Raw genomic sequence first — 144,179 nt, forward strand, 5'->3', positions numbered from 1 at the left:
TAAGAGGCAGTGTCAGGTAGTAGGAAAATAGCCAGTTAATAATAGGCAATAGTTCTTTGCAGGAATACAGATATTAATAAATAGGCAGTTTATATTGCAGAGAAATTGCTGGGCAATAATGGACAATGTCCTTATGTGGCAAATAATAGAGCAATATACCCAGTGTGGCAAAGAAGAGGTTAATAAACGGCAGTCTCTCAGTATAACAGTCAGTGAATAATAGGCAGTATATGGAGAAAACACCAAACAAAAGTTCAAAATTGGTGTGAAAATGTCACTGAACCACTTCACAACTAAATATATATAGTTTTGGTAAATGGTATTATCATTTTTTTGACGAAATTCGGCAGGAGCTTGAAGAGCGACGTCACTGGGACCGCCTCCACGCAGTAGAAACTTGCTGTGAGGTAAAAATTCAAAAATCACACCAAAATGGCGGGCGGAGTGTGTCACAGTACGGCACATTTCTGATTGGTCGCTCGCGGCAGGCGGCAACCAATCAGAAAAGTGCCATGCACCACGAAGGCATATATCTTTGTCCACCCTGAGCGGGTGTAGGACGCTGGTGACGTCACTTATCTCCGGACATTATCTCCGGACAAAGCCACGGAAGTCTGCACAAATTGCCGGAAGTAGTATTCTAGGCAATTATATATTAGATTGTCCTGTCACCAGCCATGTGTACGATTATCGGCCAAAAGCCTCTCTGGAACCAATAATCACCCCATGTAAAGGTATCTTTATAAGTTAAAGATTCAGAATACTATGACTTTTATCATATCCTGAACAGTCAAGTTTTTTATGAACCGTTAAGGTTTTCTGGTTGAAGTAAAAAAAACTCTGAGTGTTTACAGTTTGAAACCATAAAATGTTGAAAAATTATGTCATTCTTGAGTATATCACTCAATGGTGCTCATAAACGTGTCAAATTTGATCTATAATATACTTTAATATACGTTACTTTAATCTTTAATATACTTAAGAACAGGGCCCCAGACATCACACAGGGGGTCTGAAACACCGTACAGTGGTCCAAAATATCGCTGTGCTCTGCCTGGGGCCCCATATCCTGCCTGGGGCCCCTGTGCTCTGCCTGGGGCCCCATATGCTGCCTGGGGCCCCTGTGCTCTGCCTGGGGCCCCTGTGCTCTGCCTAGGGCCCCATGTTCTGCCTGGGGCCCCTGTGCTCTGCCTGGGGCCACTGTGCTCTGCCTGGGGCCCCATATGCTGCCTGGGGCCCCTGTGCTCTGCCTGGGGCCCCATATGCTGCCTGGGGCCCCTGTGCTCTGCCTGGGGCCCCATGTTCTGCCTGGGGCCCCTGTGCTCTGCCTGGGGCCACTGTGCTCTGCCTGGGGCCCCATATGCTGCCTGGGGCCCCTGTGCTCTGCCTGGGGCCCCATGTTCTGCCTGGGGCCACTGTGCTCTGCCTGGGGCCCCATAAGCTGCCTGGGGCCCCTGTGCTCTGCCTGGGACCACTGTGCTCTGCCTGGGGCCCCATATGCTGCCTGGGGCCCCTGTGCTCTGCCTGGGGCCCCATATGCTGCCTGGGGCCCCTGTGCTCTGCCTGGGGCCCCTGTGCTCTGCCTGGGGCCCCATGTTCTGCCTGGGGCCCCTGTGCTCTGCCTGGGGCCACTGTGCTCTGCCTGGGGCCCCATATGCTGCCTGGGGCCCCTGTGCTCTGCCTGGGGCCCCATATGCTGCCTGGGGCCCCTGTGCTCTGCCTGGGGCCCCTGTGCTCTGCCTGGGGCCTCATGTTCTGCCTGGGGCCCCTGTGCTCTGCCTGGGGCCACTGTGCTCTGCCTAGGGCCCCATATGCTGCCTGGGGCCCCTGTGCTCTGCCTGGGGCCCCATGTTCTGCCTGGGGCCACTGTGCTCTGCCTGGGGCCCCATAAGCTGCCTGGGGCCCCTGTGCTCTGCCTGGGGCCCCTGTGCTCTGCCTGGGGCCCCATGTTCTGCCTGGGGCCCCTGTGCTCTGCCTGGGGCCACTGTGCTCTGCCTGGGGCCCCATATGCTGCCTGGGGCCCCTGTGCTCTGCCTGGGGCCCCATATGCTGCCTGGGGCCCCTGTGCTCTGCCTGGGGCCCCTGTGCTCTGCCTGGGGCCCCATGTTCTGCCTGGGGCCACTGTGCTCTGCCTGGGGCCCCATAGGCTGCCTGGGGCCCCTGTGCTCTGCCTGGGACCACTGTGCTCTGCCTGGGGCCCCATATGCTGCCTGGGGCCCCTGTGCTCTGCCTGGGGCCACTGTGCTCTGCCTGGGGCCCCATATGCTGCCTGGGGCCCCTGTGCTCTGCCTGGGGCCCCATATGCTGCCTGGGGCCCCTGTGCTCTGCCTGGGGCCACTGTGCTCTGCCTGGGGCCCCATATGCTGCCTGGGGCCCCTGTGCTCTGCCTGGGGCCCCATATGCTGCCTGGGGCCCCTGTGCTCTGCCTGGGGCCCCTGTGCTCTGCCTGGGGCCCCATGTTCTGCCTGGGGCCCCTGTGCTCTGCCTGGGGCCACTGTGCTCTGCCTGGGGCCCCATATGCTGCCTGGGGCCCCTGTGCTCTGCCTGGGGCCCCATATGCTGCCTGGGGCCCCTGTGCTCTGCCTGGGGCCCCTGTGCTCTGCCTGGGGCCCCATGTTCTGCCTGGGGCCACTGTGCTCTGCCTGGGGCCCTATAGGCTGCCTGGGGCCCCTGTGCTCTGCCTGGGACCACTGTGCTCTGCCTGGGGCCCCATATGCTGCCTGGGGCCCCTGTGCTCTGCCTGGGGCCACTGTGCTCTGCCTGGGGCCCCATATGCTGCCTGGGGCCCCTGTGCTCTGCCTGGGGCCCCATATGCTGCCTGGGGCCCCTGTGCTCTGCCTGGGGCCCCATAGGCTGCCTGGGGCCCCTGTGCTCTACCTGGGACCACTGTGCTCTGCCTGAGGCCCCATATGCTGCCTGGGGCCCCTGTGCTCTGCCTGGGGCCCCATATGCTGCCTGGGGCCCCTGTGCTCTGCCTGGGTGTAGGACACTGGTGACGTCACTTATCTCCGGACATTAGCTCCGGACATTAGCTCCGGACAAAGCCACGGAAGTTGGCACAAATTGCAGGAAGTAGTATTCTAGGCAATTAATCTCCGGACATTAGCTCCGGACATTAGCTCCGGACATTAGCTCCGAACATTATCTCCGGACATTAGCTCCGGACAAAGCCACGGAAGTTGGCACAAATTGCAGGAAGTAGTATTCTAGGCAATTATATATTAGATACTGTATGTTCTACTCTTTTTATCTTAATCTTTAAATTATCACCTTTTTTAGTGGGGGAACAGAATAAAGAAATATAACATAAAGTAATGACATACATATATAATAGTATGCAATAAAGTATGTTTTTCAAGTTTTGTTCCAAAAAATACATGTATTTATTAAATTATTTACAAAACATGACTAATATAAATAATTAGCCAAAAATGTGTTTTTTTCAGTATTTCTTGGTCTTAAATACTTCACTTTAATCTCATAATAAATATCTATGGTAAACAATTTCCTGGCATTTAGTGCATTATCTAAGTATGAAATGTCCATATAGATCCAGATACTACAAGTGACTTTATACACTTGAAGATTGATGACGATTGGTCCATTCATTTCTTTATCTTTTTCTGGCAGTTTGTGCATAATAGGGAAATATTCCACGCCAAACTTTAGGTTGCGTTGTGTGATTGCACTAAATTTTTGAAAGTTAATTCCCATAATAATAGTCCATGAAATGTTTGGCAATTCCTTGCAATCATACTTGCTCAAAAGCTAAATTATTGTGACAGTATCCATTATCACAGGGTCTTGACGTTAACTCTTCTTCATCCTCCTCAATAGCATCAAAAAATAACTTCAATTTTTCAGGAACACACCAATGTAAAACAATTAATGTTATTCCAATAATGAAGCACAGAAGACCTGAAATGCAAAATAGCATGTATAAATGCACAAATAGTCTTGTGACAAATCTAGCAATGTCATGTTGAGCAATGCAACTGTGTGTAATCGCTTGCTATAAAACTATAAACAATGGGAGAAAATCCAATACTAACCCAACGTGGTAGCACATTTGTTAAAATGTTTTCTTTTTCAAACAAATTTTTACACTGTTCACACTGATATGACCCATAAACATTTGAAACACTTTAATAAAATTTAGCATCTCTAAACAAACATTTAAGTGTCTCAGCCCCCAAAAATGTCGATTTCATAATATATGTAGATCTGCGGCATTTCATATTTGTTTTGACAGACCAACCAGAGCAATAAGTGACATTCAATTTGCAGATAATAACTTCTTTGCAAATCAAATTTGCCAAGAAAAATCGTGTGACTTGGTGAATTCTAATCTTGTCAGATCCACTTAACTCTAGTAGTTAAATCCACCTTAACCCCTTCATGACCCAGCCTATTTTGGCCTTAATGACCTTGCCGTTTTTTGCAATTCTGACCAGTGTCCCTTTGTGAGGTAATAACTCGGGAACGCTTCAACGGATCGTAGCAATTCTGAGATTGTTTTTTCGTGACATATTGGGCTTCATGATAGTGGTAAACTTAGGTCGATAATTTCTGCGTTTATTTGTGAAAAAAATGGAAATTTGGCGAAAATTTTGAAAATTTAGCAATTTTCACATTTTGAATTTTTATTCTGTTAAACCAGAGAGTTATGTGACACAAAATAGTTAATAAATAACTTTTCCCACATGTCTACTTTACATCAGCACAATTTTGGAAACAACATTTTTTTTTGCTAGGAAGTTATAAGGGTTAAAATTTGACCAGTGATTTCTCATTTTTACAACAAAATTTACAAAACCATTTTTTTAGGGACCACCTCACATTTGAAGTCAATTTGAGGGTTCTATATGGCTGAAAATACCCAAAAGTGACACCATTCTAAAAACTGCACCCCTCAAGGTGCTCAAAACCACATTCAAGAAGTTTATTAACCCTTCAGGTGTTTCACAGCAGCAGAAGCAACATGGAAGGAAAAAATTAACAATTAACTTTTTAGTCACAAAAATGATCTTTTAGCAACAATTTTTTTATTTTCCCAAGGGTAAAAGGAGAAACTGGACCACGAAAGTTGTTGTCCAATTTGTTCTGAGTACGCTGATACCTCATATGTGGGGGTAAACCACTGTTTGGGCGCACGGCAGAACTCGGAAGGGAAGGAGCGCCATTTGACTTTTTGAATGAAAAATTGGCTCCAATCTTTAGCAGACACCATGTCGCGTTTGGAGAGCCCCCGTGTGCCTAAACATTGGAGCTCCCCCACAAGTGACCCCATTTTGGAAACTAGACACCCCAAGGAACTTATCTAGATGCATAGTGAGCACTTTAATCCCCCAGGTGCTTCACAAATTGATCCGTAAAAATGAAAAAGTACTTTTTTTCACAAAAAAATTATTTTAGCCTCAATTTTTTAATTTTCACATGGGCAACAGGATGAAATGGATCCTAAAATTTGTTGGGCAATTTCTCCTGAGTACACTGATACCTCACATGTGGGGGTAAACCACTGTTTGGGCACATGGTAAGTCTCGGAAGGGAAGGAGCGCCATTTGACTTTTTGAATCAAAAATTATCTCCATCATTAGCGGACACCATGTCGCGTTTGGAGAGCCCCCGTGTGCCTAAACATTGGAGCTCCCCCACAAGTAACCCCATTTTGGAAACTAAACACCCCAAGGAACTTATCTAGATGCATACTGAGCACTTTAAACCCCCAGGTGCTTCACAAATTGATCCGTAAAAATGAAAAAGTACTTTTTTTTCACAAAAAAATTATTTTAGCCTCAATTTTTTAATTTTCACATGGGCAACAGGATAAAATGGATCCTAAAATTTGTTGGGCAATTTCTCCTGAGTACACTGATACCTCACATGTGGGGGTAAACCACTGTTTGGGCACATGGTAAGTCTCGGAAGGGAAGGAGCGCCATTTGACTTTTTGAATGAAAAATTATCTCCATCGTTAGCGGACACCATGTCGCGTTTGGAGAGCCCCCGTGTGCCTAAACATTGGAGCTCCCCCACAAGTAACCCCATTTTGGAAACTAGACACCCCAAGGAACTTATCTAGATGCATAGTGAGCACTTTAAACCCCCAGGTGCTTCACAAATTGATCCGTAAAAATGAAAAAGTACTTTTTTTTCACAAAAAAATTATTTTAGCCTCAATTTTTTAATTTTCACATGGGCAACAGGATAAAATGGATCCTAAAATTTGTTGGGCAATTTCTCCTGAGTACACTGATACCTCACATGTGGGGGTAAACCACTGTTTGGGCACATGGTAAGTCTCGGAAGGGAAGGAGCGCCATTTGACTTTTTGAATGAAAAATTATCTCCATCGTTAGCGGACACCATGTCGCGTTTGGAGAGCCCCTGTGTGACTAAACATTGGAGCTTCCCCACAAGTGACCTCATTTTGGAAAGGAGACCCCCCAAGGAACTTATCTAGATGCATAGTGAGCACTTTAAACCCTCAGGTGCTTCACAAATTGATCCGTAAAAATGAAAAAGTACTTTTTTTTCACAAAAAAATTCTTTTAGCCTCAATTTTTTAATTTTCACATGGGCAACAGGATAAAATGGATCGTAAAATTTGTTGGGCAATTTCTCCTGAGTACGCAGATACCTCATATGTGGGGGTAAACCACTGTTTGGGCGCATGGCAAGGCTCGGAAGGGAAGGCGCGCCATTTGACTTTTTGAATGGAAAAGTAGCTCCAATCGTTAGCGGACACCATGTCGCGTTTGGAGAGCCCCTGTGTGCCTAAACATTGGAGCTCCCCCACAAGTGACCCCATTTTGGAAACTAGACCCCCCAAGGAACTTATCTAGATGCATAGTGAGCACTTTAAACCAACAAGTGCTTCACAGAAGTTTATAACGCAGAGCCATGAAAATAAAAAATAATTTTTCTTTCCTCAAAAATGAATTTTAGCCCAGAATTTTTTATTTTCCCAAGGGTAACAGGAGAAATTGGACCCCAAATGTTGTTGTCCAGTTTGGCCTGAGTACGATGATGCCCCATATGTGGGGGTAAACCACTGTTTGGGTGCACGGCAGGGCTTGGAAGGGAAGGCACGCCATTTGGCTTTTTGAATGGAAAATTAGCTCCAATCATTAGCGGACACCATGTCGCGTTTGGAGGGCCCCTGTGTGCCTAAACATTGGAGCTTCCCCATAAGTGACCCCATTTTGGAAACTAGACCTCCCAAGGAACTAATCTAGATGTGTGGTGAGCACTTTGAACCCCCAAGTGCTTCACAGAAGTTTATAACGCAGAGCCGTGAAAATAATAAATACGTTTTCTTTCCTCAAAAATTTTTTTTAGCCCTGATTTTTTTTATTTTCCCAGGGGTAACAGAAGAAATTTGACCCCAAGAGTTGTTGTCCAGTTTCTCCTGAGTACGGTGATACCCCATATGTGGGGGTAAACCACTGTTTGGGCACATGCCGGAGCTCGGAAGTGAAGTAGTGACGTTTTGAAATGCAGACTTTGATGGAATGCTCTGCGGGCATCACGTTGCGTTTGCAGAGCCCCTGATGTGCCTAAACAGTAGAAACTCCCCACAAGTGACCCCATTTTGGAAACTAAACCCCCAAGGGAACTTATCTAGATGTGTGGTGACACTTTGAACCCCCAAGTGCTTCACAGAAGTTTATAATGCAGAGCCGTGAAAATAAAAAATCATTTTTCTTTCCTCAAAAATAATATTTTAGCCCGCAATTTTTTATTTTCCCAAGGGTTACAGGAGAAATTGGACCCCAAAAGTTGTTGATCAGTTTCTCCTGAGTACGCTGGTACCCCATATGTGGGGGTAAAGCACTGTTTGGGCACACGTCGGGGCTCGGAAGGGAGAGAGCACCATTTTACTTTGTCAACGCAAGATTGGCTGGAATCAATGGTGGCGCCGTGTCGCGTTTGGAGACCCCCTGATGTGCCTAAAAAGTGGAAACCCCTCAATTCTAACTCCAACACTAACCCCAACACATCCCTAACTCTAATCCCAACCCTAACCACAACCCTAACCCCAACACACCCCTAACCCTAGTCTTACCCCTAATTCCAACCCTAAGGCTATGTGCTCACGTTGCGGATTTGTGTGGATTTTTCCGCAGTTTTTGAAAAATCTGCAGGTAAAACGCACTGCGCTTTACCTGCGGATTTACCGCGGATTTCCAGTGTTTTTTGTGTGGATTTCACTTGCGGATTCCTATTATGGAGCAGGTGTAAAACGCTGCGGAATTGCACAAAGAATTGACATGCTGCGGAAAATACAACGCAGCGTTTCCGCGCTGTATTTTCCGCACCATGGGCACAGCGGATTTGGTTTTCCATAGGTTTACGTGGTACTGTAAACGTGATGGAAAACTGATACGAATCCGCAGCGACCAATCCGCTGCGGATCCGCAGCCAAATCCGCACCGTGTGCACATAGCCTAATTCTAACCCTAATTCTAACCCTAATTCTAACCCTAAGTGCAACCCTAGCCCTAAGTGCAACCCTAGCCCTAAGTGCAACCCTAAGTGCAACCCTAAGTGCAACCCTAGCCCTAAGTGCAACCCTAAGTGCAACCCTAGCCCTAAGTGCAACCCTAGCCCTAAGTGCAACCCTAAGTGCAACCCTAAGTGCAACCCTAGCCCTAAGTGCAACCCTAGCCCTAAGTGCAACCCTAAGTGCAACCCTAAGTGCAACCCTAGCCCTAAGTGCAACCCTAGCCCTTAGTGCAACCCTAAGTGCAACCCTAAGTGCAACCCTAGCCCTAAGTGCAACCCTAAGTGCAACCCTAAGTGCAACCCTAGCCCTAAGTGCAACCCTAAGTGCAACCCTAAGTGCAACCCTAAGTCCAACCCTAAGTCCAACCCTAAGTGCAACCCTAGCCCTAAGTGCAACCCTAAGTGCAACCCTAAGTGCAACCCTAGCCCTAAGTGCAACCCTAGCCCTAAGTGCAACCCTAAGTGCAACCCTAAGTGCAACCCTAAGTGCAACCCTAGCCCTAAGTGCAACCCTAAGTGCAACCCTAAGTGCAACCCTAGCCCTAAGTGCAACCCTAAGTGCAACCCTAAGTGCAACCCTACCCCTAACCCTACCCCTAACCCTAACCCTACCCCTAACCCTAACCCTAATGGAAAAACAAAAATAATTATATTTTCTGTATTTTATTATTGTCCCTACCTATGGGGGTGATAAAGGGGGTGATTTATTTACTATTTTTTTTATTTTGATCGCTGTGATAGAACTTATCACAGCGACCAAAATGTGCAGGAACGAATCTGCTGGCTGGCAGATTCGGCGGGCGCACTGCGCATGCGCCCGCCATTTTCCAAGATGGCGGCGCCCATGAAGCAGACGGCCGGACACCGGGAGGGACATCGGAGCTAGGTAAGTATGGGGGGGTGGGACCGGAACACGGGGGGGGGATCGGAGGACCTGGGGAGCGGACAGGAGGACCGGGGGAGCCGACAGGAGGGAGGAGGGGAGCGGAACGGAGATCGGGGCAAAAAGGGCGACTGGGGGGGCGATCGATGGGGTGGGGTGGGGACAGATCGGGGTCTCCAGCCATGGCAGATGCTATTGCAGCATCGGCCATGGTTGGATTGTAATATTTCACCATTTTCATAGGTGAAATATTACAAATCGCTCTGATTGGCAGTTTCACTTTCAACAGCCAATCAGAGCGATCGTAGCCACGGGGGGGTGAAGCCACCCCCCCTGGGCTGAAGTACCACTCCCCCTGTCTCTGCAGATCGGGTAAAATGGGAGTTAACCCCTTCACCCGATCTGCAGGGACGCGATCATTCTGTGACACAGCATATGCGTCACAGGTCGGATTGGCACCGACTTTCATGACGCATACGCTGTGTCACAGGTCGGGAAGGGGTTAATATGTGAAGAAGTGAGTTGCGCATATGAATCCGATCTTTAGGTTTGGTGAGCTTTGCATTTTTTTTTTTTGCACAATTTTTGCAATTTACTCATTATTACATTTGCATCTGTTTATTAGTCTTTTTCTTTTCTTCTTTTGCGCTCTACTTATGCTTGCCTTTTATTTGAGCCTTTTTTTAAGTTTACTTTAGATTAGGGTTTTTTTTTAGTTTGCCAACCACTCTGGGATGGATTTAAGGGTTACCAAATGAATTTTACTGATTCATCAATTGTGTCTTTTCAAAAAGTTGCAAAATTTGTAACAAATGTACTCCAGCCTGCCCCTGGAGTAATTTTATGTGGCAAATGTATGCATCATTTTGGAAACCGAGAAACTTTTTTGCACTAAATAGTTGCAAAAAAGGTTAAAGACAAAATAATGATTATTTTTGAATTTGCTCAAAATTTATGGACAATATACACTATTTTTAAGAAATTGGCAGCAAATGCTGCAAAACACCAAAGAAAAGGGTCTTAAAATATGCAAATGGTGAAACGGGACTTGTTTGTAACAAAGTCAGATAATTAAAAATTGTCCTCAGGAGGAGATGCAGATCTCCTTTGTAGTTAATAAAGTAGGAGTAATAATCATTTAATCATTAAACTAAAAAAAAAAACAGTTTGTAAATGGAACTGCAAACAGCCAACAACCTATGTCTGTCAGGCAACCTTTTTCCCTCTCAGAGATGAACTTTTCCATTATAAAATACAGCAATTACTAATGATGAATGGATCATTTGGAATTCGAATTTGCCTGCTTTGCCAAATTTTTTCAAGAATTGTATGTTCCTTATTTTGCTCTCTCCAGACCACAGAGTATAATAAATGTAAGATGTAGAAAAAAAACAACCTAATACTTTATCACTCATTTCTACAGAAGCTCGACTGCATGCTGTCAACTATTCAGTCTTCTTTCTGCTGTTGTATTCCTGTTCTTTTCACTATGGACCAGGGCTTCTGGGTCGGACACTGCGTGTAGTTAGGTGGCAGCACATGTTACCACATTATGATGACCTTACCATGCGCACTGACCACAAAGACTGCACCATGAAGTCCTGAGAAATAGTGAAAAGCCAGGATATTTAATGGCAGAAAGAGGATGACAGCATGGAAGCAAAGAGCGGGGAGGATGAAGATCGATTTACCCATCTCTAGTAATTACTATATGTTGTTATGCAAGAAACATAAATTAAGGAATAAGGAAATCATTATTTTATTACACACACACACACACACACACATATATATATATATATATATATATATATATATATATATATATATATATATATATATATACATACGTATATTTATATATAAATGCATGTATATTATATATATATATATATATATATATATATATATATATATATATATATATATATATATATATATAAATAAATAAATATATATACAGTACGGACCAAAAGTTTGGACACACCTTCTCATTTAAAGATTTTTCTGTATTTTCATGACTATGAAAATTGTACATTCACACTGAAGGCATCAAAACTATGATTAAACACATGTGGAATTATATACTTAACAAAAAAGTGTGAAACAACTGAAAATATGTCTTATATTCTAGGTTCTTCAAAGTAGCCACCTTTTGCTCTGATGACTGCTTTGCACACTCTCAGCATTCTCTTGATGAGCTTCAAGAGGTAGTCACCTGGGATGGTCTTCCAACAATCTTGAAGGAGATCCCAGAGATTCTTAGCACTTGTTGGCCCTTTTTCCTTCACTCTGCGGTCAAGCTCACCCCAAACCATCTCGATTGGGTTCAGGTCTGGTGACTGTGGAGGCCAGGTCATCTGACATAGCACCCTATCACTCTCCTTCTTGGTCAAATAGCCCTTACACAGCCTGGAGGTGTGTTTGGGGTCATTGTCCTGTTGAAAAATAAATGATGGTCCAACTAAATGCAAACTGGATGGAATAGCATGCCGCTGCAAGATGTTGTGGTAGCCATGCTGGTTCAGTATGCCTTTAATTTTGAATAAATCCCCAACAGTGTCACCAGCAAAGCAACCCCACACCATCACACATCCTCCGCCATGCTTCACGGTGTGAACCAGGCATGTAGAGTCCATCCGTTCACCTTTTCTGCTTCGCACAAAGACATGGTGGTTGGAACCAAAGTTCTCAAATTTGGACTCATCAGACCAAAGCACAGATTTCCACAGGTCTAATGTCCATTTGTTCTGTTCTTTAGCCCAAACAAGTCTCTTCTGCTTGTTGCCTGTCCTTAGCAGTGGTTTCCTAGCAGCTATTTTACCATGAAGGCCTGCTGCACAAAGTCTCCTCTTAACAGTTGTTGTACAAACCAGCAATTTCCTGTCACAGTCCTCATGTGAGCCAGTTTCTTTGTAGCGCTTGATGGTTTTTGCCACTGTAATTGGGGACACTTTCAAAGTTTTCCCAATTTTTTGGACTGACTGACCTTCATTTTCTTAAAGTAATGATGGCCACTCGTTTTTCTTTACTTAGCTGCTTTTTTCTTGCCATAATACAAATTCTAACAGTCTATTCAGTAGGACTATCAGCTGTTTATTCACCAGACTTCTGCACAACACAACTGATGGTCGCAACCCCATTTATAAGGCAAGAAATCCCACTTATTAAACCTGACAGGGCACACCTGTGAAATGAAAACCATTCTCGGTGACTACCTCTTGAAGCTCATCAAGAGAATGCCAAGAGTGTGCAAAGCAGTCATCAAAGCAAAAGGTGGCTACTTTGAAGAACCTAGAATATAAGACATATTTTCAGTTGTTTCACACTTTTTTGTTAAGTATATAATTCCACATGTGTTAATTCATAGTTCTGATGCCTTCAGTGTGAATTTACAATTTTCATAGTCATGAAAAATCTTTAAATGATAAGTTGTGTCCAGACTTTTGGTCTGTACAGTATATATGTATATATACATATATATATATATATATATATATATATATATATATATATATACACTCACTGGCCACTTTATTAGGTACACCATGCTAGTAACGGGTTGGACCCCCTTTTGCCTTCAGAACTGCCTCAATTCTTCGTGGCATAGATTCAACAAGGTGCTGGAAGCATTCCTCAGAAATTTTGGTCCATATTGACATGATGGCATCACACAGTTGCCGCAGATTTGTCGGCTGCACATCCCAAAGATGCTCCATACAAGGCAGGATGGATCCATGCTTTCATGTTGTTTACGCCAAATTCTGACCCTACCATCCGAATGTCGCAGCAGATATCGAGACTCATCAGATCAAGCAACGTTTTTCCAATCTTCTACTGTCCAATTTCGATGAGCTTGTACAAATTGTAGCCTCAGTTTCCTGTTCTTAGCTGAAAGGAGTGGTACCCGGTGTGGTCTTCTGCTGCTGTAGCCCATCTGCCTCAAAGTTCGACGCACTGTGCGTTCAGAGATGCTCTTAGGCCTACCTTGGTTGTAACGGGTGGCGATTTGAGTCACTGTTGCCTTTCTATCAGCTCGAACCAGTCTGCCCATTCTCCTCTGACCTCTGGCATCAACAAGGCATTTCCGCCCACAGAACTGCCGCTCACTGGATTTTTTTTCTTTTTCGGACCATTCTCTGTAAACCCTAGAGATGGTTGTGCGTGAAAATCCCAGTAGATCAGCAGTTTCTGAAATACTCAGACCAGCCCTTCTGGCACCAACAACCATGCCACGTTCAAAGGCACTCAAATCACCTTTCTTCCCCATACTGATGCTCGGTTTGAACTGCAGGAGATTGTCTTGACCATGTCTACATGCCTAAATGCACTGAGTTGCCGCCATGTGATTGGCTGTTTAGAAATTAAGTGTTAACAAGAATTTGGACAGGTGTACCTAATAAAGTGGCCGGTGAGTGTATATATGTATATATATATATAAAATTTGATTTTTATTGCATGTTTCTGTAACCCACCTGTAGCCAAGGTCAGCCAGAAAGATCCCCCAAATGTAGTTTTTAGAGATTCTGAACCAAAGTTTATATTGCAAAATGGTACATTCCTCACGGTGGAGAAAGAGAGCAATGAGAAGAACATAAAAGCTGATGTCACAAGGACCATGTAGGCTCCATATATTAACACCGACATGGAGAAAAGAATGTTGCAGATAATCCAGGAACAGAACGCCACCCTGTAATACAAAATTCAAGATTTTTGGCATTAGCCGACTGAATGCTGTAGATGAGAAGCAAACTGTGTAAATATTACAACTTTTTCATATTGGTATTTAATTTTCAGAGTCATGCAAACTATTCTAAATTATTCTTCTGTTGGTCAAAATATCTTACCCCCTTTGATGATAAATACAGATGAAATAGAGATGTAGCATCTCCTAACATGTAATTTGTTACATGAAATTTAATGATGCCATAATGTTCTTTAAGATCCTGATTTCACACAGAGGTACAAAGATTTTCTTTTGTGTTAAGGTACCTTCACACGAAACGACATCGCTAGCGATCCGTGACGTTGCAGCGTCCTGGCTAGCGATATCGTTTCGTTTGACACGCAGCAGCGATCAGGATCCTGCTGTGATGTCGCTGGTCGCTGAATAAAGTCCAGAACTTTATTTGGTCGTCCGATCGCTGTGTATCGTTGTGTTTGAAAGCAAAAGCAACGATACCAGCGATGTTTTACACTGGTAACCAGGGTAAACATCGGGTTACCAAGCGCAGGGCCGCGCTTAGTAACCCGATGTTTACCCTGGTTACCAGCGTAAAAGTAAAAAAAAAAAACAGTACATGCTCACCTGCGGGTCCCCCAGCGTCTGCTTCCTGACACTGACTGAGCTCCGGCCCTAAAGTGAAAGTGAAAGCACAGCGGTGACGTCACCGCTCTGCTGTTAGGGCCGGAGCTCAGTCAGTGTCAGGATGCAGACGCTGGGGGACCCACAGGTGAGCATGTACTGTTTGTTTTTTTTACTTTTACGCTGGTAACCAGGGTAAACATCGGGTTACTAAGCGCGGCCCTGCGCTTAGCAACCCGATGTTTACCCTGGTTACCCAGGGACCTCGGCATCGTTGGTCGCTGGAGAGCGGTCTGTGTGACAGCTCTCCAGCGATCAAACAGCGACGCTGCAGCGATCGGCATCGTTGTCGCTATCGCTGCAGCGTCGCTTCGTGTGAAGGTACCTTTAGAGTTTTTATGAATCCAACTAAAGATAAGAAAAAGATTATTGGCATTCAATTCAGGTCTTTGCTCCAATACTCTGACGCAACTGGACTTTACTTCTGCGACTGTCATTCTTGGTCCGGCATCTCCTGGGCATCTCTGTTCCTCTAGGTCCTGTGATATAATGAAGTTGCTTGAGGCTTGGACACTGGGTCTCACACTGCATCATGGCATGTGTCTTGGGGCTTAGGAAGTGACATCAGTGCTCAATGTATGTTGGCAAAAAATGACGGCAGCAAAATCGACGTCCAGCTACAACCGAGGACCAGACCAGTTGTCATAACTGGGTACCAATAATCTTATGCTTATCTCTAAATGCAACAATGAATAGGTTGTAGCATGCTCCACTGGAAACCAACCTAAAATAGTTATTCTCTATTAAAAGCATTGTAGAGACTCTTTGTGCCTCAGTACAGACTATATAGACATTTAGAATCAAGTCAAACTAACCATATACCTGGACAACCCCCTTAATGTCCATTCATGCAGAAACAGGCATGCAATTTCAATATGTAAAGTTGTGCTCTATAAATAAAAGGGATGGCGTTGCTCATGGATTGTAACAAGTATTAAATTATACATATATTATAATTATGAAGAAAACTAATTGTGCAGCGCCCCAGAGTCCTGGTCGTTGCAGTGATGTCGTTCTTCCATCAGTTGGGAGTGATGTTACGCCTGAAGGCAATAAAGGAGATCTTTCTACCAGGTATCACAAACCATACACCACACTTCACACTCCAGGCCACCAGGGGGATCTACACTCCTATCTACTAGGGCACTCCTCACAATTAGGTAAAACTGGTGGTCTGGATAGAAAGTTAGTCAGAAGCTGACTGGGCTTCTCCCAGGCAGCATCCTGTGAGGCAGAAGCTGACTGGGCTTCACCCAGGCAGCACCCTGTCAGGCAGCCAGAGGGGATAGGAGGAACATCAAAGAGCTGCAGACAGAGGGGTCCCTGACAGGGGTGGGATCCTGTCAGAAGCCTAGACAGAAGGCCATGGAGCTGCGCCTGCCCCACGTCCGGCAGCATCCTAAGGAAGGACACGAAGAGAATTGTATTGTAGTGGGTGAGAAACGAAGTCATAGCAAAAGGAGAGGAATCCAGAAGGAGTTCTGCCCTGCAAAAGGCTGCCTCCTTTCTGAGGCGCAGAATTTGTTAGCCGGAACAATGAGGGAGCAATCGTCTCCAAACCTTGCTTCAGAGACCGGCAGGAGAGTTAATTCCACGTTAGCTGCCCGACCTTATACCCAGGAGGCACGGTGGCAACTTGTGGGGGCTGGGGCGTGCTAGAATCCCTGTAAAAAGCCTCAGGCCTTCAGTCATATGGGTTTGTCCTATCCATACCATCTGGGGGACAGAGAGAAAGAGAAATAACATCTAGAACATCTACAAGAGTTGTGAGGACCTTACCGAGAAGCTCAGCAGGGAGGTACTACAACACACAGGCGCTAGAGGAAGGCTACTGATTTCCACCTGGATAAGGGGACTCTAGATTTGCCTTCAGACCGGCCGGACTCTGCCTACCCTGTGGTCTGTACCCTTGACTGTGGATGCTGAAGCTTTCAGTAAAGGTAAAGAGACTGCAACCTTGTGTCCTCGTTATTCACTGCGCCTTACATCATCCACCATCTACACTCTGGGAAGCCCTGGGGACATACTTCACCTGTGGGAAGGTATACCATCTAGTTGCCATCACATCACCCCAGTGGACCCCTAAGCAGCGTCGGTCACCCTGACCGAATACCACAGGTGGCGTCACGAACATTATTCCCATAAGAACTATTCCTTTTATTGGACACCCCTCCAAGGGCCACGGAAAGGGGCAGGCCACCGTGACATCCCTGAACTGAAGGACCCGGTACCGAGTACCCCATTGTCCTTACGTGGGGGCGCTCCAATTGCATCAGTGTCATAGATCACTATATATACACGTCCATGCGTGAAGCCTATTACCAACTTCAGATGTCGATGGTGTAACTAATACATTCATAATGTTATGTTATTTCTCAAATGTAGGAAATGGTCTACAATAACAATACATGTGACCAAATTCATCACTGCAGGCATGATTCATTTATTTAGACAAAGCTAAGATTTAACAATTAATTACACACTGTACATCAGGAAAATCAGAACAGGAAATACTTCCAGAACTGCACAAGTTTTGAGTGAATCTTTTAAAATTCAAATTCACCAGCTTTGCCAATTTTGTCCATAAAATGTTACTGTGATTTGCAAGTCCTCTAATTGTGCTGATAAAGGGTGCATTACACTTTAAAGACTCCTAGAGTATATTCAACTCATTTTAATCTCTTTAAAGGGAACCTTTCAGCAGGATTGTGCTGAGTAACCTACAAACAGTGTTAAGTTGGTGCAACTGATAAAAATGATGCCTTGGTTGATGAAATCCATCTTGTGGTTGTTGCTTAATCTGTATTTTCAGTTCTGAGTTAATGATATGCTCGTATTTTGGGATGGGGCTGTGGGGGGTCGTCATGTGGTGCTCTGATTAGGTGTTCATCAGTATGGCTTCTGACAGGTCACTGATCCATCAGTTACACCTTGAATATAATATATATATATATATTGAAAAAAAATCCCTTTCTGCAGGCAAGTGCCGCTGGTGATGCCTGCACTTCAGCATGATCGCTTCTAAAATGTGTATTTAATTATTTTCTTTGATGATATCCATAAATTCATTTAAAAAAAAAAATCAGTTTGAAAATGGCGCCGGCTGCACCTGCGCAGTAGCAGCTATCAGCGATCCGATAGATGATACTGTTCAGGAGGCACCATCTTGAAGGAGGCTTTTTCTTCTCTAGCAAGATGGCGCCACCTGCGCAGTAGCTTCTATTGGATTGCTGATAGCTGCTACTGCACAGGCGTGGCTGATGCCATTTTCAAACTGATTTTTTCATTTTTTTAATGAATTTATGAATGCCATTAACAAAAAGTCTGAAATATATTTTATAGATACGATCACGCTGAAGCACAGGCGTCGCCGCCTGCTGCCTGCAGAAAGGGATTTTTTTCTTTCAATATATAAAATATTCATTATGTAAATTAGGGGGCAAGTAACTGAGGGATCAGTGACATGTCAGAAGCCATACTGGTTAATACCTAATCAGAGCACCAACTGCAGACCCCTCACAGGCCCGCCCCAAAGCATGAGCATATGATTAACTGAAAGAAAAGATTAAACAGCAACCACAATACGGATTTCATCAATCAAGGTATTATTTTAATCAGTTTTTTTGCACCAACCAGTCTGTAGGTTACTGTGCAAAATCCTGCTGACAGGTTCCCTTTAATGCAAGCATAATTTATGTAATATCAATGACCTTAGAATATATAGCTATATATAAATGAATATTAACTATTCTTAACTGCTAACACACACTACCAATAATGCTTATTCAGTGTTTCATGGTTTTTTTCTCTATCTTTATTGCTATGGTGTGAGCAGTGACATCCTCTTTTGAACCTGATTCACCAAAAAATCACTGCTGTATTCCCTGCCTTGGCTTTTACATAGTATAGTTTAAGATATGATAGCCTATGTGATAGCTGCAAGGCAATATGGGGAAACCTGCCTGGAGGCACCAAAGGTCATTGGTATTCTCTGGCTGATGCCATCTACTGCAAACTGTAAAATGGCGATGTCAATTGAGGCTACTCTTGAGAAGCGAAAGGCACATTGTTTGAATTCACCAGGTTGTAAAAATTCCCAAAAATTCTACACGAATTTGATTCACATGAAGTCAATTTGCTCATCTCTAGTATTTAGCTAAGTAGTGTTCCTGTGTGTGCAGAATTTATATATTTAATGTGTTAGGTACGTTATCCATTTCAGGTCCCAAGAGCATTATTTAATTAACTGATTTATTGTTTAATGAATTTTTATTGTAATTATGTGGTGCTTATTATTATTGATTGACAGCATTTTATGTTTGACTGCAGCCTTCATTATTCTGTCATAGATGAAGAGCAGTGTTTCTGCCACTTTGAAGGAATAGTGAAGGTTGCAGCCAATCACCAGCTGCTGACTGGATGAATCTGTCACATGAATTTGTTTAGGTTGGGTGATCGGCAGGGGACACTGCTCTGAGATCTGAGTAACAGCATTGGTCAGAAAGGTAAGTGTAGGTTCTTTTTACTATGTGCTGCAGAAGGCTATTGGGTCATTCCATGTCAAGTGGACCAGTGGTCCCCACTCGACCTTCTCCGATTTTGCTGAAAATTTATAAGGATGTACATGTATGTTTGAAAAGAGGTTCTGTAAATTTTTAGGGCCAGATCTCAAATACATTGGGCACTGTTGACCTTCCACTGGAGGTTCCACCAAGCCTGCGGCATCAGCTAAGAGGATTTTGCAAACTTTGGCACATAGCCATTAGAGTTCTATACTGGCTATGATGCTGAAATTTGGCATACTAGCTCAACTTTTGCTGCTAAACACGATAAAATTATTACCGGCTATGACAAAACAATATTTTGGCCGCAATTTTGTGTCAAAGTAGCTTGAAAAACGCGTTGCATAAAATTTATGCCAAAATTTGCCCATATATAACTCAAGACCAAAAACCAATAGTAACTGGTGCTTTGCCCTGTACACCAAACATCTACATGACTTTGCATTGCTGCAATATCACGGTCAAAGCATATGTATTTGTGGAAATATTCACACCCACATATGATGAAAAACTTAAAAAAAAAACGAATTTTACCTATTTTTAGGTCAAATTTCTCAAAAAGGGTACCCCTAAAATATATTAATTCTGATATCATTAGAAAGAGCACATTTTTCTCTACAAGGATCATTGGGGTTTTTTTTGGAGTCTCTCAGTTTAAGAAATGAAAAATGCCACTAAACATGGTGTTATTTATTAATACGCAATGAATGGTAACTGCACTATTCAAACCCTTGCGTTGGTCCATGGTGGTTATACCACAACCAATTCCCTAAGAATTGGTATTATAATCCTATTAAGAATTGTAATAATGCTGTCTATCGAGAATTGGCAGCCCCATCGCCTAGGAGCCATGGCCGATAGCCGTGCAAGGCGAGCCTCGTGTGGTCTCTTTATCGCAGGTTCCGAAGCCTGAGGGTGGGTGTCTTTGCCTAGGATCCCAAGCCTAATATTGAGTATCTTTTGTTGGCTCCCAAGCCATAATGTTCAGTCTAAGTGGTCTGGAATTGTTGCTGAATTTGCAACATAATCGGTTCAGAGAAGCTGTATTGTCGGCCCATTGCTGTTGCAGCTGTGCTGAAATTATTGCAATGATTGACTGCTCGGGAATCCAGCATGTATCATTTCCCACAGGCCAGTGAAAGAAGCTAGCTGGTCCATGAGGATGCATAAAATTTATTAATGCATCATGCTTGTCGACTGAAATTTCAGAAATATTTCCAATCCACCAGTTCCTATCGTAAATGCAGGCAATGTATTGCCCTGGCTGGAGGTTAGCAATTGGCACAAAAGGCATTTCTGATCTGACAGATCTATCTACATGGGCAATGAAAGATGATGGATCATTTGACACCCTTGAAATGCAAATCTTTTTGTCATCAATTGGCACAAACTGGTGATTTTCTCTTGTTCCAGGAATCGTATGTCCATCTTTGAACCTTTCCTCTTGAACTACCCGTATTTCATCAATTTTTTCTTTTGGAAGAAAAAAAAACTTGATTCCATGCAGTTGCTCATTGCAAAAAGTTGAATAAATCCACCGGGGTCAGTCTTTGGTTTTCAGTTGGGCGTTGAAGACTGGCACGAGCTGCCAACCTCTTTGCTGTCCCTCCAATCCCATCACAGGGCGACTTTCCATGACTGGTACCAAAAAAATTCCATTCACCGCTGATATTGAAATCAGCATTGTGGTGGCACAAGTAGAGAAAATTTTTGAAATTTTTGTACTGGGCTGCAGATCCATTGCTGAAGTAGTGGATATGACGAATCCCATAGATGAGTCTTGAGATACTCCACAATTACTGAAAGTGTGGACTGCAACTGTGTCATGTCGTGAGCAATCACTGATTATGCACAAGCTGATGTTCTGTGCAGCTTCACCATTTAACTCCTTGAAGTAAATTACAAATGGGTGTACTGTAGCTTGACTATTTTCCCAGTGGAAACCTTGAATGACATCTTGAACAATAAATGAGTAATTATCAGCAAAGTCCATAAGGATCACAAGCTCTCCAGGTCTCAGATTTTCCTTCAACGATTTCAGATAGCAACTTTGATGCTTGGCGATGTAGTGATGGCTACAAAGTTTAGAAATTTTCAAAACCAATTCTTCAATGAAATCTTCTATAGTCAGTTGTTTCGTATCAAGCGTGTCTCGATCAGTGTGAATCCATTGTTTGAACTCAATAATATCTTCAGGGTCACTGTTGACAAACACATTGACTAGAAATTCTTTTAAAACTTCAGGACCCGGGCATTTATCACAACGGCCAAGCATACAGTCCTTGGATTCAATTCCACAGACCATTTTGCATATGAGCTCTTTGTAGTCATCATTGATTGGGCATGCTGCATGCATTAGTTTGACATTTTGGTGAATGGTACACACAAACGGAATGTGTTCCAGCAGATCCAACGGTTACGCACCACTTTGGCCGAAGCTCACACAACTTGGAAAATCCAATTTCAGGGCCATTCCGATCCTGATAGGCAACAAACATTTCCCTCATATTGCTCAGTAATAGTCGCTTTTGCATCTGCTTTTTTTCTCCTGCTATTCGCACTGATACATAGTCTTTTTTACCAGGGCACATTCGACTGAATTCATCATCCTCAAAAAATGCCTGCACCTTTTTCTTCACTTCCTCGGAAACTTTCTTGCCACACTTGATTCTAGGTAAGGCTAAGATCCCATGTTCACATTTAAGCTTTCGAGCTTGTTTGACCATTCGTGCAGAGACACCAAATTCGTCTGATATAGCCTTACTGGACCAACTTTTAGGTGCCAATGTCAAGATTTGGACCTTTTTGGACAGCAATGGGCCAACAATACAGCTTCTCTGAACCGATTATGTTGCAAATTCAGCAACAATTCCAGACCACTTAGACTGAACATTATGGCTTGGGAACCAACAAAAGATACCCAATATTAGGCTTGGGATCCTAGGCAAAGACACCCACCCTCAGGCTTCGGAACCTGCGATAAAGAGACCGCCCGAGGCTCGCCTTGCACGGCTATCGGCCATGGCTCCTAGGCGATGGGGCTGCCAATTCTCAAAAGACAGCATTATTACAACTCTTAATAGGATTATAATACCAATTCTTAGGGAATTGGTTGTGGTATAACCACCATGGACCAACGCAAGGGTTTGAATAGTGCAGTTACCATTCATTGCGTATTAATAAATAACACCATGTTTAGTGGCATTTTTCATTTCTTAAACTGAGAGACTCCAAAAAAAACCCAATGATCCTTGTAGAGAAAAATGTGCTCTTTCTAATGATATCAGAATTAATATACACTCACTGGCCACTTTATTAGGTACACCTGTCCAACTTCTTGTTAACACTTAATTTCTAATCAGCCAATCACATGGCGGCAACTCAGTGCATTTAGGCATGTAGACATGGTCAAGACAATCTCCTGCAGTTCAAACCGAGCATCAGTATGGGGAAGAAAGGTGATTTGAGTGCCTTTGAACGTGGCATGGTTGTTGGTGCCAGAAGGGCTGGTCTGAGTATTTCAGAAACTGCTGATCTACTGGGATTTTCACGCACAACCATCTCTAGGGTTTACAGAGAATGGTCCGAAAAAGAAAAAAAATCCAGTGAGCGGCAGTTCTGTGGGCGGAAATGCCTTGTTGATGCCAGAGGTCAGAGGAGAATGGGCAGACTGGTTCGAGCTGATAGAAAGGCAACAGTGACTCAAATCGCCACCCGTTACAACCAAGGTAGGCCTAAGAGCATCTCTGAACGCACAGTGCGTCGAACTTTGAGGCAGATGGGCTACAGCAGCAGAAGACCACACCGGGTACCACTCCTTTCAGCTAAGAACAGGAAACTGAGGCTACAATTTGCACAAGCTCATCGAAATTGGACAGTAGAAGATTGGAAAAACGTTGCTTGGTCTGATGAGTCTCGATTTCTGCTGCGATATTCGGATGGTAGGGTCAGAATTTGGCGTAAACAACATGAAAGCATGGATCCATCCTGCCTTGTATGGAGCATCTTTGGGATGTGCAGCCGACAAATCTGCAGCAACTGTGTGATGCCATCATGTCAATATGGACCAAAATCTCTGAGGAATGCTTCCAGCACCTTGTTGAATCTATGCCACGAAGAATTGAGGCAGTTCTGAAGGCAAAAGGGGGTCCAACCCGTTACTAGCATGGTGTACCTAATAAAGTGGCCGGTGAGTGTATTTTAGGGGTACCCTTTTTGAGAAATTTGACCTAAAAATAGGTAAAATTCGTTTTTTTTTAAGTTTTTCATCATATGTGGGTGTGAATATTTCCACAAATACATATGCTTTGACTGTGATATTGCAGCAATGCAAAGTCATGTAGATGTTTGGTGTACAGGGCAAAGCACCAGTTACTATTGGTTTTTGGTCTTGAGTTATATATGGGCAAAGTTTGGCATAAATTTTATGCAACGCGTTTTTCAAGCTACTTTGACACAAAATTGCGGCCAAAATATTGTTTTGTCATAGCCGGTAATAATTTTATCATGTTTAGCAGCAAAAGTTGAGCTAGTATGCCAAATTTCAGCATCATAGCCAGTATAGAACTCTAATGGCTATGTGCCAAAGTTTGCAAAATCCTCTTAGCTGAAGCCGCAGGCTTGGTGGAGCCTCCAGTGAAAGGTCAACAGTGCCCAATGTATTTGAGATCTGGCCCTAAAAATTTACAGAACCTCTTTTCAAACACACATGTACATCCTTATAAATTTTCAGCAAAATCAGAGAAGGTCGAGTGGGGACGATTTTTAAAACTGGTCCACTTGATGTGGAATGACCCTATTAATAAGGGGTAGCCCAGCAGTGTGCCCTCCACACTTTGAATTCATAACCAATATAGTTGCAGTGTTGGATACATGTTGAACTATTTATCTTGACGTCATGGTAGCTGATATGACCTAGATTGCATTCTTATACTGAATCTTTGTTCTGTAATTTATTTGCAGCATTGCCTATCATTAATTTCTATCAACCTCCTTCTGTCTAAACTCCTTATGTCTTCTGTTCAGTTGTCTGTCTAAAGAGTATGTGACAACATATCCTAGGAGGTGGGGGGTGTTTGCTTTTGCTCAAAATGGCATAATCAATATTTTCTGCATTATGAGAAGAATATCTATTTTGTTTCACAATGGTTGTTCAGGAATATTTATTAAAAATGTTTCAGCATCTCCCTCAACAGGCCAACTGGCGACTTGGCCATGCAACCTCTGATTCACGCCTATACATTAGTAAATGTGATGTGTCCAAGCCATCAATGAAGCTCCATCTCCACCTAGTCAATCATTAAAGCATTCAAATGGATCCTCCCAGAGGTCAATGGTGAATACCTGAGTGCTTGTTCGACGTCATATTTCGACTGTGACTAACTAATAAGGAAATAAGGAAAGCTGCCAAAACTCTCTGCTAAGTGTACAACTATGTTATTTGACTCTTTGCCTCAGCTCAAGATTTATTACCAGGACACTTTGCATCTATGATTCTAAATCATTCCTCCACCTTTACCTAGACAGGTCTTTCTAGGTTTCTACCTCTGGCAGCTTACATTTTTCAATAAGTGAAGGAATATTTTACTGAAAATTCCACTTACCACATGCAAGCTGATGCATAGTGACCGGATATCCTATATTGGCTAAACATGCCACATGGGTCATACTGGGTAAATTTCTCTGCCACATATAGAATTGGATTAGGGAGACCTCTTTTCAGACCATCATTGTAGTAGTCATTAAAATGTGACCCAAAACTCCAGAGAAATTGCTCATTGTAGTCAATTGTCTCATTAATTTGATGAATTGGAATACCTTTTGGAAACAGAAATAAATACAATTTCTTAGAGCTCGTTAGATGTTTGTATAGTCTGTTTGTGTAATAGATGGCTAGACAGACATCTGTCTGAGATGGTTTAGTGAATCCCGTACTGAGCAGGGGGTTGGACAGGATAACCCTGGAGGTCCCTTCCAACTCTAACATTCTATGATTCTGTTTTCCCAAAAAATTACCTCTTAGAGAAGACCACCAGCCCATTCAAACCAAATATCTTGTGAACAAACTTAGGTTTCACCATATATAATATATTAGGAAGGCCACCATCCTCAAATACAACTTTTTTTGATGATCATAATACAAATTTTAGTTGCATCTAAACAGCAATATGAATTTTAATGATTGCCCAAAAGTCTGAGCTTGAGTACATAGCTACCAATGTAAATGAGAATCACTGACCGTGAATTTATATGTCCAACAGTATTAAAGGAATATGGGCAACTCCTTTGAAAGCAAAAACCTACTTATTGGAAAGTGAGCTACCGTATTTTTCGGACTATAAGACACACTTTTTTCCTCCAAATTTCAGAGGAAAGTGTGGGTGCGTCTTATAGTACGGATATAGCATGTGGGGAGGGGGGCAGCAGGGAGTGGGATCGCACTTTTATCCCACTTCAGGATGTCCCCGCTGCCCGGAATCAGCTGCTGGGGAAAGCACATGGCCCCGCTGATTAAGTGCAGTGAATATTTATTAGCTGCTCCCCGCCCACCGATCAGCTGAGCGGTGAGCTGGGAGCAGAAAATGAATGCTGCACTTAAGCAGGGACACACAGTTTCCCCAGCACTGATTCTGGGGAGAATCTGTGTGTCCAGGGGAGGAGGCAGCAGCAGCAGGGGCCAGGAGATCGCTGCATACCTGCCTGTGCTGGACGCTGAGCTGTCTGATGCACAGGGAGGACCTGTGTGATGTCAGAAGTGGGCGGGCTGGAGCATCACATGGCAGCTCAGAGCCCTCCCTCTTCTGACATCATCACAGGTTCTTCAGACTCCCACCTAGAATCTGCAGCTTCCTCTTATGTCCTGCGCTGTAGAAAGGCAACAACAACAGGGAGGGCTCTGTGTGTGTGCAGCCATGGGATGCTCCAGCTTTTACCTCACAACAGTGTGGCTGGCTGCCACAATTAAGAGGTCAGTCTTTACAAAACACAATAAAGCACTCTGCCGCTCCTTTGGTGAACTATAACTCCCAGCATGTCATAGGATCTGCAGGACATGCTGGGAGTTATAGTTCTCCCATGGGATTTTAAAGCAGCACTCCAGTGTTATTTTGCAGTGCTGGAGTGGTGCTTTCACTATAAGCCCTGTGCACCCATTCTTAGGGCTCATTTCCACATGCGAGGCACACGTCCGTATCTCGCATGTGGAAACCAAGCTGTGGAGCCGGCACTCCAGAGTGGAGCGTGCGGCCGCATAGGAACACATGGATCTGCACAGCTCCGCTCCAAAGTGCCGGCGCCAGAGCTTGGTTTCCACATGCGAGATACGGACGTGTGCCTCGCATGTGGAAATGAGCCCTTATATTCACCCTCCAGCATCTTCATATCGTACTTCACAGACACCACACTGGTCCCGCAGCTTCCAACATAATAACATACTATTATATATAATAACACCACATATAATAGTATGTTATTTATGTTATTAAATATTTTACCACTTTTTTTTGCTTCAAATATTTTTTTCCCTATTTTCCACCTCTAAAACCTGGGTGCGCCTTATAGTCCGGTGCGTCTTATAGTCCGAAAAATACCGAAAAATACGGTAATTATCTCAGGTAAATACATAGACATGCTGAGATCTCAACAGCAGATACTACTGTTACCAGGAGCTCTACTGTCTGGCTGATCGAGTTAACATACACTTCTATGACTACCATTATGTGCTCTTTAAAGGCAACCTGTCATGTAAAATAATGCTATTAACCTTCAGGTATGGGATTAATCTGCAGGTTAATAGCTGATTGACAGCCCCGCTACCGGGAGGAAATGAACTTTATTCCTCCAGGCAGCGTTCAGCGCTCCATCATGGGGGTGTCTGAACACCCCATGACTGAACAGTTACCACTCTCTGACTGTTGGCCTTAATGCTGAGCATGCTTTAGTTGTAATTATAAGTAGATATACTTCTTTGCATGCCTATAAACTCTATTTTGAAAATTCTACTCATGGTAAATTGAATCTGTCAGTAGGATCAACCCTCCTACGCGATCTATATGGGCATGAAGGTCACAGGAAGCTGAAGTCATGCCTTGTGCATAGAGATTAAGAAATATTAATTTATTTAATTACGCATGATATGCAGCAAGGGCAACAAAGAAAAGAAGTATAAAAGCATTTGAAATATAAGTACATAACAGTTAAAGAGGACTTGGATAGAATAATCCAGCATGAAGTCTCTTCTGCAGGCACAACTCATAATATGTAGGTAACTAAAGGCCATGATATAGTAAATTAGTCTACCACATGATTAACAAACAGATATAAGTAGCTTAATACGAAGCATGTAAATAGATCAAAAATACAAATATGTAATGAATGTAGTAGCAATAAGGGAATTTACATAAGTCACATATATAAATACATGGTCATATTTACAAGGGGAGTGGAGAGATTCCTGCAAGGACAGGACACAAGGCGTGTGGCTGCTTAAAGCAGCTTCATCAGGGGTTACCAGGGGTCAAGTCCTCTTCAACTGTAATGTACTCATATTTACATATATATTATGAGATGTGCCTGTAGAAGAGGCTTCAAGCTGGATTATTCTATCCAAGTCCTCTTTAACTGTTATTTACTCATATTTTAAATGTTTTTATACTTCTTTTCTTTTTTGTCCTTGTTGCATATCATGTGTAATTAATATTTTTCAGTCTGTGCTATTTGGATGGACACATATGTCATTGCCCTGCTTCTTTCTCCCTCTTTGCAAGCTCTTTCTATCCTTCATTCCCAACTACTGATTGTGATTAGGCAGAAATATGCCAGTGTAGGCAGAAAGCTGCCAATCAATGGTGTGGACAGGGACCTATCGAGCTTATCACTTAGAAGTCTATCAAAGCCGAAACAGACAACACAGTATCAAAACTACAGAAATAAGCCAAGGAAGTTAGGCTTCTTTCACACTTCAGTTGTTTGGCGTCAGTCACTTCCGACATAGTGACGGATCGACGGATCCATCACAATTGTTGAGAAAACGGTTCCAACGTTTTTTTGACGGATCCGTTACTTGGGGGTTGTCTGGGAAAAGTATCTACTTTTTGGAGCATGCGCAATTGAAAAAGCGGATTGGGGTGACGGATCCGCCAAAATGACGGTCGCGACGGATAGGCGGCCATTCTATGGAATGACGGACGCAACGGATCTGATGCGAACCGCCATTTCGGCGTTGACAAAAAACGTTTCAATGTCCGTCTATGTACAACGTCCGCCAAATTTCGACGGATCCGTCACATGACGGATGGAACGGACGACCATCCGTCACAATCCGTCGCCAATGCAAGTGTATGGGAAAATAACAGATCCGCAAAAAAAAAAATGACGGATCCGTTATTTGAGGAAACTGGCGGTTTTAGACTGACGCCAAACAACTGAAGTGTGAAAGAGGCCTTACACAGCACTGGAATCAAAGTATCTTTCCACTCACTATGCAGCTCTCAGATGGGGCCAAAAATGTAAAAAAAAGCAAAGGGAAAAAAAAAAAAATTATATATATATATTAGTCTCACCTTTCAATGTTATGTTAACTCCACTAAGCCCAACACGTACTCCAATGTCTGCATTCACAGTGGAATTGCTGAATGATTTATATGTAGTTACAGCATTAACTGATCCAATCTCCCAGTCAGCTGTAAAGTTTACAACTAAAAAAAAGTAGATATATCATATATATATATTTGTCCAATAGTTTGTCAACAATGAAGTATTTGAAAAGAAAAATTTCATTTGTATTAAAACATTTGATCAGTCACGAATAGTGTTGAGCATTCCGATACCGCAAGTATCGGGTATCGGCCGATACTTGCGGGTATCGCAATTCCGATACCGAGATCCGATACTTTTGTGGTATCGGGATTAATATCAATGTGTAAAAGAAAGAATTAAAATAAAAAATAGGGATATACTCACCTCTCTGACGCAGCCTGGACTTTACCGTCGTAACCGGGAGCCGTTGTACCTAAGAATGCGCGCTTGAAGGGCCTTAGATGACGTCACGGCACTCTGATTGGTCCGTAGCGGTCGCGTGACCGCTACGCGACCAATCAGAAGCTGCGGACGTCTTCTAAGGTATTTCAAGCGCTTGAAAGACCTTAGGTGACGTCACGGCTTTGTGATTGGTCGCGTAGCGGTCATGCGACCGCTACGGACCAATCAGAGCGCCGTGACTTCATCTAAGGCCCTTCAAGCGCGCATTCTTAGCTACAACGGCTCCCGGTTACGGCGGTAAAGTCCAGGGCGCGTCAGAGGGTGAGTATATCCCTATTTTTTATTTTAATTCTTTCTTTTACACATTGATATGGATCCCAGGGCCTGAAGGAGAGTTTCCTCTCCTTCAGACCCTGGGAACCATCAGGGATACCGTCCGATACTTGAGTCCCATTGACTTGTATTGGTATCGGGTATCGGTATCGGATTAGATCCGATACTTTGCCGGTATCGGCCGATACTTTCCGATACCGATACTTTCAAGTATCGGACGGTATCGCTCAACACTAGTCACGAACTATTCACTACATTAAATCCATATGAGTTCTAATTCAGAGGTCTATGATTCACACATAGGTTCTATCTGTGTTCTTCAAGGTTAGAACAAGCACACAAATACCCTTCTGTTCACATGTCTGTGGTCATTTTACAAACTGAGTGGACACAAAAACAGATGAAACTCAGCAATGCAAGCTTATGGGTTCATGAAAATCACAGACCGCACACAAATACCATTTGTGTGTCATCCACTTGTTGCCCATTTCTCACTGACTGATAGTTGAACATAGCTAATAATTACTTTTGCTCAATTATGTGGATAAGATCATGTAATACATCATGTAGTTTATCATTTACACCTTTAACATTTTTTTTGGAAGAAAAACAGAACCAGGATGGGTCATGTTTTTCGAATTTCCTTAAAGAGAATGCTCAGGATGAAAAAAACATAGGTGAATTCTTTCAAGAACAGCGCCACACTTATCGATGGAGTGGCATTGCAGGCTAGCTTTATTTTGAAAATTTGGGCAATACACAAAATGTGGCTGTTTTTTTAAAAGCACCAGTCATGTTTCTTCTAACCCCAGAAAATAATTTTAAAGGGAACCATCATGCTCATTGTGTACCTCAAACAAATGTCATGTATGTACAGTAGTTTTCATGCTGACTAAATCAATACCTTAATTGAATAAATTTATTTTTCAGTTTCTGAGAAATCCATTTTTTAAATTGTATGGAAAGGAGCCATAAGTGCTTCGGACTGGAACTTTGTACTTGCAGTTCTCCTGCCATCTCTATCTATTCCCCGTCAAACGCCTGCCACCAATATCTGACAAATAGGTCACTCTTCTTTCCATGACCAGCTTTCTCTAGCATAAAATCTTGCCAGCTCTGTCAATGCCTGTGGTGGCGCATGTGCAGATCGATACACTTTGCCTTGCAACATTGTAAGGACTCTGTACTTAAATGCCATTAGTTTGAGGTATAAATCATCATGACTGGTTCCTTTTAAGATAGAATTTCAGAGTTGTATGGGGATACAATACGCCATTAGATAAAATCAGTATCTACTCAAATGATTTCCCCACAAGATCAATGGACCTGTAAAGCTGAAGGCCAATCCCTGAGCATTGTAGATCCTTAGTCATTTTTCATGTAATCTCTGGACATTTTTAGGACTTTTATGATGATACATGACAGTGAAATGCCCTTGTAAGGTTGAACATGGAATTTTCTTAGTGTTTGTCACCTTTTAGTCAAAATAAAAAATGTTGGACCATAAAATCACAAGTTTGGCCTAGAGTAAGAAGAGCATTAAACTTTTACATACATATCCCCAAATGATGAACCAACCATGAACCTTTATAGCTCGATATAATTGTGTTCTAAAATGATATTGGCTCTGTATCAAGATGGAAGATTGGTAAAAACAAGTTATCTACTTACCCACTGTAACAACTCCAATAAAAAGGCTTATGATTATTCGGAATGTCCATGATAGTCTCTGTAAGGAAAAAATGAAAAAATCTCATGGCCTCTTTATGGTCTATAAAATGTATATTGATGCCTATATGTGTTAGGGCGGGCGGAACACACCGAGTAAATATTGAGATGATATAGGTGCGTTCACAGCCTGGGGTCCACCGTGCAGGAGTGGAACCTGCTGCTAGTAAATGGTGGCACTATATGGCGATACTATGCCTGAATAGACACGGGTTCCATCACCCGGTCTGTATAGGAGAGAACTCTGTTGCTTCACAAAGTCGCCGGGATTAGAGATAATGCTGTGCTCTGTTAACCTCACAGAGAATCACAGCTCACTAACTGAGCAGGACATACAACAGCATACAGTGGTCGTACAGTCAGCATTAGCACACAAACAACTCCTCTCCAGAGGTGCTGGAATTCTAGTGGCTATATGCCAGCCCTAAATTCACACACACAAACTCCTCTCCAGAGGTGCCAGAATTCTAGTGGCTATACAGCCGACCCTGAGCACATACTGCCACAGACCACAAAGTAGCTAAGCTCATATGCTCATAGACATAAGTTGATACTAGTGCATGGCCATGCGGCCATGTGAACCTTTTATAGAGAAAGCTCTCCAGGACCTTCCTAGTGGTCCAATAGGAACTGTTACAGGACCTGAGCATGTGACCCCCGACGTCCAACTAGAGATCACCCCTTGGCCATGCTCAGTAGCGGAAAAGCAGGACTTAGTCCCAGGAGCGTCTGCTCGCCACTGAACAGTGCTGGTTACAATGGCTGAGCCTGGAAGATCAGCAGTAACCAAGCACCCAGTATGTGACTGAGCCAGATGCTGGGACCGACGTCTCCGCTGAGCAGGCTCCACTGCGGCTGAAGAATGGGAGACCGCAGCGGAGGTGGCTCGAGATTCCCCCTGTGCAGCAGCGGGAACTCGACACCTAACATTACCCTCCTCCTTGGGCCTCGCTGCGCTCGAAAGCAGCAATGCGCTGCAGAGCCCGCATGTGCTCAGCAGGCTCCCAGGACCTGTCCTCTGGGCCATAGTCCCTCCAATCCACCAAATAATTTTTTTTGCCACATACCACCTTACACTCCAAGATAGCATTCACCAAATAATGATTCGCAGATGAACCCGATGTCCCGGCAGATGACTCAGAAAACCAGGACATGTGAACGGGCTTTAGAAGAAACACATGAAAGGTCTCGATGATACCTAGGCGTGGAGGAAGGGCTAGACGGTAGACCACAGGGTTAACCTGTTCCAGGACCTTGAAGGGACCCAAGTAGCGAGGTGCAAACTTAGTGGACTCAACTCACAGCCTGATGTTACGGGCAGAGAGGCACACTAAGTCGCCAGGAGCAAAGGTCGGAGTGGAGCGCCGATGTGCATCGGTGGAGGACCTCATTCTCTCCTTAGAGGCCCAGATAGCATCCTGAGTGTGGTTCCAAATGTCACATGCATCCACAGCCCAGTCTGCCACCCTGGAATCGGCGGAAGACACAGGCATAGGCACAGGAACCCGCAGATGCTGGCTGTAGTTAAGGAGGAATGGAGTCTGCCAAGTGGAGCCAGCTACAGCGTTGTTTAGCGCAAACTCTGCCCACGGTAGCAAGGATGCCCAGTCATCCTGCCTAGCAGAAACAAAATGTCGCAGATATGTGACCAAGGTCTGGTTGGCCCTCTCTACCAACCCATTCATCTCGGAATAGTATGCTGAAGAGAGATTCAGCTCGATGCTGAGTAGACGACAGAGCTCTCTCCAGAACCGAGACGCAAACTGGGGGCCACGGTCACTGACAATTTTGTCCGGCATACCGTGTAGGCGGAAAATGTGTTTAATAAACAACGCTGCCAAGGCCTGTGCAGAAGGTAGCCGTGGAAGAGGCACCTAGTGCACCATTTAGGAAAAAATGGTCAGTAATTACCCAAATGATGGAACAGCCACGGGACTTGGGTAAGCCCACCACAAAGTCCATCCCGACCATCTCCCAGGGCCTGTCTGCCACCGGCAGGGGGTAAAGTAACCCTGTGGGCCATTGTCAAGGAGACTTATTCTAGGTGCAGGAGACACATGCCCGAATATAGTCTCCAACGTCATGGGCCATATGCGGCCACCAGTACGTCCTCGCCAGAAGCTCAGATGTCCTTTTGGTCCCAAAGTGTCCACCTACCCTGGACGATTGAGCCCAAGAGAAAACCTCCGGTCGCAAATTTGATGGCACAAAAGTCTTGCTCGGGGGCACAGACTCTAGCCAAACCAGAGCCATGGTCCTCAGGTTCTCAGAAGGGACAATAAGCTGAGGTTCCTCCTCCTCTGCTGATGACACTACGGAGCGGGAGAGAGCATCAGCGCGAATGTTCTTCTCCCCTGAGAGAAAATGGAGGGTGAAATGGAACCAGGAGAAGAACAGGGACCATCTGGCCTGGCGAGAATTTAGCCACTGGACAGTCTGTATAAAGACCAAATTCTTGTGTTCGGTGTAAACTTGGAAGGGAAAGCGAGCCCCCTCCAGGAGGTGTCTCCACTCCGAGAAAGCCAACTTCATGGCTAGCAACTCCCTGTCCCCGATGGAATAATTCATCTCCACTGGTGTGAAGGTCTTGGAGAAGAAGAAGCAAGGATGCTTCTGACCTTGAGCATCCTTCTGGAAGAGGACTGCTCCAGCAGCGACGGAAGAGGCATCCACCTCCATAATAAAAGTTTTATCAACATCGGTGCGATGTAAGATGGGAGTGCTAGCGAAGAGTGACTTAATTGATAGAAAGGCTCGGGAAACCTCCTCCGACCACAATTCGGGATTTGCTCCCATTTTGGTGAGGGTAACCAAGGGAGTTACCAAAGTTGAGAAGTGGGGAATGAACTGGCGATAGTAATTAATGAACCCCATAAAGCGCTGCACCACTTTGAGAGAATGGGGTTCCTGCCAGTCCATCACAGCCTGTAGCTTGGCAGGATCCATAGCCAATCCCTGGGCAGAGATATAGCCAAGGAAAGGCAAGGACTCCTGCTCAAACACACACTTCTCCAACTTGGCCTAGAGGGAGTTTGCCTGTAGGAGGTTGAAAACTTTGCAAACATGTCTCCGGTGGGAGTCTATATCTGGAGAGTAGATAAGAATATCACCCAAATAGACTATGACTGAGGTGGAGAGCATATCCTGGAAGATATCATTCACAAAGTCTCGGAAAACGGCAGGGGCATTACAAAGCCTGAAGGGCATTACCAGGTATTCATAGTGCCCATCCCTGGTGTTAAATGCCACCTTACATTTGTCCCTCTAACGGATGCGAATCAGGTTGTAAGCACCATGCAGATCTAGTTTAGTAAATACCCTTGCTCCCCACAACCTGTCGAATAGCTCTGATATTAGAGGCAGAGGATATTTATTCCTAACGGGGATGGCGTTAAGACCCCTGTAATCAATGCATGGATGTAGTTCTCCATTCTTCTTCTGCACGAAGAAGAACCCTGCCACTGCAGGTTACACTGACTTCCTAATGAATCCTCTTGCCAGATCCTCCTGGATGTTTTGGGACATCGCCTCCGGGAGAGACAAGGGATAGACTCGACCCCGGGGAGCCTCTGCACCAGGCAAAAGGTCAATAGGACAGTCATAGGGGTGGTGGGGTGGAAGTGTCTCCGCAGCCCTCTATGAGAATACATCCACATAAGGCCAGTAGTGCTTTGGGGAGAGAGGAAAGATCTGTGGGTACTTCAGTAGTAGCAACCTGAATGCACTCCCTCAGACATCTGCCCTCTCAAGATTCACTCCATCCCAAAATTCTCCCTGAGGACCACTCTATATGAGGGGAGTGATAACGAAACCAGGGTATCCCCAGCAGGATCTTGTCTATTCCCTCGGGGATGACAAGGAGGGAAATAATCTCCTGATGGGATGGAGACATAGATAATGTGAATGGTTGGTTTGGTGTGTAATTTGTGAGGGCAGTGTCGACCCATTCACCACTCGTACAGTCACCGGCTTGGCGAGCATCACCAGTGGTATTGCGTGGCGTTGGGCGATGGCTGAGGACATAAAATTCCCCTCCGCCCCAGAATCCACACAAAGCTCGACTGTAAGAGTGGAAGGGTCAAAAGTGATTGTCCCCTTAAAGGACAGTTTGAAGGAAAATGCCACTGTGTCTAGTAAACCTCCTCCTACGGTTACCAGACGCGGCCGTTTCCCAACCACTGGGGACATTTCTTGGCATAATGTACTATCTGCTGGCAGACATTTCAGACCATGGGTATTTGAGCAGCCTGGGACTTAGGTCTTGCTCGAGATACCTCCATGGCCACATGGGACTCGGATGCCTGAACAGGAGATTTCAGAGGAGTGGCGAAGGTAGGAGCCAACCGGAACCTCTGCCTACACTGGGTTCGCTCCAACCTTTATTTATTAAAATGAAGGTTGATGCAGGTGGAAATAGTTATAAGCTCCTCCAGTGTGGCAGGAATCTCCCTATTGGCCAAGGCGTCCTTCACATGGTCAGCCAGTCCCTTCCAAAACATCATGATAAGGACTTTATCTGGCCACTCCAGCTCAGATGCCAAAGTCCGGAAGTGGACGGCGAATTGACAGACAATGGACGAGCCCTGTGTCAATGCCAGCAGTTGGATCACCGTATCATGGGTGACATGAGGTCCCATAAAGACCTGTTTCAGAGAGTCCAAGAAGCGAGGAGCACTCTGCACCACACGATCATTACACTCCCACAGTGGCGCTACCCACTCCAACGCCCTGCCCGACAGAAGGGATAAAACAAATCCCACTTTAGCCCATTCCGTGGGAAAATGTGCAGCCAGGAGCTCTAGATATATAGCACACTGACTCATGAATCCCCGACACAGCTTACTGTCACCACCAAACTTGTCTGGTAACGGGAGACAGGATAAAATCAGAACAGGGGTGGCAGTGGACAAACTGGCTGCAGCCACACTAGCAGCCTGAACAGCGACTGCGGTGACATCCACAGCTGAGGTTGTGCATTCAAGAGCCGCCAACCTGCCCTCCAGCTGCTGGATGTACCATTGTAGACACTGATCGTCCTCCATAACTAGCCAGACCCTGGAGCTGGTATACTGTTAGGGCTGGCGGAATGCACTCAGTAAATATGGAGATGATATAGGTGCATTTGCAGCCTGGGGTCCACCACGTAGGTGTGGAACCTGCTGCTAGTAAGTGGCGGCACTATATGGTGGTACTAGGCCTGAATAGACATGGGTTCCATCTCCCGATCTGTATAGGAGCAAACTCTGCTGCTTCACAGAGTCGCCGGGATTAGAGATAACGCTGTGCTCTGTTAACCTCACAGAGGATCACAGCTCACTAATGGAGCAGGTAGCAAACAGTGGTAGTACAGTCAGCAACAGCACACAAACAACTCCTCTCCAGAGGAGCCAAAATTCTAGTGGCTATATGCCAGCCCTAAATTCACACACACAAACTCCTCTCCGGAGGTGCTGGAATTCTAGTGGCTATACAGCTGACCCTGAGCACATGCTGCCACAGACCACAAAGTAGCTAAGCTCATATGCTCATAGACACAAGTTGATACTAGTGCATGGCCATGCAGCCGTGCAAACCTTTTATAGAGAAAGCTCTCCAGGACCTTCCTAGTGGTCCAATAGGATCTGCTTCAGGACCTGAGCATGTGACCCCTGACCTCCCATGAGAGGTCGTCCCTTGGGCATGCTCAGTAGCAGAAAAGCAGAACTTAGTCCCAGGAGCATCTGCTCACCGCTGAACAGTGCTGGTTACAATGGCTGAGCCTGGAAGATCAGCAGTAACCAAGCACACAGTATGTGACTGAGCCAGACACTGGGACCAACGTCTCCGCTGAGCAGGCTCCACTGCGGCTGAAGAAGAATGGGAGACCGCACCGGAGGTGGCTCAAGATTCCCACCAAGCAGTGGTGAGAACTCAACACCTAACAGTATGAAACATTATCAGGATTATCCTCATGTCTGTTCTTTATAGTGATTACAATGGAGGTACAGAATCCAAATAGGAAGAAATTTAAGAAAATTACCATTTATTAAATAGAAATATATTATTAGAGGAAATAAATAAATAAATAATGTCTAAAGAAAATAACCCAGTTGTCCAGAAAATAACAGAAAAAAGGCAGCACTTATTCTTCAGGTAAGAAGGCGGACTTGTGTTTATTAACCTATTGTGAGATAGTAATGTTTTGGCTCCAAATGCAATATTGAGCCTTCCTCATGCTGCTTGAAAAATGCTCATTATTGTATTTGGAGCTAAAACGTTGCCATAACATTATGGGATAATAAACACCCACTTTTTGGCAGGGACGGATAGATAGATAGATAGATAGATAGATAGATAGATAGATAGATAGATAGATAGATAGATAGATAGATAGATAAACATAACTTACTGCTTTGCCTCTTATTCCTGGAATGATAAGGATGAAAGCTGAGACAAACACCAAAAACACAACTATGACAATAATAATATCCACAGCAAACACCCATTCCCTCCGTTCATGTGGGTAGAAAGGAAACACTCCATCGTAGAAGGTCATGACTTTCCAACTGATGAAACTATGCCTAAACAGAAATGATAAATGCGGCATATTTTATAGTTGTGACTTAGACCATAACACTGATTCATCTACTGCATTGCTATAAACTCCATATCATAAAATCATGTCTTTTCAAATTCTAGCAACATCCTGAAGTGTTTTGAGATCTCATGTCGCAAGACTGTCGTCATCTAATAGACTTCCGGATGCTTGTACACATAACATCTATTTATGATTTCAACATGTCTGCGGAATCAACATATAAAAATAACTAACTATAACTTAATGGGTTATTCCGAACATTAAAAGTTATCATTCATCCACAAGAGAGGTCAAAACATAAGGATTCTTGGGGGTCTGACCACTGGGATCCCAAGGATCAGAAATTTTTAATCTTTTTTCTGTGGATAAGTTGTAATTTAGAGTATTAAGGAATATAACATTTTCTGATGTTGGTTTTGATTTTATGTACAGTACCTACTAACATGATGTCTATTGAAAAGTTGTGTTTTAGGCGTGAGATTATAGCAGCATCTGTAATGTAAGGTGTTCTTTTTTACCTATTGTTAATACATTTTAAAATCATAGCAAAAGGACCTCTTTCCATAGCTTGAAATGTTTCAGATAATATTTCTAATCTCCATGGAATAACATAGCTGGATCACCTTTTATTTGAACGCTGAATTGTTATGTCCTTACACATAGCCCAGATATGGATTATAGTTTCACATCCCTTAGGTACTATATAACCGAAGACAGTGAAAGGGGTTTTCCCATGAACAAAGAGCATTTTAATTATTAGAACTTGAAATAAAAATAAGTTTCACTATTGGATGTGATAAAATATGTTCCTGTGCTGAGATAATCTTATAAATGTGCCCCTGCTGTGTACTGTGTAATGGCTGTGTCTGACTGTATAGGAACTTGGTCTGATCATACCACATCCCCTGGGCAGGGGAGGAAGCAAAAAAGTATACAGACATGACAGCAGGGGATCGTCACAGTTGATTGTTTTTGTGAGGCAAAACATTTCACTGCCTGTTTTAAGCAATGTTTTACCTCACAAAAAGAATCAGCTGTGATCCCATGTTGGAATATCTGTACACTCTTGTGCATCCTCCCCTGCCCAGGAGCTGTGGTATGATCAGACCATGTTCCTGTATGGTCAGACACAGTCATTACACAGTACACAGCAGGGGCACATTTATAAGATTATCTCAGCACAGGAACTTTTTTTAAAATTCATCCAATTCTGAAACTTATTAATATTCCTTGATCTATTGATCAAAATTAACATTTATTGTGTGGGAAAACCCCTTTTAAAGTTACCAGTTGGACATGATTGGAATAAGCCATACAGAAGCACTCTTGCTATAACTGAATCCAGCAGCAGGTCTGACTGATGAAGCATGACTTCTATCATTGGTGTCCTTTGAATTCCTGAGGCACACACTATCCCCAGCTTCATTCTCCACCATGGACCAGCACTTATCAATTTCACCGTGAGCCGTTGGGCATTTAAATATATATTAGGCAGGTTTGTGAATGTTCTTTGATTTGAACATTCAAAAACCTACAGTAACTAACTATACTTAAAATTTGCTGCTTAAAAAAGTAATCAATATTATAAAATGTTCTTCAGCCATTTGGTTAGATCTTCTACTACACTATGCTGAAAAACTACAATTCCCAGTATGAATGACTTCTGAAGTTGTATTTTAACAACACCTGGAAAGCAAGTCTGCGAACTATACCCCTGAACAGTAACTTTTCAATTTGTCTGAAAATTAAAATAAAAATTGAATTTCGAAAAAAAACCTAAAACCTTCACAGACAAGCTCGAAAGATCAAATTTGCAAAGCCATTTTATTTGTTGTAGGTCCTTGGTTTTCTGTATGACATATTATTGTTGTTTTTATTTTAACACAATTACACTCATAAATACATGATGAGTGTAACATTTACTACACAGATTTCTGTAATAGATGATAACTAATTGCTTCACCGGAAATAATCGCACTTTTATTCCGTTCATTTATTACAAAAGCTTTTAAACACAATAAAACACTAAACTTCCCGACGTTTTACGTTTATGACTGACTCATATTCAAGCAAATTCCAATAAAATCTGAAAGTAATAACCTATGTCCAGACATTTACACCATAACCAGTAAGTCTTAAGACTTTATAAAAGGTATCAATTTAAAATATTAAGTATGTTGTTAAAGGGAACTTGCAAAAATGAATTTGCCCCTTTTAATAAATTATACAATTCTAAAGTGTATTTATACCAGAGGTTCTAAAGTGCGGCTCACATGCCATATGTGGCTCTCAGGACATGACGGGTGGCTCACAGCTGTCTGCCAACTTAGTGCATTAGCATCAGGTCTAGCAAACATCTATGAAGAGCAGATGTATAGGTGGTGACCTTGATGAGCAGGAACACATATAGAAAAGTAGATCTGCATGCACATTAACTGGTTTGGGGGTTGGAGAGATTAACCCCTTTCTGACCTCGGATGGGATAGTACATTCGAGGTCTGATCCCTGCTTTGACGCGGGCTCCAGCGGTGAGCCCGCATCAAAGCTGGACATGTCAGATGTTTTGAACAGCTGACATGTGCCCGCAATAGCGGAAGGGTGAAATGCGCTCATCGCTAACCCTCGTCACATGATCAGGGGTCAACGATGCATCAGCATGACAACCGGAGGTCTCCTTGAGACCTCTATGGTTGTTGACGCCGGATTGCTATGAGTGCCACCCTGTGGTCTCAATGCTTTAATTCTGCTGCATAGAGGTGATCGCCTTTATGTAGCAGAGACGATCGAGTTGTGCCAGCTTCTAGCCTCCCATGGAGGCTGTTGAAGCATGGCAAATGTAAAAAAAAAGTTTTAAAAAATATGAAAAGAATAAAAGTTAAAATCAACCCCTTTCGCCCCATTCAAAATAAAACAATAAAAAAATCAAATATTCACATATTTGGTATCGCCGCATTCAGAATCGCCTGATCTATCTATAAAAAAAGGATTAACCTGATCGCTAAATGGCGTAGCGAGAAAAAACAATTAAATGCCAGAATTACGTTTTTTTGGTCGCCGTGACATTGCATTAAAGTGCAATAACAGACAATCAAAAGAATGTATCTGCACCAATATGATATTATTAAAAACGTCAGCTCGGTACGCAAACAATAAGCCCTCACCCTACCCGAGATCACGAAAATTGGAGATGCTACGGCCATCGGAATATGGCACAATTTATTTTTCTTTTTAGCAAAGTTTGGAATTTTTTTTCACTACTTAGATAAAAAATAACCTAGACATGTTTGGTATCTATGAACTCATAATGACCTGGAGAATCATAATCGCAGGTCAGTTTTAGCATTTAGTGAACCTAGCAAAAAAGCAAAACAAAATACAAGTGTGGGATTGCACTTTTTTTGCAATTTAACCGCACTTGGAATGTTTTTCCGGTTTTCTAGTACATGACATGGTAAAACCAATGATGTTGTTCAAAAGTAGAACTTGTCCCACAAAAAATAAGCCCTCACATGGCCATATTGACGGAAAAATAAAAAAAGTTATGGCTTTGAGAAGGAGGGGAGCAAAAAATGAAAATGAAAAAACGAAAAATACCCAGGGTCATGAAGGGGTTAAGGAAGTGCTAAGCTGGATATAGGATGATACTGCCAGATGAATGGAATAATGGAGTCGTGGAAGTGCTGGATGCAAAAATACCCAACTGGGATAAGGTGGGAACCCTGAGATGCAAGTATACTGCCTTGGTGTGATTTCTTTGAGGAATCTTTGGCGTTACACCCACACTCCCTTATCTGGGTGTATTTTACATCCCAGATCTGGATGTCTTTATTGAGCGAGAGGCAGGAGCTGGATGTCACTTTTCCCAGGGGCTCTGGATGTGGCTCGTCACTTTCTCTCAGAACAGACTGTGGCTCCAGAGGTAGGAAAGGTTGGTAGAGAACAAAAACAATAAAAAAGGGGAAACCTCTCTAAGCTCATTGAAAGAAATATTGTAAGACCACTGCTACAATATTGAGGGAAAATTACTTGCTCAAGGGTGAGCAACTGAGTAGGAAATATTCATATTACAATAAATCGTGAGACAAAGTAGAAACAGATCAGATGACACTAATCTGAACTGTGTGCAACATGGTGGAATATGTTAATGATAGCTAAACAATTGAGGAAATGATTAAAATGACTTGCAATATTATTAGCAGTATCATATGTTATTTGTTTGCTTGTTTTTGGCCCAAATATAAGTAGTTTAAATAACCTAGAATACCATTCAATGGACAATCATAAAATATTTCCATGAAATAATACATTACACATTTAAAATAGAAAATATCGTAACAAAATACAAACCAGGAATGTGTAATAAAATAAAATTCACCTAAAATAATGAACAGACTGACCTTAAAAGTACAGGTCTTGGAAGCTTTGTGTGTCAGGTCCAGTGGCTATACAAGAGCTGAACTGGAATTTTAAGAGCTTGGCGGCCTTTTTATACCCTGCTTCCAGGAAAAAAAATGGAGAAGAGAACCTTGAGACAGGTTACTCAGCATCAAATAATGTCTATGTGTGTCTCCTATCTTCTAACAATAAAGGACATTATTCAAATCAGGCAGATGCCCAACCCTAGTGCTACTGTACGTACCTACTTCCTTCACATTGTCACATACTCAATTATGTCTGTGTCATTAGCTGCACACGACGGACACCAGAGCTGAGATCTGCAGGTAAGCTGTATATCAGTAGCTGATCTTCTCTATTATATAGAGTGTGTAAGAATATTACTATTATTTATATGTATAGTTTCTGTTTATTGTATATTGATGCTGAATGAGAAGTGACGTTTCCATCAGTTACATTCCTTTCCTTTCCTGAACACATGAGGGCATCTCAGCACTTTGTTATAATATTATTTTAGGATTTTAAGAGAATTTACTTTTAAGTTAGTAGATTATTATTATTCTTCCACAAGGATGGACTATTATTCTTCCATAAAAACGGATTAAATGCCATCTGTAGTCCGTAGGGCAGGCATGCAAAATGTATAAATGAATTATAAGGTATTGTTATATAACATCGTTCTAACTGCAGCAAAGACTGATAGGTCTGTAGGACAAGAATGGGAAAAGTAAAAATGAATATTAATATATTGTTAAATAACATAATACCAGATTCAACCTGTACTCTGCTGACTGGTCTGTATGAGAAGCATGAAAATATATAGTTTAATTCTAATGTTCTGTTATATAACAGAGTGTTGCGGATTTCAGTCGGGTAATTAAGGATAGATCCCAGTTAAGGTTTGCCTCCAAGCTACTAAATTGTGAGGTAAGTATATCAGGGCCATTTATGGTTATTGAAATGATGATGATTACAATATTAGCAATATTAGTTAATTATGCTACTACTAATAGTGAAAAATGTAATAACCTTCATCATAATTATATTCTGTATTTGTAAATACAGGTTACCAAAATTGGGCTTATGCATTTTGGAGAAACAAAGGCTTAGGGGCGATCTTATTACAATGTACAGGTATATGGAGGGACTGTACAGAGATTTTTCTCATGATCATTTTACACCAATGCCTGTGACGATGAGGGGCCATCCTCTATGTCCAGAGAAAAGGAGGTTTAATCATAATCACAGATGGTGATTCTTTACTGTAAGAGCAGTGAGACGATGGAACTCTCTGCCACACGATGTAATGGCTGATTCACTACAAGTACAAAGAGGCCTGGATGATTTTCATGTAAAATATAATATTATAGATTATGGGTACTATATTCTGTGATGAGATGCTGATCCAGGGAACTTGTCAGATTGCGGTATGTGGAGTCAGGAAGGAATATTTCCACTAACATGGGGAATTGGCATCTGCCTCATGGGATTTTTTTAGGCTAAAAAGTATGGAACCATATAAATAGTTAACAAAACTGAAAAAAAATGAACTGGGGTAGAAGTTGGTATGCATGCAAAATAGGAGGATGTCCACACTGGCCAAAAAACAGACAAAACCCAAGACAGAAACAAAATGTAAAAATACCCTGCTGTAAGTAAATAAGTAAAAGCTAGCTGAGAAATAAATCAATGCATGGGAAATTCTTAAAGGTAGGGAATAAGTTACATCAGGCGCCATGGAAGTGCAGGTGGTGTAATATCAGAAGACGTAGGGGGCAAAAAGAAGGGTTAAAAAGCTAAATTGCGGATACAAGGCATATGTGAGAGGAGAAAGTATATTAAAGAGTAGAGTAGAAAAGGCTGCTTCAATTTGGGAAGAATAACAGTCCTCCTGAGGACCAGGGAAATGGACATCGAGAGATGAAGAGGTTGGACAGAGTAGTCTAGTTTAGGACTGATGACAATGACATACAATGGAACGATTGTTACAGTGGACAGAAACATGACAATGGAGGTAAAACATTCTTTATTTAAAATGGATTTTTTTTTTAAATGTTATTTGCCAGTAGATCAGTCAAGTTATCTATATATATAATTGTCTAAGGGTTTTTCTGTCTGTCCTGGAAATCCCGCGTCTCTGATTGGTCGAGGCCGCCTGGGCCTCGACCAATCAGCGACGGGCACAGTATCGACGTAGATGTCATAATGGTTGCCATAGCGACGATGATGTCATAAAGGTTGCCTCGACCAATCAGCGATGGGCACAGTCTGCCGCGAATTCTGGAATCATCATTGTCCATATACTACGGGGACATGCATATTCTAGAATACCCGATGCGTTAGAATCGGGCCACAATCTAGTCTTTTATATGAGGCTAGGGCACACATTTTCTAATAAAAAATGGAAGATAAAAACACAATAATTGCGAGACAATCTTAAAACACTATGAACAAGAAAGCAGAGAGAAGATGTAAGACTATTTTCATGGTTATGTTTTACTCAATTTTCATTGACTGATGAGTGGAATATTATTAAAAGACTGTAGACAGGCAGACTATAAGCCTGCAAGGACAAGGCCATTTCCCCCCTCTGTACCAGTCTGTCATTGTTAGTTTGTTCACTGTAATTTATGTTTGTATCTTGTATGTAACCCCTTCTCATGTACCTGGAATCATTGGTGCTCTAAAGAGAAATATTAATTAAAGAAAAATGATAACTAATAGACTAAGAGTATCAGATTATTTTGATCAGTAAAACAGAACAAATATGATTTTCATCTTAGAGTCTTTTAATATGGAACTCACTCTGTGTATAGAGCACTGAGAGGTTCCTCCACAAAAAAAAATCCCAGACACCTACCTACTGTAGTATATTTATGCTGACATCAAAACATTGGGACTGACTGATGAATTTTTCACAGTCATCACTAGTGTTGAGTATTCCGATACTGCAAATATCGGGTATCGGCCGATATTCGCTGTATCGGAATTCCGATACCGAGTTCCGATATTTTTGTGATATCAGAAATCGGAATCGGAAGTTCCTATAAGTTCCCAGGCATGTGCGGTGCGTATGGTTCCCAGGGTCTGGAGGAGAGGAGACTCTCCTTCAGGCCCTGGAATCTATATTCATGTAAAAAATAAAGAATTAAAATAAAAAATATGGATATACTCACCCCTCCGACGGACCCTGGACCTCAGTGGTGCAACCGGCAGCCTCCGTTCCTAAGAATGAAGTGAGTGTAGGACCTGCGATGACGTCACGGTCTTGTGATTGGTCGCGTGACCGCTCATGTGACTGCGACGTTATCGAAGGTCCTTCACTCACTGCATTCTTAGGAATGGAGGCAGACGCTTGCACCGGTGAGAGCCAGGGTCCGTCGGAGGGGTGAGTATATCCATATTTTTTATTTTTATTCTTTATTTTTTACATGAATATGGATCCCAGGGCCTGAAGGAGAGTTTCCTCTCCTTCAGACCCTGGGAACCATCCAGGATAGCCTCCGATATTTGTGTCCCATTGACTTGTATTGGTATTGGGTATCGGTATCGGCGATATCCGATATTTTTGGGATATCGGCCGATCCAATCCGATACCGATACTTTTGAATATCGGAAGGTATCGTTCAACACTAGTCATCACACATTGTTGCTAAAATGCCTCTATATCATGCAAAATAGATTATTTTCTCAACCCTGAATATTATTACTTGTCACCAGCACAGCTGTCATATTTATCATTTTATATCTAAGAAATTCTGGTTACAAAAACATAACCATACAAAAAAACATAAGGAAATTTAGGGAGAAAGTCTCGTCTAAAATAGGGACCTTTGTTGTAGGCCAGGGAAGTCAAACTCAAATACAAAGAAGGCCAAAATTTAAAGCTTGGACAAAGTTGTGAGCCAATCTTGATAATTATTAAAAAAATAACTACATTTGAGGAAGTTTTACGTTATCAACAAACATAACATTGAACTTTTTCATAGGGAAACAAACTTACATGGGTTGTTCCACCAACAAAGTACATTTTAGTTAATAGATCTTATATTGGAATAATATAATATGTTATGTAGGAGCAGTAAAAAGCATATGGCCTAATTTAAATAAGTAGTGACAAAGAAAAAAAAAACATTGAATAATTCAGACAAAAAGTATGATACTAACAAAAGTAAGACACCCCCACAGTGAATTCCTCTGCATTACCCTCCACATGCACGGAGTGATGACCCTACTGTACACCCCAATCTACACCCCAATCTAGATGGAAAAGTATGGTGACCCCCCACTACAGAATTTCACACAGTGTAATGGACCCCACAAAGTCCTCCATACAGTATAGTGGGCACCACATAGTCCTACATACAGTATAATTGTCCCACAAAATTCTCCATACAGTATAATGGGTACTGCATTGTCTTCCATACAGTACAATGGCGCCACATAGTGCTATATACAGTATTATGGGCCCCACATAGTGCTCCATATAGTTTAATAACCCCACATATTCCTCCATACAGCATAATGGCTCAAATATTCCTCCATACAGAATAATAGTCCTACCTGGCATTATGGTGCAAATATACTCACCCTGAGGGACAGATTTTGACGTGTGTATTCTAGACCATTATGGCTAAATCATAACAACTGAGCTAGTTATAAAGACTACTAAAAAAATGAATCTCCTCTCCCAGTCCCAATCAAACAACTCTGTTAGGCTACATTTACAGTAACTGATTATCCGGAATGAGCCTTGCTAGCAATTTTCTCAATAGTTGTACAGTGTACACTGTGTTCCAAATTATTATGCAAATAATATTTCCTCATATTTTCTCTAAATTACCTATCTGAATTGCAGTCATTGTTATTTTCCAGTCATTTACTATTATAGTATAATTGCAATGTTTTGGAACAAACTGCCTATGAAAACAGTATCTTTTTTTAAAAAATAAACACTCAAAATGCATGTTCCAAATTATTATGCACAGCAGAGTTTTCAACCTTTTTTATTTTATTTTGAACAAAAAAATAGTCAATTGTGAAGTTATAAGCATTATCAGCTTATTACAAAATGAAATCAAACAGTTTTCAAGTGAAAACTTTATTCTAGGTGATGTTACATTTGCACATAGGACCCCTTGTTAGAAAGAAGCTTCTGAACTCTCTCGTCCATTGAAGTTGTCAGTTTTTGGATGGTTTCTGCTTCAATTGTTTTGCATGTGGACAGAATACCCTCCCAGAGCTGTTGCTTAGATGTGAACTGCCTCCCGCCATCATAGACACTCCTTTTGATGATGCTCCAGAGGTTCCCAATGGGGTTGAGGCCAGGGGAAGATGGTGGCCACACCATAAGTTTGTCCTCTTTTATGCCCATAGCAGCCAGAGATGCAGATGTGTTTTTTGCAGCATGAGACGGTGCATTATCATGCATGAAAATGATCTTGCTGCGGAATGCACGGTTCTTCCTCCTGAACCATGGCAGGAAGTGTTTTTAGAAATTCCACATAGATTATGGAGTTCATCTTTACCCCTTCAGGGATCATAAAGGGGCCGACAATCTCTCTCCCCATGATTCCCGCCCAAAACATTACTCCACCTCCTCCTTGTTGGCGCCTTAGCCGTGTTTTCATGGGGTGTCCATCAACCAGCCATCCTCCACTCCATCCATCTGGACCATCGAGCATTGCACGGCACTCATCGGTGAACAAAACAGTTTGGAAGTCAGTCTTCATGTATCGTTTGGCCCACTGGAGCTGTTTCTGCTTGTGTGCAGTGGATAGAGGTGGTCGACAGGATGGCTTACGCACCTCTGAAGGACCCTGCATCTTGTTGTTCTGGGGACGTTGGAGGCACCAGTAGCTTCAAAAACTTGTCTGCTGCTATGACCAGGCATTTTTGCAGCTGCTCTTTTAACGTTACGCAATTGCCTGTTGGAAAGGCTCCTCAATTTTTCCTTATCAGCACGCACACGTGTGTGAGGGGAATAAGCTATATACTTCTTGATTGTGCGATGATCACGATGAAGTGTCTTGGCAATGTTGATTGTAGTCATGCCTTGACCTAAATACTCCACAATTTGTTGCTTCTCAGCAGCCGACACATCCTTTTTCTTTCCCATTTTGGCCAAAAATGTAGGATGCTTAATAATGTGGAACAGCCTTCTTAAGTAGTTTTGCCTTTATTTGGACACACCTGCCAAACTAATTTGCACAGGTATCTGCAATTGCTTTCAGTGATATAAAGAGCCCTGACACACATCACCATCAATGAGTTTAAATGACAAACAAAAAAATTCTAACCTTATCACTCCTAAACTCTTTGTGCATAATAATTTGGAACACAGTGTAAACAGGTTGCCAATCATCCAATGAATGAGCAAAGTGCTTGTTTGTTGGGTAAAATGATTTTTAAGCTTTCTGCTTAAAGAATCATTGTTTTCAACAGCACATAGTCCTTTATAAACACACTAGATGGTTTGCCGATTCTAACGCATCGGGTATTCTATAATATGTATGTATGTATGTGTATTGCAGCCACATAGTATATAGCGCCCCATTATTAGGTATGTACACACACAGCTCTCCCCCTATCCTGTGCAGCCCTCCATCCCACCGTAAACAGAGCCCCATTATTAAGTATATACACACAGCTCTCCCCCTATCCTGTGCAGCCCTCCATCCCACCGTACACAGAGCCCCATTATTAGGCATATACATACAGCTGTCCCCCTATCCAGTGCAGCCCTCCATCCCACCATACACAGTGCCCCATTATTAGGTATATACACACACCTTAAAATAAAAAATAAACATATACTCACCTTCCAAAGGCCCCTTGAAGTCCTGGCGCCTGTGTGCGGTGCACGTGGCAGCTTCCGGTCCCAGGGTTGGTATGACGGTTACATGACCGTGACATCATGGCAGGGCCTTTTCGCATAGCATCCTTGGCACCGGAACCTGCCACTTGCACTGCCGAGGATAGGGCGCCACGTCGGAAGGTGAGAATAACCTCAGCGCTCAGTGCTGACTGTAGGGCAGTAAAGCAGCGGCCAGTTCGCTGCCAGATTATGGCCGCCGCTGATTGGTCGTGGCAATGGTCGTGGGCGTTTTGCCACAACCAATCAACGACTTGGATTTCCATGACAGACAGAGGCCGCGACCAATGAATATCCGCGACAGACAGAAGGACAGATGGAAGTACCCCTTAGACAATTATATAGTAGATGCTGCTGAGAACTATGATGGTCTATACGCATATGTTCTTTGTGAAGTGTGATCATTCTTTTTAAACAGGCTATTGAACCGCAGCTAATCAGCTTTCATATAGGCAAATGGAGGTCATTTAATACTGTGAGTCAGCTTAACACATGTACATTGCTTAAGTCTTTATCACTATAATGTCTAGCAATACACAATGAGAGTAAAGAAAAACACTTATTTATTATGACTCTACTGTATATGGGAAAATCTATTGGCAGAAAAATGCCCCTTCATATAAAAAAGGTAAAAAGTTAAATATTAAATTTCCTTTGAATGTATCACTTTGAGTGATGGTAGTTTTCTCTGGACTCTGACACATTGAAAGTCTTTGTCACCAAAAGGTAAAAGCTTATCTCTAAGATGAGGAAGATAAACATAAAAAAAGGTGTTGGTACAATTGTGTCTGTGGAAAAAAAGCTCACCCACACAATCAAATTTCATCATTTCTCTTGCGTTGTTAGATGACTTCCTGGTCATTGACTTTCCTTCAAAATGTAGTTTACCATTGGTGAACATGTCCATCTAGAGAAGGCTTTTTCCTTTGAATTAGGGAGCTATGTGATGATAATCTGGAAAGTCCACCAGGAATTCTATTTCCCTATTGTGACTTTGCATATTGGTCAAAGAGGCAATTTTGCCCCTTAAGTTTATTAAAGGTGTTGTCCAACATACAAAAGTTCATTTTGATCTATAGATCTTTGAATAATAATAATTTCCACAATTGGATGTTTAAATAAAATGTTCCTGCGCTGAGATAATCTTATAAATGTGTCCCTGCTGTGTACTGTGTAATGTCTGTGTCTGACCGTACAGGAACATGGTCTGATCATACCACAGCTCCTGGGCAGAGGGGAAGCAAGATAATACGCAGACATTATAGTAGGGGATCATTCACAAATGATTATTTCTTTGAGGTAAAGCATTGTTTAAAAACAGGGAAATGTTTTACCTCACAGAAAAAATCAGCTGCACTCCCCTGCTGTCCTGTCTATATACTCTTTCGCTCTACCCACTCTGCCCGGGACAAGTGGTATAATCAGACCATGTTCCTGCACGATCAGACACAGTCATTACACAGTGCACATTAGAGGCACATTTATAGGATTATCTCAGCACAGGAACATTTTAATTAAGCACATCCAATTGTGGTACTTATTATCATTCCAGGATCTATTGATTGAAAAGAACTTTTGTACATGGGAAAACCTTTCTTAAGGAAATAAGTACAGTATTCTAAAAGATATGCATTGAGAAATTCCTGTTATGCAAATCTTAAATGTATATATATATATATATATATATATATATATATATATATATATATATATATATATATATATATATATATATATATATATGTCATACTAATATGTGTCACAGGTGACCATATACTTTAATCTCCACTTAATATATTACTAGCATTCAGGAAACTGATTATTATTCATTCATAGTACCGGTATATCACACAAGGAACTTCTGTCAAGAGATAAATTTATCTACAAGTTGTACCCAACTATAAAATATTGCATCTTTGCATAATCCAGCTCATGTTTGTAATATATAGTATTTTATATTCATACTTTATTGCCTATTTGTTTCCAAGGCTCCAACAAAAATCATGACCCAAAAGCAGATCTGGTTTTTCTTGATCCATGCCTTGATGTGCCTGGGTAGGTATATTTATCAGAAATTAATACTATACATTTTTAAACTATCCATTAAATGTGCATAGTTATCAGACACCTACAATGCATTAAAGTGAATAACTTTTTTAGATTTTTCTTTAAAGTCCAATAATTTCTTAATAAAGTTTTATAGCTATCTTCTCATATAGTGATCCTTATTCACTATAAAGACATATTGGTTGATTCATAAAAACACTCTGGAAAAGTTGCAAAACTTTTTCGAATGAGGATTTGCACAAACATTTTGGGACTTTTTCCATTTCCATGCCAGTTTCTAGCAGCTCAATAAAAATAGACAGATTTGGAGAGGAGAAGGAACAGGGTATGTTTACACCCACCTGTTAAATTCAGCAACAGTGTTTGTGTTTCTAAGGCAGAAATGGTACTCTTGTCTCTGACTGGAGTATCATTTCTGGTGAGGGGTATGATGGCGCTATCCAATAATGCGTGCTGAATTCACTAAGTGGTGTGACCCTCTTAAAGAAGCACTCCTATCAAAGTTTTTGTTGTCTTAATATATTTCAGACATCATATTATAGCACTGTGTACTTACAATTGCTTATTTTTACTTTCTACCCAGCTAATTATTCTTTTCTTTGCTCTATGTAGAAACAGGAAGTCTGTTTTCCCTGCATAAATTATCCCCTTCTTCAACTCCTGACACTACTCCTCCCAGTCAGGAAATTTTGCAGTGATTTATGATTCATGCAGGGAAATGTACTTCCTGCTTCTACGTAGTGATTAGAAAGATTCAGTTAGTCATTTTTTAATCATGTGATGTCATAAACCTAATGGAAAAGAGATTAATTAACTATGTCCAAGGGCAAAATGAGCAATTGTAGGTAAACAATGCCATATAATATGATGATTGCAATATATTAAGAAACTAAAAACTTTGATGGGAGTGCTTCTTTAATGCTTTTGGCATACCATACTCCAGCAAGTCCTTTGAGACAGGTAAGACTTAGTAGATTAGCCCCATAGATATAAAAACAACATTCGGGCTGCTGATAGCCCATGATACTTTTAATACATACAGTATATACAGACATATCTACTATAATAATCATTATGGGGGTGCTGAGTAATGTATATACTGAATGTATGACTTGTGTTTTTTCTCTTGAGTCCAAGCTAATAGTTATCATGCATCATCATTGTTATCTATGCAAATAAAAAGTTCAGATATCTTCTGAGGATGATGTACCAAACAATTCTTTATGGAATACATTGAACTTTGGACCGTCGACACGTTTCCTTGTCTTACACATGATTTCTCAACAAAGAAAGAAGTGATTAAAGTGATTTACTCTGTGCATAAGAAAGAAGAAAAAGTAGAGAATTTATATAATAGCTTAACAATTTAAGTCTAGACAAGGGGCTGATCTTAGGGGCCTGCACCATTATTTTTTTAAAGACCCTAGTTCTGCTACCTTTCTTTATTGTATGAGTTTTCCAGTCTAAATGAAGTTGTATTCCTGATGATTAACATTATTATTCCAACTCATTTTTATAAGGTGCACAGAGTATAGTGAACTGGGAAGTTCAGCGTTACGATGGGTGGTATAATAATCTGATATATCATAACATGGGCTCGAAAGGTAAGTCAAAAGTCTATAAAAACTATTTGAAGATTTTAAAAAAAAAATCGCATTAATATTATACAAGAAATTATAGGATTAATAACAGAAATTTTAGTTTTTTCTAAAATATTCTAAACCATTTTTTCCTATTGACTAAGAATGAAGCTATATGGAAAATCTAAGTGCAAAGGAAACCTAAGGGTATGTTTCCACCGTCCGTAATGACGGTGCTTTGGACGAAGGGGAAAACTCGCTCTGCCCAAAGCGTCGCCCCCTTCTGTACGCGCGGTGATTCCGGATGTGTTCATTGCACACATCCAGAATCTCCGCACCCCATTCATAAGGCCCTGTGATTTACCTTGCGGTGACGGAGCGTTGCCGCAAGCAGGGCCAGAGTTTGGCACAGGTAGACCAGGCAGAAGCCTGGGGCCCCCACCTACAAAGGGGGCCCCCTGCATCTGCAACCCCTGTATGAAGTGCCCAGAGGGTGTTCAGCAGTGAATAATGCTGTGTATTGCTCTATAGTCCCAGAGCGTCTCTCCCAAACCCCCTTGAGACCCCCTCAGTGCACTGATTTACTCACTGTGGTCCCAGAGCTCCGTGATGATTGCTGTAGGATCAGGTTTCACAGTCACATACAGCAGGAATCAGCATGGCCTCTGACCACAGTCACTGAATCATTGCTTGTAATCTGACAGGGCGACCTCCTGTCACTACTGTATGGATGACACAAGATAGGAATATTGTCTGCTGAATCAGGGCATTTATTATATAGAAATAAATGAATTCTCATGTGAAATAATAAGGGTAAACCATACACAATCTATAGTACAGGTGTGCATAGGAATCAGCGTTTTTGGTGCATTTTTTTTGCAGCCAAATGCTGCTCTCGTGACAGTAAAAACACTGCTTTCAAAGCACCAATTTTTTTAGGGTATGTGCAGAGGATCCAGAAATGGCAGCCCTTTGGACACAGTTGTCATGTGCTGCATCCAAAGAGCTGCCATGTTTTGAACACTGGTGATTCCGCATGTGTTTATTGAACTGCGCGGAATCACCGCGTCCTATACATTGCACGGGTGAGATTTCTCTTGTGGAGTCTCGCGTCTACGCCAGATAAATTGTCATGCTGGGGTATGGAGAGACGCGCAGCATGTCCGTCTCCGCAGGTGAGGTGCGGGTGTCAGTGCACGCATAGTAGAGATGCAATTTCTTGAAATCACATCCACTATACTGTAACATCTGGCCGCTGCGGGTTGAATGCTGTACAAGTACACAGCAGCCGACCTGCAGTGTTTACTGATTGTGGGCACACACCCTTAGAGCTTTTGCTGTTTGCTTTTTATAGTTTGCATTTTGTCTACAGTACATGTTTAATAAAGTTAGTTTTATTCACCAAAAACGCAGCAAAAAACAACGTTGCAACATTTGCAGCATTTTTTAAACTTTTTCATTGCTTTCTACGGGTGAAAAAAATTGGTGAAAGAAGTGACATGCTGCAGATTTAAAAAAGGCTGCAGTTGTGAAATTCAGTCAGGAGAAAATAAAAGGGTGTGCAGGAGATTTCTGAAAATCTCAGTTTTTGCTTGTGCTGTGAAATGCTGTAAACTTATTTGCAGAAGAAAAAGCTGCAAAAATTCTGCATATGAACATGGCGAAAAGCTGCTTTTCAAAGTGCCAGCAAAGCATAGGAGATTTCCGAAATCTCCTGCAGGCGCTTGTTTGTTTTCTGACTGGATTTCAGAACTGTAGCACTTTTTAAATCTGTAGCGTGTCACTTCTTTCAGTGTGTTTTCACCTGTAGAAAGCAACGAAAGAATAAAAAAGCTGCAGATATTGCAACGGCATTTTTCACTGCAATTTTTTAAGTGGTTTTGGCGAATTAAACTATTAGGTCTCGTTCACATGTTCAGTATTTCACATCAGTATTTGTAATGCAGAAACAGCAGTGGAACAATGAGGCTATGTGCAGATTCCTAAAAATCTGCAGGTAAAACACCCTGCGTTTTACCTGCAGATTTACGGTGGAATTACCTCGTTTTTTGTGCGGTTTTCAACAGTGTTTTTACACCTGTGGATTTCTATTATGAAGCAGGTGTAAAATGCTGAGGAATCTGCACAAAGAATTGATATGCTGCAGAAAATACAACGCAGCGTGTATGGCGGATTTTGTGTTCCACATATTTACGTGGTACTGTACAACGCATGGAAAACTGCTGCAGATCCACAGCAAAATCTGCAGCGTGTGCACATACCCTGAGAAACACGTCACCACTTCTGTATTTATCACCCTCCTGGTTTTGGCTTACACATACTGATGTGAAATACTGACCAAATACTAATCATATGAATGTGGTCTTAAACATACTGTAGACAAAGCAAACATCCTCACTCCAAAAAAAGCTGAAAAAAGTGCGAAGAACACCACAAAATAAGCTGAAAAACATTTTTACTGCTAATTGAAAAGGTTTTGGCTACTGAAAAAAAATGCTGCATGTGAACATAGTCTTACTCTGAAATGCTATGGCTATCTGTGGTGTTACATAGGACTGCAGGTGACATCTACTAAATTATCTGTACTCTGAGAGTTATCACTGTATTATCTGTGGTGTTAAAAAAAAAATTAAAAGGGGGTTGGGGGCAACTCTTTGTCTTGGGGCTTGGGCCCCCAATCTTTTCTGACCCTAGCAATGCCCCTGCACACAGTTAATGGTGGCAGACCTGTTGCCCGATATAAGGCCTCTAAATATGGGGGCCACAGTGTGAGCACTGGCTCCAGGCCCCTCCACCAGCTGTATCCACATCCTGCTCATGTAATTTAACCTAAATGTTTGTGTGATTTTACAATGTTAGCATTTGGGGCCCCATTTTAAATTTATGCCTAGGGCCCCACTTTGTCTAAAACCGGCCCTGGCCGCAAGGTAAACAGACATGATGCGGTCTAAAAAGACGCTCCGCTTGTCCGTAAACGCAGGCCCGCCGGGTGTGTGTTCGCACGCATAGTGGAGATGGGATTTCATAAAATGCCCTCCACTATGCTGTAACATCTGGACGCTGCAGATTGAATGCTGCGGTTGTAAACAGGGTTCAATAGGCAGCTATTCCGGATGTAATCCTGAACGTGGACACATACCCTTAAAAAAAATTAAAATGAGACATTGCAACATTCAGAAAAAAATGTTATCTGACAACATCCTTGTCAAATATGTACCAACTTAGGCTTAACTGCAATCAGACCTGTTGGACAAGTAAATGTACAAATGTAGCACAAAAATGTGGGAAAAGATGGTATGTGTCAATCAAAGTAAATTTTAGAAAAGCTAAGAAAATAACTCTTCTGATATATTTGTAAAGGGTTTCAAAGCCTCTACTAAGGCTATGGGACTCCATCACATTACATTAAAAATGTAGGGCAGAAACCACAACTAATTTAATACAGCTCTGGCAAAAATTAAGAGACCACCATATCAAAACCCTGTCATGGGCAGCCCAATCTCCAGACCTGAACCCCATTGAAAACCTCTGGAATGTAATCAAGAGGATGATGGATAGTCACAAGCCATCAAACAAAGAAGACCTGCTTAAATTTTTGCGCCAGAAGCAGTGTGAAAGACTGGTGGAAAGCATGCCAAGACGCATGAAAGCTGTGATTAAAAATCATGGTTATTCCACAAAATATTGATTTCTGAACTCTACCTGAGTTCAAACATTAGTATTGTTGTTTCTAAATGATTATGAACTTGATTTCTTTGCATTATTTGAGGTCTGAAAGCACTGTTTTTTTTTTTATTTTGACCATTTTTCTTTGTCAGAAAAAAAAATACAAAATGTATTGCTTGGAAATTCGGAGATGTTGTCAGAAGTTTATAGACTAAAACAACAATTTACATTTTACTCAAAAATATACCTATAAAGAGAAAAATCAGACAAACTGATCATTTTGCAGTGATCTCTTAATTTTTGCCAGAGCTGTAAGTAGAACAAAACAAACAGATTGGACACCAAAAAAAGAAAAGATAAAAAAGAAAATGGGCCAAAAAGAGATTTCTGGTAGCATGGTGAGAATCTCTGCTGATGTTACCCAAGGGTACAACTTATTAATAATATTTTGGCTGATTGCAACCAATGTTAGGTAGAGCTTTGGTGTTTAGGCATAATTATATAATTAAGCACAAAATAAAAATCATGTAACTTAAAAAAAAAAGCACTTCTACCACTATGAAGATATATTAACATTGATTTATCAGCACAGAATTATGGACCAAAAATTTTAACTTGTAATTCTGGTTTGCAGATGGTATATTTTGTCAGTTTTAGAAACTGATACATTTCCACTAGCAAAAATATAGCAATTACCTAAACTCAGAGACTATAGTATGGCAAGTATTTCAGAAGACCATTCAAACTTTTGGAATTTCTTTTTCTGTTGTTTTCCACCAGGTTCTAAGCTTTCTCGCCTCATCCCAGCAAGCTACTCTGATGGAGTTTATCAAGTTGCATCAGAACCCGAGCAGCCAAATCCACGGGAAATCAGTAATGCTGTCGCAAAGGGAGAGTCTGGTTCTTCATCATCTCGAAATGTAACAGTTATGGCAGTATTTTTTGGTGAGACAACATGCAGTGTATAATTTGTCACTTTACTATAAAACGCCATTTAGCTGAGGTCTATATTTATTCTGATGCAATGAAAGACCAGATATTTAGATGTTTTATTGACTTTGGCTGATGAACGGCGCATATAAATGTAAAACCTGTGTAGAATTATAAATTACACATTCCCTAGTAAAGCTGAAATCACACAAGCAGTATCTTGTGGCAGTTTATGATATGATTATTTGGATACTTTCCTTATATTTGAATCCACTGCTGTGTTTGGCTTAATAAATGCATTAATAACTGCAACAAAAATGTAAGTGTAATTCCATGATAAGGCATTTTAATAGGGATAATGCAGATTCATATTTTACAGCTACATGCAAATATCACTAGAACTTAATTTACCAATTCCGGGTAACTGCATTCTCAGTACACTTCAGTAGAAAGGTGGCTGTGCCCAATGAAGTACAGTATACAATGTGTATATATATATATATATATATATATATATATATATATATATATATATATATATATATACAGAAAAAACGAGGCAGCACTCCATCTTTGCAATGTTAGACGTGCAGGATTTTAATCAACCCACTGGTTTGGGCGACGTTTCGGCTCAGACTGAGCCTTTCTCAAGCAATGGGTGTAACAAACAGGTGTCAATTTATAGTACTCTCAACAATAATTTCAGCCAAAGTGAATAAATATATCATACAGTGAATACCTCATATATTATACAGATACAATTATATGTGGAAATATATGTGCAAATTCCTTCATGATCATAGATCAATATAAATTGCTTGTATATATAAAGTGCTCTGTGCTTGTATATACTATATTTCATTAAAATCATCTCCACATTAGGTTCATTTCTTAGAATATAACTAACTAATGTAACATAATATTTCATGAATACATACTGTGGTAATGAGGAGCCCATGTGCCGCATGTAGGACGCCATTCACCGTACTCAGCGTCTGCCAATACCTACTGCGCATGTCCCAGCGCGTCACAAGCATAGTTTACTGCGCATGTCAAGGCGCACATTGAATGTAGAGGATTGCCGATAAACTGAGTTAAAGATATTAGGATACGTTTGTGCTAGGGCGCCTAATAACGCCGTATCATAGCGCCACTATTGCGCATGAGCCTCCAAGTATATCTACTCATTTGTGGCACACTATAAATTATATTCATCTGTTTTCCTGGATTCCAATTGACCTCTCTTCTTCCACGGTATCCTAGCACTATCATTTTGCCAAGTGTAGACATGTCCGGTTTCATAATCACCAGCGTCCCTACTCCATTTTTTTCGTTTTGTTTCTTCCAAATCACCTCTAAATTTACATAAATCTCTTTCTATTTTTTCTTTAAAAGCAATCCAATCTTCCTTATTCAACACTTCTTGCAATTTCTTTTCCATTTCTCCAACACTCAATTGCATCTTTTTTACTTCCATTTGTAAAAATTCTATATTTAGCAGCATTATGTCCATAGCGTATTTATTAGAGATCATTGTAAACCGGGTACAAAAAGTGGAATTCCCCATAAACAAATTTGGTCTAATGTTTGACCTTAATCCCCTGGGAATTTTTCGTTCCTTATAATATTGTCCCAGTGTTGATAGATGTAACTGTGAACTAACTAGACGTTTAGAGTCATTTTCATATTTCCGTTTAATTTCAACAATAGATGGGGTTTTCAAGAATGTTGCATCCCCCTCTATACTATTAAGTATACGTTCCTCATCCTCAACAGTATAGTTGAAGATCCCTGGTCCCATGGGATTTTCCTCCATGGTTCCAAAAAATGGAAAAAATTAATCCAGAAAATATTTCACATATTTGATAGATTCATATAAAAAATTCTTATATAAAAAATTCTTTAAAAATATTTTGAAGTGGTGGATTGCAGACATAATTGATTTATTTATGTGAAATAAAATGTCAATTTCAAAGGAATTTTTTCTTTCTTTTGTTGTATGATTATACTGGGGCATAAAATATATACAAATATTTATAAACATTAGTGGAGAGGGTTATGTTACCTTACGGTTGTCCAGTTTGGGGCGGTTGGCTCGGAGGGGCTGGCTGTGACATCTGGAGGCTGTGTGGCGCCCGGGGGCAGCCTTTATAAAGGTGTCGTCCGGGTAGTCAGGGTAAAGAACCCCATTTCAAGGATAATAAAACAAAGATATCTTTAAAATATGCCCTGGTATTTAATTAATATGCAATTTTCACTGTATATTGTGCAGGTGACCTAGTGGATTACGGAGTAAGTTGATCCGCAAAATTGTTTAAAAGTTCTAAAATAGAAATTTATAGTGTGCCACAAATGAGTAGATATACTTGGAGGCTCATGCGCAATAGTGGCGCTATGATACGGCGTTATTAGGCGCCCTAGCACAAACGTATCCTAATATCTTTAACTCAGTTTATCGGCAATCCTCTACATTCAATGTGCGCCTTGACATGCGCAGTAAACTATGCTTGTGATGCGCTGGGACATGCGCAGTAGGTATTGGCAGACGCTGAGTACGGTGAATGGCGTCCTACATGCGGCACATGGGCTCCTCATTACCACAGTATGTATTCATGAAATATTATGTTACATTAGTTAGTTATATTCTAAGAAATGAACCTAATGTGGAGATGATTTTAATGAAATATAGTATATACAAGCACAGAGCACTTTATATATACAAGCAATTTATATTGATCTATGATCATGAAGGAATTTGCACATATATTTCCACATATAATTGTATCTGTATAATATATGAGGTATTCACTGTATGATATATTTATTCACTTTGGCTGAAATTATTGTTGAGAGTACTATAAATTGACACCTGTTTGTTACACCCATTGCTTGAGAAAGGCTCAGTCTGAGCCGAAACGTCGCCCAAACCAGTGGGTTGATTAAAATCCTGCACGTCTAACATTGCAAAGATGGAGTGCTGCCTCGTTTTTTCTGTATATTGACCAGCTTGGATATATGGACTATTATCCTGGGGGCCTGCACCCGAAGATAAGTAGAAAGTGTGCTGTTCCTTTTCTTTTTTATCTATATATATATATATATATATATATATATATATATACACTCACCGCCCACTTTATTAGGTACATCTGTCCAACTTCTTGTTAACACTTAATTTCTAATCAGCCAATCACATGGCGGCAACTCAGTGCATTTAGGCATGTAGACATGGTCACGACAATCTCCTGCAGTTCAAACCGAGCATCAGTATGGGGAAGAAAGGTGATTTGAGTGCCTTTGAACGTGGCATGGTTGTTGGTGCCAGAAGGGCTGGTCTGAGTATTTCAGAAACTGCTGATCTACTGGGATTTTCACGCACAACCATCTCTAGGGTTTACAGAGAATGGTCCGAAAAAGAAAAAAAATCCAGTGAGCGGCAGTTCTGTGGGCGGAAATGCCTTGTTGATGCCAGAGGTCAGAGGAGAATGGGCAGACTGGTTTGAGCTGATAGAAAGGCAACAGTGACTCAAATCGCCACCCGTTACAACCAAGGTAGGCCTAAGAGCATCTCTGAACGCACAGTGCGTCGAACTTTGAGGCAGATGGGCTACAGCAGCAGAAGACCACACCGGGTACCACTCCTTTCAGCTAAGAACAGGAAACTGAGGCTACAATTTGTACAAGCTCATCGAAATTGGACAGTAGAAGATTGGAAAAACGTTGCTTGGTCTGATGAGTCTCGATTTCTGCTGCGACATTCGGATGGTAGGGTCAGAATTTGGCGTAAACAACATGAAAGCATGGATCCATCCTGCCTTGTATGGAGCATCTTTGGGATGTGCAGCCGACAAATCTGCGGCAACTGTGTGATGCCATCATGTCAATATGGACCAAAATCTCTGAGGAATGCTTCCAGCACCTTGTTGAATCTATGCCACGAAGAATTGAGGCAGTTCTGAAGGCAAAAGGGGGTCCAACCCGTTACTAGCATGGTGTACCTAATAAAGTGGCCAGTGAGTGTATATATATATATATATATATATATACACACATTTATATGGTGTAAATTATTAATGGTGAACAACAGCAACAAAGATGTAACAAAATAGCATCCAATATTTGTTCTCAATGTGGTACATTTCCCTTCTAAGGAAAAACATGTCATTAGGAAGGAATGTGGGGGAAAGAGTGCTGGGGTGCAATGTTCAAGAGGCAATCAAAATACATGAAAAGTTTCCAGTTTGCTTACTGCATCAAAAGATCCCCAGAACAACTTTGAAATTAATTTTATAATTCATAAAATATAAAAATTAGAATTACTAAGTATTTACAGGGTTTCGTGTTCTTTTCTAGGTTATCATGTCCTTTCAGAAATAGTGTCTACAGAAATGCCAGCATGTCCTGCTGAATTTCTAAATCTCAATATTCCTGAGAAAGACCCAGTATTTGATGATACGGGAAAAGGTAATGTGGTTTTGCCATTCCAAAGAATGAAATGGTCTCAAGATACAGGAAAAAGTCCTAACAGCCCAAGAGAGCAGGTAATATGGTCTGAACAAAGATCAGAATTCAATGAGTTATGTCATAGATTCACCAATAAAGTCCTGTTTTATATTCTATAGCTTTGGTACGATGTGTATTGTTTCGCTTCTAGCTAGCAAAGGTTGTTTGATTTTCAAAGAGTATATGATGTCAAAATATCTCATATATATAGTAAATAAGTGACATATATTTTTTAATGAAAGATCAAGTTATTTCTACAGCACTCAGACAAAAGCAAAGAATATGAACTTTGGCCAGTTTATAGTCTTTATCGAGGAACTGTCACCTAGTCCAAGGTGGCCAGTTTTAGCTTTTATTTCATTCATGACACTTCAATTTTTTAACAAATCTGACATACAGTTCTAATATGCTAATTGTATGGTATTTACCAAGAGGAGATTTATAATAACAGAGTAATTAAGCCGAGCAGCCTAAAGACACCCTCTCAGAGACTACTGTAAGCAACGACCCTTTGGTAAAGATCATAGAATGTTGTACAAAATAAAGAAAAAATATATCTCTGCAATTGCATGGCAGATTAAAAAAAAGAAATATGCAAGAGCAGCAGGAATGAATTGAGAGCAAAAAATGTTCACGATGGACCAAATGATAGGTTCTCCTTTAAGCTATGATTTCCTAGAACAGATATAAGCTGAATAAGAGCTTATATTTTTGCAAGATGATTTGCATTTTACTGATGTCATTTTGTGTGCAAAGATATATAAAAATACATTATTTTTCTGGGAGAGTGAGAAAAAACTGCAACTATGGCACTGTTGTTTTTTTCATACCATATACTTTACAGAGAACTGAATCTTTTTAAATTTAAATTTACCAGATTCATCAAATTCTTCTAAAAGTGAATTGATTCATCATGAGTAGAGTTGGACAGACACCTGGATGTTTGGGTCCGGCGGGTTCGGTCGTAGACTTACAAAAAGTTCTGATTCGGGTACCAGAACAGTACCCGGACCTGAACTTAGACCCCATTCACTTGAATGGAGGGCCCGAATATCCATTTTTTGCCATGTTTTCATGTGCATGTCAGCGCTGCAAACACGGCTTCTGATGTTAGGTGTCGAGTTCCCGCTGCTGCACATGGGGAATCTTGAACCATGTCCTCTGCGGCGAGCAGACGCTCCAGGGACTAAGTCCTGCTTTTTGTCTACTGAGCATGCCCATGGGACGAGCCTCTCATTGGAGGTTGGAGGTCACATGCTCAGGTCCTGTAGCGGCTCTGATTGGACCACCAGGAAGGTCCCAGAAGGCTGCGACTATAAAAGGTTGGCATGGCCACTCGGCCATGCACTAGTATAGACCTGACTATGTATGTGTGTACTGAGAGATTGATACTGGTGAATGCTCCTTAATGATCCCCATCCCTTTAGTTGTTGTCTGGGTATTAGGGTGAGTGGAGCAAGTAGTCAGTGCCTAATAGTGGCTTCTCAGCTGCATTCATACTACTGGTCAGTGTAGGGTGGAAATTCCCGCTTGGTCTCAGCATCTGACTCAGGGCGTCCTCAGGTGCAGGCTCAAAAGCCAACAACCAGCATAGTGGGGGTGAATTTCAAGGATACAACTAGCATCCTACTGCTGCACCCTGTGACTGCCAACAGGGCTCAGCGTTTCCTTTGCTCTCTGCGACTCTGTGAAGCAACAGAGTTCGCATCAGTTCACACCGGGTGATGGAACCCGTGCATATTCAGGCGTTGTACTGCCATATAGTACCGCCATATAGTGCCACCATTACCTAGCAGCAGGGTCTGTCTCTGCACGGTGGACCCTGGGCTGCGAACCAACCTTATTGCTATCTTTATATTTATTTGGTGCGTTCTGCCAGCCCTAACATCTGCTCTGCGGCAAAATCATCCCTGCCAGTCAGACAGCCATGGTTCCCATGCTGTCAAAAGACAGCATGATTGGGCAGCTGTGATCAGAGGTATAAAGTTTACCTCCAGTCACTAGCGAAAACTGATGGGACTACTGCTCCCATCAGTCAACACCTGCTGCCGCTAATAACAGTGAGAGCAGGAGCAGCTGATGGGAGTATTAATCAGCTAGCACCTGCACTGTTAATAAATTTAAAAAAAAAAACAGTGTGAGTTCCCCTGTATTTTTGGTAACCAGTCAGGCAAAACTCACAGCTGGGGGCTGTATGCCTCAGCTGTCAGCTTCAGCAAAGATGGTTATTAAGAATAGAGTGGTCTCAATGCCGTATTTTTTAATTATTTAAATAAATCATTATTAAAAATGGTGTAGTTTCCCCCTCATTTTTGACAACCAGCCTTTGACAGCGTGAGAACCATGGCTTTCTGATCGACGTTGATGAGTTTACCACCGGTCAGAAAGAATGTTTGCCATGATGTCATGCACGTGGTACAGGAAGAAGTCAGTATCGTTCAAGAAAAATATGATTTTAATGCAGGACAATGCTCCATCACATGCCTCCAACTACTCCTCAGTGTAGCTGGCCAGCAAAGGTGTCAAAGAAGAAAAAATAATGACATGGCCCCCTTGTTCACCTGATCTGAACCCCATAGAGAACCTGTGGTCCCTCATGAAATGTGAGATCTACAGGGAGGGAAACAGTACACCTCTTGGAACAGTGTCTGGGAGGCTGTGGTGGCTGCTGCATGCAATGTTGATCGTAAACAGATCAAGCAACTGACAGAATCTATGGATAGAAGGCTGTTGAGTGTCATCATAAAGAAAGGTGGCTATATTGGTCATTAATTTTGGGGAGGTTTGTTTTTGCATGTCAGAAATGTTTATTTCTAAATTTTGTACAGTTATATTGGTTTACCTGGTGAAAATAAACAAGTTAGATGGGAATATATTTGGTTTTTATTGAGTTGCCTAATAATTCTGCACAGTTATAGTTACCTGCACAAACAGATATCCTCCTAAGGTAGCCAAATCTAAAAAAAAAACCACTCCATCTTCCAAAAATATTAAGCTTTGATATTTATGATTATTTTGTGTTGATTGAGAACATACCATAGTTGTTGATCAATAATAAAAATAATCCTCTAAAATACAACTTGCCTAATAATTCTGCACACAGTGTATGACAATACTATATATATGATTTTTATTCTCTTACAATTCCACTAATGTTTTCAGAATTATTTTATAGAATGAATGCTATTCATGTTATGTATATATATATATATATATATATATATATATATATATATATATATATGTATGCATATATATATATATATACGGTACAGACCAAAAGTTTGGACACACCTTCTTATTTAAAGATTTGTATGTCTTTTGTTTTCATGTATATGAAAATTGTACATTCACACTGGAGGCATCATAACTAGTGTTGAGCATTCCGATACTGCAAGTATCGGGTATCGGCCGATACTTGCTGTATCGGAATTTCCGATACCGAGATCCGATACTTTTGTGGTATCGGGTATCGGGTATCGCAACAACATTAATGTAATAATGTGTAAAAAAGAGAATTAAAATAAAAAATATCGCTATACTCACCTGTCCGACGCAGCCGGGACCTCAGCGAGGGAACCGGCAGCGTTGTTTGTTTAAATTTCGCGCTTTTACTTGGTTACGTGAAGTCCCGGCTTGTGATTGGTCAGGGCGGCCATGTTGCCGGGACGCGGACCAATCACAGCAAGCCGTGACGAAATTACGTCACGGCTTGCTGTGATTGGTCCGCGTCCCGGCAACATGGCCGCCATTAACCAATCACAAGCCGTGACGTCACGGGAGGCTGGACATGCGCGTATTTTGAAAAGCGCGCGTGTCCAGCCTCCAGTGACGTCCCGGCAACATGGCCGCCATTAACCAATCACAAGCCGGGACGTCACGGGAGGCTGGACATGCGCGTATTTTGAAAAGCGCGCGTGTCCAGCCTCCAGTGACGTCCCGGCAACATGGCCGCCATTAACCAATCACAAGCCGGGACGTCACGGGAGGCTGGACATGCGCGTATTTTGAAAAGCACGCGTGTCCAGCCTCCAGTGACGTCCCGGCAACATGGCCGCCATTAACCAATCACAAGCCGGGACGTCACGGGAGGCTGGACATGCACGTATTTTGAAAAGCGCGCGTGTCCAGCCTCCAGTGACGTCCCGGCAACATGGCCGCCATTAACCAATCACAAGCCGGGACGTCACGGGAGGCTGGACATGCGCGTATTTTGAAAAGCGCGCGTGTCCAGCCTCCAGTGACGTCCCGGCAACATGGCCGCCATTAACCAATCACAAGCCGGGACGTCACTGGAGGCTGGACACGCGCGCTTTTCAAAATACGCGCATGTCCAGCCTCCCGTGACGTCACGGCTTGTGATTGGTTAATGGCGGCCATGTTGCCGGGACGCGGACCAATCACAGCAAGCCGTGACGTAATTTCGTCACGGCTTGCTGTGATTGGTCCGCGTCCCGGCAACATGGCCGCCCTGACCAATCACAAGCCGGGACTTCACGTAACCAAGTAAAAGCGCGAATTTTAAACAAACAACGCTGCCGGTTCCCTCGCTGAGGTCCCGGCTGCGTCGGACAGGTGAGTATAGCGATATTTTTTATTTTAATTCTTTCTTTTACACATTTATATGGATCCCAGGGCCTGAAGGAGAGTTTCCTCTCCTTCAGACCCTGGGAACCATCAGGAATACCGTCCGATACATGAGTCCCATTGACTTGTATTGGTATCGGGTATCGGTATCGGATTGGATCCGATACTTTGCCGGTATCGGCCGATACTTTCCGATACCGATACTTTCAAGTATCGGACGGTATCGCTCAACACTAATCATAACTATGAATTAACACATGTGGAATTTTATACTTAACAAAGAAGTGTGAAACAACTAAAATTATGTCTTATATTCTAGGTTCTTCAAAGAAGCCACCTTTTGCTTTGATGACTGCTTTGCACATTCTTGGCATTCTCTTGATGAGCTTCAAGACGTAGTCACCGGGAATGGTCTTCCAACAATCTTGAAGGAGTTCCCAGAGATGCTTAGCACTTGTTGGCCCTTTTGCCTTCACTCTGCGGTCCAGCTCACCCCAAACCATCTCGATTGTGTTCAGGTCTGGTGACTGTGAAGGCCAGGTCATCTGGCGTAGCACCCCATCACTCTCCTTCTTGGTCAAATAGCCCTTACACAGCCTGGAGGTGTGTTTGGGGTCATTGTCCTGTTGAAAAATAAATGATGGTCCAACAGGCCTGCTGCACAAAGTCTCCTCTTAACAGTTGCTGTAGAGATGTGTCTGCTGCTAGAACTCTGTGTGGCATTGACCTGGTCTCTAATCAGAGCTGCTGTTAACCTGCAATTTCTGAGGCTGGTGACTCGGATAAACTTATGCTCAGAAGCAGAGGAGACTCTTGGTCTTCCTTTCCTGGGGCGGTCCTCATGTGAGACAGTTTCTTTGTAGTGCTTGATGGTTTTTGCCACTGCGCTTGGGGACGCTTTCAAAGTTTTCCCAATTTTTCGGACTGACTGACCTTCATTTCTTAAAGTAATGATAGCCACTTGTTTTTCCTAACTTAACTGCTTTTTTCTTGCCATAACACAAATTCTAACAGTCTATTCAGTAGGACTATCAGCTGTGTATCCACCAGACTTCTGCTCAGCACAACTGATGGTCCCAACCCCATTTATAAGGCAAGAAATCCCACTTATTAAACCTGACAGGGCACACCTGTGAAGTGAAAACCATTCCCGGTGACTACTTATTGAAGCTCATCAAGAGAATGCCAAGAGTGTGCAAAGCAGTCATCAAAGCAAAAGGTGGCTAGTTTGAAGAACCTAGAATATAAGACATAATTTCGGTTGTTTCACACTTTTTTGTTAAGTATATAATTCCACATGTGTTAATTCATAGTTTTGATGCCTTCAGTGTGAATGTACAATTTTCATAGTAATGAAAATACAGAAAAATCTTTAAATGAGAAGGTGTGTCTAACCTTTTGGTCTGCACGGTATACATATATATTATATAAACAAATCCGATTGCTTTGATTACACATATTCTTATTTGTGTTTAAGTAAAACATTTATAATGTTTTTCTTTTTTTTTTTCTTTTTCAGCATGCTTTGTTTAGATGCCTATATTATGCATAACTGCATCATACAATTTGGCCTGCTTTAACACAGATCACACGAATGTAGGGCACTATGCACCCTATGTGTTATCATGGGAGGCCTGCTACTGTTAGTGGTCATGCATTTTTAAAGGACCATTGTAAACATTTGCTATTTTTTAAAAATTTATGTGTTTTAGATGCTAGTAAACTTCATAGTATGACTTCTACAGTTTGGTTTTACTTTCTTTCAATTTAGAAGCAATATCTATACATTCTCAAGCTAGCTGATATTGCTATACTGGGTATATGACAAAGAGTTCAATCTCCTTCCAGATCAATACAGTAACATCATGGATAGATGGCAGCTCAATCTATGGTTCATCCCATTCTTGGAGTGATGCTCTAAGAAATTTCTCTGGAGGAAAATTGGCTTTTGGACCAGATGGGACCTTTCCACCGTATGCCACACACAGTCTTCCTATGTGGAGAGTTCAAGATCCTTCAACAAGGAAAACTGGAAATGAAGGAATATATTGTAAGTAGATATATAATAAGTGAAGTTTTGTTTTTAATTTTGTAAATGCCAGTAAGGCAAACTGTAATTATAGATTATAATAGGCAGCAGAACTTATATTATGTTATAACCAATTTCACTAAGTTGGTAGTTTTCATACTTCATGAACTGTTCTTGAGGAGTGTAAAACATTCATGACACTAAAATGTAGATAGTGAAATGCAAATGGTGATGGTATATGTAGATTTTTTAAATTACAAATTTATCATAGGTTGCCATAAGAGACAAAAAAAATTATTCTTCAGAGACATGAAACTCCTGGACTTAAGTGTAAAATTTGCAAAATGGTTCCAACCATGTGCCAAGTTTTAGCACTGTTGTCTTCTAATGTGCCATTAGGGCTTTAGGGGCTTCTTAGTTGCCACTACAACCTACCGTAGTAGAAACATATACCTTTAAAGTGGCCCTTTTACTAATGTAAAATGAGTACCTCCTCCCATTGGCTCTGCTCCAAGGATTTCGGAACTGTATTTATTTTTCTTCTCTGCCCCCCTGATTCGAAGTTATGCCCCGATGAAAAAATATGCAGATTTTCCTTTCAATCAATAGGGAGTTTACCACCGAAAGGGAATATGTCCTTTCTCTTCCAATGCTTCCCAATGAAAACATGGCTGCTTCTACTGAGAAGTTTTGTGATACATGCCCATTTGGTTGAAGGGAAAATTGACATCTTTATTACCAGGAGGCATAACTTTACAATGGATTTCAAAATGAGTGGAACAGTAGCAATTAGAGGATGTAATTGGTCTAAAAAAATCCAGTGTCCAGTGAAATGTAGAGACTGATTTCATCCACACACAGTGACAGTATTGTGGCCATGAAGTTGTCGAAAACCACAGCTGTAATTTGCACAATTGCTTAATATACCAGCTAAACATTTGTATGTATGCCGGTGAAACAGTTATCTCCTTGCTAAATTAAAGCACCACTCCAGAGGTTTTATTATGATTTCATCTCTGGAGTGGTGCTACCAATCTAAGGTCCCTGGCCATAGGGAGGGAGGCTGTCATAGACATGCATTGAAAAGTGGCTTCCGGCTCGCTCCATCAAACACTGAAGTGATCCAGCAGGTCACAAACTGCTGGAAACTGACAGGAGTGGAGTTTATAGAGTGTGAAAATGGCAGCTGGTAAGTATGAGAGAAGAGGCACAGAAGTTAAGTTAGAAGCACCACTCCAGTTGTAAAATAAAAAAAATGCTGGAGTGGTGTTTTAACTGATTTTGTAACAGTAAAAGACTGCAGCAACTCAACTCTCTGCGTTTTTTGGATGCAGTATGGTTCCTGAATGTGAACATAGCTTCAGTGATTATCTTTGGTTGTATAATTGTAGGACATTTAGCATTTTGTTGAGCAATCTTATCAATTTTGCTAAAGAACAAAAAAATTCCTTTGTGTAAAATTCATATGATTTTATTTGGATCCGTACAATAGGCTTTGGCAATGCTATGGGAAATGAAAGTCCATTTTTGCAAGCACAGAGCCTTGTTTGGTTTCGATACCACAATCACATAGCAGAAAAACTGTCAAAAAATCACTCTGATTGGTCTGATGATGAATTGTTTCAAAATGCAAGGAAATGGGTTATTGCTATTTACCAGGTAAGGTTTGCTTATTATTAACTCTTCGTTACATACTCCCAGTGCTGTACATATGATGCAAATCAACCACTGGTTCATATAATATTTTTTCTATCATGCATATGTTAGAACAAATTGAATGATTGATCCTAAATCACAAAGGTCATTTAATAAAACTGTCTATACAATCAGTGCAAACTTAGACTAGACTCTTAAAATTTAAAAAAAATTATGATAGGGTTTCATGCTTCTCATACATTTAGTGCATTTTTAGACTGTAAAGTCTACGTTTACATCACTTATTAGCTTGCTTACATGGCTACTATTTTTTAGAAAGATTATATTTTCTGCCTAATAAATGATTTTAAAAGCCAGAGATAGGTTAGCCATGCTCGGTTTCAAGCAGAAAAGGCAAAATGGTTGAGCTGTTGAACTGTTTTTAGGGTATTTTTACTTTGAAAGTGATACAAAGATGATGGACCATCATGGACCAAAACTCTGGTACAATTTACACTTAGAATCTGGCGTAAATACCATAGTATGTTCCTCATATATAAATTGGTTTTGTCTGTCAATTACCTATTTTTTATGTATTTTTGTTGTTTTTTTAGAATATTGCATTTTATGAATGGCTGCCTACATTTTTGTCAATGCGTGTGCCAAACTACAATGGTAAGTAACAAGTCTGTAATGCCAAAAAAATAAAAATTCGGAATAACTTGAAAATAACAGTTAAAAGCCAAATGTGTAGCACAATGAGAAGACCTTTAGCCTTGTCATAGTGAACTGCAAAACAATTATAGCCTTTTATGTAGCGTGAAGCTATATAATTAAAACTTCAAACATAATCAGTGTAAGTATATAAAGCAAGCACAGTAAAGTTTCTTTACAACATAAAAAACAGGCAATGCTGCTTTTGTTTAGGTTATAGGGCATTGAATTGAAGGAAAGTAGTTTTTCTTTAGTTTCTATATTTAATTCCGATTTATATGAGAAAATCCAAAGTCATTTAACAATGTGCTGCCTGGTGACATCAAATGTCTCCCGTAACCTTTCTTGAACTGTTTTGAAAAGTGCTGCTGGAGAAAAGAGCGCAATAGGGTCTAATCCGAGATACAATTGATTATAAGGAACAGATTCTACACCCCAGATTTAGCCAAAAGACAGGCTCATAGAGATATGCTGCTGCAGCAGGTCCTCCGGTTCACTTGTGACCAACCAGAGATAAAAAATGGGTAAAACGTGGATTTAATCTGTGCTGCTGAATGATTCAAGGTCCAGATATGTAGCCATTAATTTGTGGATTTACTCAAAGTACAAGACTTCTTCATCAGGAATACCACAATAACATGAAATAAATCAATCAATCATATTGTGGTGTTCCTGATGAAGAAGTCTTGTATTTTGAAACACGTTGAATAAATCCACGAAAAAGGACAAAAACTAAGAAAATAATTGTAATACTTTTTGTTTTTGTGATTTTCAGATTGTCAGAGTTGGATGGGAAGGATGGTTAATCAAATGTCATTAAGGGTAGACTCTAATAACGATTTTAGATTGTGGCTATCCTCTATAAATTTACTTTTTTTTTCATGCTTTAGGGTACAACCAACATGTGGATCCAAGCATATCTCCAGAATTTTTGTCACTAACAGCACAGATGATATATACCATGATGCCTTCAGGAGTTTATATGAGGTATTGTCTTTCATTATGATTAAAAAAGCAAAATCATTCTTTAGTTTTATGATTTTCCATCAGCATTAGTGTATGAAAACATCATATGGAGTCCACTCTACAAGTGCAGAGGACAAGCTAAGTAAAAGTTTCTCCGACTCTGGCTGACCATGGATTACATGCTACATTTCTTTTGCTACATGGATAGCAGTTAGACATTTAATTATTAAATTTACAAAAACAAATGAAGTAAAGCTAATCCTAAATATTTTAGCAGGTTGATTTATAGCATTTTACATGTTATTTTTAACAAAAACCAAAAACACAAGGATCCCTAAAACATAACTTTTAATAATTAAAGTTAAAACTACTTAGTTCCAAAATTGGGGACATCACAGAATGCAGAAATAAAAATAACCACAGGAAGGACAAAAATATGAAAGGAACTAACTGACCCCTATCAGGTGCCCTATTACTGTCCACTACCTGTCTGCGGAGGTTGGCACCCTAAGTTTCTGCGGTTGGCGTCCCCGCTCCACGAAGACTGGCCCTAATAGCCCTAAAAACTCCCTGTGATCCCTAATAGATAGTATCAAAAATATTTTATTACCCAAAAACAAAAAGCAATATAAAAAATTAGCAAAAAATGTGTGAAAAACATAATAGAAAAAACTCAGAAAAAACAAACTCAACAAAAAAACACAAGAATGTATTTAGCCACCAGGCCAAATCCCTAAATAGGGTAATCTTATATTATACCAATTTTTGGGCAGAAAAAAGGAAATCATTAATGTCCCATTTATGCAAAAAACTCAATTATGGAGGACCACTCTATATTAGTACTGACATATAATTCTCACATAATAGTGAGGTCAGCCAAAGATAAATGCAAGAAACCCTAATTGTCAGAGTGGTTTATTTTTACTTGCAACAAGAAAAACATTCAAAGAGTGGTAACCCCAGAGTATAATATAAAAACATATTCCAAGGAGCAATACACATAGTGCATCATTTAGTAGTTTCAATGGGAATATCCCATCCAAATAAATCAATCAATAAGCCATATGGAACGCTTTTACTCATCTGATTTCATGAATGTCCCTCAGTAGCGTTTTGGATATCCATTCAGCCATTGGCAAACATCTCCATACAGGATAATATCCCTTATAATACCCAACGCGTTTCCCCCCCATGGGAAAACCGGGGGTTCATCAGGGGGTATTGACCGTCCAAATGATAAAAGGGTAATAGAACGCCACTCATCTATACAATATATAACCTGCCCTCTTACCGGCTTCATTTTCACGTGGGATTAGTCTCCACCCACCGATGTGCACGCAACAATCCACCTCACTGGACCGCAAATGCGTTCCAGCCCACATAGATGACGTAACGAACGAATATGTGTGGTGATACATCCCGAAACAGCACATGCATTGCATGGACCACAAATGCGCTCCATCATAGCCGGGAGACTCCCCCCACAGATATCGCTGCTATATGGGTGACAGTCTCGTCATTGGACCGCAAATGCGTTCCAGCCCACATGGATGACGTAGTGTCTGATCAAAACTGCGGGGACGGTGCACGCATACACATGAAACGCAAATAGATTCCAAAATAATGAGGAGGCCGGGCGGCTAAACCCCGCCTCTACTCTTCAATAACATATAGAGTCATAAACCTGACCTCACCGGCATATAGAAGTATAGGACACATCAACAAGTCACAGGCATTACGTGCTGGAATATTACACGGAGTATATACACCAAATAAAATACTTATTATGTATCCATCCAGAAACTCAAAAATTAGTGCCCGTTAGTCAATCGCAGCAATCCATGCGACTATATCTCATGTCATGTCATAATGTAAAGAATGAGATGGCGATAATATAATTAAGCATAAAAACAAAAAAAGAACTACAATGTAACAAATATAGACATATTTATTTTCTCCGAGGGTTTCACAATCCACCCAGGCAGGGGCAAAATATCACTTCAACAGTGTTAGATAAAGCTCACAAAGGACAGCTGTTCATTGAGGCCAGAAGGACTCACCGACCCCATAAAATAGATCCACCTTGTCTCTCGTTGAACAATTTTTTGACTAACGGGCACTAATTTTTGAGTTTCTGGGTGGATACATAATAAGTATTTTATTTGGTGTATATACTCCGTGTAATATTCCAGCACGTGATGCCTGTGACTTGTTAATATGTCCTATACTTCTATATGCCGGTGAGGTCAGGTTTATGACTCTATATGTTATTGAAGAGTAGAGGCGGGGTTTAGCCGCCCGGCCTCCTCGTTATTTTGGAATCTATTTGCGGTCCATGTGTATGCAAGCACCGTCCCCGCAGTTTTGATCAGACACTACATCATCCATGTGGGCTGGAACGCATTTGTGGTGCAATGACGAGTCTGTCGCCCATATAGCAGCGATATCTGCGGAGGGAGTCTCCCGGCTATGATGGAGCGCATTTGCGGTCCATGCGACGCATGTGCTGTTTCGGGATGTGTCACCACACATATTCGTTCGTTACGTCATCTATGTGGGCTGGAACGCATTTGCGGTCCAATGAGGTGGATTGTTGCACGCATATCGGTGGGTGGAGACTAATCCCACATGAAAATGAAGCCGGTAAGAGGGCAGGTTATATATTGTATAGATGAGCGGCGTTCTATTACCCTTTTATCATTTGGACGGTCAATACCCCCTGATGAACCCCCGGTTTTTCCACGGGGGGGAAACGCGTTGGGTATTATAAGGGATATTATCCTGTATGGAGATGTTTGCCAATGGCTGAATGGATATCCGTAACGCTACTGAGGGACATTCATGAAATCAGATGAGTAAAAGCGTTCCATATGGCTTATTGATTGATTTATTTGGATGGGATATTCCCATTGAAACTACTAAATGATGCACTATGTGTATATCTCCTTGGGATATGTTTTTATCTTATACTCTAAAAATAAACCACTCTGACAATTAGGGTTTCTTGCATTTATCTTTGGCTGACCTCACTATTATGTGAGAATTATATGTCAGTACTAATATAGAGTGGTCCTCCATAATTGAGTTTTTTGCATAAATGGGACATTAATGATTTCCTTTTTTCTGCCCAAACATTGGTATAATATAAGATTACCCTATTTAGGGCTTTGGCCTGGTGGCTAAAAACATTCTTGTGTTTTTCTGTTGAGTTTGTTTTTTCTGAGTTTTTTCTATTATGTTTTTCACACATTTTTTGCTAATTTTTTATATTGCTTTTTGTTTTTGGGTAATAAAATATTAGGGATCACAGGGAGTTTTTAGGGCTATTAGGGCCAGTCTTCGTGGAGCGGGGGCGCCAACCGCAGAAACTTAGGGTGCCAACCTCTGCAGACATGTAGTGGACAGTAATAGGGCACCTGATAGGGGTCAGTTAGTTCCTTTTATTTTTTTGTCCTTCCTGTGGTTATTTGTATTTCTGCATTCTGTGATGTCCCCAATTTTGGAACTAAGTAGTTTTAACTTTAATTATTAAAAGTTATATTTTAGGGATCCTTGTGTTTTTGTTTTTTGTTTTGGTCTAGGATTCCATTTGGATTTGCTTTATGGTTTTTTGCATGTTATTTTTAAACCTGGATACAGTGGAGTAAGAGGTGAGGAAGCTAATTAAGAGATATGTGCATCCAAATGCTTTCTCATCATTTAGCTACCATGAGACAGCATTAAAAAGATATACTATAGTCACAGATAGGAGTACTTTTCTGTCTTTGTTCACATCACTTATGAGCTGTAAATTATAAAGAATGTGTTGGCCCATACCATATCCCATTAAAATTCCAAATTTTTCCAAAAAAGTGGCAGAACTGGGGTAGAAAAACAGCGACAAAACTGTAGTGCAATTATGAGTTGCGAAAGCAAATGTGAAATTTCAAACAGATTTCTGGTGTAAATTGTTTGATGAAACTGCCTCTATATGTTAAAATTTCTTTTTGTGCTTTCTTTATGAAGAATCTCAACTTACAGTTTGAAGGTAATAACTGGGATTTAAAAAAAGGCATGTAGTTCTAACAGAGGCAACTACTTACCTGTTGCACCCGATACTGGTCATTGACCGCTCCTGCCAGCTATTCCCTGTCAACAGAGCAGCAGCTTCTCTTCCTGTTGGCAGGGTGGGATTTCATGCTGATTGACAGCTGGTTTCCCCAATTAGGCAGCAGAGAGAGGACTGTTAATCAGCATGACCCCAGTAGTCACGCCCTGTCAACAGGAAGAGAAACTGCTGCTTTGTTGACTGATAGTAGCTGGATCTCAGGCAGGAGTGGTCATTGACCAGCATCAGGTACAACAGGCAGGTAGTTGCCTCTGTTAGCAGCTACATGCCTTTTTTTAAGTCCCAGATATCTTCTTTAATTTTACCAAATATCTGTACCAGGTCCCATTGATGCTACATTATAGGAATTTTACTGTATGACGTTCAAATGAAAGTAATTTAAGTTTTATTTAAAGCAGTACAAAAGACTGCTTGCCATAAAGGACTCATTTGTGCCAATATTTTATGGCTGGGGGTTTCTTAGCAAATGATTCATTGACTTCTATTGTCATCTACACTAAAAACAAACTGCATTAACTGTGAAAAGAAAAAAACAAACCAATAAACAATATTGTGTATTTCTGGACACTAGTTCAATCATCGGGCTCAGCCTTGTATAACTAGTACAACTAAATACTCAGGTAACTTTTAGTTTATCTACGCTGCCAGCTGATGAAGAGACATCAAATGTGAGAGATAATGTAAAATAACGTGTTTTTTTCCAAGCGGTTCAAAGTGTACCCACTTCTTCAGAAAACAAAAAATATATAGTTATGATTTTTGCTTCCTAAAGAAGAAACAGTCTACACTTCGAAACACTTAGAAAAATAAAAAAGTTATTTTACATTATCTTTGGCATTTGACGTTCCTTCATCAGCTGGCAATGCGGATACAGACCACAAACGTTCCATTTTTTATATATTTTCTTGTGAAATCACCCATGGACCTGCAGCAGCCACACAATGGGGGATCAGGTTAGCATACTATATATTGATAATATCCTTGATTATTATTACCGCATAAGACCCTATTTTTGCGCTATCTTTTCTCCTCAGCTGTGTATAGCTCTTGTTCATAGCATACAAAAAATTTTAATAAACCATGCTTTTTAAAACCAAAAGTAGCAATTTCAAATTAACATCAGCTGAAAATTCTGATTCTAACTGGAATTAGGAAAAATTTAACTGGATTCAAAGGAATTCACGCAAAAGTATAAGAGGTAAGTATCACCTCAAAACCACAGAGATACATCTTGAATCTCCATGATTATGAGACTATACATAGTGTATGAATTACTTTAAGCGTTTTTTTTTAGAAGATGTAAATAAAGTAATAAAACAGTTTGGTTTGATATTTGTTTTACTGTATGTACGCATTTATTTTATGTGCACTGTTAATCTATACCTAAATATCATTCTAGAGATAAAAGTTGTCAGTTTCTTAATGTGACGAATTTGGATGGTGGAATTTCCTCTGCACTTCGCTTGTGCAACAATTACTGGAGCAGAAAGGTCAGTATGATGAAATATGAAAGTAAGTTTTAAATGAACTGAAAAGATGGACATGTTAAAAGAAACTGTCGGAAGATGTGTTTAAGTGAAAAAAAAAAGTCTGCTGACATCTGCCATACAAGGATAACGATACCTATGCCAAATTAACAATATTTTCCTTGACAAATAGGAGACTCTCAAAAGCACTTCCACGGGATTCGACAGGTGGGCTCAGTGCATTATATACTTTGTTGGGCAACAGGACCATTATGTCATTGCATTTCCTGCTGTCACTTGCAGATATGGCAACTAGATAGTTAGATTCTACAGAAAGTAGAATGTATTTGAAATGTCCATTAGAAAATTATTTTCTCACTTAAATAAGCCACTAATTTCCCCAGCGCTTTGCAAACATTGATATCACTGTCCCAACTGGGGCTCACAATCAACATTCCCCACCAGTATGTCTTTGGAGTATGGGAGGAAATCGGAGAACCTTAAGGAAATGCACAAAAGCACAAGGAGAATATACAGTATAAACTCCTTGGAATTTAAGTCCTGGACCCCAGCTCTGCAGCTACATTGCTAACCACTGAGCCACCGCACTGTCCACAAGTGATATATGCAAATAAATTAGCAGAAACCACATCAGTATTATTTAATTGCTGGCGGCGAACCTCCTCCTACCTGTCTGCATTCTGGTCAACTTCTTTGATAAACTATTCTAGCATAATCATGACATCATTGTCGAGTGATACACAAATGATGTTGTGTCAGGCTGCTAATCAAAAATGGAACCAGGGATCATAACACATAGGACGAGATTCGCAGTGCTGCCACCCATTGGTAACGGAATACTGTTGTGCTACAAGACCAGGGTCTTGTAAATCAATATGCTTATTGCTAGTATCTAGACATAATTTATTATTTTAATGTGCATTGTTGTGATACCAATTAAATATTTTATTTAATGATTATATTACATTGTATTGTTAGTTTTAGTAATACATGTATTTATTATGAAAAAACAATTCTGGTACATCTTTTGTTATATGTCGGGCATTATAACATTTCTATCCTGCATCTCTTGCAAATATTACACCTACCCACAATGTACATATACAGGAGTGTTAGGTTGCTGTGTATGGAGTGAACTCAGAAGCTGAGCCCACTCTATTCAGGGCAGGTTCCCACATCTATCTCCATGATGGAGATCTCCTATTCCGATCAACATCCAACCACTAGTGAGTAGAAATGTAGCTCCTTTTTTCATTCATAGCATTCCAAATATAACGAAGAATAAATGCCTCTCATGAGAAAACTTAATTTTATTTTCTCTATATTTTCTCAGAACCCAAATCTGAAGTCCAAAGATGATTTTGATCATTTGCTGCTGGGCATGTGTTCTCAAATAGCCGAGAAAGAAGATCACATTGTAGTATCAGATTTAAGAGGTAAAATCTGAAGAATTGTTATTCCTACTGCAATCTGTGACTTGTACCAGCAATCTTTTTACTAATAGTAATAGGGTACTATTTACAAAAACTGAAACTGATTTCCTGTTTTTTAGACTACTGGTATGGACAGATTAAATATTCTCGAACAGACTTGTTGGCTACTAGTATCCTACGTGGGAGAGACATGGGTCTCCCTAGTTATAATAAATTGAGAAAACATTATGGACTTCCCGCTATAGATTGGATCAATATCACTAATTCAAACATAAGTAAACAGGTTAGTGAACTTTTCCTCTACAATGTACATCGATTAATAATACTTGTATAAATTTGCTATCATTTTGTACAAAGAGAAAAATTAATCAGATTTTTAATTATGGGGACATGAGATGGCAGATACTGTACTGATTATCATTGGGTTGCTGTGAAATGTTTATCTATTTATCATCAACCTTTGAGAAAAGAGGATAAGTCACTTGTTTTGTGTGATATTATATTACTTCATTATCATCCCTTTCTGGAGAACTTCTTTAATAGGAGTAGTCTGTCAGCGCAAAAGTTTAAGTGGTCCCCATGTGGTCACCAACCTTTCTTACCTTGAGAGCCACATTCACTCTTGAGAAATGATCGTGAGTCCCATTCAGCAAGACCATTCTCACTTACACAATGGAACATCACTGTCTCGAAATGAAGACAGCCAAAACTTGCCTACTGAAACCATGTGCCTCCTTCATTTACAGGCAATACTTTTACATCCAGGGGTTGCAAGTTTACTCCCTTTCGGTATTCTTGCATCATGCACATGTACCACACTATTGCATTTAGCCTCATGCATCCATCTATCTAGCAGAACCATCCTATCTTCAGTTTACTGTATTTACCCTCTCCTCCCCACCAGTATACATGATCCAGATCTACTCTTCTGTGCAGGGCTGTTCACAAAAGTCACCATCTCGAAACTTTCTTTTCAAAGTTGTTTGCTAAAGCTGGTATTAACAGACCAAGCTGGAAGACAGTTGTGAACCACACTATATGTTCTCACGAGCTACAAGTTGGGGACCCCAACTCTAGAGGGTGCTCGTTCCAGGAAATAATGGATATTTATATACAGGACCCGAAAACGTCCAGTAAAAGCCTGATTGCATTTCTAGCTTAGCTTCAAGACAAACACGTGCAATTACCTTTGAGTCTAAACTATAACTGGTTATATATAATTGGCAGATAGTTATAAATTGTCCTTTCATTCTATAAATTAGCTTGAAGAATTGTATGGCAATGACATTGAAAAGTTGGAGCTTATTCCCGGAATCTTATCAGAAATTGATGGAGGCCCAGGTGAACTTATATCCAAAATAATTCTAAGTCAGTTTGTTCGAATAAGAGAAGGAGACAGATTTTGGTTTGAAAATGTCAAAAATGAGTAAGTATTTCATTAGGTTGTTAACTGTAAAACTTTATTGTAAAATCATATGCTAGTCACGTGTATAAATAGGATATTCGAACAGGCTGCAATAATACAGCTGTTTGTCCATTATCACATGATGTCATCTAAGTTTTATATAGCTGCTTGATAATGATCATGATTGGAATGATCAAATTTGGAATAAAGTCCAGGGTGGATGATATGACCATCTAAAGACCACAGTTTTAATGAGTAAGCAAATATATCACTGAAAGCTTAGGTCACATAGACACACAATGTTAATATTGTGCTTATACTGTTGTCTCCTAAAGGAAAACTTTTTATCAAAATGAGGGTGTACCTATACAGATAGAATATATTTTTTATTAATAGAGCATTAAAATGTCATTGCATTTTCCACCTATCTGACATTACTGATGAGTACAAATAGATAAGTAAAGTGTGCATATGTTATAAAAGGCAAGTGGTGAGCACAGACAAATTTGGCGGAGGCTTATCTCCTTTGAAGACAAAGATCAGGATGTGAAAATTGATTATTCCAATGTTTTGGCTTTTGGTTCTTTATTTACTTGCATCTGCCAAACTAATGTATGCTAGCCTGAGTCTAATACATACAGTATAAGCATATAAGGCTAGGATAATATATATAAGGCTAGGATCATATTACCATTTTTCTCTCATCCAAGAAAATCTGTTCAATTATGCTAATCACACTCTGATCAAACTCTGGTTAGAGTTTAATCAAAGTTTACTCCGAAGTGTGATCTGATTTTTTGGGATGTCCGTGAAAAACCGGACCACGCTTGGTTGTCATCCAAGTGCAGTCCGATTTTTTCCATGAACCCATAATAATGAATGGCAGAGTGCGAGACAATAATCGGATGCAACTTGTGCATGCTGTGATTTTTTTCCTCGGACAGTCTGGATCTGAGGAAAACAATTAGAAATGTGCATGAGCCATAGAATAACAGGGGAATAATTACTATCTGTCAAAACAATGGATAGCACTGGTCCAATTTTAATGTTCGTGTGCACAAGCCCATAGTGTGATGATGTCTCACAGACTTTTATCCATCTAAACTGGAGAAGATGAAGTAAGGGAAGTTACAAATTTTCAAGTGATTATTATTATTATTATTATTATTATTATTGTTATTATCATGCGGTCAGATGTTGAATTAGTATAAAAATTAAATATAAGTTTAATAACACAACTATATTGGTGTGAAATAAGGACTTGCATTATTATCTGTACTTCCTTATTGCTTCACAATAATTTCCTTATGTATTTACTACAAATCAAATCCATCACTTAAGATAACCAGAATTTAACAAGAAATTAGTCACACAGATTTAATGTTAGTAAATATTACTATGACTAAAAGGGCACATACAAGGGATGGACTTTCCCAAGAAATTACTGGCAGAGGTTCAAGTAGGTGAGGTAGATGACAAGTGCTAAAACTATATTGCATAAAATATGAATATTTTGATGGATGATAAATGTTCTTAGAAAACATGTTGAGGGTAAAAACAAGTGGCTTGTTTGAGTATTATTACTATTATTATTATTATTTATTATTATAGAGTATCTTTCTTCACTTCAACTCAAGGTAGTTTTAAATATTCTTATCCAATGACACTGAATACTTGTATGAGGAATATTTTCCTAGATTTCCTACATTTTTATGTATCCAATGTGTAGAAATGTGACATACTGTGGTTAAGGAAAATCCTAGAAAAGAGATAAAAAACACAATTATATTTCAGTAAAATCATGGGACGTAAAATGCTATTTCACGTCATTAAAGTGGATTTTTACTAGCCATTAGTATGTAATACTCAGCTTGTGGAAAACCCTAAACATGCAACCTTTTGCAATGAGCAATCATTTCCTAACACTGTTGTTTTTGTCATTCTAACAATACGCTGATGTATGCAATTGGTGTGTAGTTTATTTACAGAGGATGAAATATCTGAGATAAGAAACACTAACTTTCATGATGTCCTCGCCGCGGTCGCTGATGCATTGGATAACATAACGCAGAACAATGTCTTCCACTGGACAAACAGTGAGATTCTTTAAATTATTTTGCCTTGAGAAGCTATTTTAAGTCCTAATGAAATCATTCTATTACGGGTGCAATTTAAAATTTAAACATTATGATTAAGACATTGAGAAGGATTTTTTTTATCAATAACCACAATTATTCCCCTTAGATAATAAAAAATAGTGTTATTTCATTGGGAGATGAACTAAGTAAAAGTAAAAAAAAGTTCTGTACTTAGATTCTGATTATTACACATAAGCAGTCACAAGTGTTTGATAAAAGCTAAGTAAACCCAACAGGGTCAAAATGGGTTTCATGTTTGAAAAATGTAAAAATTGTCCACAAATTATAGCCTTCTAAGAGGCTCATGGAAACGTCCATGCAAGTCGGTCTGAGCACAGACCTCTAACGCACAATGCACGGACTGGCCACATTCTCCCGACCGGAGCATGAACGCTTCACAGATTTTTATGAGACTGGTATGATCAGGTCGGGAAAGCCATGACCAGTCCAACCATTGCATTCGGAGATCAGACCAATTTTTCCAGACATCTGCATGAGTAACTGCACTACACTATAAGTGACGTCACTTGCGAGGGAATTGTTTGTGAGTATATTCTTACAACGCACACTGACAATGCGCTCTGTTGCCGGCTCACTACTACTGATCTGAGCCGGAGAGGGAGCACTCTCATTGTGCACATTAAAGTGTTTTAGAAAAAAGATTAGATTATTCACTTAGGATGAAAATTAATCAGTATTTCGGACCATTCCTTTAACTTTGGACAATTTTTTTAACTCCAATTTTTAAAACCTTGCTAAGAAGAACATAACTTGCTAAGTTGATAGATACACTTACAGAAACTAAAATGTGACAGAATGCTGCAGTATACTATCGTAGTAGTCAAATTGGACTAGTAAAATGTATGCAAACAAAGACATGCACTGTTAACGGAAAAAAAAAGTTTTCATATTTACATCTTTTTTTAATTTAAAAAAAATTCAACCCTCTTCTTACACAGAATTTAAAAAATGCTGTATAGTTACTTGGCCAACAATCCAGCACCTGCAAACCTTGAATTGTTTAGAAAAAAATAATATATTAAAATATGATTATAAATATGCTTTTTATAATTTACCTGCACATGAATAAAATTCTTCCATTGACATGTCTGTAAATATCATCAGTGTTGACATCATATTTAACGGTTCATAGCCTCTGCTGATCTTCCTGCAGAAGATATTTTCAGATTACTTTTGCAGAAAACTCCTTCATCATATAATATAGTATGTGCTTACCTTATAATAATGTAATATACTACTCACTTCTGTATTGAAACAGCTGGAAAATAGTTTAATAAGCACAAAAGAAAAATTAACTGCATTTCTTTACTCAGATGATCCATGTCCTCAACCCAAACAGCTACAGTCTGAAGATATGGAGAAGTGTGTCCCTATTATGGTTACTGATTACTTTGAAGGATGTGCTGTGGGATTTGGAATTACAATTGCGGCTCTTTGTTGTCTTCCTATAGGTAAAACTGTTTAAGAACTAGATATCACTATCATCACTGCATGAAGCCAATACCATCAGGTTGTTGTCACCCCAAATTGGTGTTTGATTTTCCATATATTCTATTCTTTTCAGTGAGTTTAATTATTGCTCTGTTGGTTGCAAAATATCGAAAGCACACTTTCCTCAAGATGCAGCCCAAAACTGAAGGCCGTGGATTTAGTAATAAGAATAACAGAGAAGGCTTTCCAGGTAATGAGCTGTTGCACATGTATTACTTATAAAAATATAAATAATGTGTTACAATTATTCACTGGCGAAGTCTGGTTGGGACATAAGCGCATAATAGAGCACTACCGCAAGAGAAATGAGAGTGTGCGTGATGGTGGTGCTCACCAGGAGTAGTTGTCTGTGAACAAGAGCCTTAGAATCCATGGCTTCAGCCCCGTGGCTGGAGAACAAGTTCTTCCAGATAGTAATTAACTTTAGTGGAGAGATCTTGGTACCTGGGCTGAGATGTGGAAATGAAGAATCCTCAATGGTATACAATGAAGGCTTTTATTACACTAACGTATTTCAGCAACAAACTAGAGCCTTTTTAAAGGTAAAAAAAATGTGTACATTTGAGTTTTTTTCCTTGAAACAGGCGTCAGTCCGGCTCCAACATGCATTGTGTAATAAGAACCATCATTTTTTACCAACGAGGATTCTTCATTTACACAAGTGCAGCCCAGGTGCCATGATCTCTCCACTAAAGTGAATTATTTGATTAGATACTTCGTAGGATCTGAATAGAGTATAGTGCACAGTGTCTGTAGAGAGGAATGGTACTAAATCCACATAAGTATGGTAACATACAGGATAAGGATTGGTAACATTGTAGCTCTTTTATACATACTACAGATACATACTAGAGTTCATTGTTCGTGAACTAGTGTACATTGATAAAGAAGCACTACCATCACATTTTTTATCCTTTTAATATATTGCAATAATCATATTATATAGCACTGTGTACTTACAATTTTGCAATCATTTTGTCTTTCTACCCAGCTAATTCTTCTATTTTCCATTAGATCTATGACATTAAGTAATTTAAAACTAATTAGCTGAATAATTCTAAGTTTTATGTAGAAATGGGAGGTCAATTTTCCCTGTATGAGTCATGAGCCAATGCAAAAGTTCCTGGTGAGGGGGAGGAGAGAGGAGAGAGGAGAGGAGCATCTGGGTCAGGAGTTAAAGAGGGGAATGATAAATGCAGGTACAAGATATCCTGTTTCTATATGGAGCAAACAAAAGAGAACAATTAGCTGGGTAGAAAGGCAAAATGAGCAATTGTAAGTACACAATGCCATATAATATGATGACTGCAATATTTTAAGAGAAGGAAAACTTTAATGGGAGTGCTTCTTTAAATAGGATGTCTCACCAAGTCAAAAGCGGCCAATCTTATTTTTTTCCTTCTGCACCCCTGAATTATGACATAATTTTTTTTCTACAAATTGTAATCTGCATTACAATTCCAGACATATGGGCATATATATTTAATGCTAATTTTATGGTCTTTGCCAAGGGTGTGTAGCTCACATAGAAATAATGCAGAACCGCCTAAAGACATGCCCAAAGATGATCCTGTGAGACACACCTCTTTAGTATAGACATCAAGATTAGCACTAAAAAGCCTGTATATCTATAACCAAAATGCAGATTTATTAAAAAAAAATGGCATACCCTGGAGAACTTTGGGAATGAACAAAAAGCAACAACTGGCCACTTTTTTCCTGATGATAGATCCTCTTTGAGGGAAAATAGAAGCTACACATAAGTCACTGTAATATAAAGGAGAACCAAGAGTCAAAACTAGCCAATGTAGGTTCACAAAAAGTTAAATTTTATTTCAAAGAATCACATACATAAAAATGTACCATGAGATAATAAATAATTAATCTGTAACAATTAGCAACTAAATCCTAAATACATCAGAAGAGTGATCCAGGATAAAACAGGACACAGGTGAAACCAATACGTATTACTTCCCAGTCATGTGCATACCAGTAAATACTATCATACACATGGGACCTGCTATCAGTGGCAAGCGGTGATTAAACCGAGTATAAGTTCCCCACACATCATAATCTAGTCATAAATACTGTGCAAACAGACATAGTTAAATAAGTTTACCCATATGTGTGCAGGCGTCCTGTGTAGATCCTGGGTCGCAAACCCCAATGCGCGTTTCGCATGTAAATCCCGTCGCTTCCTCAGGGGACTCTATTTGCATTAGAGTCGCCATAGTTAAGTGTTATTTATAACTGACGCTTCATTTTTGCCTACATAAGTCACTGTACCTGAAGGGACACAATAGCGCCTCCACCACGTAAGGAGAAGCAGCAATGAAAAAAGGCACAATTGCATCAGCGCTAAGGAGTTTGTTTCTTCTTGATTGCTTTTGATCATTGCTTTATTTTCCATCAGTACAATTTAATTGACAATGTTTTATTTTTCTACATAACTTGTCTTTCTAGCCTCAGAATGGTGTGGTGGGGAGGAACCTTTACAACAAGTTTTCATTAATTTGCATCCAAACCAAATAATGAAGGTTGTTGATAGCAAGAAAACTAGGACCAGGACAATCAATTTTAAGCATCAGCAGAATGTAGAAGTCACCCTTTCAAATAATGATGGTAGCAAAGTTGCTCGTGTGAAAATTCCCAAAGAGTATGACCTGGTAAGATTATGGATACCATTTCATAAACTATAAAATGCACTGTGTTCCAGACTTAGAAAACAGAAAAAAAAATCCTTTGAATAAAAATGATCTGCAAAACCAGATGAACAGATATGGTGCCACATTAGTAAAATGTGTAAATTCTTTTTTCCAAAGCTGGACAACTACTTTAAGTAATAAATGTTTCTTAAAGCACATATATTTTTGCCTTTATGCTTATTTCTAAATTACTTTGTACCACAGGTCCTCTTTTTTAATGACAATGTAGATCGAACAGGGTTCATCCAAAAGCTTAAGGAATTTTTTGCTGAAAACGAAGTTTCCTATAATGTTACTGCATTACGAGAAAGAGACCTCTTAAAAGAATCTGTTTCCAAGAAAAGGAGACAAGAAATACTGGAGATGTTTTTCAGAAATTCTCTTTCCCATGTAAGACATTTTAAGTATTCTATATTTTAGGGGAAATGTTAAAATACATGTATTAAAGTAAAATCGAACAATTAAGTGAGAGAATGTAAGACACAGAGCTCTGCAGGTCACCTGTCACTATAAACCGCATTGACAACTTTTGTTTGTAAGTGTAAGTACAGTATCAGGAGTTTGCACCACTCTACAGATTACCTACATTTTCTGGCTCTAAGTTCTTGCTTATATTTAGTTTTGGTTACAGTCCTTACAATATCCTACAGTACAGTTCAGTTCCAACTTGCAGTAATATTTTAAGGCCAGTTTTATGATTAAAATGAGTATAATAATGTAATCCCTTCTCCTAGGTGTTTGACATTGAAAGGAGAGATGCAGGGGTCATTCCCAAAAGGGACATTTCAGAAGCTCTAAAATGTGAGTTGTCAAGAGAAGAGTTTGCAGAATCATTAGGGCTCGATCCTAATGCCCATTTTGTAGAAGCCATGTTTTCCATGGCTGACAAGGATGAAAATGGCTACCTGTCCTTTCAAGAATTCTGTCATATACTGTGTATGTTACTAAAAGGTAAGAGTGAGTTTTTTTTCATAATTACTTGACAAGAACGTATAAAAGCATTTTAAAGAAGAAAAAGTAAAATTAAAATATTGATCATGTAGAAAATTGCTGATGAGAATTAACTATTCAATTACATTGATCTATGTGCTTTCCTTGTGCAGTTTGTTGTGCAAGCAAAAAGTACAGGAAATCATGCTCATCTAACCTGTCCCAAACATGGCTTTAAAATTGTACAATACATGAATTGATTACATAATTTGCGGTCTAGACTTGGCTTAAGCTACACATACACATTATATATTATATTATATAACCTACTATACACATTACATAGCAGTTAGCGAAATACTAATTTGATTAAAAGTTCTCTCTCCAATGGCCCATTCACATGTACTCTAGGAAGCTTGTATGAGTTTTCAATAGATGTACAGTATATATCAGGACAATTTTGGTGACAACAACTAGTGATCTGGAATGCAAAAGTATCAGGCATTGTAATTAAACATGTGCAATCCTTCTCTCCTCCAACATCATCTGTTAATACTGTTATGCATTGGCTTTTCTGAAAATTTACAAAATAACTATAGCCTAGTAACTAAAGACCCCCATGCGTACTAGATTAGGGGTGGGCACATGAGAGACTGGGACTGATGTGGAGGACAGAAACAATATGCTGAAATAAAATGGAACCTATGCTGTACTTTTCAGACTATAAGACGCACTTTTTGCCTCCAAAAATTTGGAGGAAAATGGGGGGTGCATCTTATAGTCTAGATGTACTTACTATGGCTGTGGATAGGGAGGTGATGCAGTAGCAGCGGCGGAGCAGCAGCTCCTGCGGCTAACTCCTGTGACTGCTGCTAAAGATCTGTGAAAACTCACTGCTCTCTAAACCCATTGGAGTGCAGAGCAGTGAATATTCATTTCTCTTTAATAGCAGATACGCTGTTATCTAGAGCAGCCGGCTTCCTGCAACTGTTGGGCTCTGAAGTGTGCCTGGCACTTAAGGGAATGAATATTCACTGCTCTCCACTCCCAAGGGTGGGGAGAGCAGTGAAAATTCATCGTTCATAGCAGGCAAAGTAGTCGCAGCTGCCGGCTTCCTGCAGCGGCCAGGCAATCATGTCTGCCCACTATTAAAGAGAATGAATATTCACTGCTCTCCACGCCCATGGAAGGGAAGAGCAGTGAATATTCATTCCCTTTAGTAGTGGGCATATGTGATCACCCGCTGACTGCGGATAACACTGTACCAGTTATTAAAGAAGATGAATATATACTGCATTACCCCCATAGTCCCGGCGTTGAGAGCAGTGACAATTCTGGCAACTGTCCTCTGTTTGTAAGTAGCTCATGATGTCACTGCCATGCGCTGCTTACAAACATAAATAAGATGCTGCGTCAGAACAGGATGCTGGGACAGAGCGCAGGGAAGTTAAGATTAATGGTTTATTTTTTTAATGTTTTTCTGATGGGGATCATGCATACCAGGATAGGAATGAGGAGACCATGCATACCAGGATGGAAATGAGGGGCCATGCATTCCAAGATGAGGATAACGGGGCAAGCATTCCAGAATGGGGATGAACGATATGCACATAGGATAGGGATAAGGGGACCATGCATACCAGAATGTGGATGAGGGGACTATGCATACCAGCATAGGGATGAGAGTGCCATGCATACCAGGATAGGGAAGAAGGGGCTATGCATACCAGAATGGGGATGAGGGGAATTTGCATACCAGGATAAGGATGAGAGTGCCATGCATTCCAGGATAGGGATGAGAGGGCCATGCATACCAGGATTGGGATTAGGGGGCCATGGATACCAGGATGGGAATGAGAGGACCATATATGCCAGGATAGGGGATATTAGTACAGAATTGACCACATTTTTTTTTGCTTCAATTTTTTTTTTCTATTTTCTTCCTCTAAAACCTAGGAGTATTTTATGGTCCGGTGTGTCTTTATAGTCCAAAAAATATGGTATTTTAATTTTAAAGGTGACTTTAGGTACAATTAATAAAAAATAAAGAAAATAAAACATAATAGGTATTGTGTTAAATTGCAGACAAGTTAATACAAAACGCTAATTACTATAGCCATATTCTATCTTCTATATTTTATTATTCGATGTTTCAGCATGACATTTTTTTTATCAAGCTTTCTGCCTGCTTCATCCTACATTATGTGATTATACATTTTTATTTTTAGGCTCTGTGGAAAGCAAGTTACAATTTATGTTTTCAATGCATGATGTTAATGAAACTGGAGTCCTCACAAAGGAAGAGTTCATTCAAATGCTTAGGTCTGTATATTTCAGGCATCTTGTATTTATTATTTAAATCAAAGCCAAATTCAAAAAGGTCTAAATACATATTCTATCAGTAAGATGTATGCACGTCATAATATGCTAATGATATAATGAGAAGATAATATTGTTATATTATTCATGTTTGCATTGTTCTCATAGAAAAAGTAATGTTAAAGAAGCGCTCACATCAAAATATTTATCCTCTTAATATATATTACAGTCATCATATTTTATAGCCAAGGCCAGCTCCAGGTTTTCATGGGCCCCAGGCAAAAGAGTCTAAGTGCACCTCTTTAACACATACCACAATTCATGATACACAGATACGCCAGAGAAATATAGGTATAGTTCAATGCCAAAGATTTCACTAACTTCTTACATTACATGAGTAATATCTATAGCTCAGAATCCAGACAGTATAGACCTCCATACAGTATTATGGGCACCACATAGTGCTCCATACAGAATAATGGACCTCATATAATGCTCCATACAGAAAAATGTGCCTCATATGTTGCTTAATACAGAATAATGTGTCATATATATTGATTCATACAGAATAAAGGACCCCATATAATGTTACATACAGTATAATGAGCCCCTTATAATGATCAATACAGAATAATGGACCCCATATAAGGCTACATACATAATGGGCACCATATAATGCTCCATAATTAATGGGACCCATATAATGCTCCATACAGTATATAATGGGCTCCATATATTGCTCCATACATAATGATCTCAATATAATGCTCCATACAGTATATGATGGGCCCTATATAATGTTCCAGTATATGATGGGCCCCATATATTGCTCCATATATAATCGGCCCCATATAATGCTCCAGCATATGATGGGCCCCCATATATTGCTTCATACAGGATGGGCCCCATTTGTTGTTCCATATACAATGGGCTCCATATATTGCTCCATATATAATGAGCCCCATGTAATGCTCCAGCACATGATGGGCCCCATATGATGCTCCAGCATATGATGGGCCCCATATGATGCTATATATACAGTACAGAACAAAAGTTTGGATACATCTTCTCATTTAAAGATTTTTCTGTATTTTCATGACTATGAAAATTGTACATTCACACTGAAGGTATCAAAACTATGAAATAACACATGTGGAATTATATACTTAACAAAAAAGTGTGAAGCAACTAAAATTATGTCTTATATTCTAGGTTCTGCCCTGAGCAGGCAGAGGCAGAGGGCACTCACCATCGAGACACCGGCAAGCTATGGGAGCCCAATGCCAGTGCCCAAGAGTAGGCCCTCCTGCTGCTTGCTCAGAGCCCCTGTACATGCAATACTTACTGCGCTGTGGCATCTTCCACATCTTCTGACTTTGATGTTTTAGGTTTGAAAGTGCAATGGTGTCATGTCTGTGTGCCCTTTGCGTAAACAGTCAGTGCAGCGAGCCGGAAGACAGCGACGCTGAGGAGTCTGGAGTAGAGCAGTGGCCAGCAAGGAGGGGTGAGTATTTCATTTTTTTTCTTATGTTTGAAAAAATATATGGGGCCCATCATATACTGGAGCATAATATGAGGCCAATTATATATGGAGAATTATATGGGACCCATTATATATGAAGCATCATATGGAGCCCATTATATATGGAGCATTATATGGGGCCCATTATACAGTACAGACCAAAAGTTTGGACATACCTTCTCATATATTTTTCTGTATTTTCATGACTATGAAAATTGTACATTCACACTGAAGGCATCAAAACTATGAATTAACACGTGGAATTATATACTTAACAAAAAAGTGTGAAACAACTGAAAATATGTCTTATATTCTAGGTTCTTCAAAGTAGCCACCTTTTGCTTTGATGACTGCTTTGCACACTCTTGGCATTCTCTTGATGAGCTTCAAGAGGTAGTCACCGGGAATGGTTTTCACTTCACAGGTGTGCCCTGTCAGGTTTAATAAGTGGGATTTCTTGCCTTATAAATGGGGTAGGGACCATCAGTGGTGTTGTGCAGAAGTCTGGTGGATACACAGCTGATAGTCCTACTGAGTAGACTGTTAGAATTTGTATTATGGCAAGAAAAAGCAGCTAAGTAAAGAAAAACGAGTGGCCATCATTACTTTAAGAAATTAAGGTCTGTCACTCCAAAAAATAGGGAAAACTTTGATAGTATCCCCAAGTGCAGTGGCAAAAACCATCAAGCACTACAAAGAAACTGGATCACATGAGGACCGTCCCAGGAAAGGAAGACCAAGAGTCTCCTCTGCTTCTGAGGATAAGTTTATCACCATCATGAGTCACCAGCCTCAGAAATCGCAGGTTAACAGCAGCTCTGATTAGAGACCAGGTCAATGCCACACAGAGTTCTAGCAGCAGACACATCTCTACAACAACTGTTAAGAGGAGACTTTGTGCAGCAGGCCTTCATGGTAAAATAGCTGCTAGGAAACCACTGCTAAGGACAGGCAACAAGCAGAAGAGACTTATTTGGGCTAAAGAACACAAGGAATGGACATTAGACCTGTGGAAATCTGTGCTTTGGTCTGATGAGTCCAAATTTGAGATCTTTGGTTCCAACCACCATGTCTTTGTGTGATGCAGAAAAGGTGAACGGATGGACTCTACATGCCTGGTTCCCACCGTGAAGCATGGAGGAGGAGGTGTGATGGTGTGGGGGTGCTTTTCTGGTGACACTGTTGGGGATTTATTCAAAATTGAAGGCATACTGAACCAGCATTGCTTCCACAGCATCTTGCAGCGGCATGCTATTCCATCCGGTGTGCGTTTAGTTGGACCATCATTTATTTTTCAACAGGACAATGACCCCAAACACACCTCCAGGCTGTGTAAGGGCTATTTGACCAAGAAGGAAAGTGATAGGGGGCTACGCCAGATGACCTGGCCTCCACAGTCATCAGACCTGAACCCAGTCGAGATGGTTCTGGGTGAGCTGGGCTGCAGAGTGAAGGAAAAATGGCCAACAAGTGCTAAGCCTCTCTGGGAACTCCTTCAAGATTGTTGGAAGACCATTCACAGTGACTACCTCTTGAATCTCATCAAGAGAATGCCAAAAGTGTGCAAAGCAGTCATCAAAGCAAAAGGTGGCTACTTTGAAGAACCTAGAATATAAGACATATTTTCAGTTGTTTCACACTTTTTTGTTAAGTATATAATTCCACATGTGTTAATTCATAGTTTTGATGCCTTCAGTGTGAATGTACAATTTTCATAGTCATGAAAATACAGAAAAATATTTAAATGAGAAGGTATGTCCAAACTTTTGGTCTGTACTGTATAATGGGCCCCATAAAATGCTCCATATATAATGTGCTCCATATGATGCTTCATATATAATGGGTCCCATATAATGCTCCATATATAATTGGCCTCATATTATGCTCCAGTATATGATGGGCCCCATATATTTTTTCAAACATAAGAAAAAAAAATGAAATACTCACCTCTCCTTGCTGGCCACTGCTCTACTCCAGACTCCTCAGCGTCGCTGTCTTCCGGCTTGCTGCACTGACTGTTTACGCAAAGTGCACACAGACATGACACCATTGCACTTTCAGACCTAAAACATCAAAGTCAGAAGATGTGGAAGATGCCACAGCGCAGTAAGTATTGCATGTACCGGGGCTCTGAGCAAGCAGCGGGAGGGCCTACTCTTGGGCACTGGCATTGGGCTCCCATAGCTTGCTGGTGTCTCAATGGCTAGTGCCCTCTGCCTCTGCCTGCTCAGGGCCCTGGCACTTTCCCGGATGCTGACACCGGCCCTGTATATAGCCCTGTGTATTTACAATTATTCAGTTTGCCTTTCTACCTAGATAATTCTTCTTTTTTTCATTAGGTGTACGACATCAAGTGATTAAAAATGACTATGTAGAAACAGAAGGTCAATTTTCCATGTATGAGTCATGAGCCATGAGTGAAAAATTCCCTGGTGGGGGGTAGGCGTGGAGCAGCTGAGTCAGAAATTAAAGAGCACAGAGCAGAGAAAACCAGGATTTCAGTGCTTCTTTAATTACACAGTGGACAAAATAGCCCAAATGTAAGACTTGTCCTACCAGGAGGCAAAAAAAAAATAGGAAAAAGGGTCATATATGAATGGGAAATAAACACCTATGACCAGAGCTGTTGGGTATCTCCATGTTGCGTTTCTCCCTCTCAGGCTTTGTACAAAGCATAACAAGTTGTGTCAGTTTTGCCTGAAGTGTTGTCCAGCTAGAAAAACAATCTTTATATATGTTTAAGATAGATAGATAGATAGATAGATAGATAGATAGATAGATAGATAGATAGATATCACTACATTATACACATCATACACTAACATAATCAAATGTCTACCTATGTTCCACTCTCAGCCCTAGTCTTCCAATATTGGTCTGTCATGCTATAAGAAACAGTTTCCTATTGGTTGGTGACCAGTGATGTGTATGAATAGGGCTGGCTCAACTTTATAACTAAGGCAACCCGTTTCTTTCTCTATGAATCACAATTGACAGATATGGATGACACCAGGCACCCCCATCTGTCAGCTGCTCTTGGTGCCGGCCATTATACAGTTGATGGAGCTGTGCGGTGCAGCTCAGCAACTGATCATATCTGGCTGCCAACAGAACTGGAAACAGCTGACTGGTAGGAGTGCCGGGTGTTACACCCTACAATCAAGTATTGATGACCTATCCTAGGGATAAAGCATCATTATAAAAGTCCCTGACAACGTCTTTAACAATTCTTATAACTTTTAAACACATACTGTACATTTGCATAATTTTTTAAATATTGCAAAAATTGAGTCAATATTTCTGCATTACATGGAATTACTGGAAGTACAATTCGGAAAAACTGGGTGACTTTTGAAAAGTCACAAATGATGAATGAAGCAAAATCATCAGGAAACCCTAGGGGTCACCCACAGTGGCAACTAAAAAAAGTACAAACAAAACAAACAATATAACATATAGATAATAGACTTAAAAAATTGTGTAAATGGAAAGGTGAATTTGGTGCAAACGAAAAAAAGTGAAAAACAACCAAAACTAGACAAAATTCAGGTGCAAGTAAGTAACCTCAAAGTTAATAAGACAGAATAAAAAAGTGTTGTAGAATAATACAGTTAAAGTCACAGGAATTGGTGGAGTTATTATAATGAAGCAAATAGTAAAATATTTTGAGCTTTTAATGTTCAGTTCTTTTCATTTTAAGGTCTTTCAATCAAATATCTAACTTTCTGTCAAGAGATCAAACTGAAGAAGTTATTGAGAGCATGCTTATTGAGGCTGGTCTTCAGTCTACGCAGGAGATCACATGGGATCAGTTTTATTCTATGTTTAATCAACATTCCAATATTTTAAACCAAATAACATTTCAAGGTAAGATAACCATGACCTTTCCACCTAGTTTATTACTAAACTTATCCACTAAAAGAACCAATTATAGTATATACAGTCTTGTTTTCAATGTGGAAAAGAATTAAACAAGCTACAAAAGTATATAAACCTGTTCACATCATGTTTGTAAAATATTTCATACACTGTCCAGGGTCAGAATACAGAAAGACATGATCAGCAATTCAATAATCAGGATTTGGGTCTTACATTTTTATGATACCAATTTAAGTTTTTTCAGTGATGAGCTTCTGATGTGAACTCATTGCTGGTGACCAATGGATCTATCTTGGTAATATTGATTGTGTTTGATCCTTATTCTGTCCCAACAGTGGATCAAGCTGTATTAAAACATATTTTATTCAGCAGAATTGCAGAAATCAACAAGATCCACTGAAAATAGATCCTAAGATCCAATGACATCAGGAACACCAAGAGTCTAATTAATTATAGTTATATCTGTACGCAACAAACATGGAGTAAGCTGATCAAAGTTTGCATCTTTTAAAGAGAATCTACAGTATTAAAACAATCCATGGGATAAATTATCAATATGAGATTGGAGGGGAGGTTTGACACAAGGCATCTCCATCGATTAGCTGAAAACTACTCTGTAAGTGGACCATTCACTCCCACTTGAATGGGTGATAAAGAGCACTATGCAACAGCAGCTAGTAAGCAATCTTTGGGACTACTGTGCTGCCCAACCAATATATCATTTTATCCACAAATTAAATACCAGTAGTATAATGCCGTACACCCATATACAAGGCCACTCGCTATACTATAAACAGTCACGGAGAAAATCGAGTCTACATAGCCAATAAAATTAAATCAAAATGTATTTATACAGAGAAAATATAACGCCAACACATAACAAATTGACCAAACAAATACAATGGTACAATACATGGGTTTTTTAAATAAATATGTGATTAAATCCACAGATGTGAAAAACTGAGGCCGAAGAAAGGTCAGGACATATATATGTGGGGTGCAGCTGCTAAGTATGTATAATATGTCACAGTGGACTGCAGTGTATCATATTGATATAACTGACTGTGCTCAAACTGACCACCATAACAAGTGGTACAACGATCACCACTGCTGCCCCCAACATCAATGTGAAAACATATTTAATTAAAACAATAGTTACCCATAATGGTGATTGGTCCTGCCTTCACCTCGGCCACTTACCCCGACATGCGTTTCACGTTCAAAATACCGCTTCCTCAGTTTTTAGTTGATAAGTGGGTGTACCAGGTTTCTTACCCCCACTGATCTCATCCATAGGTTCTTGACAGCATATTTAAAGTAAGGTAAGTAATATAACCTATATTGTGCATATATATTGCAGTAATGGAATCTGTTAATGCAGTGTTTCTCAAATGGTGAGATACCCTATAGTTGTTGATGAAGTTGAGCATGGGTATCAGTATTCACATGTCCTTTTTCTGACTGTAGAAATCTTTAGGCCACAGAATAATTGACTTATTCAGCACTTATTTTCATGTTATGAAGAATTCACAATACAATTTGTTATTGTACATCATGAAGAATTCAGGAAATAAACAAACTTAAATTGAACACTAATTTTTATTTTGACACAACTTTGCTCCACTAAAGATGAGGCCAAGGCACCGTCATGATCTATCTGCTGAGGCTTCAAAAGAAGAAGTTTGTGTTACATTGTGTGATGTATGTGACATTCAGATGTGTGTGCTTTGTTTTCTGTTAAAGGATCAACTTTTCCAGTCAACAAGAACAATCTTACCAGCAGGATTTCCTTTATAGACAGAAGAACCACCAAACATGGTGACAGGTAACCACCAGGTTTATTCTTGAAACTTGAAAATCCTCTGGAGAAGTTTTGTCAAAACTGTCAACTTTTTAAACAGTGTAAAATAAGACCAGACAGTCTTAAAGAAGACATGTCACTTCCTAAAACAAAATTGAGTTAAAAAAAACCCTTCTAATCACCCTGAGGTCCCCTGATTCTTCTGCTCTTTTCCTTCTTGTGTGGTGGCACTCCATTGCAGAGATATTCACATTTGTTGCTTTTGGAGTGCACTGTGTAAAATTTCTACTTTGAGCTCAACTTGGGGTTCAGAGTGTTCCCTGGGGGTGCGATCTCACCCCTCATTACCAGATGCAGCCAATCACAGCTCAGCAATGACTGTGACTGCTACACAGCTAGTGCTGTGATTGGCTGTTTTTGGGAGGGAGGGGTATCCATTGCCCCAGAGAAAATTCTGAAGAAACTCCCAGTTGAACTTCAAGGAGAAATTTCACATCATATGCTCCAAAAGTAACAAATATGAATATCTCTGCAATGGAGTGGCACAGTAAAAAATTGAAACAAGTGTCAGAGTTAGAGAATTTCATGGATTTTACAAAGTATTTAATTTTTTTTAGCAAGCTCCTCTTTAAAATATGTGAAATGTATCATAAATTGATCAGTCTCTCATGCTGCTTGATAAATCTAGAGTATTTTCTGACTGTCTAGTACAAGTTTACATCACCTATTAGTTTGCTTACTTTGTGCACAAGGTTGAGGCTTGTTTTTGATAAGCCACAGCCTTTACAGAAAGGCCTTGACAGACAATGTGGAAAAAGTATCGAAAACTCATGATAAATATGGTGCAAAGACAGGTTTTAGGCATAAGTAGCTCTGGGATTCTGTCTTGTTTAGTGAGGTATATTTCTCCCACTGTGTCCTCTAAAGTGTCTGTTCACTAAACATAGACAAATCAAAGACATATGTCTTAGCTCTTTTACGGGTGTCAAAATGCAAGTGGTGCATTAGACCCTTCCTTGAAGACTAAACTATACTAATTTTTTTATGTTGGCGTAAGCAAAATTTCTAGGCAGTCGATCAGAGCTGCAATCTGTATGAAGTATTCAGCAAGCTTTTTGTTGAGTACATGACCTTAGGTTAGTGACTGTTGCAAGAAAAACTGACAAACTTCACATGATTTGAAAAAATGGTCAATTACAGATACTGTAACTCCAGAATCTTCTCTTTCTATTGTAGCTATATTTAATATAATGGAAAAAATACATTATCTTAAGTTGTTATCATTTTAGTGCAGATTTACTGTATGTTTGTGATGTGTTGTAAAAGCAAAAAAAACCACATTAATTTAAACAATCAAAGAAGCAATAATTGTCTATCATTACAGTAATGTTGAAAACAACGTGAACATATCAGAGTCCGATGGCTGCGACGTTCGAAACAGACATGGTAGAATGTGAGTGCAGTTGGCATATTATATTATTACATAGTGTAATAGCATTAGTCTCAATATCCATCTTATAATTTCATCATTAGGAATAATCATAGGACAAATCAGCCACGTGTATTTACTAAAGCAAGAAGAGAAAAATACGAGTCAAGCAAAATTCGCCAAAAAATACAGCAATTTAAAAGATTAATTGAAAACTACCGGCGTCATATTGTATGCTTAGTAATCTTCTATGGAATATCAGCTGGACTGTTTGCAGAAAGAGGATATTGTGAGTATAATACTATCTCATTCATGTTAGTGTGGGTGTATGGCAAAGCTAAAAAAAGGTAAATTTGATTGAAATATTTGATTTGCTAAATTTAGTTTACCTTTAAAGAAGCTATTTCATCACAAACAACTCCTTCCAGATTAGAGGTCATAGCAGTATGTACCTCAGAGGTAGTTCGAGTCAGTCAGAGTAGGAGAACTGAACTGTCCACTCTTGCTTACGGTATGTAGTAGGATTTTCAGTTAAAAAACACACTATTTGTAATCTATAGGCCTCAAATCATCACATAGACAGTGGTTGCCTTCATAAGTTAACCCTTTTATTATTTTAAAAAAATGTTAATTTGTCATATTAGATGTCTGTTTGTCAAACGTCTTAAAATATATATTCTGTTTTCTCCAGTTGACAATATGAAAAATGTAATAATTCAAGATATATTTTTGTACGTGATTAGCTGCCACCATCAATTAAAAAGAAATATGAAAGAAATAAAATAAAATAAATTATATACGGTGTATATATCTAATTATAGATTCCTTTTTTAATGTGGTTAATAGCAATGTTATTTCCAAAAAGGTAGCTCATTGTGTACTATGCTGATATTATTACCGTACATGTTACACTGTCGCTTAAAAAAAACCATTTGATATAAAATTGTGTGGCACACTATGGGAGTATTGAAGAAAATCCATTTAATAAAAGGAAGACCTGCAATCTCTCTCTTTTTTGCTGTGAACTACAGTGTTTAACTCCATACCTCTGTGTTGCACATGTAATTAATGAAATGAAAACAAAAAAGTAAAAATATTAAGGAAAGCTATGTTTGAGCAGACGTTTAGATATAAGGGTATAAGGGTCCCGTGCAAGCTGTTGAATTTTGGCCCTGGTACCTTATGCATTGTGGCCCAGCAGCAATAGGTTGGCGAAAATGTTTTGCGGTGCAAAACTCTTTGTAAAACAATCAGTAAGAGCAAGAGAATTATATATTGTATGCCAGTGGTGAATATTATCTGTGAGACTTGCATCAATATCTGACACTTCTGAATGTTTCTGCATTCTACAGATTATGGCTTTGCATCGCCAGGAAATGGAATTTCTGACACTACATATATTGGGCTTATAATTTCTCGAGGTTCAGCTGCCAGCATTTCATTTATGTTCTCCTACATCCTTCTGACGATGTGCCGAAACCTAATTACGTTCCTGCGAGAGACCTTCTTGAATCGATATATCCCGTTTGATGCCGCAGTAGATTTCCACCGTTTGATCGCCATGAGTGCACTTGTCCTTACCAGTAAGTTTGTCTCACTGTAGAGAAATGTGAAGCCAAAATGTTGAGTAACTGTTGAATTTGTTGAATACTTTTGTCTCCTTTAGTTTTCCATGCACTTGGCCACTTGGTCAATGTCTACATCTTCACCATCACTCCACTTAGTGTCCTCAGCTGCCTCTTCCCTACTGTGTTTTCAGATAACGGGTACGTTAAGCTGTAGCATTTGAGTCAGAAGCATTTAATTATTGTTTAACTCTAAAGGGATGTCTAACATGGGACATTTATCACTTACCTGCATTTGCTGGGAGCCCCGCTTATCATTACCATATTACCATACTTAACCGTTTCTGTCAGCGCTATGACAAAGACAATATATGGAGCAGCATAAATCAATCATGACCCACTGCTTTATTCAAACTTCTGCTCACAGTGAACATCTAGAGGAATAATGGAGGGCTTGGGAACTCTGTTTTAGTGATTGGTGGAGCTATCAGCAGTTTGACCCCTAGTGATCAGTCATTTATCCCCTATCCTGTCTATAGATGATTAATGTTCTTCACGGGATAACCTTTTTAACGCAGTCAACAATGTGAGTGTGAAACACATAACATTTCTAGTAGCTTACAGGGGTATTACCAAGTTTGACAGTTATACCATGGATAGGGAATAACTTACTGATCATTGGAGATCTGTTTTCCAGGACTGAACTGAATAGAGTGGAGGTGCGCATACTTGAACTCCACTCTATTCATTCTCTTTCTTCTGCAGAGAAATCCTAGAACACAACTCGGCTATTAATGGCGGTTCAATAAGCAATGAATGGAGTAGAGTTTGAGCATGTCCCCCTCCACTCAAATACGGCTCTGTAATCTCGAGATCAATGTCATCCTTCTCTGAATTGTTGGGAGCCCAAGAGGTTGGATTCCCATGCCCAGAGATCAGAAAGTTCACCTTATCCTTTGGATAGGTGATTACATTAATGGCGGGAATATTCCATTAAAACACCTAAAAAGCAGTCAGACACCAAAATAAGCTTTGCTCTGACAGTCAAAAGAAAAAGCTGTGATATTTTAGCTCTGAAGTCTGAAAAAACTCTGAATGCTGCTTTGAACCATATTATAGGTTATAACTAAGGTATAAAGCAAAATATATACAAGATATATTATCTAAAATGTTTAGAATAATTCTAAACTTAAATTGAAAAATGGTTTCAATTTGTTTCAATTATAGCTATGAGATGTAAATTGGAAAAATATATTTGACTCTTCGTTCCCTTTTGGGTGAATTATATTAACAAAATATTACAATTTGAGAGTCCTCAGTGGTACCTTTTTAATGGTTAACTGAAAATATGGTACCAAATTGCAAGCTTCCACAACTACTCAGGTCTCTTCATCAGGCATAGATGCTATGCCTGATGAAGAGACCCAAGTAGTTGTGAAAGCTTGCAATTTGGTACCATCTTTTCAGTTAGCCATTAAAAAGGTACCGCTGAGGACTCTCAAATTGTAATATTTTTCTACCTACTGGTTAACACGGTACAAAGATATATATTTTTCCTGTATTCGATTAACGAGGCAGCATATGAATGCTGACGGGTCCACAAGAGTGTTTTTGAGAACATGAAATGTCTTTTCTCTGCATCTCGCCTTGATTATTAGAACAATCTATTTTGAGAATGTTGAAATTCCGATAATAATAACAACTCATATTAGAATTTATTATTATGCAACATTATGCTAATCTGAGATTCCTTCAAATCCTTAGATCTGAGTTTCCACAGAAATATTATTGGTGGTTTTTTGAGACTGTGCCAGGTAAGCAGCCTTGGGATCTTAATGTGACTGTTGAGAATTTACAACACAAAGACTTTAATGTCTGAGATGTGATATACTAACAGAGACTTACTTCAGAATCCTTGACTTGGCAGCTGCACGGTAGTAAAAGGAAAAATGAAATACACAAAGTAGTGTAATATCAATTAATCTTCTCACCGTAATAAACTAGTGAGACTGGCATTATTTCATAAAACATGTGAGTGGAAAGGTTTAGTCTCAATACTCACAGGTCTGGAGCTATTTTGTCACTGAATAGCTTAAAGGGAATCTTTCAGTGGGTTTTTTGTTACGTAATCCAAGAACAAGATGATGTAGGGGCAGAAAATCCAACAGGAGAAACGGAAAAAAAACCTCAGCACTATCCATTGTGCATATACGGAGATGACATAGTGCCCAATAAACCAGTGGAAAAAACAATGGTGTGCTGCTCAAAAGTTTCCACCACGGTGATAAAAATGCAAAAATCAAGTAGCAAACAAGATGGCACTCACCGTGTAAAAATATTCCTTTACTAAAGTCCTTCTAAAAGCATGCATTCAGGGAGAGGGAGCAGGTGTGGCTGGTCAGACGATGGCCATTTTGTGTCCTGTGGAAGTGTCTCGATGCGTAAAACATTCCTTGTCCGACTAGCCACACCTGCTCCCTCTCCCTGACTGCATGCTTTTAGAAGGACTTCAATAAAGGAATATTTTTACACAAACAAGTGCCGCCTTGTTTGCTACTTGATGTTTGCATTTTTATCGCCGTGGAAAACCAAGTTGCAAAAAAATTTGTTTTACCCACAAATGCTTACATTTAAGTAGACAAAAAATTGAAGCTGTCATCCTTAGGAGCCCTAATTTTTATATAACGCTTTTTCTTTTACAAAAAACAAAAATAGCTCATTTTTACTAGATAATTTAAAGAATAAAAAAATCTAGAGCCAGGGTTAGCAAATAGCAGATTGGGATCTACTGATGGAGGTTCACTGTGGTCACCATGCTTTAATTAAAGATAAAAAAAAAAGAATGTAGCAAAATTAAATAACTTATATTCACCTGGTGAGTCCCCTGCATTGGCGTAGCTCTGGTGATCCTGCTGATTTCGTAGCTATGCCCTGCAATAAAGAACTGTCACGCATATGCATTAGTACTGTAGCCAATCACTGGCCCTTGTGATGATGCCTGATTGGCTGCAGTGGTTACTTGTGTATGATTGGCGCATCATCACTGCTGGACAAGTCAAGAAGAATGGTGGAGCCCATGCCGTGGTAGCACTGGGATAGCAGGAATTTTCAGGAAGGCAAAAGATTTTATATTGTATGTCACTGACACTACACAAGACATTGAGTTAACGTTCTCATTCTAATTACAGGTATAACTGGAGTCCTGCTCCTAGCAGTCATGGCTCTGATGTATGTCTTTTCTACCTATCATTTTCGACGGATCAGTTTCCGTGGATTCTGGATCATTCATCATCTATATGTGTTATTCTATGTTCTGGTAAGAATGTAAGAAATCTAGCACATAAATCACCAGTTTGCTGTAATTGGGATAAAATGGATCATATTATGATACAGAAGCAATGTTACGTTCTGATAGATACAGTATATTGCTAAACAATCAATTTCTCATTATTAAAACCAACTTTTGAAAGCTGTAAGGATTTTATGGACTATACGGATTTTATTACACTACATGTTTTTCTGAAAGGAGATCTTAGAATATTGTTTAAACTGTTCTGGAAATGAATTAATACAACCTCTCTAACTCCCAGTGATACGCTGATGTAGCTGGGTATTTAGGATTACACGACTTCCATATAAATGTATAAACCACTAAATAATACCTCCTTGCTCTGGTTAATAGAGGGATGTCTTGAGCCTTAAACACATCTTTATTATGTGCATATTATCTATAAAAAATTCCAGACATACAGTGACATGCAAAATCATAGCAGTGAGTTTAAAACAACTGAGAAAAAGCTCAATCCTCATAATTAGAGATGAGCGAGTTTGTTCGGATTCGGTTCCGAATACAATCGGCAGTGAATATTGTTTTTGCAATATTCATCGAACACAGCCGAATGTCATTAGAATCAATGGGAGTAGAAATTACCGAATATGTTCGGAACAAACATACATTCGGCATGAATAATAAAACAATATGGCATGAATATGGCAAATTCAGATTCGGCGACTGAATCCAAACAAATTCGCTCAACTCTACTCATAATAGCATTTGTTTCCTTATACACAAAAACGCTGGGAACACTGCACATTCAATTCCTTTGAAAACAAGAGCAAAACATATTTTTTTAAACTGAAAATGAAGAAAAATAAATAATAGGCAACATTAAAAAAAAAATAAACGGTGTCTTCATTTTCATTTGTAAACTCGAAATTTTACAGTATTGCCTGAAATTTATTTACAGACGTAGAGTTCTGCTAATCACTGAACTAATATTTAGTTGTATAGCCTGTATTTCTGATAACTGCTTTACTTCTGGGTAGGATGGCATCGAGTAACATCTGACACCTGCGAACAGATATTCCAGCCCAAACTGACTGGCCCACATTCAACAGTTCTTATGCATTCTTAGGTTTTGTATCAAAAATAGTATGTTTGCTGTCACGCCATAACTTCTCAACCAGTTTAAGGTCAGGGGATTGGCTGGCCACTTCATACTGGAACTAGTATGTTGCCCGCTTCCTGGTGTGTTTGGGGTTGTTGTCCTACTAAAACACCCATTCCAAGGAAATTTTTTCTTCCGCATAAGGCAACATAACCTTTTCCAGTATTTTGATATATTCAGACTGGTCCATGGTGGTATGTGATAAATTGGCCCAACTCCTTAGTATGAGAAACAACCCCATACCACCTCCATGTCTTACAGTCTTCACAGTGTACTGTGGCTTGAATTCAGTGAGTCACAAACTGCAGCCTTTAAACCCAATAAGAAGAATCATGTTCTCATCTGTCATAAGAATGCTGCATCACTTCTCTCAGGTCAGTTATTGTGTTCTTTGGCAAACTGCAACCTTTCCAACACACCTTTTTACAGTAATGGTACTGTATGAAGGTTTCTTGCAAATAGTTTGGCGTCACGTAAGCGCCTTTTGATGATTGCAGGACTCAGAGGTAATTGAAGATTTTCTTTGATCTCCCTGGAGCTAATCATTGGATGCTTCTGTACCATTCTCGTAATCCGATGATCTATGCGGATGGTAGTATGTCTTTTCCTACAACATATTTTAGGTTTTGTTTGGCATTTTAAAGCTTTGGAAATCTTTTTAGTTGAGAAACTAATTCTTTTCTGCACTTCTTTATTTGTTTTCCCCTCTCAAATCAACTCCTTGATTAAAGTTCTTTCTCTTTTGGTACAATGTCTAGAATGTCCCATTTTGCTCACAGAGCTGGGGTTAAAGCCAGCATGTATACCATTTGCTACCCTCCTTCTAAATGTAAGGCCATAATTGACACCTGTTTCTTTACAGAACTCCATACTGTTATTAATTAGTACACCTCCCTTTCATTAAATGAATCAATTACACCCAATTAACAGTGTGAATGTCAAAACTGTTGTTTCTGTTGGTTGCCCATTATGCGCCTACACCTAGTCATGAATTTTTTTCCCATGTTGTATGATCTTTTCTGCCAAAAACAGTAATTAAACATATTAATGATGTTAAACTGCTATTATTTTGCACATAACTGTAATGCGTACTGTAAGATCTTATGGGTACTGTCCTTTGGTTCAATTTTTGCTTTAAGTCATTATGTCATCCAGTACAGTTACGCAATGTGAGAAGATAATGGCCATGATGCCCAAAGACTTTGCTTTCTATGGCTTCTCTCTTATCACTTTGATCTGTTTATCGCAGACTATCATTCATGGCAGCTTTGCACTCATCCAGCAACCAAGATTTCACATTTTTTTTATTGCTCCGGCTATTATCTTTGTGGTTGATAAACTGATTAGTCTGAGGAGGAAAAAGATAGAGATAGAAGTTCTAGAAGCAAAGCAACTTCCCTCAGGTATGTAATAGAATATATTTGCTGCACATTCTTGTACACATATTGTAATAAAAGGAATACTTGATAGAAATCTTGTTTTCTTCACTTAATGAATAATTCACCACACTAGTGTCTTGTAAATGATGCTGTTCAGAAGATAAGAAACCTTAGGCAATTGGCTGTTATTGCTTGGTAAAAGGTCTCGTGCAGATGACAGTATATTTGGTCTGAACACGATCCGACAAAACACTATACTGCACTTAGATCAACGTGATTCTATTGTGCCAGGAAAAATATTGCAGCATGCATGATTTGCAATCAATATTCGGATCATACTCAGCCACGCAAGACAGTGAGTCCATGGAAAACTGCATTCGAATGATATGTACGATTTTCATGGACTGACAGAATGGACATGACAAAGAATTTTTTTTTTCAATCTTATCTACATCCCTGAGAAGTGAATCTTACTATGGGCACACTCTGATCAAACTCTGATCATAGTTTGATCAGTGTGTGATTAGCATAATCGTCCTGATTCTCTCAGATGGGAGAAAATACGATGGTGTGACCCTAGCCAAAAGTAAACTAATGCAAAGGGTTACTGAACAACTAGGCCCTTCTAAGATTATCTTATGTACAAAGGTTTTTTTAGTGATACAGTCCTTTTAATACCATAGCGAACAGATCAAATGTTGCAGTATTTCTGTACATAATGATTCTCACTTTTGTGGCCCAGAATCCTTTTCTTATTGGCATTATAAACTGTATAATGTGACACTCAAACCAATAAACTTTAATGCTTTGAAGGCACCAGCTCTTGTCTAATCAATTCAATTTTGGTGCAATCTGTGTAGCCCCACAGGGGCCCACGAGGTAAGGGGCCCACTTCCACTTTCAATGCATCAAGCAGCTTCTGTCACAGACACGTTATGTGACTGCAAAGTGCCCACATTCAAAGGGACAATCTTAAGTCTAGGTTCACCCATGAACTAGTCAGTAAATGAATAGCAGGAAATCAAGTTCATCAATCTATTCATGAATATTAAAGGGAACCTGTCACCCCCAAAATCGATGGTGAGCTAAGCTCACCGGCATCAGGGGCTTATCTCCAGCATTCTGTAATGCTGTAGATAAGCCCCCGATGTTACCTGAAAGAGGAGAAAAAGAGGTTAGATTATACTCACCCAGGGACGGTCCCGTTACGGTCCGGTCAAATGGGTGTCTCAGGTCCGCTCCGGCACCTCCTATCTTCATTCCATGATGTCCTCTTCTGGTCTTCACACCACGGCTCCGGTGCAGGCGTACTTTGTCTGCAGAGCAAAGTACTGCAGTGTGCAGGCGCCGGGCCTCTCTGACCTTTCCGGTGCCTGCGCACTGCAGTACTTTGCTCTGCCCTCAACAGGGCAAACAAAGTACGCCTGCGCCGGAGCCGCGGCATGAAGACCAGAAGATGACGTCATGGAATGAAGATGGAAGGCGCTGTACCGGACCTGAGACACGCATTGGAGCGGGACCGCCCCTGGGTGAGTATAATCTAACGTCTTTTTCTCCTCTTTCAGGTAACATCGGCGACTTATCTACAGCATTACAGAATGCTGTAGATAAGCCCCTGATGATGGTGAGCTTACCTCACCATCGATTTTGGGGGTGACAGGTTCCCTTTAAATAACCTTTATTGCATTTACTTTAATTTGTAGGTGTAACATACGTGAAGTTTCAGCGACCATCTGACTTTGACTACAAGTCTGGACAATGGGTTAGGATTGCCTGCTTGACTCTTGGTACAGATGAATACCATCCCTTTACACTGACATCTGCTCCCCATGAAGAAACATTAAGTTTACATATAAGAGCAGTAGGGCCATGGACAACAAGCTTAAGACAGCTTTATTCCTCTTCCAGCACTGCAGAGACAAAGTTCCCAAAGGTATATAAAACATTTTGCAATTCTTCCATTGTAAGCTAACAAAATGTTCAGATTTAGTGTTAGACCATTTGTTAAAGTATCATAAATGTCAGAGTGCCATAATATCAGGGATTTCGAAAAATGGAACCACCAATGTGGTCCTTGCATGCATTTTAAAAGAGAAATGACTGTATAACCACTTGAAAATATTTGGCATGTGGAAATTTTCCATTTGGTCTGTATTGTACATAAAAAGAATTCTCTATTTTTTAAAGATATTTTTATGCTTCCTAATTTGTCTTTTATTTAGTTATTCCTGGATGGACCATTTGGAGAAGGGCACCAGGAGTGGAACAAGTTTGAAGTTTCAGTCTTAGTTGGTGGTGGAATTGGGGTTACACCATTTGCTTCAATCCTTAAAGACCTTGTCTTCAAATCATCAGTCAACGCACGGATACAGTGCAAGAAAGTATGCTTATAGAATTTATCTTTAATTTCCATTTATTTATCATTCCACTATGCTTGAGTGAGAATTTTAAAATAAAATAGTATAATAACATTTTCTTCTTTACTCTGTGACAATCACTGGAAAAGTACTGAAGGGGAGAAATGTTTCACTGAGGCTATTAGCTTCAGTGATTTGAAAGTGCTGAGAGGGGTTATTCGGCCATTTTAAGGGCTCGGTTTTATGTGAACAACTAAAGAGTGGATGGGAGGTTGTTCATCATATCTTCACATCAGGGTATGGTTTAGAAGGTAAATAGTCAGCTTTCTCAGTCATTAGATGTTCAGTATCTCTGGAGAAGCTAAGGGTACCGTTACACAGAACGATTTACCAATGATCACGACCAGCGATACGACCTGGCCGTGATCGTTGGTAAGTTGTGTGGTCGCTGGGGAGCTGTCACACAGACAGCTGTCCAGCGACCAACAATGCCGAAGTCCCCGGGTAACCAGGGTAAACATCGGGTTACTAAGCGCAGGGCCGCGCTTAGTAACCCGATGTTTACCCTGGTTACCATCGTAAATGTAAAAAAAAAAAAACAGTACATACTCACATTCCGGTGTCCGTCAGGTCCCTTGCTGTCTGCTTCCCGCACTGACTGTGAGTGCCGGCCGGAAAGCAGGGCTTTCACTTTACGGCCGGCAGTCAGTCAGTGCAGGAAGCAGACGGCAAGGGACCTGACGGACACCGGAATGTGAGTATGTACTGTTTGTTTTTTTTTACATTTACGATGGTAACCAGGGTAAACATCGGGTTACTATGCGCAGCCCTGCGCTTAGTAACCCGATGTTTACCCTGGTTACAAGCGAACGCATCTCTGGATCGGTGTCACACACACCGATCCAGTGATGACAGCGGGAGATCCAGCGACGAAATAAAGTTCCAAACGATCTGCTACGACGCACGATTCTCAGCGGGGTCCCTGATCGCTGCTGCGTGTCAGACACAGCGATATCGTATGGATATCGCTGGAACGTCACGGATCGTACCGTCGTAGCGACAAAAGTGCCACTGTAAGACGGTACCCTAAGTCCAGAGTGGTGCTCATGTTTGTAGCAAGCTTAACTGTGTGTTTTGGGTAATCCTGAGCAAGCAGGTTTCCGAGGACGCATGAATTAGCACAAAAGGTAAAAAAAATCATTATAATATACACTCACCGGCCACTTTATTAGGTACACCTGTCCAACTTCTTGTTAACACTTAATTTCTAATCAGCCAATCACATGGCGGCAACTCAGTGCATTTAGGCATGTAGACATGGTCAAGACAATCTCCTGCAGTTCAAACCGAGCATCAGTATGGGGAAGAAAGGTGATTTGAGTGCCTTTGAACGTGGCATGGTTGTTGGTGCCAGAAGGGCTGGTCTGAGTATTTCAGAAACTGCTGATCTACTGGGATTTTCACGCACAACCATCTCTAGGGTTTACAGAGAATGGTCCGAAAAAGAAAAAAAATCCAGTGAGCGGCAGTTCTGTGGGCGGAAATGCCTTGTTGATGCCAGAGGTCAGAGGAGAATGGGCAGACTGGTTCGAGCTGATAGAAAGGCAACAGTGACTCAAATCGCCACCCGTTACAACCAAGGTAGGCCTAAGAGCATCTCTGAACGCACAGTGCGTCGAACTTTGAGGCAGATGGGCTACAGCAGCAGAAGACCACACCGGGTACCACTCCTTTCAGCTAAGAACAGGAAACTGAGGCTACAATTTGTACAAGCTCATCGAAATTGGACAGTAGAAGATTGGAAAAACGTTGCTTGGTCTGATGAGTCTCGATTTCTGCTGCGACATTCGGATGGTAGGGTCAGAATTTGGCGTAAACAAAATGAAAGCATGGATCCATCCTGCCTTGTATGGAGCATCTTTGGGATGAGCAGCCAACAAATCTGCGGCAACTGTGTGATGCCATCATGTCAATATGGACCAAAATCTCTGAGGAATGCTTCCAGCACCTTGTTGAATCTATGCCACGAAGAATTGAGGCAGTTCTGAAGGCAAAATGGGGTCCAACCCGTTACTAGCATGGTGTACCTAATAAAGTGGCCGGTGAGTGTATAGTCCAGTCATTTTTATAATAAAAAGGGCTATGCATGTAAGGCTTCATAAATCGTTCACAAACCGATATCATTATATGTTCAGACAAAAAGTGCTACTAAGTGAATGGAGAGTGTGTAGGAAACTAAAGAACAGACCAGCTTCTGAGCAAACATGTAGGAAGGGAGAACAATGCCTATTTTACAAAAAATGTACATGTATAATTATTTTATAGGCTGAATATTTACAAGTTTGGGTTGAAATGTAAATAACTATTCGGTTCTCTTTCAGATTTATTTCATTTGGGTAACGCGCACTCAGAGACAGTTTGAATGGCTGACGAACATAATCAAAGAGGTGGAAGAGAATGACATAAATAACCTTCTGTCGGTCCACATATACATCACACAACTTAGTGAAAAGTTTGACTTCCGCACAGCCATGCTGGTAAATATGTAGCTCTTTATTTTCCTTTCTGTTCCTCTAGTTAATTACGCTGGAGTTGAATTTGTACCTAAGAGATAACAGATAACCTTTATTAATGGTTATGTAGCAGTGGCACTGTTTTACTCCAGATTGACTTAAGTGGGTATTCATAAGTAGTCTCTAGAGCAGTTCAGAGCAATGCAAACTCCTTACAATTTTCTTACTTCCTTGTTTATGGCAGAGCATGTTCTCCTCCTTGGTGAATAGCAGAACTGTACTATTAATAGAACTATAATGCCCAACACAATTTCAGCTGCAACTTATTAAGCTATCAGTGGATTATTTTGAGTCCACACTGTTATCTCTGTACTTACCCATAGAGAAAATAAGGCATTTGAACAAGCACACAGCTCAGAACAGGATTAGAAGAGGGACAGCCAGAGCAGAAAGATGTGATTAGGACACCTGCTGTGAAAGCAGTTGGGCTGGGGATTTATAATATAAAGGCATCTCTTCAGAAGATGACAGGAAGAGGAGGGAGGGAGGAAGAGAGAGGTGAGCTGACTGGGATGCTAAGAGTTAACTCCTCACTTGGAATGTAATTACTGCACACTCTCAGCCAGACAATAGGAGCTACCCTTCATAGAAACAAGCTGTAAACTATAAAATTTAAAGTTTCTCATTATAGGAGAATAACAGCAAGTTTGCAATTTAGTTGCTTTTTCTGTCTAACTAATTAAAGCAATTAAAGAACTTGAGAATACCTCTTTAAAGAGTCCCTGCAGTAGATTCATACCACTCGATCCTTGAGCAGAATGAATCAGAGCCTGGCTATGCAATTGCAACAAAGTATGGTATTTCCTAAAAAGCAATGACATCATAGCCGAAACTATATGGAGAACATTGAGTAGTCCAGGCCAGCCCCAGCTGGCTTTTTGATGCCCAAGTTAATTGACAGGTCACTCCCATATGTGAATATAGGGAGGCACTTATTAATCAACTGGAGTAAGGTGGGGGAAAGCTGGTTGGCTTTCCAAACTATGTTATCTCTTAAACATCATGGTGTTTTAGAGAAATACATACATAGCTGCAATTTTGAATCCAGGCTCTGATTCATGCTGCCCATGGTTCAGGCAGCATGAATCTAGTGACAGGTTCTATTTAAGTCCCTTTGACACAAGTCAATGAGCATTGTTCTTCAACATTCGTGATGTGTCATGCATTTCTTTGCATCAGCTGCTGCAGAAAATCATAATTAACATTTTGGATGGTGTAGACTTTGTCTTTGAAAAGGATGAAGATGTTTCATATTAATCAGTGGTGAAAAGGAAGTGAACACCTAATTATTAAAAAATATGTCCTGCAACAGCTGAGTTGTGCATAAAAAGTGTAATGTACAAAAGTAATGTAATGTATAAATGTTCCCTAATCTTTATAAATGCACTGGCTTTCTGGACCTTCTGAGTGACTTGGAATATACTTATTATTTATAGTAGGGTTATGTAATCTTTTTTATTATGATATTTTTATTTATATTCCAAAATTGCTTATCAATTTTTTCTGCTCATGGTTTTAGCAGCAGTTATTAACACAACATCAAATTAATTTGCATGATATTGATCAAGCTTCTTTTAAAATGCTCTAAATTAATATATATTCTCCTGTACATAATAAGATATACAACCCTTAATTTTGCAGTACATCTGTGAGCGACACTTTCAGAAAGTTCAAAACAGGAGCTTAATGACTGGACTAAGATCATACACACATTTCGGGAGACCTCCCTTTATGGGATTTCTGAATTCCTTACAAGACGCCCACCCCGAGGTATGGTTTAGTATTAAATAAAGATATAGCGCAGTCAGCCAGAGAAATTTCAGTCCATGATTTCACGCAATCACTCATTTCCAGGAAAAAAAGACTTCCAGACCCTTCTGGGATAGGTTGACATCACATTTTTGCCACACATCAGTGGCTCTCTCTGGGAAGCAACAAAACATGACACTCAGGCTTCTACTCTGACAGATCAATTGACTTTACTTAGGTAGATGTATTCTGTCTCACCTCATTTTCGGCAATGTCCGCCTTTATGATTTAGACACAAAAACATGATCATCTGTACTTTTGTGACCAACTGAAACAGGCCTATATTGCAAAAATTAGGGTTGAGCACAAAGTGACTCTGCCTGTTTCATTAAGGTCAATGGTCCCACCAGCTGATACATCTGAATCCTGTTTTCCAGAGCTTCAGATGGATGGCTGGACGGAATCATGGACGGTGGCTAAAACGTGATGTGAACCCAGCTTGACTGCTTCACAAATATTCATAAAATCTTACTCTGTAATATAAGGTCCATTAAAACATATGATCATGGGCATATATAGATAAAGAAGAAACAGTATGACAGCTGAACTCACCAATGATTATGATCCAGTGTGCATGGAAAGACACAATCTGACCTTTCGTATGGCGAAAAGGGAAAAAAAAAACATGGGGAATGTATTGCAACTATTGGTAAAAAAGAATATAGTTTTTATTCCTCACAAATGTTTAAAAATTGCATCCAAGGCAGATAAATGGAAAGCAACGTGTTTTGAATGCATGCCAACGTTTTTTGGATATTGGAGTACATTTGAAATGTGTCGCTTTCCATTTATCTACCTTGAATGTAGTTTTTAAACATTTGTATGCATTAAAGAAAATGTTTTTTACAAATACATTCCCTATGCTTTTTTCAGATTTAGATAAACTGTGAAAAAGAAAAGTTGTGTTAGTTTCCCATAGCTACCAACCACAGCACAGCTTTAAGTTTTCAAAAATAAAATACAAAAAGAAAGCTGTGTTCTGATTGGTTGCTATGAGCAACAGATATGTTTTCTTTCTCTTAGTTTTCATAGATGTCTCCTACACAGTATTCCATTATCATCTTCTCATATATCCAAGTCATGTCAGAGGATCATTTTGATAGGTGTTCCATTAAAATATTAATGTTTTTCAGTATCATGCACGCAACATGTCAGTGTTGATTATCAGCACTAACAGTAAGCATCTATGTCACCTTTTTCTTATAGGCTTGCGTTTAGTGTATTTCATATGAACCCTTTCATTCAGTTTTTGAAAACAAAACTATGAGTGGATTAAGAAAAAGAAGAAGCATATAGAATTGTTTCTATATAATTCATTTTATGGAAAAAGTTTTTGAAAAATAATGTTATCTTCTTACTATGAGCACTTACAGTGCGCTCTTTTGCCAGCTCATGATTTCTTATTAGGGCCAGCAAGGGAGCACACTGTCACTCTGCACTGAGAAGTATATTTCACAGTAAGAAGGAAACTCGTACTGAGTATCTGTTGGAACCGATGTCTGATGCATGCTCAGAACAGTAAGAACTAGCCCAACCCCTGAAAAGGACATCACGGATAATGCTTTATTTCAGGGTTAGATAAGAGGTTTCTACACCAGATTTCTGGCAAAAACACTGAGAAATTGGGGCCTTAGTGTCTACATCATGAACATTGCAGCATGCGAGCCTTGTGGCGGTACACACAGTCATCGCTCTATGATACTTAAGGAGAAGAGTACAATGTTGTATGTAGAGTAAGAAAATGTAAGTAACATTTAATTTATCTTTCTTTAAAGGTGAAGAAAATTGGTGTCTTCAGCTGTGGCCCTCCTGGAATGACTAAAAATGTTGAAGATGCCTGCCAGAAACTCAACAAAAGGGACCAGGCTTATTATATGCATCACTATGAAAATTTTTAGCTTAAGATTACATAAGCAAGCTGTTGCTATTATTATATTAACTACTGTTATAGATTGCAATTAACCATAAGTTTTCAGCCAAACTTCAAGTGACAATATTCTAAACTAAAATTATAAATAAAGTATATAGAGAGACAAACTTAAAGGGATCCTGTCAGCAGGATTGTGCACAGTAACCTACACACAGTGTCAGGTCGGCGGTGTTATACTGAATAAAATTATACCTTGGTTGATAAAATCCATCTTTTGGTTGCTTTTTAATCTTTATTTTACTTTTGTGCTAATACTATGCTCGTGCCCTGGGGTGGGCCTGGAGGTGGAAGGTCTGCATGTGGTGCTCTGATAAGATAATCATAATGCAGACTGCTGACAGGTCACTGCTCCCTCACTGACCTGCCCCTAATTTGCATAATGAATATCTGTATATACTTAAATAAAAACAAAAACCTTCTGCAGGCAGGTTCCAGCCATGGCAACTGCTCTGCAGCATAATCGCATTTTTCGTTTGCCAAGAATACATTTTCTTCATGTTATTCAGCTTGGAGAAAAAAAAAAAAAATTGAAAATGGCGCCCGTCGTGCCTGAGCAGTAGCTGCTATCAGTGTCTATAGCTGTGATCCGATAGCCGCTACTGCGCATGCGCCGGTGGCACCATCTTACTGGAGAAGAAAAAAAAATCCTTCACCAAGATAGCACCGCCCAAGCCTGCGCAGTAGTAGCTCGGAGTAGCACAATCTATGCACAATCCTGCTGACAAATTCCCTTTAAGATCCATTTGTTATGCATTAAATTATTTTCTACTATAACATTCTAATAAAGAAATTAGTTTTTATAAACAGGTGTAAGTTGCTTTTACTCTAGAATTTTTAGTAGGCAAAAGGGTTGTCTCAGCAATTATTAAAATGGTAATGTGGGGGCTAACAGAAGGTCACTGAGCAGGGAAAATAAGACAAAAAATAACTACCTTAAAAGTAAAAAATCTTCAACATGGACTCATACTCGCATTTTCGAGGATTTGTTAAAACATTTCAAAATACTCGGAGACCACCCGAGCGTGCTCGGGAAAACCCGAGCAAGGAGTATGCTTGCTCATCACTAATCATTAGGAATACCACATCTCTGTACTGTCCCTTCAAATATTTGTACATTGTAATGACATCACCTCTAGGCCATTGTTTTTCTAAACTGAATAACCCCAAGTTTAATATCCTATCTGGAACTGCAGTTTTATTCCATTAATAACCTTGGATGCTCTTTTCTTCAATCATTTTAGTTCAGCTATGTCCTTCTTGTACAGCGTAAACCAGAATTATACACATAATTCTAAGTGTGTTCACACTACTGACTTGTATAGAGGAAAAACTATGCACGGGTCATGAGCATCTATGCCTTTTTAATGTATTACATTATTTTATTTGCATTGGCAGCAGCTGCCTGGCATCATTGGTCATTAAAGTTTAGTTTAACATCCACCTATAAGTCCAAATCTTTTTTTAGTAACAGTTTTAACTTTTAGTACATAGTTATACATTTCATTTCCCCTGCCCAAGTGCATGACTCTACATTCAGTTACCTCAAGCCAACATGAATCCCTCTGTAATATTACATTAGCCTAGAGCAGGGATGTCAAACTCAAATACACAGTGAGCCAAAAGTACAAACTAAGACAAAGTTGTGGGCCAATCTTGATATCCCCTTTATACCCGAAGCCTGTTTTCACCTTCATGACCAGGTCAAATTTTGCAAAGTTGTCTAGTGACATACTGCACTACATGATAGCTGTAAAATCTGTTCGATATGACTTGTGTTTATTTGTGAAAATATCGAAAATTTAGCAATTTTCAAACTTCTAATTCTTATACCCTTAAACCAGAGAGATATTTCACACAAAATGGTTAATAAATAACATTTACCACATGTCTACTTTACTGCATCATTTTTTAAACATTTTATTTTTTGTTAGGAAGTTTGAAGGGTTAAAAGTTGATTATTAAATTCTAATTTTTTCAACAATATTTGCAAAATCATTTTTAGGGACTACATCTAGTGATGAGCGAGTACCGGAATATTCGTAATCACTATACTCGTAATGAGTACATTGTAAATATTGCATATTCGTTTCGAATAGCAAGTACAATGCAAGTCAATGGGAAAAGTGAATAATTTTCTGCTGGTCCCTACAAAGGGGTCAGGGGGCCTGAGGCAAAGACTGAAATGGATGGGAAAGTGATGAAACAGAATGGGAAGAGCATGGAAAATATGCCTGCATGCATTTCTGACTCACATATGGTTTCTGGGAATAAGTTTGTAGCAGTATTACCCCACTTTTATAGACGCACAAGAACAACTACCAAACCTAACCTAAATTGCATTTAACACACCAAAAAGGTTAAGAAACAGTATTTCCTGCATAATCACTTGTATATAAGGCTAAATAAACCAGAGAAACAAAAAATGTCCCTTTTACGGTTTGTTCACACGTACTGTTGTGTTTTTTTTCGCCTTTTAGAATTGTGAGGGCCCTGACTTATTCATTTTGCAGGTCCCTCTGTTAAGCATCATTTTTGGTTAGCTATTCCCCAGAACTTTACAAGGCCAACTACAATTTATCAGTAAGTGTGTTGATCTTTGACCTGAGAGGCCTCAGGTGGCACTGCAACATGCGTTTTGGAGGGACTGCTGTTACTTATACATTTGGGCGGTCCCTCCCTCATTGACACTCAGATAGTGGAATACATATTCCATAGCAGTTTACAATAAACCCATTGTAGCATTGGGCTTCACCCTCCTCCCCCCCTTCCTCCACCTTCATGTGATTATGCGACCCTAAATTCAAATGTTCAGAGGGCCTTCAGTAGGCAGGAAACCTGAGCTTAGTGAGAGCCCTCATTTGGCCCTGTAACATACGTTTGGAAGTGCTCTCCTCTAGAAATATTGGAGGGCCCTCTTGTGTACATTTGAGAGTGCCCTCACTTATTCATATTGTATGTCACTCACTCTATTATTTAACTCATTTAAGAGCAGAGACTACATGGAAAAAGGGAAAGAGACATGGGTTATTAGAAGGTAGTGAATGCGGCTTGCGATCCTCAGGTTTGGGTGAACTCTTTGAACCAGAAAAATAAATCTGCACTAGTCGACTGGATGACAAACTCAATTATATCTCTTGGGCAAGTCAATGGACAAAGGATATATGGTGCCCCTCCTCCAGGATGGGTAGGAGTATTGACAATATTCCCCAGATTATATCAGAAGAGAAGACTTCTTGATACTGAACTACTAGGTCGAGTGCAGAGTGTGCATCGTATTTCAAAAAATTACTCCTGGGGGCTGTGTCATAGATGCAGGAAGATACCATTGATTTTACTGGAATGGTTTGAGGGTGCCATATCATATTGGCAGAGCCCCTAAGGAGCCAGAACAGCAGAAACCTCTATAAGTAACATCATTTTACAAACTACACCTCCAAATGAATTTATCTATCTAGGGGTGCAGCGAGCACGTTGACACCAAATGTGCCTCACATAATTTTATACCATTGGTCAGTGAAAAAATAATTACATTTTTACCACTAAAATATTGTTTTAGCCTCAAGTTTTACATTTTTCTAAAGGCAAGTTGGAAAAAATGAAACTTAGTTTGTTGTAAAATATCTCTTGAATGCGATAGTACCCTACAAGTAATTGGGAACTACTTTTGAGGCACAGTGCAAAGCTCAGAAGGGAAGAAGCCCTATTATTATACTGTAGTGCTTAAGATGTGAGGGTGCCATGACCCACTGGAAGTGTCCCTGAGGTGCAGGAACAGCAGAACCCCTATAAGTGACCCAAGTTTACATACTACACCTCTCAATGAATTAATCTAGGAATGCAGTGATCATATTGATACCACAGGTGTGTCACAGAATTTTAAACCATTGGGTTGAAGAAAAAATTATGATATTTTACCACCAAAATTTCATTTTAGCCCCAGACATTTTCACATGAGTCAATGGGTAAATATGGCACCAAAATTTCTGCTGAATATTTAAATACTCCATATGTGGATATACAGTACTACTTAGTAGAGTTGAGCGACTTTTACTTATTTCGGATACAGTCCGGTTTCGCAAAACCCGACTTTGTCAAAAGCCTGGTCGGGTGAAATCGGCCGATTATTACGAAAAGTCGGGGACCAACTGAAACACGAAACCCAATGCAAGTCAATGGGGAATCAAAGTCGGCAGTGAGTGGAGGACAGGAAAACACCTACAGTGCACATTTTAATGCCAAAAACATCAATTCTTATTACTGAAGCTTGTCAATCTTAATTTACTTTATAATAATAGTTAGGATTGAAAACTGGGGGTCATTTGGCTAAAGTTGTGGGGGGGTAGGGCTGGCTCAAGATTTTCGTGGGCCCAGGAAACGCAGAATATGTCATGGCGGTGGAGCAGGGAGAGGTAAGTATTTCAACTTTGCAAGTGTTGTGATCCTGAGCAAGCAGTGGGGGCCCACTCGTTGGCATTGGCACTGGCACAGGGCCCCTCATAGTACGGTGGTGTGTTTGCACGGTGGGTGGCGCCTCCCACCGGCAGAGACACTTTTGTGTACTATGAGGGGCTCTGTGCCAGTGACGTCGCCAACGAGTATGCCCCACCTGATGAAGGAACCTGCACTTTCATCTGCACCTTCCTCTTTGTCCCCGTATAAGGTGGTATAGTATGCGGGAAGGGGAACCTGACTTTCAGCAGGGTCAGATTCTGGCTGTGTAGAGTGCAAAGGGAATGTAGTGGTCTGGGTCAATGTACCAGCAGACTCATCTAGCAGTGGCTGGGCAATGGGCAGGATGAGGAGGAAACACAGATATAGGCCCAAATAATAAAGTGGGCTAAATGCAGTTCAAAATTGGTAACAGGACTAAACTGGCAGTGTTGCTTTGTTCAGCGGAGGACAATGGTAAGGAGTGGCTGACACAGTGAGTAGGCCCAAATAAGTAAGTGGGCTAAATGCAGTTAAAAATTGGTAACAGGAATAACCAGGCGGCATTGCTTTGTACAGCGGAGGACAATTGTAAGGAGTGACTGACACAGTTAGTAGGCCCAAATAAGTAAGTGGGCTAAATGCAGTTTAAAATTGGTAACAGGAATAACCAGGCGGCATTGCTTTGTTCAGCAGAGGACAATTGTAAGGAGTGGCTGACACAGTGAGTAGGCCCAAATAAGTAAGTAGGCTAAATGCAGTTCAAAATTGGTAACAGGAATAACCAGGTGTCATTGCTTTGTTCAGCGGAGGACTATTGTAAGGAGTGGCTGACACAGTGAGTAGGCCCAAATAAGTAAGTGGGCTAAATGCAGTTCAAAATTGGTAACAGGAATAACCAGGCGGCATTGCTTGGTTCAGTGGAGGACAATTGTAAGGAGTGGCTGACAGAGTGAGTAGGTCCAAATAAGTAAGTGGGCTAAATGCAGATCAAAATTGGTAACAGGAATAACCAGGCGGCATTGCTTTGTTCAGCAGAGGACAATTGTAAGGAATGGCTGACACAGTGAGTAGGCCCAAATAAGCAAGTAGGCTAAAAGCAGTTCAAAATTGGTAACAGGACTAAACTGGCGGCTTTGCTTTGTTCAGCGGAGGACAATTGTAAGGAGCGACTGACACAGTGAGTAGTCCCAAATAAGTAAGTAGGCTAAATGCAGTTCAAAATTGGTAACATGACTAACCAGGCGGCATTGCTTTGTTCAGTGGAGGACAACTGTAGGGAGTGGCTGACACAGTGAGTAGGCCCTAATAAAGTAGGCTAAATGTCTGCCAAAATTTTTTTCAGAAATAACCAGGTGGCATAGCTAGGTACAGGGGTGGGCTCCTCTGCTGAGTAGCAGACAGTGGTAGTAGGCGCAACATATTAACTGGTCTAAATGGAGGCCAGGGCCCCCATATATTTTAACTATCATCTATCATTTCAACAAATTTGTATTGGCAATGCCATTGAAGGATTTAACAGCACAGACTACACAGTGATGGAGCAGGGAAAGGTAAGTATTGCAAGTGGTAGAGCACTGTTTGAGCTGGGGGGACACTCTCTCGTGGGCAGTGGTACTGGCACAGGGCCCCTCATATTACGACGGTGTGTCTGACGTTGGTTGTGCACCACCACCATCAGAGACACTTCATTGTACTATGAGGGACCCTGTGCAAGTGCCGTCGCCCAAGAGTGGGCCCACCCACCTGTCCAGGCAAACGGCACTCACACGGGTGCTTGCGCCAGGTGGTGACCATGGCCCTGTGGGGGGAGTCAGCCCATTTAGGGAGGTATATAAATGGCCTATGATGGACATTCAGCAGCTGCAAATACAGGAATTGGAGAAGTCAGTAAGAGAAGGCCAAAAGCAAGACATTTTTCAGCCAAGCTACGTGTCAGCAGGGGAAGGTGGGGCCAAATAATTTGAAATCCATGATTGGTTCATTTTAATGAAGGTTAGATCATCAACATTTCGGGTAGCAAGACGTGTCCTTTTTTCGGTCAGTATTGAACCAGCAGCACTGAATACTAGTGTTGAGCGATACCGTCCGATACTTGAAAGTATCGGTATCGGAAAGTATCGGCCGATACCGGCAAAGTATCGGATCCAATCCGATACCGATACCCGATACCAAGACAAGTCAATGGGACTCAAGTATCGGACGGTATTCCTGATGGTTCCCAGGGTCTGAAGGAGAGGAAACTCTCCTTCAGGCCCTGGGATCCATATAAATGTGTAAAAGAAAGAATTAAAATAAAAAATATCGCTATACTCACCCTCCGACGCAGCCTGGACCTCAGCGAGGGAACCGGCAGCGTTGTTTGTTTAAAATTCGCGCTTTTACTTGGTTGCGTGAAGTCCCGGCTTGTGATTGGTCAGGGCGGCCATGTTGCCGGGACGCGGACCAATCACAGCAAGCCGTGACGAAATTACGTCACGGCTTGCTGTGATTGGTCCGCGTCCCGGCAACATGGCCGCCATTAACCAATCACAAGCCGTGACGTCACGGGAGGCTGGACACGCGCGCTTTTTAAAATGGGCGCGTGTCCAGCCTCCCGTGACGTCCCGGCTTGTGATTGGTTGCGCCGCGGTCAACCAATCACAAGCCGGGAGGCTGGACACGCGCGCATTTTAAAATTTTAAAATGGGCGCGTGTCCAGCCTCCCGGCTTGTGATTGGTTGACCGCGGCGCAACCAATCACAAGCCGGGACGTCACGGGAGGCTGGACACGCGCCCATTTTAAAATGCGCGCGTGTCCAGCCTCCCGTGACGTCACGGCTTGTGATTGGTTGCGTGTCCCATGTGACTGCGACGCAACCAATCACAAAGCCGGGACGTAATTTTAAAATCCTTAAGGACCTGAAATTACGTCACGGCTTGCTGTGATTGGTTGCGTCTCCCATGTGACTGCGACGCAACCAATCACAACGCCGGAACGTAATTTTAAAATCCTGAAGGACCTGAAATTACGTCACGGCTTGCTGTGATTGGTTGCGTGCCGGTCACATGGGCGGCACGCAACCAATCACAAGCCGGGACTCACGTAAAGGAAAGAAAAACACGAATTTTAAACAAAGAACGCTGCCGCTTCCCTCGGTAAGGTGCAGGCTGCGTCGGAGAGGTGAGTATAGCAATATTTTTTATTTTAATTCTCTCTTTTACACATTTTTACATTAATGTTGTTTCGATACCGATACCCGATATCACAAAAATATCGGATCTCGGTATCGGAATTCCGATACAGCAAGTATCGGCCGATACCCGATACTTGCAGTATCGGAATGCTCAACACTACTGAATACTCTTTCTGATAGCACACTAGCAGCAGGGCAAACGAGTTCCTGTAATGCATATTCTGCCAATTCAGGCCAGGTGTCTATGTTAGATGCCCAGTAATCAAAGGGGAATGACCTGTGAGGAGAACATCGATAAGGGCGGAAAAGTAGTTCATAACCATACTGGACAAATGCTTTCTCCTGTCACTTTGAATCAATGCAGCAGTACCTGTCGTGTCAGCAGTCGTTGTGAAATCACTACACAACCTGGTCATAAAACCCCTCTGTCCAATGCCACTTCGGATTTGTGCACCTCTAACACCTCTGCCATGTTGCCCACTATGGCTCGTGTGAGAACCATCACCGCTGCTGTGTGCTGGGAATGCCTGAACCAAACGGTCTACAAGAGTTGCTTGTTTGGTAGCCAATATTTGCTCAAGGTTCTCATGTGGCATGATATTTTGTATTTTTCCTTTATATCGTGGATCCAGGAGGCATGCCAACCAGTAATCGTCATCGGTCATCATTTTGATAATGCAAGGGTCCCTTTTTAGGATATGCAAGGCATACTCAGCCATGTGGGCCAATGTTCCAGGTGTCAATTCACTGCTTGTGCTGGGTTGAGGAGCACTTTCTTGCAAATCAACATCACTTGTGTCCCGCAAAAACCCTGTACCTGACCTTGCAACGCCACCAGTTTCTATTGCCCCCTGAGAAGCATCCTCCTCCCATAAATATTCATCCCCATCATCCTCCTCCTCCTCCTCTTAGTCCCCCACCTCGTCCAGGAGAGTTCCCTGAGCTGACAATGGCTGACTGTCATCAAGGCTTCCCTCCTCTTTGGCTGAAGACACCTGCTTCTTAATGTGCGTCAAACTTTGCATCAGCAGACACATTAGTGGGATGCTCATGCTTATGATGGCGTCGTCTGCACTTACCAGCCGTGTGCATTCCTCAAAACTCTGAAGGACTTGACAGAGGTCTTGTAGCTTCGACCACTGCACACCAGTCAACTCCATGTCTGCCATCCAAGTGCCTGCCCGTGTATGTGTATCCTCCCACAAATAAATTACAGCACGCCTCTGTTCGCACAGCCTCTGAAGCATGTGCAGTGTGGAGTTCCACCTTGTTGCAACGTTGATTATTAGGCAGTGCTGGGGAAGGTTTAGCGATCGCTGATGGTTCAGCATACGGCTGGAGTGTACGGGCGACCAGCGGATATGCGAGCAAAGTCTTCGCACCTTCAGGAGCAGGACTGGTAACCCCGGATAATTTTTCAGGAAGCACTGCACCACCAGGTTCAAGGTGTGAGCCAGGCAAGGTATGTGTTTCAGTTCTGAAAGGGCTATGGCAGCCATAAAATTCCTTCCGTTATCACTGACTACCTTGCCTGCTTCAAGATGTACACTGCCAAGCCATGACTGAGTTTCTTGCTGCAAGTACTCGGCCAGTACTTCCACGGTGTGTCTGTTGTCGCCCAAACACATCATTTGTAACACAGCCTGCTGATGCAGGGCGATCTGGATGAGCCCTATGAAAGGCACGGACCAAATCAGAAGCATGAACATCAGAAGCTGTAACCCAAGAATTATCCTCTTGACCGTAGCCCTTCCATTTCACCAGATATTGAAGTCTCCGTCTGGAAACACGGGAGTCCAAGATTTTCTCCACCACGTACTCCAATTCACCCTCAACCAGCACAGGAGCAGGAGGCTCAACAGAAGGCACAAGTGGTACCTCATACCTCCGCAATAATGACCGATGGAAGACATTATGGATAGCAAATGATGCTGGGAGGTCCAAACAAAAAGACACAGGGTTAAGAATTTCCAAAATCTTATAAGGACCGATGAACCGAGGCTTAAACTTAGGAGAAGAGACCCTCATAGGGACAAAACGGGAGGACAACCACACCAAGTCCCCAACACGAAGACGAGGACCAACACGACGATGGCGATTAGCAAAACGTTGAGTCTTCTCCTGGGACAACTCCAAATTGTCCACCACCTGCCCCCAAATACGATGCAACCTATCCACCATGGTATCCACTCCAGGACAATCCGAAGACTCCACCTGACCAGATGAAAAACGAGGATGGAACCCTGAATTGCAAAAGAAAGGGGAGACCAAAGTGGCAGAACTGGCCCGATTATTAAGGGCAAACTCAGCCAACGGCAAAAAGGAGACCCAGTCATCCTGATCAGCAGACACGAAACACCTCAAATAAGTCTCCAAGGTCTGATTAGTACGTTCCGTCTGGCCATTTGTCTGGGGATGAAATGCAGACGAAAAAGACAAATCAATGCCCATCCTGGCACAAAACGCCCGCCAAAATCTGGACACAAACTGGGATCCCCTGTCGGAAACGATATTCTCCGGAATACCATGCAGCCGAACCACATTCTGAAAAAACAGGGGCACCAACTCAGATGAGGAAGGCAGCTTGGGCAAGGGCACCAAATGAACCATCTTAGAAAAGCGGTCACACACCACCCAAATGACGGACATCTTCTGAGAAACAGGGAGATCAGAAATAAAATCCATAGAGATGTGTGTCCAAGGCCTCTTAGGAACAGGCAAGGGCAACAACAACCCACTAGCCCGAGAACAACAAGGCTTGGCCCGAGCACAAACATCGCAAGACTGCACAAAAGTACGCACGTCCCGAGACAGGGAAGGCCACCAGAAGGACCTAGCCACCAAATCTCTGGTACCAAAAATTCCCGGATGACCTGCCAACGCAGAAGAATGAACCTCCGAGATGACTCTATTGGTCCACTCATCCGGCACAAACAATCTACCAGGCGGACAACGATCAGGCCGATCCGACTGAAACTCTTGTAAAGCACGTCGCAGGTCTGGGAAGACAGCAGACAATATCACCCCATCCTTAAGTATACCCGTAGATTTAGAATCACCAGGGGAATCAGGTTCAAAACTCCTAGAAAGGGCATCCGCCTTCACATTCTCAGTACCTGGCAGATACGAAACCACAAAATTAAACCGGGAGAAAAACAACGACCAGCGCGCCTCTCTAGGATTCAGATGTCTGGCCGACTCAAGATAAATCAAATTTTTGTGATCAGTCAAGACCACCACCTGATGTTTAGCACCCTCAAGCCAATGACGCCACTCCTCGAATGCCCACTTCATCGCCAAAAGCTCCCGATTACCGACGTCATAATTTCGCTCGGCGGGCGAACAATCTGAACTTTTCTGCGACAAAACCGCCCCCGCTCCGATCTCGGAAGCATCAACTTCCACCTGAAAAGGAAGAGAAACATCAGGCTGGCACAACACCGGAGCAGAAGAAAAACGGCGCTTAAGCTCCCGAAAGGCCTCCACAGCAGCAGGAGACCAATCTACAACATCAGCACCCTTTTTAGTCAAATCAGTCAAAGGCCTGACAATGCTAGAAAAACCAGTTATGAATCGACGATAAAAGTTAGCAAAGCCCAAAAATTTCTGAAGGCCCTTAAGAGAAGTCGGTTGCGTCCAGTCACAAATAGCCCGAACCTTCACAGGATCCATCTCAATAGAAGAGGGGGAAAAAATGTACCCCAAAAAAGAAATCTTCTGAACCCCAAAAACACACTTTGAACCTTTAACAAACAGAGAATTGGTCCGCAAAACCTGAAAAACCCTCCTAACTTGTTGAACATGAGATTCCCAGTCATCCGAAAAAGTCAAGATATCGTCCAAATACACAATCATAAATTTATCCAGATATTCACGGAAAATATTGTGCATAAAAGACTGAAAGACCGAAGGGGCATTTGACAGACCAAAAGGCATCACCAAATACTCAAAATGGCCCTCGGGCGTATTAAATGCGGTTTTCCACTCATCCCCCTGCTTAATTCGCACCAAATTATACGCACCGCGAAGATCAATCTTAGAGAACCACTTCGCCCCCTCAATGCGAGCAAATAAATCTGTCAGCAATGGCAAAGGATACTGATACTTGACTGTGATCTTATTCAAGAGTCTATAATCAATACAAGGTCTCAAAGAACCATCGCTTTTAGCTACGAAAAAGAACCCCGCTCCAAGAGGAGACGAAGAAGGACGAATATGTCCCTTTTCCAAGGACTCCCTAATATACTCTCGCATGGCAGCATGTTCAGGTACAGACAGATTGAATAGACGACCCTTAGGAAATTTACTGCCAGGGATCAAATCTATGGCGCAATCGCAATCTCTGTGAGGAGGAAGAGAATTAAGAGTAGATTCCTCAAAAACCTCACGATAATCAGACAAAAACTCAGGAATTTCAGAGGGAATAGATGAAGCAATGGAGACCAAAGATGTGTCCCCATGATTTCCCTGACATCCCCAGCTTAGTACAGACATTGTTTTCCAGTCAAGGACTGGGTTATGAGTTTGCAACCATGGCAATCCCAGCACCAACACATCATGTAGATTATACAGTACAAGGAAGCGAATCACCTCTTGATGGTCTGGAGTCATACGCATAGTCACTTGTGTCCAGTATTGTGGTTTATTACTAGCCAATGGTGTAGAATCAATACCCTTTAAAGGTATAGGAACTTCCAGAGGCTCTAGATCAAACCCACAGCGCCTGGCAAAGGACCAATCCATAAGACTCAAAGCGGCGCCAGAATCCACATACGCATCCGCAACAATAGAAGATAACGAACAAATTAGAGTTACAGACAAAATAAACTTGGACTGCAAAGTGCCAATAGCAGAGGATTTATCAACTTTCTTTGTTCGTTTAGAGCATGCTGATATAACATGAGTAGAATTTCCACAATAGAAGCACAAATGATTTTTGCGCCTATAAATCTGTCGTTCGCTTCTGGACAGAAAGCTATCACATTGCATACTCTGTGGTGCCTCTTCAGAAGACACCGCCAACTGGTGCACAGGTTTGCGTTCCCGTAAACGCCGATCAATCTGAATTGCCATTGTCATGGACTCATTCAGACCAGTAGGCGCAGGAAACCCCACCATGACGTCTTTTACAGCATCAGAGAGACCTTCTCTGAAAATTGCCGCCAGAGCGCACTCATTCCACTGAGTAAGCACAGACCATTTTCGAAATTTTTGGCAATATATTTCGGCTTCATCTTGCCCCTGAGAGAGGGCTATTAGGGCTTTCTCAGCCTGAATCTCCAAATTTGGTTCCTCATAAAGCAACCCCAAAGCCAGAAAAAACGCATCCACATTGAGCAACGCAGGATCCCCTGGTGCCAATGAAAATGCCCAATTTTGGGGGTCACCCCGCAGTAAAGAAATAACAATTTTTACTTGCTGGGCAGGATCTCCAGCAGAATGAGATCTCAGCGAAAAAAACAATTTACAATTGTATTTAAAATTTAGAAAACAAGATCGATCTCCAGAAAAAAACTCCGGTATAGGAATTTTAGGTTCAGACCGAGGAGCATGTAACAAAAAATCTTGTATATTCTGAACTTTAGAGGCAAGATTATTCAAATTGGTAGCCAGACTCTGGGGATCCATATTTCAACAGATAAAGTCTGAGCCATTCAGGGGTTAAGAGGAGAGGAAAACAGGAGACTGCAATTAGAGCTGGAGTGCAACTTCAGAGGAAGGAAAAAAAAAAAAAAAAAAGGTTTCACACAGTTCCTTTTCTCTCCTGCTTCAGCCTATAGATTAAACATTTGGGCTGGCCATACTGTTATGGTTTCCAATGGCAAGGAAACATCAGAAGCATAGAATAAACGGACAAGCTCTCGGGTGATGGAAACTAGAGCTGACCGCGATGCTAAACCTACACACCACACTAGAAGTAGCCAGGGGGCATTCCTGCGTTGTCTCTAGATGCCGCGCGCCAGCCGGAGAACTAACTACCCCTGGTAGAAGAAAACACAGTCCTGGCTTGCCTCCAGAGAATGTCCCCACAGGAGATAGCAGCCCCCCACATATAATAACGGTGAGAGCAGATGAAAAGACACACGTAGTATGAAAGCAGATTTAGCACAGAGAGGCCCGCTAACTAAATAGCAGAAAGATACAACAGAGGACTTCGCGGTCAGCTGCAAAACCCTTCAAAACACCATCCTGAAATTACCTTAACTCATGTGACAACTCATGCCACTGGAGTGGTAATTTCAGCCCAACAAGAGCTTCCAGCTGCAGAGATTCACATAAGTGCAAACTGGACAAAACATACAAAAATAGACTTAAGGACTAAAGTGTCCAACTTAGCTGAGCAGAAAACTGGGAGCAGGAACATACAACAGAATCACTCTGGATACATTGATGGCCAGCATTAGAATGACTGAGGAGCAAGGTTAAATAGGATACTCCCACATCCTGATAGGAACAGGTGAACTGAGAAGGCAAAGCTTGCAGGACACCAGTACCACAAGAGACCACCGGGGGAGCCCACGAACCGAATCACAACAGCTTACCACTAGCTGTTCAATAATGGGACACCTCGTGTGCATCACTGGCAGCTGCAGATGGAGTGGTTGTGCAACTGCGCTCTGTGGACGAGCTTTCGCTTATGGAGGAGGAGGGGTGGCGAACGCCTACAGCCAATGGTTTCCTAGACCGTGGGCTAGGCAGAAATGTCCCACTATGGCTGTCCCCAGTGGACCCTTCATCCACCACATTAACCCAGTGCACCATGATGGACATGTAACATCCCTGGCCATACCTACTGGTCCATGCATCTGTTGTGAGGTGCACCTTTCCACTGACTGATTGAATCAGTGCATGGACAATGCGGTCTTTGACATGCTGGTGGAGGGCTGGGATGGCTTTTCTCGCAAAGAAGTGCCGACTGGGTAGGTCTTAGCGTAGTACTGCATAGGCCATCAGGTCTTTGAAAGCGTCGCTTTCAACCAACCGGTAGGGCATCATCTCTAACGAGATTAGTCTAGCAATGTGGGCGTTCAAACCCTGTGTATGCGGATGAGAGGATGAGTACTTTCTTTTCCTAACGAGAGTCTCTTGTAGGGTGAGCTGGACTGGAGAGCTGCATATGGTGGAACTAGCGGTGGTGGTGGTGGTGGACATGGCGGATTGAGAGAGGTTTGGTGATGGTATTCTTGATGTTGGCCTACATACAGTGTTTCCTACCAATAACCTTGTGATTCCCTGACTGCCTTGGCCTTGCGATGATACCTCCACATTTGCTGCTGGTGGCATCCTAACCGGTGGGCTTACAGTGAGGGAAGCAATGTAGCATTGTTGACTACCTTCATTCTGAGCTGGTGTACCAACGGTACGTGACGTTTGGTAGTTAGTCCAGGCTTGCAAGTGCTTGCTGGTTAAATGTCTACGAATGCACATTGTATTTAAATTTTGAAGATTCTTCCCTCTGCTAAAGGTCTTTGAGTATTTCTTACAGATAACTTTGCACTGATCATTCAGATCTTGGTTAAAAAATTGCCACACTGCACTCTTCCTACCATCGAATACCTTTTCAGGCATTGCATGCTGTGCTACTTTCACCAGATGGCCACGCTGTCATAAAACTGTTTTTGGTTTTGACACATGTTTTTGGCCTGATACGGGCCTGCCAGGTGACAGCTGTTGCGATGTAGATGGCTGCTGTGGATTATCCTCCTCCAAATCTGAGCTACTGGCAGCGGCACCCTCTTCCCCCAATGGCTGCCAATCTGGGTCAACAACTGGGTCATCTATCACCTCCTCTTCAATGTCATATGCACCTTCCTCTGTGTCATCATGTAAGGTGCTACAGTGTTTGGGACAGGGCACCATAGTCTCATCAGGGTCAGATTCTGGCTCAGTACACTGCTAGGGCAATGTAGTGATCTGAGTCAATGGAACAGCATAATAATCTAGCTGTGGCTGTGCATCAATGCACTCCATGTCCGATTCATCTTGTAATGGGCAGTTAACAATTTCCCTTTCTAACCCAGGCTCGGTATGTGTAAAGAGCTCCATGGAGCAACCTGTAGTGTCGCCTGACGCATCCTTCACTTTTGGTTTGGGTGAAGGACACAAGGAAACGTCTTGTTCCTGACCGGGAGCATCCACTGACGAATCGCTGCTTTTATATTTGGAACTTTCTGAAGAGGACTGAGGTATACCCACTTTGTGAGAATTTGAATCTCATTTTTTTGGGGAGGAGACTGAACCCAAACTCAGGCCCAGTGTAATTTACAATGCAATGTGAGTGGCAGCAAGTGGCTGGCTGATACACGACAAACTAAGAGGAGTGAGGTATATCCACTTTGTGAGAATTTGAATCTCACTTTTTTTGGGGGGAGACTGAACCCAAACTCAAGCCCAGTGTATTTTACAATGCAATGTGAGTGGCAGCAAGTGGCTGGCTGATACACGACAAACTAAGAGGACTGAGGTATATCCACTTTGTGAGAATTTAAATCTCACTTTTTTTGGGGGGAGACTGATCCCATACTCAGGCCCAGAGTATTTTACAACGCAATGTGAGTGGCAGCAAGTGGCTGGAAGATACACAACAAGCTAAGAGGACTGAGGTATATCCACTTTGTGAGAATTTGAATCTCACTTTTTTGGGGGGGAGACTGAACCCAAACTCAGGTCCAGTGTATTTTACAACTCAATGTGAGTGGCAGCAAGTGGCTGGAAGATATATGAAAAAATACAAGCACTGTAGTACAATTTCAATCTCCCTACAATGATCTCAGGACAAGTATGGCAGCAATAAAAAGGACTGCTGCACACAAAAGTGGGGACAAATAAACAAGATAAGCAGATATGCAGAAAGGAGCAACAGGATTTTTGCTTTTAAAAAACCAGTTGGTTTGCACAGCAGTGGTGCAAACAGCAATGCAGCTATCAGGGAGCCATAAAATGACTTTGGCACGATGATCGCCGACCTCATGGCCGATCCCGCACTAGGATCGGGTCGGGTTTCATGAATCCCGACTTTGCCGAAAGTCGGCGATTTTTGAATTTGTCCTATCCGTTTTGCTCAACCCTACTGCTTAGCCATACGGCGACACTCAGGAGGGATGGAGCTCTACTTTCCTCATGGAGCGCAGATTTTCCTAGAATAGTTTGCTGACTCCATATACAGAGCCCCTAAGTGACCCCATTTTGGAAATTATACCCCTTTGGGTATTTATCTACAGGTGTATTAATGATTTTAACTCCATGGTGTGAAAATTGTAGTGCCCAGTATGTTGAAGTGCCCCGCTCATCTTTCTGGAGACACACACCCATAAATTAGGCGGGCTCTCATCACTACAGAAATGCCAAACATGTGGATGCTATTAGTGGTTTAGGCACATTGGAGCTAAGAAGGGAAGGGGGTATTTGGATTTATGAACACAGAATTTGCAACATTTCTTTTGGGGGGGCAAAGAGCCATTTTGATTTTCCAAAGTCTTTGTACTACCAGTAACTTGGAAGCCTCCTATATTTCTATTAACAGATTATGGAACTGAGTGGAGACTGGCTTTTAAAAAAAACTGATTTGAAGATTTTGTTGGGAATATTTTACATACCATTACATACTATTTTGGAACACATTTATTCTGCGCTATACGCTGAGCACTTACATTGGAGTTTCCATCTAAATCTTCAAATGATGAGACTCAAATGAAATCCCCAAGGGATCTATTCACTATAATCAGGTAGTTACTCTTGACTCAGTCAGGTGTCTGTTCAGAGTTGTCATTCTTTTCAGAAGTGCACAAAAATATGGTTGCGCTTCTGAGCATGCCTAAAAAGATGGACACTAGGGTTGAGCGAAACGGATCGGTCATTTTCATAAGTCGCCGACTTTTGGCAAAGTCGGGTTTCATGAAACCCGACCCGATCCCAGTGTGGGATCGGCCATGTGGTACACGATCTTCACGCCAAAGTCGCGTTTCAAATGACGCTTAAAGCGCCATTTCTTAGCCAATGAAGGTGCACGCAGAGTGTGGGCAGCGTGATGACATAGGTCCTGGTCCCCACCATCTTAGAGAAGGGCATGGCAGTGATTGGCTTGCTTTCTGCGGCGTCACATGGGCTATAAAGGGGCGTTCCCGCCGACCGCCATCTTACTGCTGCTGATCTGAGCATAGGGAGAGGATGCTGCCGCTTCTTCAGAAGCAGGGATAGCGTTAGGCAGGGTAAATTAACCCCCAAACCGCTTGTGCTGTAGCGATTTCCACTGTCCAACACCACCTTTTCTTTTTTTCATATATAGAGCTGCTGGCCTATATATATGACACTTCCATCAAGTCAACACAATCCAAAAAAAACAAAAACGGAAGTCAAAGTCATATTAATCTTATAAACAAATAAGCTTTATTAAATATTTAAAAACAGAGAATCTGAAGGTTAAAAACTGAATTTCTAACAATGGAGATAACATATGCAAATAAACCGCACATGAATATGTGTATGTTAAAGTATATATAGGTGCATGGAACGCCTATTTTACTGATATTTGTCCCCTTTTGTGTTACTGATATTTTAGATATAGATATAAATTACTCACACATATGGAACTATCCCAACATTAAACAGCAGTGAACATTCCTATGGAGGTGCTGCGGTTGTACACACAGTATAAAGTGCATAGTGCATTATATCCAACTATTGCCACCACATGACCTCCACAGCAAGAGCACAACTGCCTATAAGGGGACCCTCTTATTAGCCAGCATACTTATTGGCCCCATACACATATACTACATATATAGGTATTAGGCAAGAGATAAATACATAATATAACTGCGTTACATAACCTGAATGTGCGGTCCTGAGCCCCAACGCGCGTTTCGCGTTAGCTTCGTCCGGGGGAAGCTAACGCGAAACGCGCGTTGGGGCTCAGGACCGCACATTCAGTTTATGTAACACAGTAGTATTATGTATTTATCTCTTGCCTAATACCTATATATGTAGTATATGTGTATGGGGCCAATAAGTATGCTGGCTAATAAGAGGGTCCCCTTATAGGCAGTTGTGCTCTTGCTGTGGAGGTCATGTGGTGGCAATAGTTGGATATAATGCACTATGCACTTTATACTGTGTGTACAACCGCAGCACCTCCATAAGAATGTTCACTGCTGTTTAATGTTGGGATAGTTCCATATGTGTGAGTAATTTATATCTATATCTAAAATATCAGTAACACAAAAGGGGACAAATATCAGTAAAATAGGCATTCCATGCACCTATATATATACTTTAACATATTCATGTGCGGTTTATTTGCATATGTTATCTCCATTGTTAGAAATTCAGTTTTTAACCTTCAGATTCTCTGTTTTTAAATATTTAATAAAGCTTATTTGTTTATAAGATTAATATGACTTTGACTTCCGTTTTTGTTTTTTTTGGATTGTACCACCTTTTCTTTGCAGGGACAGTGGAGGCAAGACTTCTGTGCAACAGCTCTGTAGCTTATAAGGCTCCCTGATAGCTGCGTTGCTGTGTGTACGCCGCTGTGCAAACCAACTGCTTTTTTTCAAAGCACAAATCCTGTTGCTCCTTCCTTTCTGCACAGCTATCTTGTTTGTTTGTCCACACTTTTGACTTTTGTGTGCAGCAGTCCTTTTTATTGCTGCCTGCCATACTTTTCTGAGATTACGGTAGGGAGATAGTAACTGTAGTACAGTCCCTTTTTTTTTTTTGTTATATCTCTTAAAGCCACTTTCTGCCACAGAAAATATACTCTAATACAGTGGCCCAGATTTATTCACTAGTCTCCCTGTAAAAAAAAAAGGGGCAGATTAAAATTGGCAAATCTGCATCAGTGCCAGTCCTGTCTGTGGCATCTGTCTTTCATTTTCTGCCACAGAAAACCTACTGTATAAAAGTGTGCCTGATTTCTTTACAATTCTCCCAGAAAAAAATAAAACAAGTGGGAGATTAAGATTGGCAAATCTGCATCACTGCCAGTCCTGTCTGTGGCATCTGTCTTTCATTTTCTGCCACAGAAAACCTACTGTATAACAGTGGACCTGATTTCTTCACAATTGTCCCAGAAAAAAATAAAACAAGTGGGAGATTAAGATTGGCAAATCTGAATCACTGCCAGTCCTGTCTGTGGCATCTGTCTTTCATTTTCTGCCACAGAAAACCTACTGTATAACAGTGTGCCTGATTTCTTCACAATTCTCCCAGAAAAAAATAAAACAAGTGGGAGATTAAGATTGGCAAATCTGCATCACTGCCAGTCCTGTCTGTGGCATCTGTCTTTCATTTTCTGCCACAGAAAACCTACTGTATAACAGTGTGCCTGATTTCTTCACAATTCTCCCAGAAAAAAATAAAACAACTGGGAGATTAAGATTGGCAAATCTGCATCACTGCCAGTCCTGTCTGTGGCATCTGTCTTTCATTTTCTGCCACAGAAAACCTACTGTATAACAGTGTGCCTGATTTCTTCACAATTCTCCCAGGAAAAAATAAAACAAGTGGGAGATTAAGATTGGCAAATCTGCATCACTGCCAGTCCTGTCTGTGGCATCTGTCTTTCATTTTCTGCCACAAAAAACCTACTGTATAACAGTGTGCCTGATTTCTTCACAATTCTCCCAGAAAAAAAATAAAACAAGTGGGAGATTAAGATTGGCAAATCTGCATCACTGCCAGTCCTGTCTGTGGCATCTGTCTTTAATTTTCTGCCACAGAAACCTACTGTATAACAGTGTGCCTGATTTCTTCACAATTCTCCCAGAAAAAAAATAAAACAAGTGGGAGATTAAGATTGGCAAATCTGCTTCACTGCCAGGCCTGTCTGTGGCATCTGTCTTTCATTTTCTGCCACAGAAAATGTTAGGGCATGTTAGGTTAGGCTATGGGTTGAACTAGATGGACTTACAGTCTTCCTTCAACCTTAATAACTATGTAACTAAGAAAACCTACTGTATAACAGTGGGCCTGATTAAATCACTTGTCCCCCATATCAAAACAAAAAAATTAAAATAAAGGGAGAATCATCTTTCCAAATCTGTGCATCTGTGCCAGTCCTGTCTGTGGTTTCTGTCAGTCATTTTGTGCCACAGAAACTATACTGTGATACAGTGGGCCTGATTAAATCACTTGTCTCCCATATAAAAAAAAAATTAAAATAAAGGGAGAATAATCTATCCAAATCTGTGCATGTGTGCCAGAGCTGTCTGTGGTATCTGTCAGTCATTTTGTGCCAAAGAAACTATACTGTGATATAGAGGGCCTGATTAAATCACTTGTCTCCCATATAAAAAAAGAGGGAGATTTCTATTGCCAGTGTGTGCATCTGCGTGCGTCAGTCCTATTAGTGGCATATCTGCCAGCCTCTTTCTGCCAATCAAACTGTGTAGTGTAATACAGTGGGCCTGATTTTTCCCTGCATTCTCCCACACATAAAGAGGGAGATTTCTATTGCCAGTGTGTGCATCTGCGTGCTTCAGTCCTGTTAGTGGCATATCTGCCAGCCTCTTTCTGCCAATCAAACTGTGTAGTGTAATACAGTGGGCCTGATTTTTCCCTGCATTCTCCCACACATAAAGAGGGAGATTTCTATTGCCAGTGTGTGCATCTGCGTGTGTCAGTCCTGTTAGTGGCATATCTGCCAGCCTCTTTCTGCCAATCAAACTGTGTAGTGAAATACAGTGGGCCTGATTTTTTCCTGCATTCTCTCACACATAAAGAGGGAGATTTCTATTGCCAGTGTGTGCATCTGCGTGCATCAGTCCTGTTAGTGGCATATCTGCCAGCCTCTTTCTGCCAATCAAACTGTGTAGTGTAATACAGTGGGCCTGTTTTTTTCCTGCATTCTCCAACACATAAAAAAGGGAGATTTAAATTCACAACAAGTTTACGTACACCTTCTACCTGGTTTTACAGGACCACATAACGGTTGTTAGTTTGGTTACATTTTTCCAAGAATGAAGAAGTCTAGTGGAAGAGGTCGTGGCCGTGGGCAGTCATTGCCAGCTGGTAATGATGGTAGTGGTGGTGGTCGTGGAGCATCAGGTGGTCGTGGGAAAAGCAATATAGCCCCTAAGTCTCGAGTTGTTGAGCCAGCGTCATCGTCTGGCTACACAAGGCCTCGAACGCTCCCTTTTCTGGGAGTAGGAAAACCGCTTTTAAAGCCGGAGCAGCAGGAACAAGTTTTGGCTTTCCTTGCTGACTCTGCCTCTAGCTCTTTCGCCTCCTCTTCGGAAAGTGAAAAAAGGTAAAAGCAGCGCGTCGTCAGTGGATGTTCCCGGTCAGGGACAAGTCGCTTCCTTGTGTTCTTCAACCAGAACAACAGAGAAGGATGCGTCAGGCGACACAACGGGTTACTCCATGGAGCTCTTTACACATACCGTTCCTGGGTTAGAAAGGGAAATTGATAACAGGCCATGCCCATTACAAGATGAATCGGACATGGAGTGCACAGATGCACAGCCACAGCCAGATTATATGCTGTTCCTTTGACTCAGATCAGAACATTGCCCTCGCAGTGTACTGATCCAGAATCTGACCCTGATGAGACTATGGAGCCCCATCACGAACGCTACAGCACCGGCTTACACAGTGACCCAGAGGAAGGTGCACAGGACATAGAAGAGGAGGTCATAGATGACCAAATTGTTGACCCCGATTGGCAGCCATTGGGGGAACAGGGTGCAGGCGGCAGTAGCTCTGAAGCTGAGGAGGAGGAGGAGCCACAGCAGGCATCAACATCGCAACAGGTTCCATCTGGCAGGCCCGTATCTGGCCAAAAACGTGTGGCTAAACCAAAACCAGTTGTAGGACAGCGTGGCCATCCGGTTAAAGTTGCTCAGTGTGCAATGCCTGAAAAGGTATCCGATAGTAGGAAGAGTGCAGTCTGGCCTTTTTTTAACCAAGATCCAAATGATCAGTGCAAAGTCATCTGTAAGAAATGCTCAAGGACCTTCAGCAGAGGTCAGAATGTTAAAAATCTAAATACAAGTTGCATGCGTAGACATTTAACCACCATGCACTTGCAAGCCTGGACTAACTACCAAACGTCCCTTAACGTTGTAGCACCCTCTCACAATGAAGCAAGTCAGCAACGCGACATCCCTTCCCTCACTGTAAGCCCACCGTTTACCACACCACCTGCAGTAAATGTGGAGTTTTCGTCGCAAGGCCAAAGCAGTCAGGGAATCACCAGGTTCGTGGTAGGAAACACTGTATGTAGGGCAACAGCAAGAATACCATCACCAACCCTCTCTCAGTCTGCCATGTCCACCGGCACCCCCGCTAGTTCCACCCTATGCAGCTCTCCAGTCCAGCTCACCCTACATGAGACTCTCATTAGGAAAAGGAAGTACTCATCCTCGCATCTGCGTACACAGGGTTTGAACGCTCACATTGCTAGACTAATCTCATTAGAGATGATGCCCTACCGGTTAGTTGAAAGCAAAGCTTTCAAAGCCCTGATGGACTATGCTGTACCACGCTACGAGCTACCCAGTCGACACTTCTTTTCGAGAAAACCATCCCAGCCCTCCACCGACATGTAAAAGACTGCATTGTCCATGCACTCAGGCAATCTGTCAGTAGAAAGGTGCACCTGACAACAGATGCATGGACCAGTAGGCATGGCCAGGGGCGTTATGCCTCCATCACGGCACACTGGGTTAATGTGGTGGATGCAGGGTCCACAGGGGACAGCATTATTGGGACAGTTCTGCCTAGCCCACGGTCTAGGAAACAGTTGGATGTAGGCGTTCATCCCCCCTCCTCCTCCTCTTCCTCCAGTAGAAGCGAGAGCTCATCCACAGACCGCAGTCGCACGACCACTCCATCCGCAGCTGCCACTGTTGCACACGAGGTGTCCAATTATGGAACAGCTAGTGGCAAGCGTCAGCAGGCTGTATTGGCAATGAAGTGTTTGGGCGATAACAGACACACCACGGAAGTTCTGTCCGAGTTCTTGCAGCAAGAAACTCAGTCATGGCTGGGCACTGTACATCTTGAGGCAGGCAAGGTAGTGAGTGATAACGGAAGGAATTTTAAGGCTGCCATAGCCCTTTCACAACTGAAACACATTCCTTGCCTGGCTCACACCTTAAACCTGGTGGTGCAGTGCTTCCTGAAAAGTTATCCAGGGTTACCCGGCCTGCTTCTGAAAGTGCGCAGACTTTGCTCGCACATCCACCGTTCGCCCGTACACTCCAGCCGTATGCAGAACCATCAGCGGTCTTTGAACCTTCCCCAGTATCACCTAATCATCAATGTTGCAACAAGGTGGAACTCCACACTGCACATGCTTCATAGACTGTGCGATCAGAGGCGTGCTGTTATGTATTTGTGGGAGGATACACATACACGGGCAGGCAGTTGGATGGCAGACATGGAGTTGTCTGCTGTGCAGTGGTCGAAGCTCCAAGACCTGTGTCAAGACCTTCAGTGTTTTGAGGAATGCACACCGCTGGTTAGTGCAGACAATGCCATAATAAGCATGAGCATCCCCCTAATGCGTCTGCTGATGCAAAGTTTGACGCACATAAAGGAGCAGGCGTCTGCAGCCGAGGACGAGGGAAGCCTTGATTACAGTCAGCCATTGTCTGCTCAGGGAAGTCTACAGGACGAGGTGGCGAGCGAAGAGGAGAAGGACGAGGAGGATGATGGGGATGAGTATGTTTTGGATGAGGAAGCTTCTCAGGGGGCAATAGAAACTGCTGGCGGTGCAAGGCCGGGTTCAGGGTTTTTGAGGGAGACAAGTGACGTTGATTTGCCCGAAAGTGCTCCTCAACCCAGCATATGCACTGATTTGACAACTGGAACATTGGCCCACATGGCGGATTATGCCTTGCGTATCCTCAAAAGGGACCCACGCATTATAAAAATGATGACCAATGACGATTACTGGTTGGCCTGCCTCCTTGATCCTCGCTATAAAGGCAAATTGCAAAATATCATGCCACATGAGAACCTTGAACAAATATTGGCAACCAAACAAGCAACTCTTGTAGAACGTTTGATTCAGGCATTCCCAGCACACAGCGCCGGTGATGGTTCTCACACGAGCTGCAGGGGGCAACAGGGCAGAGGTGTTAGAGGTGCACAAATCAGAAGTGGCGTTGGACAGAGGGGTTTTCTGACCAGGTTGTGGAGTGATTTCGCAATGACCGCAGACACGACAGGTACTGCAGCATCAATTCAAAGTGACAGGAGACAACATTTGTCCAGTATGGTTACTAACTATTTTTCCTCCATTATCGATGTTCTCCATCAACCGTCATTCCCCTTTGATTACTGGGCATCCAAAATAGACACCTGGCCTGAATTGGCCGAATATGCAGTGCAGAAGCTTGCTTGCCCAGCAGCTAGTGTGCTATCAGAAAGAGTATTTAGTGCTGCTGGTTCAATACTGACCAAAAAAAGGACTCGTCTGGCTACCCAAAATGTTGACGATCTAACCTTCATTAAAATGAACCACTCATGGATTTCTAATTATTTTGCCCCACCTTTCCTGGCTAACACCTAGCTTTCCTGTTAAAAGGTCTTGCTTTGGGACTGGTTTTACTGACTGTTCCAATCTCTTAATTTGCAGCTGCTGTTTGTCCAGCATACGACATGTTTACACCTCCCTAAGGCTACGTTCACATTAGCGTTGTGCGACGCAGCGTCGGGCGCCGCTGCGGCGACGCATGCATCATGCGCCCCTATATTTAATATTTAACATGGGGGCGCATGGACATGCGTTGCACTTGTGTTTTGTGACGCATGCGTCACTGCGGCGCACGCGTCAGGGCGCACAGGACGCAGCAAGTTGCATTTTTTGTGCGTCCAAAATCAAGCAAAAAAAGGATGCATGCGTCACAAAATGCTGCGTTGTGCATGCGTTTACATTTGCGTTGTGCGTTGCGTCGCCGGCGCTGCGGCGCACAACGCAAATGTGAACGTAGCCTAAATGGCCTAACTCCCCCCACGGGGCCGTGGTCTCGCCACTTGGCTCAAGCACCCATCAGAGTGCCGTTTGTCTGAAGAGGTGGGTGTGCCCGACGGCACTGGCACTGGGTCCCTCATAGTACAATGAAGTGTCTCTGGCGGTGGTGGCGCGCACCCGTCAGACACACCGTTGTAACATGAGGGGCCCTGGGCTTGCACCGCCGGCCATGAGAGAGTGTCCCCCCCAGCTCAAACAGTGCTCTACCACTTGCAAAATTATCTCTCACTGCTCCACCACTGTTTAGTCTATGCGCTGAAATCCTTCAATGCCTGGCACTGACAATAACAATTTGTTGACATGTATGATGCTAGCTAAAATAGTCAGGGACCCTGTCCTACATTTACACCAGTAAATACTTTGCGCCAAATTACAATGTCTGAAAGTCAGCATAGGAGCCCACCCCTGTACCTAAGTATGCCACCTTTTTTTTTTGTTTGTTTTGTGTTTTTTTGTGAGACATTAACATCTATTTAGTTTTTGGGAGTACTTACTGTGTCAGACACTCCTTCCAATTGTCCTCCGCTGACCACACCAATGCTGCCTGTGTACCCCTGTAGCCTAATTTAAACTGCGTAGAGCCTGCTTTTATTATTTTAGGCCTAGGAAGTCTGTCTGCGGTCCCTCCTTCCAATTGTCCTCCGCTGACCACACCAATGCTGCCTGTGTACCCCTGTAGCCTAATTTAAACTGCATAGAGCATGCTTTTATTATTTTAGGCCTAGGAAATCTGTCTGCGGTCCCTCCTTTGAATTGTCCTCCGCTGACCACACCAATGCTGCCTGTGTACCCCTGCCACATAATAGAAGCTGCATAGAGCCACCTTTGTTATTTTAGGCCTAGGAAGTCTGTCTGCGGTCCCTCCTTCCAATTGTCCTTCGCTGACCACACCAATGCTGCCTGTGTACCCCTGTAGCCTAATTTAAACTGCTTAGAGCCTGCTTTAATTATTTTAGGCCTAGGAAGTCTGTCTGCAGTCCCTCCTTCCAATTGTCCTCCGCTGACCACACCAATGCTGCCTATGTACCCCTGCCACATAATGGAAGCTGCATAGAGTCACCTTTGTTATTTTAGGCCTGGGAAGTCTGTCTGCGGTCCCTCCTTTCAATTGTCCTCTGCTGATGACACCAATGCTGCCTGTGTACCCCTGCCACATAATGGAATCTGCATAGAGCCACCTTTGTTATTTTAGGCCTAGGAAGTCTGTCTGCGGTCCCTCCTTCCAATTGTCCTCCGCTGACCACACCAATGCTGCCTGTGTACCCCTGTAGCCTAATTTAAACTGCATAGAGCCTGCTTTTATTATTTTAGGCCTAGGAAGTCTGTCTGCAGTCCCTCCTTCCAATTGTCCTCCGCTGACCACACCAATGCTGCCTGTGTACCCCTGTAGCCTAATTTAAACTGCATAGAGCCTGCTTTTATTATTTTAGGCATAGGAAGTCTGTCTGCGGTCCCTCCATCCAATTGTCCTCCGCTGACCACACCAATGCTGCCTGTGTACCCCTGCCGCCTAATTTAAACTGCATAGAGCCTGCTTTTATTATTTTAGGCCTAGGAAGTCTGTCTGTGGTCCCTTCTTCCAATTGTCCCCCGCTGAACACACCAATGCTGCATGTGTACCCCTGTAGCCTAATTTAAACTGCACAGAGCCTGCTTTTATTATTTTAGGTCTAGGAAGTCTGTCTGCGGTCCCTCCTTCCAATTGTCCTCCGCTGAACACACCAATGCTGCATGTGTACCCCTGTAGCCTAATTTAAACTGCATAGAGCCTGCTTTTATTATTTTAGGTCTAGGAAGTCTGTCTGCGGTCCCTCCTTCCAATTGTCCTCCGCTGACCACACCAATGCTGCCTGTGTACCCCTGCCACATAATGGAAGCTGCATAGAGCCACCTTTGTTATTTTAGGCCTAGGAAGTCTGTCTGCGGTCCCTCCTTCCAATTGTCCTCTGCTGACCACACCAATGCTGCCTGTGTACCCCTGCCACATAATGGAAGCTGCATAGAGCCACCTTTGTTATTTTAGGCCTAGGAAGTCTGTCTGCGGTCCCTCCTTCTAATTGTCCTCCGCTGACCACACCAATGCTGCCTGTGTACCCCTGTAGCCTAATTTAAACTGCATAGAGCCTGCTTTTATTATTTTAGGCCTAGGAAGTCTGTCTGTGGTCCCTCCTTCCAATTGTCCTCCGCTGACCACACCAATGCTGCCTGTGTACCCCTGCCACATAATGGAAGCTGCATAGAGCCACCTTTGTTATTTTAGGCCTAGGAAGTTTGTCTGCAGTCCCTCCTTCCAATTGTCCTCCGCTGACCACACCAATGCTGCCTGTGTACCCCTGCAGCCTAATTTAAACTGCATAGAGCCTGCTTTTATTATTTTAGGCCTAGGAAGTCTGTCTGCGGTCCCTCCTTCCAATTGTCCTCCGCTGACCACACCAATGCTGCCTGTGTACCCCTGCCACATAATGGAAGCTGCATAGAGCCACCTTTGTTATTTTAGGCCTAGGAAGTCTGTCTGCGGTCCCTCCTTCCAATTGTCCTCCGCTGATCACACCATTGCTGCCTGTGTACCCCTGCCACATAATGGAAGCTGCATAGAGCCACCTTTGTTATTTTGGGCCTAGGAAGTCTGTCTGCGGTCCCTCCTTCCAATTGTCCTCCGCTGACCACACCAATGATGCCTGTGTACCCCTGTAGCCTAATTTAAGCTGTATAGAGCCTGCTTTTATTATTTTAGGTCTAGGAAGTCTGTCTGCGGTCCCTCCTTCCAATTGTCCTCCGCTGACCACACCAATGCTGCCTGTGTACCCCTGTAACCAATTTAAAACTGCATAGAGCCAACTTTTTAATTTAACACATACTACCTTTGTCTGTCTGCGCCACTCAGTCACGCTGTCCTCCACTGAAAAAGCTGAGCTTCAACCTTCAGGCTCTCATTAAGTAGTTGTTTATATAACACTGCTTTTGCCCTACTACTTTGGTTGGGGCCTAGTAACGGTGTCTGCCGCTCCTTGGTGTTCTCCTCCTCCTTGGTGTTCTCATCCAGGTTTACTTGTCTGAGCTTCAACCTTCAGGCTCTCATTAAGTAGTTGTTTATATAACACTGCAGTTGCCCTACTACTTTGGTTGGGGCCTAGTAACGGTGTCTGCCGCTCCTTGGTGTTCTCCTCCTCCTTGATGTTCTCCTCCAGGTTTACTTGTCTGGGCTTCAACCTTCAGGCTCTCATTAAGTAGTTGTTTATATAACACTGCAGTTGCCCTACTACTTTGGTTGGGGCCTAGTAACAGTGTCTGCCGCTCCTTGGTGTTCTCCTCCTCCTTGGTGTTCTCCTCCAGGTTTACTTGTCTGAGCTTCAACCTTCAGGCTCTCATTAAGTAATTGTTTATATAACACTGCAGTTGCCCTACTACTTTGGTTGGGGCCTACTAACGGTGTCTGACGCTCCTTGGTGTTCTCCTCCTCCTCGGTGCTCTCCTCCAGGTTTACTTGTCTGAGCTTCAACCTTCAGGCTCTCATTAAGTAGTTGTTTATATAACACTGCAGTTGCGTTACTACTTTGGTTGGGGCCTACTAATGGTGTCTGCCGCTCCTTGGTGTTCTCCTCCTCCTTGGTGTTCTCCTCCAAGTTTACTTGTCTGAGCTTCTACCTTCAGGCTCTCATTAAGTAGTTGTTTATATAACACTGCAGTTGCCCTACTACTTTGGTTGGGGCCTTCTAATGGTGTGTGCCGCTCCTGGGTTTCCTCCTGTTTGGTTTTCTTGAGCTTCAACCTTCAGGCTCTCATTAGGTAGTTGTTAATGTAACACTGCAGTTGGCCTACTAGTTTGTTTGGGGCCTAGTAACGGTGTCTGCCGCTGCTTGGTGTTCTCCTCCACTGAACAAAGCAGTGCCGCCTGTTTCCTACTGTTACCAATTTAGAACTGCATTTAGCCTAGTTACTTATTTGGGCCTACTCACGGTGTCAGCCTCTCATTACAGTTGTCC

The 144,179-nt window shown here is 41.3% G+C and overlaps 2 protein-coding genes across 3 annotated transcripts; one reads left to right on the top strand and one right to left on the bottom strand.

Moving 5' to 3' along the window:
- Positions 1 to 3,359: 3,359 nt before the first annotated feature.
- On the bottom strand, positions 3,360 to 42,466 carry DUOXA2 (dual oxidase maturation factor 2). The gene is made up of 7 exons (XM_077263943.1): positions 42,335 to 42,466; positions 37,749 to 37,920; positions 31,304 to 31,361; positions 28,882 to 29,016; positions 24,925 to 25,138; positions 13,870 to 14,084; positions 3,360 to 3,918 (listed from the first exon to the last, which is right to left on the bottom strand). Exons 2-7 carry the CDS (start codon positions 37,893 to 37,895, stop codon positions 3,752 to 3,754), a joined length of 936 nt encoding a protein of 311 aa, XP_077120058.1. The 5' UTR covers positions 37,896 to 37,920; positions 42,335 to 42,466; the 3' UTR covers positions 3,360 to 3,751.
- Positions 42,467 to 42,585: 119 nt separating this feature from the next.
- Positions 42,586 to 115,416, top strand: LOC143775606 (dual oxidase 1-like). Of its 2 annotated transcripts, XM_077263944.1 has the most exons (35): positions 42,586 to 42,658; positions 43,185 to 43,259; positions 51,195 to 51,261; positions 52,794 to 52,877; positions 57,300 to 57,464; positions 61,803 to 61,990; positions 68,388 to 68,589; positions 70,061 to 70,227; positions 70,818 to 70,878; positions 71,808 to 71,904; positions 77,391 to 77,481; positions 78,812 to 78,914; positions 79,031 to 79,194; positions 80,174 to 80,337; positions 82,294 to 82,412; positions 83,789 to 83,926; positions 84,040 to 84,156; positions 86,430 to 86,632; positions 86,876 to 87,061; positions 87,406 to 87,622; positions 89,830 to 89,923; positions 95,143 to 95,309; positions 97,065 to 97,146; positions 98,507 to 98,575; positions 98,656 to 98,840; positions 99,904 to 100,134; positions 100,218 to 100,317; positions 101,881 to 101,930; positions 103,305 to 103,432; positions 105,814 to 105,967; positions 107,647 to 107,876; positions 108,166 to 108,324; positions 110,682 to 110,837; positions 112,515 to 112,643; positions 114,458 to 115,416. In XM_077263944.1, exons 3-35 carry the CDS (start codon positions 51,210 to 51,212, stop codon positions 114,578 to 114,580), a joined length of 4,575 nt encoding a protein of 1,524 aa, XP_077120059.1. In that variant the 5' UTR covers positions 42,586 to 42,658; positions 43,185 to 43,259; positions 51,195 to 51,209; the 3' UTR covers positions 114,581 to 115,416. The 2 variants fall into 2 exon arrangements, with proteins under 2 accessions (XP_077120059.1, XP_077120060.1); XM_077263945.1 differs by lacking the exon at positions 43,185 to 43,259 and having other exon boundaries at positions 42,600 to 42,658.
- Positions 115,417 to 144,179: the final 28,763 nt, after the last annotated feature.

Source organism: Ranitomeya variabilis, chromosome 5, assembly GCF_051348905.1.
Source record: "Ranitomeya variabilis isolate aRanVar5 chromosome 5, aRanVar5.hap1, whole genome shotgun sequence".
Classification (NCBI taxonomy): Eukaryota; Metazoa; Chordata; class Amphibia; order Anura; family Dendrobatidae; genus Ranitomeya; species Ranitomeya variabilis.

Bases quoted from the DNA above. Each gene is read 5' to 3' on its own strand.
- DUOXA2 (XM_077263943.1), bottom strand. From the start codon at position 37,895: ATGACCTTCTACGATGGAGTGTTTCCTTTCTACCCACATGAACGGAGG. The intron at 31,362-37,748 runs GTAAGTTATGTT...TTTTCCTTACAG, and splicing joins CAGGAATAAGAGGCAAAGCA to AGACTATCATGGACATTCCG. The intron at 3,919-13,869 runs GTGGGTTACAGA...TTTGCATTTCAG, and splicing joins CTGGCTGACCTTGGCTACAG to GTCTTCTGTGCTTCATTATT.
- LOC143775606 (XM_077263944.1), top strand. From the start codon at position 51,210: ATGACCCAAAAGCAGATCTGGTTTTTCTTGATCCATGCCTTGATGTGC. The intron at 51,262-52,793 runs GTAGGTATATTT...CATTTTTATAAG, and splicing joins CCATGCCTTGATGTGCCTGG to GTGCACAGAGTATAGTGAAC. The intron at 78,915-79,030 runs GTAAAATCTGAA...CCTGTTTTTTAG, and splicing joins TGTAGTATCAGATTTAAGAG to ACTACTGGTATGGACAGATT.